The sequence below is a fragment of the Trichomonas vaginalis genome, chromosome III (assembly GCF_026262505.1).
Source record: "Trichomonas vaginalis G3 chromosome III, whole genome shotgun sequence".
Taxonomy (NCBI): Eukaryota; Parabasalia; order Trichomonadida; family Trichomonadidae; genus Trichomonas; species Trichomonas vaginalis.
The window spans coordinates 27,612,369-27,737,965 of NC_067205.1; the positions used below are offsets into that span (position 1 = coordinate 27,612,369).

General features: G+C 31.4%; 51 protein-coding genes and 7 pseudogenes across 58 annotated transcripts, besides 10 other annotated features; 29 read left to right on the forward strand and 29 right to left on the reverse strand.

Moving 5' to 3' along the window:
• Positions 1 to 375: 375 nt before the first annotated feature.
• TVAGG3_0775260 (RNA polymerase II transcription regulator recruiting protein) lies at positions 376 to 891 on the forward strand (the record flags this gene model as incomplete). The annotated part of the gene is made up of 1 exon (XM_001320062.1): positions 376 to 891. One exon carries the CDS (start codon positions 376 to 378, stop codon positions 889 to 891), a length of 516 nt encoding a protein of 171 aa, XP_001320097.1.
• A 1,913-nt stretch (positions 892 to 2,804) lies between these two features.
• TVAGG3_0775270 (uncharacterized protein) lies at positions 2,805 to 3,586 on the forward strand (the record flags this gene model as incomplete). The annotated part of the gene is made up of 1 exon (XM_001320063.1): positions 2,805 to 3,419. The coding sequence occupies one exon, from the start codon at positions 2,805 to 2,807 to the stop codon at positions 3,417 to 3,419; it is 615 nt and encodes a 204-aa protein (XP_001320098.1).
• A 664-nt stretch (positions 3,587 to 4,250) lies between these two features.
• On the forward strand, positions 4,251 to 4,959 carry TVAGG3_0775280 (Golgi APPARATUS membrane protein TVP23 family; the record flags this gene model as incomplete). The annotated part of the gene is made up of 1 exon (XM_001320064.1): positions 4,257 to 4,922. The coding sequence occupies one exon, from the start codon at positions 4,257 to 4,259 to the stop codon at positions 4,920 to 4,922; it is 666 nt and encodes a 221-aa protein (XP_001320099.1).
• A 295-nt stretch (positions 4,960 to 5,254) lies between these two features.
• Positions 5,255 to 6,346, reverse strand: TVAGG3_0775290 (uncharacterized protein; the record flags this gene model as incomplete). The annotated part of the gene is made up of 1 exon (XM_001320065.1): positions 5,255 to 6,346. One exon carries the CDS (start codon positions 6,344 to 6,346, stop codon positions 5,255 to 5,257), a length of 1,092 nt encoding a protein of 363 aa, XP_001320100.1.
• Positions 6,347 to 6,921: 575 nt separating this feature from the next.
• Positions 6,922 to 7,139: a mobile genetic element.
• A 975-nt stretch (positions 7,140 to 8,114) lies between these two features.
• Positions 8,115 to 8,515: a mobile genetic element.
• Positions 8,516 to 28,186: a mobile genetic element.
• On the reverse strand, positions 8,783 to 9,103 carry TVAGG3_0775330 (uncharacterized protein; the record flags this gene model as incomplete). Its single annotated transcript, XM_001320066.1, has 1 exon — positions 8,783 to 9,103. One exon carries the CDS (start codon positions 9,101 to 9,103, stop codon positions 8,783 to 8,785), a length of 321 nt encoding a protein of 106 aa, XP_001320101.1.
• Positions 9,530 to 9,760, reverse strand: TVAGG3_0775340 (uncharacterized protein; the record flags this gene model as incomplete). The annotated part of the gene is made up of 1 exon (XM_001320068.1): positions 9,530 to 9,760. The coding sequence occupies one exon, from the start codon at positions 9,758 to 9,760 to the stop codon at positions 9,530 to 9,532; it is 231 nt and encodes a 76-aa protein (XP_001320103.1).
• On the reverse strand, positions 10,019 to 10,615 carry TVAGG3_0775350 (uncharacterized protein; the record flags this gene model as incomplete). Its single annotated transcript, XM_051246099.1, has 1 exon — positions 10,019 to 10,615. One exon carries the CDS (start codon positions 10,613 to 10,615, stop codon positions 10,019 to 10,021), a length of 597 nt encoding a protein of 198 aa, XP_051092686.1.
• Positions 11,622 to 12,050, reverse strand: TVAGG3_0775360 (uncharacterized protein; the record flags this gene model as incomplete). Its single annotated transcript, XM_001320069.1, has 1 exon — positions 11,622 to 12,050. The coding sequence occupies one exon, from the start codon at positions 12,048 to 12,050 to the stop codon at positions 11,622 to 11,624; it is 429 nt and encodes a 142-aa protein (XP_001320104.1).
• TVAGG3_0775370 (uncharacterized protein) lies at positions 12,096 to 12,356 on the forward strand (the record flags this gene model as incomplete). Its single annotated transcript, XM_001320070.1, has 1 exon — positions 12,096 to 12,356. The coding sequence occupies one exon, from the start codon at positions 12,096 to 12,098 to the stop codon at positions 12,354 to 12,356; it is 261 nt and encodes an 86-aa protein (XP_001320105.1).
• On the forward strand, positions 12,381 to 12,938 carry TVAGG3_0775380 (uncharacterized protein; the record flags this gene model as incomplete). Its single annotated transcript, XM_001320071.2, has 1 exon — positions 12,381 to 12,938. A coding segment is annotated over one exon (558 nt), but the record flags the coding sequence as incomplete, so codon positions are not given.
• Positions 13,343 to 13,867, reverse strand: TVAGG3_0775390 (organellar and viral DNA polymerase type B; the record flags this gene model as incomplete). The annotated part of the gene is made up of 1 exon (XM_051246100.1): positions 13,343 to 13,867. One exon carries the CDS (start codon positions 13,865 to 13,867, stop codon positions 13,343 to 13,345), a length of 525 nt encoding a protein of 174 aa, XP_051092687.1.
• Positions 14,461 to 15,079, reverse strand: TVAGG3_0775400 (organellar and viral DNA polymerase type B; the record flags this gene model as incomplete). Its single annotated transcript, XM_051246101.1, has 1 exon — positions 14,461 to 15,079. A coding segment is annotated over one exon (619 nt), but the record flags the coding sequence as incomplete, so codon positions are not given.
• Positions 15,709 to 16,564, reverse strand: TVAGG3_0775410 (organellar and viral DNA polymerase type B; the record flags this gene model as incomplete). Its single annotated transcript, XM_051246102.1, has 1 exon — positions 15,709 to 16,564. A coding segment is annotated over one exon (856 nt), but the record flags the coding sequence as incomplete, so codon positions are not given.
• Positions 16,702 to 17,125, reverse strand: TVAGG3_0775420 (organellar and viral DNA polymerase type B; the record flags this gene model as incomplete). The annotated part of the gene is made up of 1 exon (XM_051246103.1): positions 16,702 to 17,125. A coding segment is annotated over one exon (424 nt), but the record flags the coding sequence as incomplete, so codon positions are not given.
• TVAGG3_0775430 (uncharacterized protein) lies at positions 17,217 to 17,690 on the forward strand (the record flags this gene model as incomplete). The annotated part of the gene is made up of 1 exon (XM_051246104.1): positions 17,217 to 17,690. The coding sequence occupies one exon, from the start codon at positions 17,217 to 17,219 to the stop codon at positions 17,688 to 17,690; it is 474 nt and encodes a 157-aa protein (XP_051092691.1).
• Positions 18,022 to 18,849, reverse strand: TVAGG3_0775440 (KilA, N-terminal/APSES-type HTH, DNA-binding family; the record flags this gene model as incomplete). Its single annotated transcript, XM_051246105.1, has 1 exon — positions 18,022 to 18,849. One exon carries the CDS (start codon positions 18,847 to 18,849, stop codon positions 18,022 to 18,024), a length of 828 nt encoding a protein of 275 aa, XP_051092692.1.
• On the reverse strand, positions 19,028 to 19,573 carry TVAGG3_0775450 (organellar and viral DNA polymerase type B; the record flags this gene model as incomplete). Its single annotated transcript, XM_051246106.1, has 1 exon — positions 19,028 to 19,573. One exon carries the CDS (start codon positions 19,571 to 19,573, stop codon positions 19,028 to 19,030), a length of 546 nt encoding a protein of 181 aa, XP_051092693.1.
• TVAGG3_0775460 (integrase core domain containing protein family) lies at positions 20,798 to 21,536 on the reverse strand (the record flags this gene model as incomplete). The annotated part of the gene is made up of 1 exon (XM_051246107.1): positions 20,798 to 21,536. A coding segment is annotated over one exon (739 nt), but the record flags the coding sequence as incomplete, so codon positions are not given.
• On the reverse strand, positions 22,143 to 23,139 carry TVAGG3_0775470 (keratin-associated protein family; the record flags this gene model as incomplete). The annotated part of the gene is made up of 1 exon (XM_051246108.1): positions 22,143 to 23,139. A coding segment is annotated over one exon (997 nt), but the record flags the coding sequence as incomplete, so codon positions are not given.
• TVAGG3_0775480 (organellar and viral DNA polymerase type B) lies at positions 23,345 to 24,426 on the reverse strand (the record flags this gene model as incomplete). The annotated part of the gene is made up of 1 exon (XM_051246109.1): positions 23,345 to 24,426. A coding segment is annotated over one exon (1,082 nt), but the record flags the coding sequence as incomplete, so codon positions are not given.
• On the forward strand, positions 24,873 to 25,220 carry TVAGG3_0775490 (uncharacterized protein; the record flags this gene model as incomplete). The annotated part of the gene is made up of 1 exon (XM_051246110.1): positions 24,873 to 25,220. The coding sequence occupies one exon, from the start codon at positions 24,873 to 24,875 to the stop codon at positions 25,218 to 25,220; it is 348 nt and encodes a 115-aa protein (XP_051092697.1).
• On the reverse strand, positions 25,417 to 26,031 carry TVAGG3_0775500 (uncharacterized protein; the record flags this gene model as incomplete). The annotated part of the gene is made up of 1 exon (XM_051246111.1): positions 25,417 to 26,031. The coding sequence occupies one exon, from the start codon at positions 26,029 to 26,031 to the stop codon at positions 25,417 to 25,419; it is 615 nt and encodes a 204-aa protein (XP_051092698.1).
• Positions 26,057 to 26,458, forward strand: TVAGG3_0775510 (uncharacterized protein; the record flags this gene model as incomplete). The annotated part of the gene is made up of 1 exon (XM_051246112.1): positions 26,057 to 26,458. One exon carries the CDS (start codon positions 26,057 to 26,059, stop codon positions 26,456 to 26,458), a length of 402 nt encoding a protein of 133 aa, XP_051092699.1.
• TVAGG3_0775520 (protein of unknown function, DUF4106 family) lies at positions 26,455 to 26,958 on the reverse strand (the record flags this gene model as incomplete). The annotated part of the gene is made up of 1 exon (XM_051246113.1): positions 26,455 to 26,958. One exon carries the CDS (start codon positions 26,956 to 26,958, stop codon positions 26,455 to 26,457), a length of 504 nt encoding a protein of 167 aa, XP_051092700.1.
• On the reverse strand, positions 26,965 to 27,309 carry TVAGG3_0775530 (uncharacterized protein; the record flags this gene model as incomplete). The annotated part of the gene is made up of 1 exon (XM_051246114.1): positions 26,965 to 27,309. One exon carries the CDS (start codon positions 27,307 to 27,309, stop codon positions 26,965 to 26,967), a length of 345 nt encoding a protein of 114 aa, XP_051092701.1.
• Positions 28,187 to 29,489: a mobile genetic element.
• On the reverse strand, positions 28,267 to 29,393 carry TVAGG3_0775550 (annotated as a pseudogene). The gene has a single exon. A coding segment is annotated over exon 1 (1,127 nt).
• Positions 29,490 to 29,770: 281 nt separating the features above from the next.
• Positions 29,771 to 30,134, forward strand: TVAGG3_0775560 (protein of unknown function, DUF4107 family; the record flags this gene model as incomplete). The annotated part of the gene is made up of 1 exon (XM_001320075.2): positions 29,771 to 30,134. A coding segment is annotated over one exon (364 nt), but the record flags the coding sequence as incomplete, so codon positions are not given.
• Positions 30,135 to 30,431: 297 nt separating this feature from the next.
• On the forward strand, positions 30,432 to 30,752 carry TVAGG3_0775570 (uncharacterized protein; the record flags this gene model as incomplete). Its single annotated transcript, XM_001320076.1, has 1 exon — positions 30,432 to 30,752. The coding sequence occupies one exon, from the start codon at positions 30,432 to 30,434 to the stop codon at positions 30,750 to 30,752; it is 321 nt and encodes a 106-aa protein (XP_001320111.1).
• Positions 30,753 to 31,019: 267 nt separating this feature from the next.
• Positions 31,020 to 32,746: a mobile genetic element.
• TVAGG3_0775590 (MULE transposase domain-containing protein) lies at positions 31,135 to 31,764 on the reverse strand (the record flags this gene model as incomplete). Its single annotated transcript, XM_051246115.1, has 1 exon — positions 31,135 to 31,764. One exon carries the CDS (start codon positions 31,762 to 31,764, stop codon positions 31,135 to 31,137), a length of 630 nt encoding a protein of 209 aa, XP_051092702.1.
• Positions 32,747 to 36,912: 4,166 nt separating the features above from the next.
• Positions 36,913 to 37,119: a mobile genetic element.
• A 396-nt stretch (positions 37,120 to 37,515) lies between these two features.
• On the forward strand, positions 37,516 to 39,091 carry TVAGG3_0775610 (glycosyltransferase family; the record flags this gene model as incomplete). The annotated part of the gene is made up of 1 exon (XM_001320077.1): positions 37,603 to 39,060. The coding sequence occupies one exon, from the start codon at positions 37,603 to 37,605 to the stop codon at positions 39,058 to 39,060; it is 1,458 nt and encodes a 485-aa protein (XP_001320112.1).
• A 338-nt stretch (positions 39,092 to 39,429) lies between these two features.
• TVAGG3_0775620 (Chain c Uncharacterized Ribosomal Protein) lies at positions 39,430 to 40,332 on the forward strand (the record flags this gene model as incomplete). Its single annotated transcript, XM_001320078.2, has 1 exon — positions 39,430 to 40,248. The coding sequence occupies one exon, from the start codon at positions 39,430 to 39,432 to the stop codon at positions 40,246 to 40,248; it is 819 nt and encodes a 272-aa protein (XP_001320113.1).
• Positions 40,333 to 41,428: 1,096 nt separating this feature from the next.
• On the forward strand, positions 41,429 to 42,498 carry TVAGG3_0775630 (SRY (sex determining region Y)-box family; the record flags this gene model as incomplete). The annotated part of the gene is made up of 1 exon (XM_001320079.2): positions 41,450 to 42,178. One exon carries the CDS (start codon positions 41,450 to 41,452, stop codon positions 42,176 to 42,178), a length of 729 nt encoding a protein of 242 aa, XP_001320114.1.
• A 179-nt stretch (positions 42,499 to 42,677) lies between these two features.
• On the forward strand, positions 42,678 to 43,964 carry TVAGG3_0775640 (spectrin binding; the record flags this gene model as incomplete). The annotated part of the gene is made up of 1 exon (XM_001320080.1): positions 42,678 to 43,943. One exon carries the CDS (start codon positions 42,678 to 42,680, stop codon positions 43,941 to 43,943), a length of 1,266 nt encoding a protein of 421 aa, XP_001320115.1.
• Positions 43,965 to 44,186: 222 nt separating this feature from the next.
• On the forward strand, positions 44,187 to 45,280 carry TVAGG3_0775650 (BAR/IMD domain-like family; the record flags this gene model as incomplete). Its single annotated transcript, XM_001320081.1, has 1 exon — positions 44,241 to 44,957. The coding sequence occupies one exon, from the start codon at positions 44,241 to 44,243 to the stop codon at positions 44,955 to 44,957; it is 717 nt and encodes a 238-aa protein (XP_001320116.1).
• A 9,506-nt stretch (positions 45,281 to 54,786) lies between these two features.
• Positions 54,787 to 55,419, reverse strand: TVAGG3_0775660 (glycoprotein 38 family; the record flags this gene model as incomplete). The annotated part of the gene is made up of 1 exon (XM_001320082.1): positions 54,787 to 55,419. One exon carries the CDS (start codon positions 55,417 to 55,419, stop codon positions 54,787 to 54,789), a length of 633 nt encoding a protein of 210 aa, XP_001320117.1.
• A 1,085-nt stretch (positions 55,420 to 56,504) lies between these two features.
• TVAGG3_0775670 (uncharacterized protein) lies at positions 56,505 to 64,337 on the reverse strand (the record flags this gene model as incomplete). The annotated part of the gene is made up of 1 exon (XM_001320083.1): positions 56,505 to 64,337. One exon carries the CDS (start codon positions 64,335 to 64,337, stop codon positions 56,505 to 56,507), a length of 7,833 nt encoding a protein of 2,610 aa, XP_001320118.1.
• A 223-nt stretch (positions 64,338 to 64,560) lies between these two features.
• TVAGG3_0775680 (uncharacterized protein) lies at positions 64,561 to 65,496 on the forward strand (the record flags this gene model as incomplete). The annotated part of the gene is made up of 1 exon (XM_001320084.2): positions 64,561 to 64,955. A coding segment is annotated over one exon (395 nt), but the record flags the coding sequence as incomplete, so codon positions are not given.
• Positions 65,497 to 66,400: 904 nt separating this feature from the next.
• Positions 66,401 to 84,097: a mobile genetic element.
• On the forward strand, positions 66,423 to 67,552 carry TVAGG3_0775700 (annotated as a pseudogene). The gene has a single exon. A coding segment is annotated over exon 1 (1,130 nt).
• TVAGG3_0775710 lies at positions 67,612 to 71,078 on the forward strand (annotated as a pseudogene). Its single transcript has one exon. A coding segment is annotated over exon 1 (3,467 nt).
• Positions 71,179 to 72,132, forward strand: TVAGG3_0775720 (uncharacterized protein; the record flags this gene model as incomplete). Its single annotated transcript, XM_051246116.1, has 1 exon — positions 71,179 to 72,132. A coding segment is annotated over one exon (954 nt), but the record flags the coding sequence as incomplete, so codon positions are not given.
• Positions 74,629 to 76,482, forward strand: TVAGG3_0775730 (annotated as a pseudogene). The gene has a single exon. A coding segment is annotated over exon 1 (1,854 nt).
• TVAGG3_0775740 (uncharacterized protein) lies at positions 77,106 to 77,768 on the reverse strand (the record flags this gene model as incomplete). The annotated part of the gene is made up of 1 exon (XM_051246117.1): positions 77,106 to 77,768. The coding sequence occupies one exon, from the start codon at positions 77,766 to 77,768 to the stop codon at positions 77,106 to 77,108; it is 663 nt and encodes a 220-aa protein (XP_051092704.1).
• TVAGG3_0775750 (phage tail repeat-like family) lies at positions 78,043 to 79,770 on the reverse strand (the record flags this gene model as incomplete). Its single annotated transcript, XM_051246118.1, has 1 exon — positions 78,043 to 79,770. The coding sequence occupies one exon, from the start codon at positions 79,768 to 79,770 to the stop codon at positions 78,043 to 78,045; it is 1,728 nt and encodes a 575-aa protein (XP_051092705.1).
• On the reverse strand, positions 81,948 to 82,647 carry TVAGG3_0775760 (uncharacterized protein; the record flags this gene model as incomplete). The annotated part of the gene is made up of 1 exon (XM_051246119.1): positions 81,948 to 82,647. A coding segment is annotated over one exon (700 nt), but the record flags the coding sequence as incomplete, so codon positions are not given.
• Positions 84,098 to 87,484: 3,387 nt separating the features above from the next.
• On the reverse strand, positions 87,485 to 88,495 carry TVAGG3_0775770 (glycoprotein 38 family; the record flags this gene model as incomplete). The annotated part of the gene is made up of 1 exon (XM_001320085.1): positions 87,485 to 88,495. The coding sequence occupies one exon, from the start codon at positions 88,493 to 88,495 to the stop codon at positions 87,485 to 87,487; it is 1,011 nt and encodes a 336-aa protein (XP_001320120.1).
• A 277-nt stretch (positions 88,496 to 88,772) lies between these two features.
• TVAGG3_0775780 (uncharacterized protein) lies at positions 88,773 to 89,186 on the reverse strand (the record flags this gene model as incomplete). The annotated part of the gene is made up of 1 exon (XM_001320086.1): positions 88,773 to 89,186. The coding sequence occupies one exon, from the start codon at positions 89,184 to 89,186 to the stop codon at positions 88,773 to 88,775; it is 414 nt and encodes a 137-aa protein (XP_001320121.1).
• A 19-nt stretch (positions 89,187 to 89,205) lies between these two features.
• On the reverse strand, positions 89,206 to 89,831 carry TVAGG3_0775790 (DDE endonuclease family; the record flags this gene model as incomplete). The annotated part of the gene is made up of 1 exon (XM_001298702.2): positions 89,206 to 89,831. A coding segment is annotated over one exon (626 nt), but the record flags the coding sequence as incomplete, so codon positions are not given.
• A 2,409-nt stretch (positions 89,832 to 92,240) lies between these two features.
• On the forward strand, positions 92,241 to 92,682 carry TVAGG3_0775800 (phage tail repeat-like family; the record flags this gene model as incomplete). Its single annotated transcript, XM_051246120.1, has 1 exon — positions 92,241 to 92,682. A coding segment is annotated over one exon (442 nt), but the record flags the coding sequence as incomplete, so codon positions are not given.
• A 516-nt stretch (positions 92,683 to 93,198) lies between these two features.
• On the forward strand, positions 93,199 to 93,561 carry TVAGG3_0775810 (uncharacterized protein; the record flags this gene model as incomplete). Its single annotated transcript, XM_051246121.1, has 1 exon — positions 93,199 to 93,561. The coding sequence occupies one exon, from the start codon at positions 93,199 to 93,201 to the stop codon at positions 93,559 to 93,561; it is 363 nt and encodes a 120-aa protein (XP_051092708.1).
• Positions 93,562 to 94,251: 690 nt separating this feature from the next.
• Positions 94,252 to 94,676, reverse strand: TVAGG3_0775820 (uncharacterized protein; the record flags this gene model as incomplete). Its single annotated transcript, XM_051246122.1, has 1 exon — positions 94,252 to 94,676. A coding segment is annotated over one exon (425 nt), but the record flags the coding sequence as incomplete, so codon positions are not given.
• A 72-nt stretch (positions 94,677 to 94,748) lies between these two features.
• TVAGG3_0775840 (phage tail repeat-like family) lies at positions 94,749 to 95,312 on the forward strand (the record flags this gene model as incomplete). The annotated part of the gene is made up of 1 exon (XM_051246123.1): positions 94,749 to 95,312. One exon carries the CDS (start codon positions 94,749 to 94,751, stop codon positions 95,310 to 95,312), a length of 564 nt encoding a protein of 187 aa, XP_051092710.1.
• Positions 94,749 to 97,131: a mobile genetic element.
• TVAGG3_0775860 lies at positions 96,121 to 96,996 on the reverse strand (annotated as a pseudogene). The gene has a single exon. A coding segment is annotated over exon 1 (876 nt).
• A 473-nt stretch (positions 97,132 to 97,604) lies between the features above and the next one.
• On the forward strand, positions 97,605 to 98,189 carry TVAGG3_0775870 (phage tail repeat-like family; the record flags this gene model as incomplete). The annotated part of the gene is made up of 1 exon (XM_051246124.1): positions 97,605 to 98,189. One exon carries the CDS (start codon positions 97,605 to 97,607, stop codon positions 98,187 to 98,189), a length of 585 nt encoding a protein of 194 aa, XP_051092711.1.
• Positions 98,190 to 98,236: 47 nt separating this feature from the next.
• TVAGG3_0775880 (uncharacterized protein) lies at positions 98,237 to 98,467 on the forward strand (the record flags this gene model as incomplete). Its single annotated transcript, XM_051246125.1, has 1 exon — positions 98,237 to 98,467. One exon carries the CDS (start codon positions 98,237 to 98,239, stop codon positions 98,465 to 98,467), a length of 231 nt encoding a protein of 76 aa, XP_051092712.1.
• A 154-nt stretch (positions 98,468 to 98,621) lies between these two features.
• On the forward strand, positions 98,622 to 99,310 carry TVAGG3_0775890 (uncharacterized protein; the record flags this gene model as incomplete). The annotated part of the gene is made up of 1 exon (XM_051246126.1): positions 98,622 to 99,310. A coding segment is annotated over one exon (689 nt), but the record flags the coding sequence as incomplete, so codon positions are not given.
• Positions 99,311 to 100,555: 1,245 nt separating this feature from the next.
• TVAGG3_0775900 (uncharacterized protein) lies at positions 100,556 to 100,711 on the forward strand (the record flags this gene model as incomplete). Its single annotated transcript, XM_051246127.1, has 1 exon — positions 100,556 to 100,711. The coding sequence occupies one exon, from the start codon at positions 100,556 to 100,558 to the stop codon at positions 100,709 to 100,711; it is 156 nt and encodes a 51-aa protein (XP_051092714.1).
• Positions 100,712 to 102,995: 2,284 nt separating this feature from the next.
• Positions 102,996 to 104,301: a mobile genetic element.
• On the forward strand, positions 103,092 to 104,221 carry TVAGG3_0775920 (annotated as a pseudogene). The gene has a single exon. A coding segment is annotated over exon 1 (1,130 nt).
• A 7,283-nt stretch (positions 104,302 to 111,584) lies between the features above and the next one.
• Positions 111,585 to 124,679: a mobile genetic element.
• On the forward strand, positions 111,966 to 112,524 carry TVAGG3_0775940 (annotated as a pseudogene). Its single transcript has one exon. A coding segment is annotated over exon 1 (559 nt).
• Positions 124,680 to 125,597: the final 918 nt, after the last annotated feature.

The window sequence follows — 125,597 nt, forward strand, 5'->3', positions numbered from 1 at the left end:
ATGCAATTATGACCAAAACGTTGAGTTCTAAATTCTTTGAAATATTATATTTTTGAATGATCTATTTGCAAAAAATTGGTTGATAGATTATATATTTGTAATTGGTTAAATATTTTTGAATTTTTGTATCTTAAATTGAATGTCAGAACAATTAATTTGAAGGATCTCATAGAAATTATATTCGCTAAAAAACCCGCAATGACGAGTAGAACATTTACATTTATGGTTCTACCTTTCAGATCTTTAAAATCATTATATACTGATTTTGATTCAAAAATAGTTTCTCAATTTATTTTACTCATTATTTTAAAAATAGACACGTCAATTTATCGCGGATCCTCATCAGTAAGAAACAGAGTATTTAAACAATGAAAAATGAAGTTCAGTCCAGTAGATGATGCAAAGTTGATTAAGCTCGTATCCAAGATGGATAAAGTTGATTGGGTAAAAATATCCCACAAGATGAAAAACAAGACACCAAGACAATGTCGAGAACGGTGGAATAATTATTTGAATCCCGAGCTCCATCAAGTTGAATGGAGCGAAGAAGAGGACACCTTGCTCATTAATAAATTTAATGAAATAGGTGCACATTGGAATGAAATTGCAAAATTCTTTAAAGGAAGATCGGGCAATAACGTACGGAATAGATTTTTAACTCTATCACGACGAAATAGGAAGAATAAGAATACACAAAATCATAAAGAAGAAAGTTCAGATGACGGAAGTATTAAAGAGCTCAAACCAGAAATGATAGAAGAAAAGAAGATACACCCAGGAAATAGCTCAAACTTCCAAGACATTATCGATATGGTGTTCAAAAATGAAGGAGTTATCGATATTTTCGAGAAACGGGAAGGCGAAGATCAATTCGCGTTTGAATTTATTTAATTTTCTATGTTATGTAAATTAACTATGTAATTTCGTGCTATATTTAAATTTTTTAGCATTTGAAATGTCTGTTTTTTGTGAGAATTATTAATTACAAAAATTTGAATGAATATTGAATAAAAAGAATTGTTTAATAGAATATATATGGATTACTAAATAATTTTTCGATGAAAAGATTTTGAAATATACGATATTTATTCAATTATTTGTATTAGATTATCAAATTTGCGAAATTCAAAAATCAATTTTTAAAGGTCAAGAAGTACTTAATGTTTATAGTGATTTCATGAGAAGAATTTTTTTATATTCAAATCAGATCGAAATTTAAACATTTGTCAGTTATATTGTCTCATTTATTACATTATAATATTCAAAATAAATTCAATAATATAATTTATTCAAAAAATAAGTTCTGAAAAGATATAATAAAAATTGGGAATTTTGAAAATAACAAAGTGAGACTGTTATTAATCATTTTTCATTTTTAGGAAAAATATATTTGAGCGACCATCTTTCTTCACAACATTGTAATATATATAAGTTTGCCTTTTGCATTCCTAAAAATATTTTTGATTTTGAATGATTAGCGGTTTTATAAATTTCAACATACAAAAAAATATATTTCATGGTATAAGGTATCTTAACTTTTAAAATTCATTTATTTTTAACGGCTTAGATTCGGAAATTTTGAATAATACTTTTCAAAATTGGAAGTCTCATCACACTTTTCAATGCTCGATTTTTAAAAACTGTTTAAAAATGGAGCATATATTGAAATAGTTTAGAGACTAAAAATTACCACAGACTATTTCAGAGGATTGAGTTGCCACTCAATCCTCTGAAAAGTCTGAGGTAATTTGCAAAGTTTTTATTGCATCACAAAAATTTCATATCAGCTATTAAAATCTACTATCCTATTTTAATACAATCCTATGATATCAATTTTATAACTTAAGATTCGTTCTATTCAAATCAATTCTAAATGTTCAAAACATATAATCCTAAACCGCACCCAGTTGTTGGGCTATATTTTCCGATTTCATCGGATTTTTGACTGTATTTAATTAATGGTTCAACTTATGTACCTAATATCTCCTAAATCTTCACATCTATATGTAAATCGTAAACTCTTAACTTGTCATTTCTTTTTTCATTCAAAGCTTGATTATCCAAATTAAAATACATAACTTTGTATTTAAATTTTATTCATAAAATACTAAATGTAAGCATTTCTTAAATAAAAAATCTCCTATCCATTTCTTTTCATTGATTTTCACAATGATTTTGATTCAAATTTCTCAGATATTCATTGCAATCGGATTAAAATATTATTGTATCATTAAATTTTCTTCAAAATCCTATCATTGCAATTATTGACTCTCAAATTTTCGTTTCATTTCGAGTTTTTTAGCCAGATGATATATATTCCTCCTCATTAGTTATTCAGCCTATTTTCCTCATAAAATAGCAGATTTCCTTTTCAAAATCGAAATCCACTCACGCCAGTCACAACGAAATATTCAAAAATTGAATGATCAAATTATTTTTGAGATGAATTTCCTTTTAATATTTGTATAAATAATGAATAATTTCGCATAATTTTTCCCCGAATCATTTATAATTTGAGAACGACGATAAGAATCAAAATCTATTCAAATGTTCATTTTTTTAAATAAATTAATTTATTTGCTTCTCAAATCTATCTCATTCCAGAATACCTCCTTTTACAAAATTATTCAATTCAAATTCGATTATGTACTTTTGAATTATCCCAAACCAGTTTTTCTCAAAAAATAGTTATACCAAATATGTTTTCCGATCAAAAAATATATTCCTCTAGCATGTTTCCAGCAAATGTCTGTCAAATAATATTTCCCTCAAATCAATAAAATTTTTTAAATTCATAACTACAAATGGATATTGGATTCGGCGATCCTAGTTTGTCTAGCACTCAACTCAGACAAAAAGCCTATTCTGTAATAAAGAACAGTGATAGGCCCCTAGCAAGTAGTGAAATTGAGAAATGGATTAGAAACAATGATTATGATCTTTGGTGTAAGGTTTCCAACAAATGCAAAGATTATGTTCGTGTCATATTGAGCCAAACAAGAGGACGTATCATTGCCAAGTTTAAAGCCCTCAAACCTGTTCCTGGTATTGATAAGCGCTCAACTTTTTACGGACTCTACGGAAGGAGCTATCCGGCAGATGCATGGGCAACACTATCTGATGGATCAAAGCATAAGCCGAGACATCATGATGATGAAGATTTTGAAGAAAAATATCAAAATGCCAAAGAGGAAGTATCACAGTATAGCGATGATTCCCAAGATTCATCTGCCCAAATATCGGAATTACCAAAGAAGATATCTCCAACTCCAGTAAAACCAAAGGAAAGAATTCTCCTACCTCCGTTACCCCCGTTCAATGCAAATCTGGCAAATCCTTCTATACTCCCATCAGTTTTACTTCCAAACCTTTTCTTGCAGCCATCAAATATCAACCAAGTTGGCGTATTGCTTAATTAATTTTATGGCTTTGTTTTCTTGTTAAATGTTTCACACTTGTTAATTGCCCTCTTTTTATCCCGATTAAATTTCCTATTTGAATAAATTTTTTAAATTTGTGAGAAGCTTCAGCTACCCAATTCAATTTGTATGACATTCAAACGATATGAATTAAATGCCAGAAAAATATAACCTCGATTAGATATTTATAAATAAAATGTAATATGTAGTTTTTTTATTTTTAATTTATAAAATTACCGTGTGAAATTGGTGACAAATCACCTCTCAAAAATCAACTTTATTGGTTTTGTCTTTATGTCTTCATAACACTGATTTAAAAATGTATGTAAATAGATATTATCAACCTTTTTATGTAAAAATGCCTTTTTATTGAATACATCAGCGTGGCTTATTGGTTTAATCAATTATCTATCAATGAATGAGATAATAATACATTTTTATTGCGGATTATATCCTTACTGATTGATTTTACTGTATTTAATCGTGAAAATAATTTTATATAACGAGTTTTTTGAGCATCAGCCATTCATCATTTATCACTTTATTGTTTAGTGGATATATAAACAGGTTCTCACTTCTAGCAGCATTTCTATCGTCATGATCAACAAAATCTTTTGTCTAATGAAATACAACTATATTTTGATAGCCTACCAGTTGACGTACATTGAAAGGAAGTCATTATGCATCGCTTGGACAAACATAGAAAAATTGAAAAAAAAAATACAATCAATTTGGAGATAATTATTTCGGGGTAATATTTGTTGGCTCAAATAATGACCAAATAACTATAATTGGCATAATCCAAAAACTTCGGATTTCATAAAGGAATAAAAAAAAATGGATCAAGCATCCCTTATCCCAAGCAATAAAAGGAGTCCGGTTCCAAGTATCATATATGTGTGTACAAAGATATTCCCAATACTTACGTTCTTGAATTTAGTATTTTTGAACCCAATTGTTCAGATTATTGTTTTCATTTTAGTTTCTTTAGCAGATTTTTGGTTAACAAAGAATGTTTGTGGTATGCAACTTATTGGGTTACGCTGGTACTTTGAATTTCAAGCAAATGGGAAGTTAGCTTTAAATTTTTATTCAAAACCAGATCCATTTGTTCCAACCGAGCAAGATTCTAATACATTTTGGATGCTATTTATAACAGAAATTATTGCATGGGCTGTAATAGCAGTAGTTGAGCTATTTCTCCGCAGTTTATTACTATTCTTAAATTCTACAATAATAATGCTAATCCAACTCTTCAATTTCCTTCTATACGTTAAAGTGCATAAATTAGCAAAAGAAGCTATGGAAAGAGAAGTTTTACATCAAATACAAGGGGAAGCTGTTAGTTTTCCTATGGCAAAATCTGATTACTCAGAAGAAGAAACAGTTGATGAACCAGTTGATCCTGATATATTGAATAAAATCCAAATCAGTGACTCGGAATCAAATGATCAACCAGATACAAACCAAAATCCTGATCAAGATAATCAGCCAAGTGTTTAAGTTTATTTTTTATAGTTTTTATTATTCTTTATACAGATTTATTGTTTCTATTAAATATTCTTTTTTCATTAATTGTAGACATGGCTTTACATATTGTGGCAGGCGCCTAATTTGAAATTTTAATTGTTTAAATTTCTTATTTCTAAAATTATTTCTAAAAATGTAAATTCTACAATAACAAATGATAAATGATCTACAATTACATTGCATACAATTGCTATATTAGCAGATATTGCATGAATGTTAGAAATATAGAAAATAAAATTTTGGATATTATTAACATACAAAGAATTTTATTACTCATATATATTGAAAGACAGATAATAAAAGTATTAGAATAACTTCTGCTCTTGAAGGAAAGGAATTGTATACCAGTCTGGAGCACCAATGAATTTAGCAACAGTTCCGTTTTCACTTACCATTATAAAACTATTTGCATCAACGGGAGTTGCACAAATTGGTCGACTTCCGAATAAATTTCCTATATCTTCTGTATGTATTCTTTCATTGATATCTTCTGTATCAGTGATCCTGCATATCAAAGTATTGCCTGTTGAAGTTGTAATTAAGAAGATTTCGTGGAATAATGGTCTGATAAATTCAAAATTAGAATTACTGAAGGAAACAGTTGCAAGAGGAATTAACTGACCAAAATTATAAGATATTAGTGAATTATTTTCTGTACAAACAAGAGTTTTTGAATTGATCAAAGAAATATTTTTCAATTTTGCTGCTGATTTGATAAACTTTGCAGATTGTAGTACAATTTCCTTTCCATTGATTGAGCAAAGGCTAATGTTATCAAAATTCTCTGAAACTGCAAAGAAATCCTTATTTTCAATGTAAATCAATTGCGAGTAATTTTGAGATTCTTGCTCGTTAGGTTTTTGGAATATATCGCCAAAAATGAGCTTTGATTGAGTACTGATAACCAAAACGAAATTCAAAAGAATTGAAGCTGTTGGAGGTGTTGGGGAAGATAATTCCCACAAGTTTTGTATATCTCCGTTAGATTTAAGCATCTGTGTTGAACAATCTTTCTTGATTAAAATGTAATTATCAACATCAAAAGGAATAACATGAGAAATATCAGTTAGCTCTTTGTTAACTATTGTAAAACAGTTGGAATTTACAGTGATAATAGATAATATTCCGGTATCAAAGTATAAAATAAATTTATTTTCGGCTGATCGCTTAAAATCGATAATCATGCCATATTGGATAATTTTATCGTAAAGAGGGGTTAAATTTTCTGTGGAATATGCGAGTAAATTTGTATTCGAAATAAAAACTACGATATTATCACTATTTTGTGTTGCAAATGAATAAACAGGGATAAAATTAAGCTTATCTCCGAATAATGCATATGAAAACAATCTACCCATTGGTCTTTTCCATTGACTATCAATAGGTAAAGAATTCATATTATAAAAATGAACTAGAGAAGATAAAAAATTATTATTTATATTCTGACATGCATTACCAGAAGTTGTTTTACTATCTTTCATGAGTTTTATCACTCGAAGTTGAAAATTAGGAACTCAAAAGGGGCTTTAAATTGTTCAAAATGTATTGCAGTAAATATTAAATGATTTACTCGCTTATTTTCATAGATGTTTTCATTCATAATGTTATTGGTCAAATTATATGAAGGTGTGCATTATAATGGATGATATTAGTGATTGCAAGCTTGCAATTATTCTGATCTAGAACATATCTATCATTAACAAAAAAAAAGTATGAAAAATGTAAATAGAATATTTATAAAATGCATCTATGCCTGATTCTGATTCTGCATATTGCTTTTCTTTTCTTTCTTTATTATGATATCTTTGCATTCAGCCCGACTTCAATAATAGCGGAATTAAAATTCATTACGCTATCATGGTGCACTGTTAATATTGCAAACTAGAAAAATTATTCGAAGGACTTTCTACATGTAATTAAATGGTTTACTTTCTTGTGAGTTGCAATAATCTTGCTAATTAGGATAGTTTTTGGGTCATTATTGATTTTGTAATTTAATCGTCGTCGTTATCGATTTTGTAATTTAATCGTTATCGTCTTTTTCTAAACGTGCATTTTTTGCTTTCGGAGCTATTGAACATACATTGGCCCTTACCAGCAATTGAAAACTATTTTTCATTATCAACAATTACATTACTCCGAGTTATTCATCAATCAATGAAAATCGGTATATAGTCCATACTTCAATTTACAATATTGGCAAGTCCAATTTCACTTGGCATATTTAACTCATATAGAAAAACCAGTTGGAATCGGCAAAATTATCTTTAATTCCATACATAAGAAAAAAAAATTATAAAGTTCTTCAATAATAGGAAACTAATAGTTTAAATAGATTTACAAGTATCGCCCATCTACTTTTGATATAATTCACATATTAAATGTAGAAAACTGGTTTAAAATAAATATTTCAAAAGTTCGAAAACGATTTATGAAAAAATAACGTGATGACATTTACTAAATTTGCTCTGTATTAAAGTATCGATGATAGAAAGAGCATATTTTGTAAATATTTCAAAAATATTTAAAAGTCGGAGAAATTGTATTGTAATGTACTATAATTATGTTACAAATCCGATTCAATACTAATCCTTCGCTATTGAAGTTGTTTTGAGAAGATATTCTCTAAATTCTTGATAAATCTTTAAAATTTAGAGTAATCGTTTTGTAAACTTAACAAAACTAAAATGTATACCAATAGATTGGCATTTTCTACGTTTTCAAAGTGAGAGTGTGTAAATTCTTTTATCCTATTAAGGTTTTTAAAAAATTTAATTAACTTAATTTATATGATCTGAAATATATGACAAGTTAATATGGAGAATTCTTTCAACCCAATTTCAATTTATTGAATTTTCTATTCGAATTCAAAAATTTTCCCAAGAAGAAAAAATAATTAGGAAATTTAATATGTTAATACATAAAATATTTTATTTATTCAAAGAATTCAATTTTCTATTGGATCAAAAAACTTGTGTTAAAGTTCGTATTTTAAGATAACTATACTTTTAGAAGCTGTTTTTATTTTTTTCACCGGGATTTTATTAATTTAATTCTTTCAAAATTTGAATCTTATTGTATATCACCGGACTATGATCATAATAGAGTTGCAATCTCTAATTATAGCCACATTAGTACTCGTGGGTCGATATATCATGGGAGATACAAAATTATTTGAATTTTCTTTTATTTTTTTAAAAAATATTAAAAAAAGTAAATAAATAACTAACAACACAGCATCACTTTTCGTAAAATGCTTTAATCCTAGTCCTTTTTCCCCTTAATTTTTCAATCTCTCCCAGGTTGAAATTTATTCCGGGAATTTTTAAAGATGCTTGGTCAACATAAAATTTCATTAAATCTTCCACAGGAGTCATAAACTCTGAACATTTGAAGCGAGCATGAACTGCATCATTCAAATTTTTAAGAAGATTTTTGTTCGAAAAGTGATTCAATACGGTGATTACATGAATACAAGGTAATCCGTATAATTCGATGTGCTTACATGTGCATGAATATTGTGAATCTGACATAATTTTTACGCAATATGTATAGCGACCAAAAGTAGTTAGTATAACTAAGTCGTGTACTGTGGCACTGCGCGCCTCCGTACACCACTTAGCGGTTTTGACACTTTACGAAACCGGTAACGTATATTTTACAACACAACCATAACACCAACTTAACCTTAAATATTTACAAAACCATCTGACACATAAATGATTTCACTAACGATTTCACTAACTACTTCACTAACGACAACACTAACTTAACCTTAAATATTTACAAACCGCCAACCACTAATGACTTCATTAATGTAAAAATAAACGTTCTCACTTACAAAAGTATTGCAACTCCTCCCATTGCTGTGCTTCACATAACAGCTCATAATCTTCTGACTCACTTTCTTCTTCATATAGGTCAAAATCACTGTCAAAATGAATGTTAGTAAGTTTTGACAAAGCTAATGAAACACGTTTACCGTTTGTATCGTATGCTTGTATAAACTTTCCATTCTTCATTCCTTCATAAACGCTCAAACTAACTTTACCCTTTCTCCCTCGTATCTGATAGAATGTATTTTCACGAGGAACGAAGAACAAATTCTTGAACTCATGACCGTTGTAGTTTGTTATCTCAATAGTTTTCGTCATTTATATAAAAATAAAATAAAAAATTAATGATATCACCACCCTCACACGTATGAAAAACATAGCACAAAAATAATGTTTATGTTAGAATGTTAGATCTAACACGTTTTCTAACCTCATTTCTAACCTGTTGAATTCATTGCTTTATAACTCTCTTCCTTTCTCCAACTCTTCTAACTTCTTCTTAAGTTCAGCAATGTTGTCCTCATGAAGTTTAATCTTTCTCAAAATTCCTTCTTTATCTAATGGTTGCTTTATCTTTCTAAACTGAACTCTACCATCCTTCATAGTATGAATGTAAAAACCTTCTGGAATAGTTCCTGATTTAATGTATTCTACCAAAAACTTTTGTTTCATTGCTTCAGTGACTTTATTTGTCATTTCAATCAAATAAAAATTTTAATATTAAATAAAAATAACGTTATTTTTTCAGTAAGGAAACGCAGGAGTTTTACGATTTATTTGAGGAGTAGGTTCTGGTTTAAATGTTGGAGTCGGTTTAGGAGTTGACTTTTGAACAGGAGTTTGTACTTCCATAGGTTCAGGAGTCATTGAAGGTTTTGCTTGTGAAGGCGTTGGTTTTGGCGAAGGTGTTGGAGTTTGTTTAACTTCAGCTACTTCAGTATTATTTACAACATTTGCTTTATTTCTTTTCAACATCATAACTGCTCCTGCTGTAGCTAGCAAACCTAGTGGGAGACCATATTTTATATAAGGACTTGACCAAATGCTATTTTTGACAGGAGCTGGTGGAACACCTAACCTTGGTGAGACTGCTCTTTGCCATTGTGCAGCTCGTAAGAAATATTCAATACGTGCTCCATAATCGTTTGGTAAAGTTTGTTTCACAGATGGTGAAGGTTCACGAGAGCTTGATGAAGAACTTATTTATAAGCTTTAAAAATAAACGTTCATCCTTTATTCCTCACTGTCGTCCGTAGCTAAGTTATAGTCATCTAATCTTATTATGGGGATGCCATTAGCACGCACCTGAATGGCAAAGCAACAATCCCTCATAAATCCAATAAGTGGCTTTGGTACATTTTCGGTTGCTAGTTCAATAGGTCCTTTAACAGACAATTTGTATGTTATTGGAGCAGTAGATGTTTGACCTTGCTGGAAGCAAAAGTCCACTTCTGTTGGAAAACCACATAAGAAATGTGTGTTGTCATAGCTATCCCATTTATGTTCCACACTACCATCATCCACCAATGACCTCATAACATCTTCATTAAATCCTATCATATCATTGTTTGTATTGCAGGCGTTCGCAACCATTTCATAAAATACAGGTCCATATGATTTTTCGGGTTCTGCAGGCATATTTCCATAAGCTCCCATGGAAAGCTGAAGATATTTAAACTTAGGGTTCTCAAAATTAACATAATAGTTGTCTTTCTTTCTAAATAGTGCCCAAATACTTTTAACATTAATAGGCGTATAAGCTGCTGTAAATGTTGCACTTGAACTATCTGTATTCTTTGAGAATGAACCGTCCATAGGAATCCAATCCATAACTTTAACAGGAAAACATAAAGCCTCGTTTGTATAATGTTCTACAAGTTCTGTATAAATGTTAGGGTCTAAAGAGAATGACTTTGGATGAATGAAACATTCATTAAAATCCATCTTTGTTCGAAATAGTTGCTGGGTTACAGTTGTAATAGTAACTGTTCCACTAGCTTCTATTGCCTTCGTTATCATAGTGAATGGTTCATTCCATGGAACAAATTTATTTGTCGGTGGATTTGAATCTGAAGCAAATGCAACTTTAAGAGTTGGATTGAAAGCAATGATATCATTTACAGATATAGATGTGCATTGTAAGGCGTCGCTACTGAACTTTACTTTAAGCTGAATGTTTCCTGCAAAAGCTGGAATAAATCGAATAGCTTCTAATGGAAGGAATCTTCTAACAGGAATTCTTAAACGAAGCTTAAAATCAAATGATTTTCCTGCTGTAATTGGACCACTAACAATTTGTCCTGTTCTGCATGTTCCCGAATGACTCCATACATCTTCATGTCGAGTCTTTGAGAAAACATCTACTTTCTTTATTTGTTCGGTAGTTTGTGAGTTTGAAGTTATATATGCTTCTTCTCGTGCGTTGTCTTGAGAATATACGATACGACCATTTGCAAGGATTTGATATCCAGCAACTGCATAGAAAGCGTCATCGAAACCAATCCAAAATCCTGGTGGGTTTGTTTTATTGGAACCTGAACCAATTTCTTTATCTGCAATAAATTGACCTTCCATTTTATACGTAATGAATGTATTGTAAAGGTCCAACATATTTTCACCAGGAGGTGAGAGATTGAATGTTACCCATGTGTTATCTTTAGCAGTTCCAGGTTGTGATGGAATCTTTGCGTCAGAATATTTTCTATTAGTGTCACCAATTTGAACTGCATTGTCTATGATATCGAAATATGAGCGAATCTGATGAATATGCTCTGCTGGAGTAAATTCGTTTAGCTGTTCGTTCTGCATGTATTTTACTTCGGATAAAAATATCTATTTACTTCATTATTCTCAATCTTCTTCTTGGCATTCGTGGTGGAAGTTGTTTCTTGACATTTTCAATGAACTGTACATTCTCTTTTGTCTCAACTTCTTTCACTGGTGGGTCAGGGTTCTTTGACTCGGTTTGTTTTTCAATGAAATTCACGAACTTTGCAATAAGCTCTTGGTTCGTTATTGAAAGTACATCTGGCTTCTTTTCTTCTGGTTCTATTGACTTTTCAGTTTGAACAGAAGGTTTTATATGGGCTTCGCCCTCGGTGCCATACACCTTAATGTTGTCGCTCTCTGCATTCGCTAATGGAACCTTTCTTTTTCTTACGTATATTTTACCATCTTTACTCTGACTTACGTAATAGAAAGGATGTTGTATTCCTCTTGCGTCATTTAATATAATAGACTCTCGCTCTGATTTTGACAAGCTCATTTTACATCGGTTAAAGTTTTAATTTTGTTTTTTATCTGCAGTCAAATGACTCAGACAAGCTCTACGGACAAGACCCAGGGGGTCATAGATGTTGAAGCATTGAAGAAAGAAATTCGTGAGCAAATTTTATCCGAACTGAAGGAACAAAAACAAGAACAAAAGCCAGAGAGACCAAAGAGAAAACTTAGTGAAAAACAACTTGCTGCATTAGCTGCTGGAAGACAAAAGAACCCACGTTTGCTGACGAAGAAAGCTAGAGAAGAAGCTGAAGCAAAAGCTAAAGAAGCTGAAGCAAAGAAAGAGTAAATGGTTTATTTTTATCCGAATTAAATGTATAGACAAATACCTTTATCTGTTGCGTTCAGTAGTGAAAACCCTGACGTCAAAATAAAGGGGAACAGAGTAACGTTTAAGTTTCCAACAGACTGGATTGTGAACATAAATGAAGAGAAGTACTTTGGCATAACATCTATGTATATAACACATGCATTTAGGAAAGTTGACTTTATACTTCAAGTCGAGATAGAAAATGACGAACAGTCTTTAAGCGCCCAAAACATTCACATATACAAATACTTTAAAGACGATACAACATTGTTGCAATGTATGATTTCATTTAATGAAATGTTCGAGAAAAAGTTTAACATTGAAGTACAAACTTTACAGCCTTTGCGTGAGTTTCTTGCACAACTGAAAGAAGAAGGTAGTCAGCCACAACTTATAGACTTTCATTATGAATTTAATGAAAATGAAGATGGAACACATGACTGTCAGTTTGTTATATATTCACCATTCAATGAAGTAGCTAAAAAGAAAGAAAATCCATTACGTATAAGGTTTCAAATCTCTGAACCCAATGAAGACTTCAAGAATGTTTTCAATTATGATGCAATGCTTCCGAGGAAAAATGAATTTTCAAAGATTGTAACACCTGGCATTTGGGATAGAAAGCAAGCTATATTATATTCAAACTTAAGTAAGGGAGTTGAAAATGAGTTCATTGGTCATACAAGAACTTCACCACTTCCTAACCCTAAATACTATAAATTAACTGGCTTCAATCGTGAGTTTTGGATAGACATGTTCTCCACTCATGACCATAACTGCCCAGTGTTCTTACCTCCAGACCATAAGGACTGTCTCTACATTGAAGCACAACTCTTAAACTCTACCATCGCAGTATTGTAAATGACCACATGGGCTTCGCCTTGCCGCTAGCGGCTTATTTTTATCACGAATGACCTCATTGCTGACAAAAATAAATGACCTTATTATTTTTCTCATTCATGACCTCAGAACTTAAGCTTTCTTATGAATGAAGTCTTAGTCTGAATAGAAAAGTTAAACTTTTCAGCAAAGCAAGGACTAGAAGACTTACATAAGTCAAATCCAATCTCTTGACCATCATGAAGTGCTTTGTAAAGTTTCATAACACTGAACTCAGAGTCTTTGTCAAATTTTCCTTGCGGAACCATTAAACCTTTATCTTCATTGTAATAGCATTGTATAGCTTCAGGAAACATTTCATTAGCTGTTAAAGCAAGGACGTCTTGTTTGACACCTTTGCAACGTGCATGGAATGCAACTTCATTTAAATCGTTAGTGAGTAAGTCTATGTAAGTCTTCTTTCCACAAAATATTGACTTGTATGCTAAACTTTGTTTTCCAGGTGTTATTTCTGCAAAGTCGCTATGAAATTGACCAAGGTTTTTACCAATGAGAACTCTTCCATAACGTTTCTCAAACTCTTCAGCTAAACGAGGGATATCTTCATTGTAGAGATGCATACTGTCGGTATCGCTATAAAAGATGTCCATTCCTAAGTCTTCAGCAGTACAGAATACTTCACACATTATTCTCTTCGACATAGACAGAATGTTAACACCAAGTGGACAGAAGTTAAAGTGTCTGCAAATGCTTTTCGTTAGCTTGAAAATAGTTTTATCTGAACCATCCAAACCTTCAAATTTAATGATATGGTTGTAGTTTCTGATGGCATATCTTATAGCATCTTTGTCATTTACTATGGTTATTTTTGACTCAATAGGAGATAGAATAGTTTTGCCATAAATACTGTTCAGAATGAGCTTTATATTTTCTTGCAAAGGATTTCCTTCTTTCTTATACTTTAACCTTAACTCAAACAACTTCTTTACTTCATCTCTTATTCTAATATCTCTGTTTCCATCGTAATAGTATCCTTGCAACACTTCACATTTGACACCTTGATATTTTATGAGGTCTTGTAATGTTATATGGTCAACATACATTAAACAGCAAGTGTTTGAACTTCTGGGAACGTTAAGTTCTGGATTTAGTTCAGGGTCACAAACTATTAAAGGAAAGTGTCTATGTATTCCAATCTCTGTTATCTTAATGAGAACAAAGAAGCCAGACATAAACTTTTCACCAATGGGTTCCTTTTGGTCGTCATCGAATAAATGTCTCATGAGATACTCTGTGCTTAACATTTCTTTCTTCATAACCTTTGGAATACCTTCTAAAGTATAAAGTCTTGCTATAGCGGATGGATATAATGAAACAGCATCGAAGTCAGCAATGAGTTTCTTTTTGCTCTTTTGTTTCATGTTATCTGACAACATACATCTTCCACCTTGAATGCATCTCGAAATAAATTCTCTTGGTTTATTTGAGAGGTCATATAAATTTCCATTCGGGAAGTACACTCTGTTCTCAAACAATTTGTTAGCAATAGAACAAATACTAACGTAGTCATATACGTTTAAATCAAATTCTTTCAATATGTCATTGCGGAACTTAACAAAACCTTCTCTTAAAATTCTTACATCTTGTTTGCAATAAAATGTGCTATATTTTTCTAAGTCGAAGTGGTTCTCATCTATTCTGCAACCTTTGATGGAATCTATGTTTTTCATGAATGTATCTGCATCCCGGATAAACTTACATGCTTCAGAAATGACACCAGTTCTGTTGTCATTTGCTAACAAAACACTGCTGTAGTAGTTGTATGGAAATACTTCTTTCGGTCCTGTTTGTAAGTTAAACATAGCAGGAAATAGTTTAAGCTTCTTATTTATAACACTGTAAGAGTCTTTTATAATAATTGCCCTTCCTTTATATAAGCCAGTTATTTGCATTGTTCGTGAACCTTTAATGATGGGAGTTCCTTTCACTTCTGTCATGTGTCTTAAGATGAAGTTTATATCATAACTGAGGTTATGGAAATATATTAAACTCTTGTCAGGAAGTCGTTCCAAAAATTCTGTTGCACAGTTCTGACCCCAAATGCTTTCACTCACTGAACCATCTTCACTGTCATAACAGATGTTAAAAGCTTTATGAAAGCCGTCTGTGCTACACTCAAAGTCAGCAAAGAAAACGTGCTCAGGAATGAACTTGCACTTATTTTTATTTACTTCTTTTGACTCGGCTTTCTTCTTCAGTTGTACACAATACTTTGGAGCATATGTCAAATCTTTAAATGGTGCAAGGTTCTGTTTATATAAGTCAGTCGTATATGTGAAAAGTTCTCCATAAGAAATAGGTTCGAAATATTTGCACTCCCACAATGTTTTCATAACATCCCATAGCGGTGTTGTTCTATCCATGCGAACTACATATTTATCTTCTCTCTTTGTATAAATCTTCATCTGTTTCTCAATGTTCATTCCACCACACTCCTTCAAGATTTCTATATAGTTGCGAATGAAATATGTTGTCATTGGAAGTCTTTCATTTAGCATGTAGTGGTCTTCAACAAGAAGTAAGTCAATAGTTCGAACAGTTTCACATTCTTTTGGTATGTATCTCTTTATTTCATTATGTCTTGAGTCATTGAAGTAACCAATGGTAACATTAAATGCTATACCTGTTGCGTCAGAAATTTCTTGTACTTTACTTTGAGGAAAGTCTCTAACACGAATGACTTCTCTCATGTGGTCAATAGTTTCTTCATTTACTCCAGCCTGAATGCAAGCATAAACGAAACAATTGTCTTCTGTCATAAGTGCTGCAGTTCTTTTGTTCAGTTCATTGAAGATTTGGTAGCGTTCAAGATTTATAGGTAATGTGCAAAGATACTTCCAGAACTGACCGCTTCTCTTCTTATAAAACTTCTTTTCACCAAGGATTTCATTCCAGAAGTCATCTATATCTTGTTTATCTCCTGTTTGTTTAAGTCTGTTCAATAATCTTTTCTGTCTTTCTGTCAGTGTGCTTTCATCTCTATATGGTCTCTTTTTTGGTTTGCCTTTCTTTACATCTGACATCGTTAAGCCTTCATATTCTGTTAAATCATACATCTTTATTTCAGTAAGATTCTTTATGTTTGTCAAGAAGAAGTCATAGTGCATTTCAACAATACCTGCAGCATTTGCTTCTATCTCTGATATAAAGTTCTCCTTCAAGAGCTGATGTAGTAATGTTCCAATATTATTGAGGTTTAACGTAGAACATTCATACTTTCCACCAAGTTTATAACATACCATCCATCTCTGTTGTGAGTTTATTTTAATTTTCTCTAAGAGTCTCATGAAAACCTTACCGAAATGTTTGTGTAAGTAGTCTCTGTTTGGTTCATCTAAAGCTTCGATGTTAAAGTCAATGAGTCTATTGCCTGACTTCACATTTCTCTTCCTATTCTCTTCATCTTTCTTTAACCATCTCTCACCTTCTTTTGGTTTGTCGTCAATGGAACGAATGACATCGTTAGCTTTGCGAACTTGTTCTATAGCATTTTTAAACATCTCTCTTCTCTGTTGTTTCAGTGTGTCGTCTCTTCTTCTTGTTTCACCAACGTTCGCATTTGTTATGTCAAACATCTCACGCCTTACTTCATGAGGTATTGAACGTCTATGATATAAGTCAATAGCAACGTCATTTAAAGGAAAAGTTCTTGCATGGACTTCGTCCTCACCGCGTTGTGGCTTTATGAACTCATGAATTCTATCATAACTTATTTCACCATTGTAGTCATTGAGGATGTCAGCGAGTGCCTTTTTGTTTGTTGCGTAATGCTTTGCAACATCTATATTAGCTTCTGTAAGAAGTTGTTTTATTTCCGAGTGTTCTAACTTAGACAACTTCCGATACATCTTTAGTAGGAAATAAAAAAATATTTTTTTGAAAAAATTAGATTAGATTTTTTTAGGTTATTTTTCAAAATAATTTAATATTTTTATTTTAATGAAACACATGCAAGATTGCAAGTTCTTTTCATACAATGCTCTCGCTACTGCCATCAAGAATGAGTTCAATAATGCTTCAAATGTTAATGTTATCTTTAACAAGAAGTTTGTGAAAGAATCTAAGTTTGGTCAGTATGTCAGACCATTAGCTATTGTCATTGACCGCAAACGTTATACTTCACAAGAGTTAGCAGTAGTTTTGAAACAAAAGAGTTTCTTCGTGAATGTCAAAGATACTCATTATACTGTTATAAAGAACTCTAATATTGACTTCTTCAGTATTGTTTTAGATTTATCGCAGCAGAAAGAATATAAGAAAGGTGAAACAAATGTGAAATATTATCCTTCATCTCTGAAGACAATAACGAACAAAGATGTTATACAGAAATTCTTACCAAAGGTTGAAGAAGCTTCTATTGACATTGACGAAGAAAGTGAAATGGTTGAAGAAATAGACCCTGAAGCTATTTAAGCAAAAATATATTTTTGAATAACTGAAAGTGTCACCACGTCACCATGTGCTACCAGGTTAATTAACTTCTTTTAAAAATGATGACAACATGACATTTTGACAACAGTCCAGGAAATAAATTTTATCGTTAATGTTTACGTTAATGTTTTTCATTAAATTTTGACAAAGTGCAAATCTTCACTTCGTCAAAAAGTTAATGTTTTTCATTAAATTTTGACAAAGTGCAAATCTTCACTTCGTCAAAAAGTTAATGTTTTTCATTAAATTTTGACAAAGTGCAAATCTTCACTTCGTCAAAAAGTTAATGTTTTTCATTGAAATCGGTAAGTTTTCATTCTTCCTCTTTGAAGTTATCGAAATATTCTGTTATTTTTTCCTTCAGTAATGGTAAGTCTTCTTTGAATGTAAGTATTGTGCAACCTTTGATGTCATAGTGTGTTTGAGGAAGAGTATTTTTGACAATTTCCTTTATTTGCTTATTCGGTGTCATTGAAATCGGTAAGTTTTCACGATAGAACCAATTTCTGTCAGATTTGTAAATCTTAGCAAGGTCGTAAAAGCTTTTGTTGTTTCTTCTGACTAAATGCAACATAACCATATCTCTGTCTTCTTCTTTCTCCAACTCTTCAGTATATATCATATACTTATAACTCTTTTCCTTTCCTTTTGGTACTGAACGTGGTATTCTTTTCTGTATGCTTTTGTCTTTGGATTCAATGACTTCATCTTTTGCTTGAAGTTTCTTTTCCATCTCTCCACGTTCTGCTTTATATAGTTCATCTAACATCATGAAAATATAACAAGCATAACGAGGTGAAGCCCACATTGCTACAGCATTTACTAAAAGTCTATGAACATAATAACCTTTCAAACCAGGTGCCAAATTCTTGCGATTTTCGTACGGAATCTCTTCTCTCGGTTTTCCGAGGGAAGCAATCATATGAGGAAATTCTTCTAAAAGTTCTTTTGTCTGTTGGTTTTCAAACCAATGATATGCTTGCTTTGTAGAACGAAGAGCATTCATTATACTTTGCATTTGATACATATCATCTTTGACTGAACGAATGAGGCGAAGTTGTTTGTTATATTGTATGTACTCGTATTCTTCATTTATGGCTTCATGAACGATAGCAGTTGTTGTGTTCTCTAATGTTGACATTACTGTCTTTACATACAAAATAAAAAAATAAATAAAAATAAAACTAACTTTATTTTTTTCTATCTTAAGGAAATTCATTATTTTTGTGTTGAATTCAGCAAAAATATATTTTAGGGTAGATGGTTAGATCTAACCTCATTTCTACCCTCATTTCTACCCCAGTTATTTTATAAACATTTTACATGATATACGTTATGAATTCGTGAGATTCTAAACAGTTTGTAGCTTCTATTTCTTCTTTTAGTACATCGAATGTTTTAACAATGCCGAAGGTTTCTTTATACTTCTTCTTGACGTCAGATAATAGGAAATCGTCAGCAGTTGGATAGTTTTTGTTCAGAAATGCTAACATGTCCATTTTATCTTCTGCTGGTTTCTCTACTTCTTTCTTTAAGTCAGCATAGTCGTTTCTCATACGTTCTATCTCTTTGACGGAGTAGTTATATTTCCTCATTGCTGCTTTACATTTAGAACATTGTGGATTCATTTTTGCGTTATACATTGAAATTTGACCTGCTAGAACAACTAAGGCGTCAATGGTTTTCTTTAACTCAAAAGCAGTTGGTTTTATCTGTTCATTCCATACCTTACCTCTTCTATCTTTATCTCTTATCTGCCATACACATTCTGCAACTAATGAAACAAAGTTGTCGTATGTCTTAAATTCTTCGGATTTATATATGTCAGAGATGTTCTTATATACTATGTCGCAATCTTTGTCCATAACTTTATGGTTGCAATGATATCCTAGAAACTCATAATTTACTTTACGTATGAACTTCTTTATTTCTACTGAGTCAGTTGGTTTCACTTCTATTTCATCGAATTCATGAATAGTGAGCTTTTGTTGGGATTTCAGGCAATTTGGGTAAATGGTCAATAATGTCCTGCATGTCATAAAGATATTCTTCATTTTCTTCATTCTGTGCGGTACAGTCTAAATTACTTGTTAAAAGTTCTTGCTTTATCTTCTGGATTTTTGTTTCAAAAGTATATGAAGAAGGAATAAAGCTTTTCATCTCTACTAACATAGATGTTGGATTCATGACTAACGAATTTGGTGCTGTTGTTTGAATTGTTGTTGTGCCGATTGTTGAAATCATATCTTTTATACAAAATAAAAAATAAATAAAAAATAAAACTAACTTTATTTTTTTCATCTTAAGGAAATTCATGAAAATTCAAGACCCTTTGGGTCTCGCCGCTTAGCGGCTGAGGGTAGAAATGAGGGTAGATAACTGTTATTTTGACGAAGTGAAGATTTGCACTTCGTCAAAAAATCCCTGAAATCAAGAATTAATTCCCGTCAAATACAAAAAATGAGGGTAGAAATGAGGGTAGAAATGAGGGTAGATAACTGTTATTTTTGACGAAGTGAAGATTTGCACTTCGTCAAAAAATCCCTGAAATCAAGAATTAATTCCCGTCAAATACAAAAATGAGGGTAGAAATGAGGGTAGATCTAACCATCTACCCTAAACATTATTTTTGGTCATGGACTTCGTCCTCGCCGCTTTGCGTCTTTATGTTAAAATAAATGGTACCATTAATGATATCATGACTGTTCTCGTTCATGTCTGATTTACATCTAATGAAAAAGTTTAGAAGAATTTTCTTATTCTTTCTGGCATATTTTTGTCTTTCCAGTACTCCCGCTCTAATGGACCCAGATGTGTTGGTTTAGATTCTCTCAAGTTCTTAGATGGTATAACATCTTCAACGCCTCCTTCATATCTTACTTTATAAATGTCATCGTTTGTGTTATAGCCAAGTATTTCAATAACCACTCCTCGCTTTGCTTCGTCAATGGTTTCAGCAAGTTTGCCATTACTACTTTCGACTAATTTATGACGAGGGTAAAATGCTATGGAGTCGTCAGCAGCTTTTATAAGATATCCATTACCTTGCGTAGAGTCTACGATATAATAATTTCGACTTAACCTTAAACGTTTCTTTGTCAACGGTTTGTCGTCAAGAACTACACGAACTTTTGTACCAGGAATGAGGGTAAATTGTGTTGAATTTCTGATATTTTGCGTTTGACTTCGTTTCTTTTGTATATACTTTTCTTCTTGTTGTTGTGTCATTGAATTTGGTGTATGTCCTGTTGTAGAATGCGTTGAGGAATTATATACTTCGAGAAAATGTTTCATTGTTTCTTCGGTAAAGTCTCGCTCTTGGTTTAAATCTCTGAGAGTCCTTATGAAGCGGTTTATGATGCCGAGTATGTTATGGTTATGGTCTTCAGTAGTGTAGTGAGTTATGTTATGCTTAATGAGAAAATCTGTGATTTCATTGCTGAGGTATGCACTGTCTTGGTCTGATGTTAAAGTACTTGGGCTATGTTCTGCTACAAACTTTTGTAAAACTCTTAACACTTCACGAGTTCCTTTGTTCCTCATTGGATATGCATATGCTTTACGAGTGTTAACATTTATGAAGATGAGGAATGGTTTATGTCCTCCTTTTCTGCTTTGAATGAGAGTGTCAAATTGGTATGCGTCAGGAGTGTTGGAGTAAATTGGTAAAAAGTAGTCGTAAGGGTTTATTTTTGTTTGATGTACAACATTTTTGTCAAAGAACCTTTTCACTTCAGCTCTGTTAGTAAATCCCCAACTCTTTGCAGCTTCATTGAACTTCTTAAATGACCTCCATGGATGTTGTTCGAATACTTCTTTCAAGCTCATTTATGTAAAGTTAAAGTTTATTCAAGACGGTAAGTCCGCAAAGCAGGCTCAAGCGCGTTCATTGAACGCGGTACCATGTGAATATAGTCACAAATGGTGGCATATAATCTTCACCCGAGCCTGTTGGATTTGTTGTGAAAGTGTGTGAATGATTTCCTGTGGTTCCACAGAAAATACCTGTGCTTGAATCTACTGGGTCACTTGAAATATCATATCTATGCATTCCCTGTCTATCCGAACCTGCTGCAAGATTTGTATAACCTCTTTTTGTTATTGAATGTGAATGACTACCTGTTGTGTTTGTAGTTCCTGTATGAGTGTGCGGTGGAAGGTTTGCTTCTTTAATTTTCTTCGAACCACCTGTTTGCTTTGAAGAGTTCGCACAGTATAAGAATTTATCTACAATCTGCTCCCACATACCAAAACCTAAAACTGTTTCTGGATTTGTTGAATTCAGTGACGTATAAATAGAGCCTATAGGATATAATGTTTGAAGTATTTCTGTCTTTAATGTTTGAAGCTCTGTTTTGTCTGCTTTCTTATCTAACATTGTTGGTAGTTCATATGCTTCAAAGTTTCTGGCATGATCTTCGATATTCCTGCAACTCTTATCTAAATTGTTAAGAGTATCTTTTACGCTTGTACTTGGATTTTCTAATGGTGCACTTGAACCAAGGTCAAAGTTCAATATTATGTCGTCTGCTCTAACAGTAGTGAAGGATTTATGTGTATGGTTCTTGTCGGCTTTCTTATCTAACATTGTTGGTAGTTCATATGCTTCAAAGTTTCTGGCATGATCTTCGATATTCCTGCAACTCTTATCTAAATTGTTAAGAGTATCTTTTACGCTTGTACTTGGATTTTCTAATGGTGCACTTGAACCAAGGTCAAAGTTCAATATTATGTCGTCTGCTCTAACAGTAGTGAAGGATTTATGTGTATGGTTCTTGTCGGCTTTACTGTCTAATGTAGCTTGAAGTTCATTTATATCGGAGATGTTGTGTTTATGAGATTTCAAAACTTTGTTCATTGCTTCGAGTTCATCTTTGTCAGCTTTACTTTTAATAGCATCTTCAAACGTTATTTTTGCCTTAACTCTCAATGTAAATCTTGGTTCAACTAATACACCGTTAACATTGAAAGTAGAGGCATAAATTTCACCGGTATAACCAAATGCTTCTGGTGCTTTAGCTACATCATACTGTACAGTACAGCTTATGTCATAACCTTTAGCACGAATGTATTTATATCTTCTTTCATTAACATTTTTTGTCTTCGCTTCATCACTTCGTGTTAAATATCCATGGTAGTCTGTTATAATCTGTTCGTCTGAAGTTATATAATGAACGTGGTTTTTATCTGCTTTTTCGGCTAATTTCTCTTCTATCTCATTTATTTCAAGTTCATGCCTACCACCACCTCCCGAAGAAGTATTTTTCTTCAGCTCTTGAAGAACGTCCACTTCGCCATCTTTAGTGTCAATAATGAGACTTTGTGTTAAAACCTTTCCTGTCTTAATGGATGTTTGTAAAACTTCTTCTTCACCGTGTTCGGGATCATGGTCGTCATCATATCTTGTGAAATCAGAGATGTTGTCATACATTAAGCATATCTGTCTCAAAAGTTCTGCTATTTGAAACAGGAACGAAAGATATACAGAACTTTCATCATCTCCTAAAGTCAAGTCTGCTTTCTTAAGTATTTCTTGAATGTATGCAATGAGAACAGAGTACCTTGGAAAATATTCGAACAATATATCATTAGCTGTTGGTTTTGGTGGTTCTTCTGGAGTTTCTGCATCTCTTGACTTCAATGCTCTTGCTCTCAAAGACCTAAATGTTAGAGCACCAGGTTTTACAAAGGACTTTATAAATGCTTTAATAGTTCCTGGTAAGTTATTGTTAGCATTAAGTAAGTTCCTTATGCTTCCATCATGTACGTCCATAGCACTATGTAAAAAATCTATACTTTTCTTGTAGTCAGCAATAGACTGACTGTGATTTTTTAAAGATTTGTCAATACCTTTAAGCCAATCTTCATGCATGTCTGATACTGAGCCAAGAATATCATTTGCTTCCTTTAGTGTATTTTGTGCTTCTCGTAAAGTATCCAATCCCGTACGTGCATTGTTTGCTATACGTCTTACAGTATCTATTTGACTCCTTGTTTCTTGCATCCAACCAGATAAAGTTTTAATAGTATCCGAACCATTTGAAATGAAGTTCAAAGCATTTTTAACGTCATCTAAAGCTTCTTCACCAAGTACTGCCCATATCTTTCCGATTTGGTATTGAAGAACTCCATATGAAGCAGCTGTTAAACCAGTATTTATAAGGTCCCATATCCATGATTTAGCAGTTTTTCCATCCTTTCCATCCTTTCCATCCAAACCGTTTTCGCCTTGAGGTCCTTGTATTCCTTGTATTCCTTGTATTCCTTGTGGTCCTTGTGGTCCGGTGTCACCCTTCTCTCCTTTCAGTTCATCTTTATGTTCGTTATAATATTCTAATGTCATAAGGTGTACATCGTTACTGCTACCAGCAACGCCGAGAATTTGTTTCTCATTCATGACTAAATTCTTTAGGCATTTAATGTTGTCGTCAAATCGAAAGCTCTTTAACAATTCAATGAGAACATTTAATACTTTCACTAATGAGGCATCTACTGTAGAATTTATATATTGCACCGTTCCATCATTTATGATGGGAACCTTGCTTGTTGTAATGAATGGGTCATAAGTGTTAAAAGTATCGAAATCAATGACTTTTTTAGTTTTTCCATCGTCAATGACTAAATCATTGCCTTCAATGGTTAAAGTTGAGTTTTCGTTTACTAGTTCATGTGCTCTTCTTGCTTCATTTGTTTCATACGCATATGCAGCAATAGTCATATTTTAATGAGAATAAAATGTTGTTCTATTTGCAAAGTACAGACCCAAACGAATACGGGACAGTAAAGCTACAAACAAACTTAGGTCTACAGAATGAGGCGCTTGCATTCAGAATGGTTGACTTCAATACTATTGCTTCATTCGTTATAACTGACGAAACAGATTTCATGGAGTTTGAAATAGATGGAAAGAAGCACGAAATAAGATTTCACAATAATGTAGAATATAAGATGGAAACATTAGCTGGAGTGTTAAATGCGCTCATAAATACTACAATAAACAAGGAGAACGAAGAAAACTTAATGAATGTTAAACTTATTGCAGGAGTTTTGAAGTTCAGTTATGCGAAAGAGTTTAAGATACCAAGAATGAGTCATAGAGTACAACTTCTTTTGGGAGCATACCATATGACATTTCCTTTGAAAAGTGTTGACAAAACGATTGAGATGAAATCTGTTCCATACGTATGTTATGGCAATTGTTTGTACATTGAGTCAAAAATAGCTAATGTCACAGGTATTTCAGGAGTTAATAGTAAAGGTTCAGTAGAATATAAATCCTTCTGTTATGAAGTAAATTCAATGTTCATTCCAAACGTTCCTGTCATAGCAACTCATTTAGGTAAATGGGTTCGCATTAGTCCTCATAATTTGAAAGACATGCAATTCAGACTTGTTGACTTTCAAGGAGAGCCTGTAGAACTGAAGGCACCAGTGCGAATGACTGTTGAAGTTGACTTTTTAGAAAATATTAAATGCAACAGCTTACAAGAGAACTCAGAGCTAAAAATATAAAGTATGAATGTTATGTATTAGGTCATGAACTTTGGTTGTTGCTGTTTGACGAAACAAATGAGTTAGTTATGTCAGTCAAGAGAACAGAAAAATATTGTGTTAGTGAAAACTGCACCAAGTCAATAAGATTAGGTTTGCATTATGAAGATGAGTTCGATACTGTTGAAGAAGTTTTGGATAGATATTACAAATTGCTTTAATTTACTAAAACATATTTCAAGCAAAGTTTATATTCTGTTGAAAGTTTTGTATACTCGTTCGAATATTTATACTTAAACTCAACTCCTGTAGTTCCTGGTGTTTCAATGATGCGGATGTTACCTATTTTCATGAATAGTGGAGTTTGACCACAGCATTCGATTTCAGGGTCGAGATAGTCAATGACACATTGTTTCCCTGTTATTCGTGAGATAACATTTTCAAGGTCCTCCTTTGTTAGAATTATTTGGTTCTTGCTTATAAGATTTGTCAAAAGCTTCTTATCGTCTTTGAGTAAAATTGTTTGGTATAACTGAAGAAGGTAATGGTCTACGTTATCTGAAGGATTTGTTTGAACATTTGTGTAAGGGTTGTCGTTGGCTTCTCTTGAAAGAACTTGGTCCAGTGGTGGATACTCTAACTTAACATCTGATGTAGCGTTAGCGTTTGAAGCTGTGTTTAAATTCACCGACTTAAGATCTGGTTCTTTTTCTTTCAAACACTCCGAACTATAGTTCTTTATGACAATATTGTTTGTCGTTCGTAAGTCAACATTTGATGTTGGTTCAATTGGAACATTAACGGCACCAGCTAAGATGGATTTGCTTCTCATTTCATATAGAATAAAAACCTTTTATATGTATGAAATGAACAATATACTCGACAAGGGTTTGAATGTAAAGCTAACGAATGAAAATATTGTTGAATTCACTGAGACAGGAGCTGTGTATAAAGATGTAGAATTACTGAACAAAAGAGCAAAGGGAAGAAGCAGGAATATGAACAAAGGGTGGAAGCCTATAAAAATTTATGTCAATGATGGCTCAGGAGGTTCAAACATAAAGTATGCAGAAAGTTATAGAGTTTATGCTCTCAAAGGTGAAAAGCCTTCATTTAAGAACAGCTATTCTAACACATATCCTCAAAAGCTAACGGATGGGGAAGTGGATGATATGAATGACAGCAAAAATATTAACAGAAATGGCGACAGAGATGCATGGAATTTGTTTACCATCAGTCAATTGAAGGTTAAACTTTAAAACAATGTTGGTCGTTCCCATGGAATATTTTTGACTTTAATGGTATTAGTCATGATATGAATCTCAAGGTATGAACGAGGAGAGATGAGAGACTTATATGCTTCCCAAATTTCTTCAAAAGGTAATGTTATACCTGACTGTTTCCAAATGAGTTCAATATCATAGCGTGAGAAACCTTGAAAGATAACGAAGTCAGTTATGAGACGTTTTATGTTTAAAGCAAGAAAACGCCATGTTTGCATAAGTATTGCTACAGTTAAATGGTAATGTCTGACTTTAGTTATGATGTTAGCTAATGGTGAGTCTGGTTTTGACACTAAACCTTTTCCGGCGAAGTCGTCACAAACGAGCAGAGTGTTTGAAGGATACTTTTTGAAGGGGTATTTTGAAAGTTTTGATAGAATGTAGTTTGTCAGTCGTTTCATATCGTAAACTCCTGAGTATTGACGTAAGTGGTGTTTGTCAATAATTCTTTCCATCTCCTCAGAAGTCTTTTGCATTCCTGACTATATGAACTCTACGATGGCATAATATTTCCTCTTACGTCGAATGTAACGTTGAAGAAATTCAATGAGTTCACTGTCTGGAACTTTAACGACAGAGGCTTGAACTTTTGACATAAATGTTTTCGCTGTTGAATCCATAGAGTCTGAAGTTGCTGATATAATGATTTGGTCATAGTAAGAGTCGTTTCCTAAACGCTCTGTTATGAGTATATGACGAATGAGGTTAAATGTCTTACCTGAACCCATCTTTCCACAATAGAAATAAACGCCATTTGAACAGAATTCATAATCTTTGCTGAAAGGAAGAATAAGAGAAGAGTTAAGTTTGTCTGTAGTTTCATTCATGTCTTCATCTACGTCATGTATTAAATGCTTCATTTTATCTCCATTAAAAATGCAAGTCAGAAATATTCAGAACATAGCACCGAGTCTAACTGACAAGAGTATAAAGATATACTATGAACACGTTATGATGAAACCAACCAAAATTCAAGAAAGTCAGTATACTTATGAATATCCAAGACACTGGGTAGAGTATGTAGGAGGTGAGAAAGCTATTGAAATCAGACAGGTTCGAAGTATTCCAGCAGGAAGGACAATATTATTGAAGAACTTTAATGTTTTGAGATATAATGATGAAACAAAGAAGCAAGATAGTTTCCCTGTTGCTGTGTATGTGAACTTAGACACAGGAGATGACATGAAAGTTTTTAACACAAAGCTTCAAACGGTAGTGAGAGAACAACTGACTGCGGAAGGGCATCCATTACCTTCAGAAGTTACCATAGCATATAATTTTGAAACAAACTCAATAGATTTTAAAGTCATCTCTGCAAAGAAGTCAGGTTTTACATTTAATGAAGCAGATGTATATTCGAATGAAAACTTCAAAGCTATTGCATGGTTAGATAATGACGATTGCTTTAAGAAAATATTTAAATACAGTAACTCAACGATGTCAATAGATGACCTTCGTGGAATGTTACCATCGACGTTTACAGTTGAAGGCTCAGCAGGATTGCTTACAAGATTGTCAATTGGTGGTATTTGGTCTCGTGAGAACATTGTTATAAAATCCAGTATAAGTGAATTTGCTGAAGAATCTATATTATGTCTTTCAAACTACATGTATTCGCCGCCAAAGCATTATAGTATAACAAACTTTGTCAGTAAGTTTAACATAAGACTTGTCGAACCTTCTTCAATGAAAGATGTTGTGCTATAGGGTGTCCAAAGGTGTGTTTAGCACAAACCTGAATACTGCGAATAGAAATAAACAAGTTACATATATATAAAGTTTATTTAAATATAATCACCATTGGATTCAATCACGCGTTCGCAGCGATCGATCCAGGCTTGAAAGACACGCTTTAAATCATCATGAGAAAATTGCTCAAATTGCTCTCTTACAAAATTTTCAAGATCATCTGGACTCGCGAATTCGCGTCCTTCAGCTCTCTTTTTTAGCGTGCCGAATAAATAAAAGTCAGAGGGTGCAATATCAGGTGAATAAATTGGGTTTGGAACAACTTTGACATTGTTTTCCACCAAGTAATTCATTACCTTATGACTTTTGTGAACTCTTGAATTATCTAAATGAATTGCAAACTTTTGTTTTTGTTGTTTGGATTTCTCAAACTCATCAGAATTGATAATTTGAGTAAGAACATTGTCAATTAGATACTGAGCATTCATCGTATTAGGTTTTTGAAGAATATCAATTGCGATGATGCCATTCACGCCCCAAAAAACCGACAACATCATCATTGGTGTGTCAATTTTTTTCTTCGGGAATGTTTGCGGATTTTCATCCTTCGGGATCCACATGATTTTGGCTTCTGTTGCATATTGAAACCAAGACTCGTCCCCTGTTACTAAAAAGCGAAACTTCTTGGATTGATACGCACCCAATATAGAGAGGAGCTCTTTCGAAGATTGGACTCTAGATTTTTTTGAACTGAATTAAGGTTGTGCGGAACCCAACGTGTATACGCTAGTTTGTAGTTCAAATAATTGTGCAAATAATAACTGACTGTTGTACCTGGTATCTTTGTCATCTCCTCTATCCTTCTGAGTGATGCTCTTGGGTCTTCATCTAGCGCTTGAAGAATTGCTTTGATTTTTCTTTGATCCGGCGATTTTTTGTCAATTTTTATGATGGGCGCCTTTTTGTTCATGAAGTGATACATCCTAACATGATACGTTACAGTGGAATAGCTAGGAGCATCCATACCGAAGCATTTTACCAATGTCTCGTAGATTTTTTTACAGTCTTTGCATTTTTTTGCAAGAGCGAGGATGTTTTCTTTATGATTCATTAAAAAAATGAAAAAAATCCCGCCAAAATTTCCCGCGAAACTGCCTCTTGTCTCAAAATTCATTTTATATCCCGGCATGGCGCCAAAATACAACATACTCATCATATACATATATTCATATTTTTTATTATATATTTATAATCAGCATATATCTCCTTTAATAGTCTCATATAGAGCGCTGTGCTAAACGCACCTTTGGACACCCTATACCTAAAGATGGAAAGGATGGACTCATTATTGAGATGATTTTAATAGCATATTAAATGAGCTTGTTCTTGAAGGTCATTCATGATGAAATAACTGTTGTAGAAGATGTTAGCAATTGTTCAGACATTTTGAAGCGTATAGATGATATAAGAAATAAGTTAGATAGACCGCAAAGCGGTGAGGGCGAAGCCCGTGAGAACGTTTATGCTTCATTGACTTTCTCCAGTAACGAGAACTTTTATGAGATAATATTGAAGAGAGATGATTTTAATATGGTGTAAATGGTAGCTTGGGCAGCTTTAGGCGCAATGGGAACAAAAGCATTAGCATTTGGAGCAAAAGCACTTGGAGCTTATGACGCAGTAAATAAAATGAGTGGAGGAAGGGTTTCAAAGACATTAGATGCAAATAAAGGAAAGATTGGAGGCTGGGTTGCAAAGAAGTTAAGATTAAATAAAATAGGGCTCATAAATAAAGCATCCAATTTGGTTGCGACTGAGTCAGAAAATGCTTTAGGAAAGGACGATGAGTTTGCAAAACACGCAAAAGACTTTAATGACCAGATGAAAGGTGAAACAATGCATTTAAATAGAGTCGATGGAACTAAAGAAAATGTTTCTTCTCCACCAGTAGTTCTTCCGTATGGTCCCTATGGAATGTATGGAAACCCTTACGAAAGACCATTTGACCCATTAACTGGTGGAAGTAACTGGTATCATTACGGCCGAAGAAGAAAGACAGTCAAGTTGGAGACAGACGTGAAGAAAGCAACTAAAAAGAAACCAAGGAAGAGAGTTATAAAGCAATGAATTCAACAGGGTGAAAAACCGGGTGAAAAAAGAGGTGAGATTTCACCACTTCACCTAAATTTATTTTTGTGCTATGTTTTTCATACGTGTGAGGGTGGTGATATCATTAATTTTTTATTTTATTTTTATATAAATGACGAAAACTATTGAGATAACAAACTACAACGGTCATGAGTTCAAGAATTTGTTCTTCGTTCCTCGTGAAAATACATTCTATCAGATACGAGGGAGAAAGGGTAAAGTTAGTTTGAGCGTTTATGAAGGAATGAAGAATGGAAAGTTTATACAAGCATACGATACAAACGGTAAACGTGTTTCATTAGCTTTGTCAAAACTTACTAACATTCATTTTGACAGTGATTTTGACCTATATGAAGAAGAAAGTGAGTCAGAAGATTATGAGCTGTTATGTGAAGCACAGCAATGGGAGGAGTTGCAATACTTTTGTAAGTGAGAACGTTTATTTTTACATTAATGAAGTCATTAGTGGTTGGCGGTTTGTAAATATTTAAGGTTAAGTTAGTGTTGTCGTTAGTGAAGTAGTTAGTGAAATCGTTAGTGAAATCATTTATGTGTCAGATGGTTTTGTAAATATTTAAGGTTAAGTTGGTGTTATGGTTGTGTTGTAAAATATACGTTACCGGTTTCGTAAAGTGTCAAAACCGCTAAGTGGTGTACGGAGGCGCGCAGTGCCACAGTACACGACTTAGTTATACTAACTAAAGTTGCATAATATAATTCTTGAATTGGATCATATAATACCGAGCTAAACATATCTGAATGTTTCAAAGTTTCATTTAGATTTTTGATAATATTATCTGATTTAAAATCACCTGTTAAAACATTTTAACAAGATTGAATTCATGTTCAATGAGACGGATAATTAGTTCGGTGGGTTCATATGTATCCCATTTATCTTTAATTTCGGCATTAAGGGATTCAATAAGAGATGTTGTGAGTATGCCAGCGGTGTAGTCAGCGAATCCTTCAAATGGGTTAATACTATCTAAGTACTTAAAGAGATCCTGATTATTTTCGCGGTTTGGATATTCCTCTTGTAAACGAGTTTCTAACTTTTTAATCAAGTCAATTCGTTTTTGAGGATGGTCTGCGTAAGCGACTTCAACAATTTCGGAATAGACATTGATGTATTCCCTTTTTGTTGCAAAATGACGTAAGCAAAATTTATGAACGCAAGAAAAGCCTGATTCTCTAACAGCAGCTATAATTGCCGGACCTTGATCGGAATAAATATTCTTGAATCTGCTTGGTGGAATAAAAGATTTCAATTTAGTGAGTATATCCTTAATTGTTATCGTATTTTCACTAACAGACCATGCAAATGCAATAGGGATAAGTCTATTATTTGGTGCAGGTGTACCAATAATGAGTAAGTTTCCCTTTTTAATACAAAATAAAAACGTTCCATCAATTTGAATTATTCCGCAAAAAGCTTGTGTTTGCATGTAAAAATGAGTTATTGGAGGAATTACAATAAATGAATAAATTTGAAAGTCTTTTGAATTTTCAGGTAATTCATCACCTTTCTTAAATGTATGCAATTCAATTCATTGTTAACTTCTTTAACTAAACATTTCGCAGAATCCTTGTTCGATTTTGTTTATTATTGAAAAAATTGTTGAGAAATAATTGTAAGATTGAATTATATCCCCTTTTGTGGTTCCTTTAAGTTTATTTACTATATTATGGAACATCGTATAAGTTGCATTGGGAATATTCAATTCTTTTGCAAAAATTTCTTTGCATTGAGGAAACATTATCAGAATTTGCTAATTCATAGACTTTTTTTCCTGCTTGCAACTAAGAATTTTTGGTATATTGTTACTCGGCTTGCATTGCTTTGCTCTATGCTCGTGTTTTAATTACTGGAATGAAGAAAAGTTGACCATTTTCATGAGTCTTTACAAGCTCCATGCAAAATTGGCAGTTAGGACAACGAAACTTTTTTCCTTGCTCAAAATTTAATGGATAAAAAGAATTATATGAATCTTTTGCAATAAATATAGCAGCTTCTGTAGGATCTGTAAATTTTAATTTGCTATATCTTTCCTTGAGAATTGGAATTGGGGATTTTCAGGTATTTCCATTCTATATTTCAATTTTTTACGGAATTCAATTCATTTTGAATTAAATCCAGCATATCAGCTCCATCTCCTTTTTCTTCATCAACAATAGCTTGGATGGATACTGATATAGTTTGATTCTCTTCCACTATTGTCGGTTCGCTTTCCGACATGAGATAAAATTGAAGGTTTAACGTACTTTTGATACTCTGAGTTAAAAAAAGATTTTCTTAACATAATTTGATTTATTGGTCCTTAAAAAATTCTGATTCAAAATTGAATTGAATCGAACGAGTTTTCCTTTTGAGTCATTTCAAATATTCATGAGAAAGAAAAAAAATTCTAGCAATTTCAAATATTTTTGATTTGATTGAATTCAAAAGTGTCACAAATATTCAATGAGAAAGAGAAAAGAGATCGAATATGTTGTTTCTGAGCGAATAGTCAAGCAATATTTCGTTAAGTACAAAGATCAGCATCCGGAAAAAAATAAATGGGTATATCAAAATGAGATTCCGCAAGAAATATTTGAAAAATATCTAGAAACGAAGAAAACAGAAAATATTGATGAAATGTTACGCTGTACTCGAATTGTTCATGTTGTTGATCAAGATAAAAAAGAATTTTATCTTGAATTTTAAAAAAAAATCAAATTCATCACATATTAAACAAGAATCTAGATGAAGAACATCAAAAGGCTTATATAGATTATCTTGAAAGTTTACTCAAACTTGAAATAAAAAATAAAAATTAAATTAAATTAACCCTCGTTAGGATATCGTTGCAAATAAAGATCTGTTTCTCAGAAAGATCCTGATTTTCTGATAAATATTCTGTTGTAACTTCTACAAGGTTTAAGATATGAAAAACATTTTTGAATATTTCATCGCTATCAAATCTGCGGAAACATCTGGAATATAATTTCAAATATTTGTGAAGATTTGAATTCTCAATTGCATAATTAATTAAAAATTCATGTGAATTTAAAAAATCGGTAGATGAAATTTGCATGGGTATAAGAGGAAGTACACAATAATACCCCTGAACTACATACTCTGTAAATGAATAGTGAGGAGAAAGACTTCGCAGAATTTCAAGTGTTTTTATGAATTCTAAAGCCATCTCAGATGTTATATCGACTGCTTTATAAAATAAAACTATAAATTTGAGAAGATAAACAAAATCTTCGTTATTTATAATTGAATTCACGTCATTAAAAAAGTTGAAATAATTTGATATTAGTATATCCGAACATGGAAGAGCAGTTGCATATCCTGGGTAATATTTTAATAATTTTGTAAAGAAATTTGCAATTGCATAAGTTGAATATTGATTTTCGTACTCAATAATACTAGAAAAAATTTCTTTCTTGAGTAAAACTGCGTTTTGGAAGAATTCAACGTCAAGAATATTGTTTTTAATCAAAGCAATAAATGTATCGATGATATAGAGAGAATTGTCACTGCTGCTTATGAAACGTAATATCTCATCATATTGATCGGAAAATGTTGATAAATAAAGGTATTGTATGTTATCTAAAGCTTTAAAATGAATTAATTTTAATGAAAAAATGAAAAAAATCTGGTTAATATAATGCGATAAATATTCGAATAAATTTTCCAGTAGTATCAAATCTATTTGAAAGATATTCGAAGAAGTGATATTTTGAATTGTGAATTTTAATATTGTTTCATTTTGTGTAGATTGCTCGATAATGAAATGTATCAAAAGATTCATTGAATATGAGTCAATGGAAAAGCTTAAATCCTTAGGGATATCCAAAATAAATCTTAATAAAGAAGATTCGTCTTAAAAATTAGCTTCCGAAAGTTCTATTTCAGTCGGAGCTGGAAGATTCCGATCATTTATGAATCTCGAAACGACAGAAAATTTGTATTGTTTATATTTCATTATTCGAAATGATAAACTTCAAAATCTAAAATTTATTTTTTTACAATATATTTCATCCTATTGTCAAGGCTAAATTTTTCACCGGAAGTGTATCAAAAATTGATAAGATTTACGGTGATCTAATTATGACAATTCATTGCATCTCGTGATATAACGCAGATATAAACACAACTGATATTGCATAACTAATAATTGAGTCAAATAACTAAATTATGTGTTATATTTTACACATATTTCTTCAATTTTGTAATAAATGGATGTTTAACACTAATTTTTTAAGGACTTCGACTTTAGCATCACATAAATATGTTATTTTCTATATTAAAACGTAATTTTGGTGGTCTTAGAATAGAAAAATATGCAATATTCGTGGAGATAATGAGGGTTCTTAAACATGTTCTTAAAAATAAATAAAATACCCAGATTTTCCTTACTTTTACCACTCCCCATGTAATTTCTGGGGAAAACGATAATTCATTTTTTTTATGGATGAATAGATCGTTTTCCTAGAAAGGACCTCATATCTCTGGCTAAAAAGAGTGTCAGATCCTAAATAGATTATTGATCTAGTGTACAAATCCAATAAAAAGCCTATTTTTTTGGCTTTTTTGGTGCTCATTTTTTCGAAGATCTACATGAATATGGGGAAACCATCGGATTTTTTTGGTTAACCCACATCTTCATGTAGTCTGGACTATCTTTCCTCGAAGGACCTCTTTACGGGTGTAAAAACTCATAAAGTTCTCAAAAGATTCATTCTCGATCTCCATGCTGAAAGAATTTACAATAAAAAAGAGATCTACGCATCAAACTACAGCCATAAATGAACTGAACCCCTAAAGCTCAGCTCTTAGTTTATCAAAAACGTCGAAATCCTTCTCATTGCAATCAAATTTTCTCAATAACTCATAAGAAAAATCGAATTTTGATTAAGCCGATGTTATAGGTATCACAAATACTACAAACTTGAGCAATATCGAAATTGCCAGCAAAAGTTTGAAATTGCATTGCTCATATTTGTTTTGTAAACTAAAAATCTGCTTATATTATTCATTAATTTTTTATATATTATTCATATACTTTAATAAAAACAATACTATTTCACCTTAAAAATGAATTTCATAAGTCAATATTATTTTTTTGAAAATGTATCAATTTTCGATTAAAACAACATGAGAATAAAATTTACGCAAAATTATTTTAAAAAATGGTTTTAAAAATTTACAATTGATTAAGAATAAGATTGCAAGAAGTTTTGAAGTTTAATTTTAAGAAAAAAAAATTCGGATATTATTCATGGATCTAAGTAATCTGATATTTGAGTATCGGCACTATGCATAAAACATATATTTATAGTTTTTTTGGAGTTTTATAATTTTAAATATATTCAAATTTGGCAATCCAATAGATTTTTAAAAAATAGGTAAATAAAAATAGATTACATATGCAGCAGATTTAGAACATGAAACAAATCTTATAGTGACCCAAAAAAAAATTCATGATCCAAAAAAGAGAAAAATTAGCTAAAGGGAATAAAACCTTGGCATAATGAATCATTATGTTGGATGTTTCCACTACACTACACCGGCAGTTCGAAAAATGCCCTTGGTGGTTCTATTTAATAGCTACTCCCAACGATAGGCGGTGTCCCCAGCTTTAGAGAGGTGGTAAAAGTAAGGCAAATCTGGGTAATACAAATCTTTATTCAATCTTTTGATATTGTTGGTCCTCTCTTTGTGAAAATACTTAACTTCAAAGAGTATTATGTTTTACCTAGTGAGGACCTTAAGTTTGCAAAAACATAATAAAAGTAAAATAAAAAAGATCGGATTTATCACAAAACTTTGAGTATTATAGGATTTAATATATTTTCTTAGTAGATTATATGATTTAGTTTCTTAAAATCTAAAGTATTTCTTGAGGAAAATATAAATTGAAATTCAAAAAGTAAAAAAAATGTAAACAAATCAAATTTTAAATGGACCAAATGTTGATTTTTCATTCGTTTTCTCATTATCGAAAAAAATTTGGAAAGCTAAGAAGTCAATAACAAGTTATATAATACAACAAAAACCACATCGGATATGTTTTCATCAAATAGTCTCCTAGATTTGTTATGAAATTAAAATATCATGATATTTTAAGGGCTTTTGATTTCAATATTAGAATTATTCAGTTATGTCGTGCTAATATCAATTGCTTTATACAATTAATCGTTTACAAGCTGCAAAAATCGAACAATAATTTGACTTTGTAAAAAAAGTGCGTCATTTTTATTCGTTATACTTACAAAATGTAAACATTACGAGAAACATTTACATTTGTAAATGTAACAAGTAAATACATCAGATTTAAATTGTAAATGTAGTTTATCTCTCTCATCTCCTTTTTAAAAGGTATTACATACATACGAACGCATGGGTCACTCAATAATTAGCGTGATAATAATTGAGGATGGACTGTAATCGTAATTTTATTTTTGGACTTATATTTCGACATTTTGAAGTCGCTTGAAAGTCTTGCAAATGATTAAATTTGGAAAATTTGACCTAAGTCTGCATTATTTTGATGACTTAAACAATTCTATAAATCTGTTTTCCTAAAAATTTAAAAAGATATAATTTCAATTTCCCTAAATTTATGTAATTCATATATCACCAAAATATTTGGACTGCATTTCGTTTGTCTGCACCTAATTAAAGTCTAAATACCAATTAATTTTGGAGTTGCATTGCTTTTAATGTAAAAATGCACGTTTAGAAAAAGACGATAACGATTAAATTACAAAATCGATAACGACGACGATTAAATTACAAAATCGATAACCTCTCATAGTTTTTTTGACAATTAAATCTCAATTGCATATTTCGAAGGTTATTTATTCATACGAACTACTTTTTTATCACTTAGCAAAATTACCTTTTCTTATGCTGGAAAATCACAATATTTCAAATGATTCCAAGAAGCTGTAAATACTATGATGGATTATATTAATACTTGCGATGGTCATTATGAAAAGGGAATGGAGCTAATACATCATTAAAATTGATTCTTCATTCTTAAAACTTTTGATCGCATCAAATTCAAATAGTCTTTCAATTTTGAATGTGTTTTGAAAACCTTAAGGTTTAATAATAAGTGAGGCTTTAAATTTTATGCTAATTCATTTATCTGGTAAAATTTTGTAAACCTTTGTAAAGTGATATTTTTGTTGAAACTAAGATTTAAAGTTAACAGCTTAAAATTCAAAAGTAAGAAGGAATGAGGACTCTCATATTGCATGAAATCACCCTTTTCTGCTTTTTATTGATGTACTTAATAACAAGTTTGAGTTTTGTAAGTGATGTTAGTTTCAAAGTCGAAGAAAAAACGCTCATAACAAATTCACCATACTTAATTACGAACGATACATCATACGATAAAGCTCAAAATATAATTAGTTTGGTTTCAAATTTAATCATGCCTAATCAAACCAAAATAATTCCAAGTAGAATTCCTCCTATTGAATATAAACCAGGAGATTGTATAAAAATAAAGAAATATATTCACCCCCTTGATTTCCCTGGTGTTGACGTTCAAGAATTGAATTTAAAGATCCCAATACACGATCAACGAGTTCTTAAAGCTATTCTTCCAACAAACTACCAGATTGTATTCTTTTCAAGTGCAGCAATCAGAGAATTTACCAGATTATATCATTTTAAAAACGCATTGGTTACATATATGGGGGTTTTCTGCAAAGATTGTCAGGTTAAATTCCCTAATGATCATGTTGGTGTAGATACATCCTCAATAACTGTCTCAAACAGAGTTATTGAAAATCTAATTATAGGTAAAACAACATTCATTCCATGGGGTCATTTCTTAACTGATTCTCCAATTTCATCCTTGCTCTACCTTCCGGAAGAAATTGTTAACAAATCACAATATTATTTCTACAAAGAAAGCTTTTTCTACGGTGACAATCTTAAAGCTTTTGGGTGGGGACATTTGCAAAGGGCCTCGCTTTATCGCGATGCAACATTAGTTAAAAACTTATACATGGCTGTTCCAAATGATTTTGTGAATGGTCAGACATATTTCTTTAGACTATTAAGAGAAAGATTAATGAAATTATACAAATGTGAAGATATAAAACCAACTCAGGGCACTATTTCAAATAAAGGTCTCTATAAACCTAGACATATTTCAAATATGGACAAACTTATTGAAAGAATCAGAGAGACGTATCCAAACATAACCTGGACTTACCATTCAGATGATCAAATATCAAACACAGCTGTTGCCATCAAAATCCTATCAGCAACAAAGTATTTTGTAACTCCATGCGGATCAGCAGCTTTCAAAATATTATATATGCATGAGAATACTGGTATTTGTATTGTAGGAATGGCTATAACTGACTGGGCAAATCTTGGAATTTGCCAAGCAATGGGAATTTGGTGTACATACTCTTATAATCCAACTCTTCCATGGCTTGATAGAAGTACAGGTATTATTGATATCGAAATGAATTTGAGATTTCTTTCTTATCTTATTTATGCTGTTGACAATCAGAAATGGCCAACAGTAACAAAAGATAAAGTTGAATTCTTGTTTGAGCAGGATATGCATAGAAAGATCCTTGATATTGATCCTTCATCATCCCTGCAAATTCCTTGCAATATTGATAAGTATTATGACAACTTAATTCACCACAAATCTCAACCTAAGAGATGTGAATCAATTAAGTCGATCTATTTCGATAGAAACGTTCCAATGAGATAAAAATTTATTATATTATTGTTATGTATATAAAATAAAGCATATATTGTTAAACCCAATGTCTGTTTCACTATATGTTCATTTAAATACATTCGATACAATATTTATGTATAAAAGATAAAAAAACTATTGAGTAGCATGGAATTTCGAACTTTCCCAATGGTCAAAATTTTTAAATAGATGGTTATGCTGGCTGAAATACGGCTGAATTTTTGAGAGTGCATCGCGGCGGAATTTCAAAATTTTCGTCTCTTTGAAAATTAAATAATATTTATAACTAGCATAGCTAGCATAGGCTAATATTATGTTTATTCAAGCAGATTCACAAGCTAAGGTATATTGGCACTTTTCGGTTTTGGTCGCTCCTTTTTGATGTCTACCCAACAGGCAGCACCAGTTGAAGCTCAGGCACAAGCTCCACAAGAGCAGCAACAGCTCCGCGGTGAGATGCGCGGCCGTCGTGAAGGCCGTGGTCCACGCGGTCCACGCGCTCCACGTGGTCAACAGAAGGGCGGATGGCAGCCACGCACAAAGCTCGGCCGTCTCGTCAAGTCCGGCAAGATAAAATCTATCGAGGAAATCTTCTACCACGCTATCCCAATCAAGGAAGCTGAAATCGTCGAGCATCTCCTCGGAGAAGATCTTAAGGACGAAATCATGAAGATCATGCCAGTCCAGAAGCAGACACGTGCTGGTCAGCGTACCCGCTTTAAAGCTATTGCCGCTGTCGGTGATGGCAAGGGCCATATCGGTCTCGGCATCAAGACAGCTGCTGAAGTTGCCAACGCTATCAAGGGCGCTACAATCTACGCTAAGCTCTCCATCCTTCCAGTTCGCCGTGGCTATTGGGGCAACAAGATCGGTCTTCCACATACAGTTCCAAACACAGTCACAGGCAAGTGCGGCTCCATCCGTATGCGCTTAATCCCAGCTCCACGTGGTTCTGGCATCGTCGCTGGTACAGCAGCTAAGAAGCTCCTCACAATGGCTGGCTTCGAGGATCTCTTCACATCCTCTCTTGGCCACACCAAGACAACATTCAACTTCCTTGTTGCTACATACAAGGCCATGGAAGAGACATTCAAGTTCCTCACACCAGACCAGTGGGAGGACCGCGCTTTCGAAGAGCACCCATTCGTCAAGAACTCCGACTGGCTCCACGGAAAGAAGAAAGTTGACGCTGAAGAGTAAATTACATATTGCTTGAATTAACAAAATATTTTACAATCCTCAAAATAGATTGATACAATACAAGAATAAATTCTAATGTAATATAAAATAAGTTATTATTTGTAAATTTTATCAAAAAGAGAAAAAAAAATAAATAATTTATCGTAAAATTTTTGATCATTTTGGGCTAAATGATTAATAAATAAAAATTTAATATAAAATAAATTGTTTTCTTGATTTTACTTTTTGTTGTTAATAATAAATTCACCATAAAATCTAAGATTTTATTCTTATTTTTCAAAATTTCAATGATTTTTGGAATAAAAATTATTCATTTATATTTAGTGTTATGTAGATCTTTAGAATATATTGCTTCTTTAAAATGCAATTCTAGTATCATATCATTAAAAAAGCTTAATATGTTAATATTTTAGCTTCAATACTTATAAATTATTAAAATCACTTTTATGAACTGATTCCAAACATCTAATAACAACCATTTCATCCTTCGATACATCAATAGTGCCAGTTTATTCTCATATTTCCATTCCTATATATAAAATCAAGATTATAACTATGAAATAGCAATCTGACGAGATTTAAAGAGTAGCCTAGCAATCCCACTGCTTAAAAAATTATCAATAAGTTTATAATCTCATTTTTCGCCCAAAACATTCAATAAAATTACAGACACTCATCATATTTATCCTACAAAACACATATTTTACTTAAAAAAATGAAATGCATGACAAATTTTTAAATGTCAATGATAAGCATGCTGATCATCTTCTATCTCTTTTGGGCATCACATTCGAAATTCTGTGTAGGTCCATTGATTCAAAATTCAAAAGAAAATGAATGGTTTTTACAATGTGTTCAATTATTTCCAATGAAATTACTGCCATTCTCAAATTAAATTATCAAAATAGGTGCATGTCAGATTCTAAGCATTTCTATCCACAAATAATTGCGAGATTAAAGAAATATAGGAAACTAAAGAAAATCAAAATCGAATAGTTCTATGAGAAAAAATAATGCAAAATGCATCTCTATTTGATATATATTATGTATTCATTGACTTGAGTATCTGAACTTTTCACTGAGGTCTTCAATCTAAAATCAAAGACCTTTTTAAAATTTACAATACTATTTAAACACAGCTATTGAAAATTATGACCAAAACCGTTATGACATTCAAATGTTCAACTCGAATCCTTTTGAAATGCCCTCAAACATGGGAGGCATGGTTCCGCAGCAGCAGTGGAACCAGCCACCTCCTACATATCAGCAGCCTCCTCCCGCTGAGGCTGATGACGGAATGGGCGGCGAAGACGGTGATAATTCAAAACGCCCACCAAACGCCTTCATCCTTTACAGCCAGGCAATGAGACCACAAGTTAGACAAGAAAATCCTTCATTGTCCAACACTGAGTGTTCCAGACTCTTAGGAAAAATGTGGAAAGAAGTTCCGAATGACATCAAACTTCAGTACAAACAGAGAGCTTCTGCTATGCAAGCTGACTTTAAGAGAGATCATCCAGATTACACATACAGAAAAGCTCGCAGGAAACGCGCTTTGAACGAATTATTAACAAAGTCTTCCCAAGTTGCCCCAGGCATGTATCCTCCAGCCATGGGAGGTGATTCTGCCGCCTGGCCACCACAGGGAGGCGTTTTCCCAATGCAGGGCATGGGAATGCCAGGATTCTCCAATTTACCTGGCCAGCCATCTTTAGGCTCCGTTCCAAGCGTCCCTGGAATGCCTTCTAGTCAACCACCGGCAATGTTCGCTCCTCCAGCCGTTCCGGGAACTCAACTGTCAACTTCCCTTAATCCAACTCAATCTCCAGCTGCTACAGCATCTCAACCACAAAATCAACCACTTTACCAAATGCCAGGATTTCCAGGAATGCTTAATACATCTGGAATGTTTGGATTCACAGGCAAATAATTTATTTTATTTAATGAATATTTCCGAATTGTATGAAATATTCTTTATCGTTCATACATTTACGCCATCTTTCGCCTATGATATTTATATCTAAAATATAACTTTCAGAAATTTCCATTGCGAATTTTGGAATTTGTGAAGTAAACCAGCCATTTACAGATAAATCAGGATGCAAAGATTATGTAGGTTATAATGTAACTTACAAAATATCTAGAATGCATGGTAAAAATTATGAAATCTTGAAAATATTGAATTATCTTAACAACTCTTCCAATATATTATTATATCTGGCAAGTATATAAAAATGTTCAATTAATGAATCTAGAATATTATTTTTTTAAGTGATTTTTATTGAATTTTACATTCATCAGCGGTTATTCTTTCAATTTTTTGAATGCATTATGCATGATTTGTCTAATATTTTTATATACAATGATATTTAATTATTAAAATTGCTTTCTGAAATTGAGAAGGTTCGTTAGGTTTTCTTCCCTTTCAAATGTCGAATCAGCAATTACCAAACAAAAGCTTTGATGAACTCGTTATGGAATACAAAGATTATATCGATGTGTTTGATAGCCTGTTTAAGCTGAATACACATGATCCAGATTATCTTTTAAGTTTGTATCAGCAAATTAAAACAGTTTTAATAGAAAAATATTGTTTTTACACTGATCCAGTACTTTCATCTATTGATGATGCTTGCGATAAGAATAACAAATATGTACGGGAGTATTGGAAACTTTTTAAAATGATTTGTGATGAATTTCAAGTTCATTTTACAGATGAAGATTTATGGTCTGACTATTTTACTGCATTAATTAGTGTCGTTTATGGTGTCAAATGGTATGTTAATGATTTTTTTACAAATCAAACTGAAGAAGAATTATTAAATATTCACAGAAATTTTCCTATTCTTGAATACACAATGAATGACGACATCATGAAATTTAAGGAGTATATAACAGAGCATGGTTTCGATCCGAAAGAAACATACTTAAAAAGCTATTATCATCGTTGGAATTTACTTGAATTCTGTGCTTATTATGGATCAGTAAATATTTGGAAATTTCTTTTATCAAACTTCAAAATTGAGATATCAAAGAAGTGCTTGGAACTTGCTTTCTTTTCAGGTAATGTTGACATAATTAATGACTGTACTAACGCAGGGATTGAACCAAATGATACTTGCCGTGAAAATGCAATTGCTTCTCATAGAATCGAAAGCATTGAATACTTGAACGAGCGATATGGTTTTGATGTTAATATAATGTATGTTACATATTATTATAATCTTAGATATTTCTTGAAACTTCTTGATACCGGGTTTGATATTGATATGTTGTTTAACTATAGTCCTGTTTTTTGCATTCCTAATTTATGTCAACATCTTATTGATAAAAGGGCTGATATTCATAAGAGTTTTGGAGATTCTACATTCAGAATGAGTTCTAAATCAATGAAAATGCGCTTGTTTCTCATAGAAAAAGGTGTTGAAATAGATAAAATGTGCATCTTCCCTGCAGCATTTAATAATTATCCTGATCAAATAAAACTTCTTCATAGTCATGGTGTAGATATCAATATGAAGAATAAATATGGGGAAACACCATTACATCTTGCAGCCAAGAATAATAGCTATGATGCATTGAAAACTTTGATTGAACTTGGTGCAGATTTGAAAGTTAAAGATAATTTAGGATATACTCCATTTGATGTAGCAAAATATGAGTCATTTGAAATACTAAGTAAATATGAAAATTAATAACATTATATTTTCCATTGCAGCTGATAACTCTTTTTAAACAAAGTTAAAATTTTCGATTATTTTTTTTTAAAATCAGATCTCTATATCATTCCCATAGTTCATAGAAGTAATAACTAATTTAAACCCACATGATTAGTGAGATATCTAAAATTCTGATATCCAATCGTATCTCATTTAGTTGTTGAAAGATAATTTTTTACCCATTAAAAGTATGTATTCAATATAATCTTTCCGCAACATAATTATAGTCCGATTATGATTATGATTTTAATCATCGTCACTTTTGTAGAACTAATGAAGCAATTTTTCAAGAAATCCAACGATCGAATTAGAATAGCAGTTGATGAAACACTTGAAAAAGCAGGAGCAAAGAAAATAGAAGAGGTTCCCGATTATATTGAGAGAAATAACACTTTAATTTTCATTGAACAACATGCAAAGAACATTCAGAAGTCCTTAACATGCTTTACAGCATCTCTTAAGAATCTAGCTGATTCACAGAAGGAAACAGCAAACTCATACTCAGAAGCATTTGAAAATTCAGAGGATGATCTCCATGAAATGTCAGAACAGCTCAAAAATGTTGCTGGTGATGTCGAAAACATTACAAAAGAGATAAGCACACAGATTCCACAACAGGTTATTAAACCTTTGGAAGATTTATTGCAAGAAATCCAAAGAATACACCAACTCTCTGCAGAACGCCGCAAATGCTTTATCCTTAATAAGAACGCCCAAAATAAGTTTGTTAAAGCCCAAGAAAAAGGCAAAAATACCGAATCTCGCGGTCAAGAACTTGTATCTAAAAAAGCCGACTACGACAAAGCCCACGAGACATACATAAAAGCTGTTGATGATCTAAATTTGCGGAAGAATGACATATTCTCACAAACTTTCAAAGATTCATCAGCTTTGATCGGAAAAGTTGTCACGCAAATCAGCAAAAACTATCACGATGACTTCCCTTCATCCCCTGTTGATACTTCTGAATGTAATTTCCCACCTTTGTAAAATTTGATATGTTATAATTAATAAAAACCTTAAAATAGTTTATTTGTATGATAAAAAGACTCAAAGAATCAATATTTTTCAATTAAAGAGGTAATTCCTTTGATTTCAAGATGATAAACTAATATTATTGTAAATATTAAATTATTATGATACAGCAGCTTGAATGTCATTAAAAACTAACAGTTGTATTTTTATGTCTTGTTCATTTGTGTATATATTTTATTTTTGATGATACTATACCCTATAATTCCTGGGTTGTCAATTTTTTGGGGGCCTATGGAGAAATTTACTTTATCAATAGCGCACCATAGATTCGAATCCAGAGCCTATAATTCTCGAAGTAGATGAAGGTACCATAGAATAACTATGTGGTGTAGTTTTTATTGCTATTTAAGATATCACATAAAATATATTAATCAAATAATAAAAATTTCAATAAAATTAAATAATTGTTATTTTTATATAGAGTAGATATTATTTCTATATTTAGATTAAGGGTTTCGTTTTGCTAAAATTGTCACTTTTATAGCATATTTGTTTTTGGATGTTTTGCGAAACCAAAAAAAAACTATGATATACAATGTGTGTGTAAAGAAAATACTTTATTTACTAGTTAAAAAATCATTTGGTATTGATCAAGTTATTTTTTCTGGATAAGATATTATATGGATAATTGGATAGAAAATACAATTATATAATCTTGTACCTGGTTTAATTAAGCTAATTGTCATCAGAAACTTGTAATTTTTATGAATTTCAGATTTTCTTTTCATTACTGCTTTTCTTAATAGGTCAAGTTCTTATTTACGTTATAAAGTATGATATTTACAAATATCAAGTTATCGTGTTTTTTGAGAAATTATGAGAAACAAACAAAAATGAAAAAGATAGGAATAGCAATGAATAGTGATGTGGGTATAGAAAATGTAAGAGATATGAATGCAAAGCAATCAGTATTTAGGACATTGACCATAGATTTCGAAAAAAAAATGCTGCATATTGAGCGAAAACTATGATTATATTATAAGGCTGTCATTTAAAGCATAATGAAACTATTCCCTTTTCATTTTAATCGAATAAGATAGTAAAGATTTTTGAATTAGCTAGAAACTGATGAGATGTTTTCACAAATCAGATTTTTAATCTCTATAATGCATAATTCACTCAATATCTCAATTTTGATATTGCGAGATATTTTTGCTATCGGTTTCGCAATTTTGACACAATAGCAAGAGGGTTCTATAAGCATTATTATCAACGTAGAATCTGAATATCATATCAGAAAATGTCGCAAATCCGACATTTACCCGACCAAATAGCAAAAATAATTGAATACTTTTCGCAAAAACTTTAAAAATCGATAAAAATATGAAATATAGATATTAAAGAGACTTTTTATATAATATTCATAAAGATTTTCCATAAATATGATACCGCAAAATTAAAAAAGTGACGTCTTGAGTGGAGTCAAAGGTCGAAATTGCTAGCTAAATGTTTTTTTAGCGAAATTGCGTATTGTACGTTTTTTTCGCAAAACGAAACCCTTATTTAGATCGAAAAAATAAATAATTCTGAAGTACTAGTAATATTCATCCATGATGATTTATTTTTCAATATTATACAATAAGAAATATATTTATAAGTTTTTTTTTGAAAAATGTTTAAAATTGAGAGATCAAAATTTCGATTTGTGAAAAGAAATCATAAATCAAATATGTCCTAATTTTTGTTTTTATTAGGGTATACATGTTTTATACTCGAAGTACGGTATGTTGTTGTTTTTTTATTCAATAATTAAAAACTTGCATACAGGTCGTAAGGTGTTGGTATATCGTACACAGAGGTTACGCACATGTCCAGGGCAACTATTTGTTATGAATGAGTGTATTTTAAAAGATTTGAAATATCATAAGATTGATCCAAAATGGCATTATAATAAATGTTTTTATCCAATGTTAATTATATTTTAAATAAAGTAACGCAAAATTAATGACTTTTGAAAATTGAGAGAGAGAACAAAAAATAGAGTTTTGAAAAAACTAAATGTTGAAATAGTTTGAGATATCAATAAAATTAACAGTGAAAAATATTAATCAGAATAAATACAAAAATTGGGTATCTTATTGAAAAAATATGTGAAAAAGAGTGAAGATCAACCGAAATTTTATATTAATATAAAGGGTTTAAAAGAAATGTGAACGTAAATAAATATAAATTAAAAGATATAATTAAATTTTTTAATAAAGTTGAATCAAAGACAACAATTGATAGACAATTGTTGTCTTTGTGTACAACATTCACTTGAATTATAAACAATAACAAGTGTTTGTTGTTCACTGAGCAACTTTGAGAAGAATCATTTGTGATTCTTGTCAAAGTTGAATCAAAGACAACAATTGATAGACAATTGTTGTCTTTGTGTACAACATTCACTTGAATTATAAACAATAACAAGTGTTTGTTGTTCACTGAGCAACTTTGAGAAGAATCATTTGTGATTCTTGTCAAAGTTGAATCAAAGACAACAATTGATAGACAATTGTTGTCTTTGTGTACAACATTCACTTGAATTATAAACAATAACAAGTGTTTGTTGTTCACTGAGCAACTTTTGAGAAGAATCATTTGTGATTCTTGTCAAGTTGAATCAAAGACAACAATTGATAGACAATTGTTGTCTTTGTGTACAACATTCACTTGAATTATAAACAATAACAAGTGTTTGTTGTTCACTGAGCAACTTTGAGAAGAATCATTTGTGATTCTTGTCAAAGTTGAATCAAAGACAACAATTGATAGACAATTGTTGTCTTTGTGTACAACATTCACTTGAATTATAAACAATAACAAGTGTTTGTTGTTCACTGAGCAACTTTGAGAAGAATCATTTGTGATTCTTGTCAAAGTTGAATCAAAGACAACAATTGATAGACAATTGTTGTCTTTGTGTACAACATTCACTTGAATTATAAACAATAACAAGTGTTTGTTGTTCACTGAGCAACTTTGAGAAGAATCATTTGTGATTCTTGTCAAAGTTGAATCAAAGACAACAATTGATAGACAATTGTTGTCTTTGTGTACAACATTCACTTGAATTATAAACAATAACAAGTGTTTGTTGTTCACTGAGCAACTTTGAGAAGAATCATTTGTGATTCTTGTCAAAGTTGAATCAAAGACAACAATTGATAGACAATGCTTGTCTTTGTGTACAACATTCACTTGAATTATAAACAATAACAAGTGTTTGTTGTTCACTGAGCAACTTTGAGAAGAATCATTTGTGATTCTTGTCAAAGTTGAATCAAAGACAACAATTGATAGACAATTGTTGTCTTTGTGTACAACATTCACTTGAATTATAAACAATAACAAGTGTTTGTTGTTCACTGAGCAACTTTGAGAAGAATCATTTGTGATTCTTGTCAAAGTTGAATCAAAGACAACAATTGATAGACAATTGTTGTCTTTGTGTACAACCATATAATATTAACAATAACAAGTGTTTGTTCACTGAGCAACTTTGAGAAGAATCATTTGTGATTCTTGTCAAAGTTGAATCAAAGACAACAATTGATAGACAATTGTTGTCTTTGTGTACAACATTCACTTGAATTATAAACAATAACAAGTGTTTGTTGTTCACTGAGCAACTTTGAGAAGAATCATTTGTGATTCTTGTCAAAGTTGAATCAAAGACAACAATTGATAGACAATTGTTGTCTTTGTGTACAACATTCACTTGAATTATAAACAATAACAAGTGTTTGTTGTTCACTGAGCAACTTTGAGAAGAATCATTTGTGATTCTTGTCAAAGTTGAATCAAAGACAACAATTGATAGACAATTGTTGTCTTTGTGTACAACATTCACTTGAATTATAAACAATAACAAGTGTTTGTTGTTCACTGAGCAACTTTGAGAAGAATCATTTGTGATTCTTGTCAAAGTTGAATCAAAGACAACAATTGATAGACAATTGTTGTCTTTGTGTACAACATTCACTTGAATTATAAACAATAACAAGTGTTTGTTGTTCACTGAGCAACTTTGAGAAGAATCATTTGTGATTCTTGTCAAAGTTGAATCAAATTTTTATTTATTTCATGTATTTCTTTTTTAATATTAATATTCTTATTATTATTCTACCGTTTATTAATAAAAATATTTCTTGCAAAACCTTAAAAATAAAATTTTGGATTCTTCCTTCTCATATACTGTACCCTTAGTTCTTTATTTTTAAAAATCTTATTTGGCGGTTACTCTCAATTTTCTGAGCAATGAATTTATTTTTTTATATCAAATTTTAATGAATATCAAATCTTATAAACAAGATGTTGAAAATATTGATATTGGTGATTGTGTCTCCAAGATACCATTTCCTGTTGACAAAATAGATGCATTTGACGAAAATATCCTTGTTTTTACCCGGATTGTTATTTATTACGACTTTAAAATTTTAGCATTAGAATCCGATGATACATATCTATGTTATTTTCAATGGCAAAACAAATCAACACATAATAAACAAAAGAAAATAGGTACATTATTGTATTCTTTAATGAATAACGAAATTTCACTAGTAGACTTTATAATGCAAGATCAACAGTTCTCTCTTAACCGTTACATATGGTGGTGTCTAGACCAAAGCGTTCCAGAATTCTTCAATCAGATACTTTTCATTGTTTTTACGCATTTCGATCAAGATTTTATCTTTTATAGCGGTCTTTTTTCAAATATTATTGATAATTATAATGATTACAATTCTAGCAAGAAAAATTTTTTCGTTCAGATAATTTGCTATTGTATCTTAAATTTCGAATTTTCACAGAACGATCAACAAATAATGTACCACTTTTTATTGGAGGAAGGACTACTTGAATCATTTAATAATAACAGTCTAAGATTTAAAATTGATTTATTGTTGGCTCTTGAAAAATGCTATTGCATATTCGGAAAGTATGATTTTATGCATGACAAAATTGAATTAATAGATTTATCATATGAGAGCCAATTATTCGAAGAAAATTGCCCAAATTTCTTAGAATACTTGATTGAATTAACAGATGAGGATGGTTCATAGAAGTTTATATGAGGATTTACTTTGAATAAATATAATTTTAATGAATTAAAAATTAATTTTATATATTTGGCTATTGTTATTATTTTTAGAGTATATGAGTTGGGGCAAAGTGAAACAAATTTTTGACATAAAAGAAAGTCTTTGAAGAGAGTTAAAGAGAAATTTTTAAAAGATTAAAAAAATAGCATATATAAAATTTAAGGATTTGATATGGTAAGGAGATATTATTTGTGACTGTCTCACAGAATGAGACGTTTCTCTACAATCTTCTTATTCCACATTAATTTTCTTCTCAAATCAAGTTTTTATAGTATACTAATTTTTATTATGAATATACTATAGAGGCATTACATACAAACACACCTATTCATCACAAAAATTCACCTAATCTTCCAATCTGTATGTTTTATCAATTGTTATCATTTCATATAATAACAATTTATATGTTTGACTAATCTAATTTCATATTTTCCTATTAAATACTAATTTACACAAAAATGGTTTTATCAAATCTTTATGAAGTTATTAAATTCCAGATTATATTGCTTACTTTGCAAGCTAACTATAATATAGTGTGATAGCCTTATTGAACTTTGATCAAATACTCCTTCGTCCGTTAAAAATTAAGATGCGTTTAAAAAATCGGAAAAAAATTCTTTTGTTTTATTTTTAATTTTTCAACCGATAAAACTTTTTAGAAAAACTCCAAATTCCAAGAAATGCTTAGATTCAATATGAAGAACATATTCATACAGTCATTTCGTTTCAAATTTCAATTTTCAAATCGAACAAAGCTGCAAATTTGAATACTTTACAAAATTTTGAAACGTCTTTTCCCGAATGAATATTGAGTTTCAAGCCGGACAAGCTATAGCAAAACTGATCCTTATGACCCACTCTATCATTTTGGTTTTTTTTGCAAAACGTGGGTAAACACCCATCTCATAACACATTTTTTGCAAAATTTGGTAAAATCCGTGTAAATGCTCAGATACATGTGGCCAATAATATTTGAATACTGACAGGTCCGGATATTAGGTTTAAATAGCTGATTTAATTCGAAATATAAAAAAAGATGAAATCTCAATGTAATATAGTAAATTAAGAATCAGTATGAATGGTTATATGATTTTGATAAAAGAAAACTGAATGAAATAGAACAAAATTTGAATCTCAGAATTTAAAAGTAAATAGAGAAGAAAAAGTGGATTTAAAGGAGGTTTTATGATAAGGTATTGTCGGGTATTAGAAGTGAACGTGTTGAAAAGAGATATTCCGTTAATATGAGACAAAATTAAAACAAGAATTGAAGATTGTGTATGAATGTGTCATTCTGGGAGACTTGCATAGACAATGTCTCCCACAATGACACATAGCACACAATAACAGTGCACTGTTGCACTTTGTTGACAAAAGATACACAATCAGAAGAAGATTGTGTATGAATGTGTCATTCTGGGAGACTTGCATAGACAATGTCTCCCACAATGACACATAGCACACAATAACAGTGCACTGTTGCACTTTGTTGACAAAAGATACACAATCAGAAGAAGATTGTGTATGAATGTGTCATTCTGGGAGACTTGCACAGACAATGTCTCCCAAAATGACACATATAGATAAATAAAAGCATAATATGCTATTTTGTGTGTCAAAGTATTACAAAATGATTCTTCTAAAAGTTGCTCAGTGAACAACAAACACGTGTATATTCATAAATAACACGTGTTTATCGAACACATAGACAACAATTGTCTATCAATTGTTGTCTTTGATTCAACTTTGACAAGAATCACAAATGATTCTTCTCAAAGTTGCTCAGTGAACAACAAACACTTGTTATTGTTTATAATTCAAGTGAATGTTGTACACAAAGACAACAATTGTCTATCAATTGTTGTCTTTGATTCAACTTTGACAAGAATCACAAATGATTCTTCTCAAAGTTGCTCAGTGAACAACAAACACTTGTTATTGTTTATAATTCAAGTGAATGTTGTACACAAAGACAACAATTGTCTATCAATTGTTGTCTTTGATTCAACTTTGACAAGAATCACAAATGATTCTTCTCAAAGTTGCTCAGTGAACAACAAACACTTGTTATTGTTTATAATTCAAGTGAATGTTGTACACAAAGACAACAATTGTCTATCAATTGTTGTCTTTGATTCAACTTTGACAAGAATCACAAATGATTCTTCTCAAAGTTGCTCAGTGAACAACAAACACTTGTTATTGTTTATAATTCAAGTGAATGTTGTACACAAAGACAACAATTGTCTATCAATTGTTGTCTTTGATTCAACTTTGACAAGAATCACAAATGATTCTTCTCAAAGTTGCTCAGTGAACAACAAACACTTGTTATTGTTTATAATTCAAGTGAATGTTGTACACAAAGACAACAATTGTCTATCAATTGTTGTCTTTGATTCAACTTTGACAAGAATCACAAATGATTCTTCTCAAAGTTGCTCAGTGAACAACAAACACTTGTTATTGTTTATAATTCAAGTGAATGTTGTACACAAAGACAACAATTGTCTATCAATTGTTGTCTTTGATTCAACTTTGACAAGAATCACAAATGATTCTTCTCAAAGTTGCTCAGTGAACAACAAACACTTGTTATTGTTTATAATTCAAGTGAATGTTGTACACAAAGACAACAATTGTCTATCAATTGTTGTCTTTGATTCAACTTTGACAAGAATCACAAATGATTCTTCTCAAAGTTGCTCAGTGAACAACAAACACTTGTTATTGTTTATAATTCAAGTGAATGTTGTACACAAAGACAACAATTGTCTATCAATTGTTGTCTTTGATTCAACTTTGACAAGAATCACAAATGATTCTTCTCAAAGTTGCTCAGTGAACAACAAACACTTGTTATTGTTTATAATTCAAGTGAATGTTGTACACAAAGACAACAATTGTCTATCAATTGTTGTCTTTGATTCAACTTTGACAAGAATCACAAATGATTCTTCTCAAAGTTGCTCAGTGAACAACAAACACTTGTTATTGTTTATAATTCAAGTGAATGTTGTACACAAAGACAACAATTGTCTATCAATTGTTGTCTTTGATTCAACTTTGACAAGAATCACAAATGATTCTTCTCAAAGTTGCTCAGTGAACAACAAACACTTGTTATTGTTTATAATTCAAGTGAATGTTGTACACAAAGACAACAATTGTCTATCAATTGTTGTCTTTGATTCAACTTTGACAAGAATCACAAATGATTCTTCTCAAAGTTGCTCAGTGAACAACAAACACTTGTTATTGTTTATAATTCAAGTGAATGTTGTACACAAAGACAACAATTGTCTATCAATTGTTGTCTTTGATTCAACTTTGACAAGAATCACAAATGATTCTTCTCAAAGTTGCTCAGTGAACAACACCCATTAATTCTTTTTGATATTACACATTAAGCTAACCAACCACACCAGTCATTTTATTTATATAGCTTTTATCCGTAACATTTTTAAAGGATTTCAAATAATTTACTTTTTCAAATATTTACTAGTTAATATCTCAATCAATTTATCCTCTTATTTATATTTTTAAAAATTTTCATCTCCATCACCATTCAATTTGGAATCTCATTTTTAAAATATCTTAATATAATCAGAATTTTATTAGTAGGTTAAAATATTTGCGAATATTAATTATTTGGATCAAAGCTTTCATACGATTACATTAATTTTTTTAATCGAAATTCTATTTCATTACTACTCAATTTTAAATCATAGCAGCATTAATAGCTCATCTACTTGTATTCCATCATAATGTTATTTTATTCAATTTTTATATATCTGATTTTCATATTTTTTCAAATTCTGTCGCAAAATCTTTAAAATTGTTATATTTCCTTACAACACGGTTAATATAGTATTCTCCTTAACTTGTTTAAATGCAATTTTGCAATATTTGGAAATGATCAAAATATCCTAATGTAAACGTTTGCTCTTAAAATTCAGTGTCATAGTCGATTGTTTCTAACAAATTAATCTTTTTTGCATTGATTTTCGAAGTATTGCATTTTCATTACGGCCAAATCTGCTCTCTTTCATTAGATTGATAGCTCACAATAGTTCTTGTAATCAGAGAGGAAATATCTTACGAAATATACCTCTAAATTTTCACTTTATAGATAAATGTTATATTTTTCCGTTACTCGATTATTGTCCAATAAAACCACAATCATATTAAACTTCGTCCAAAATAAACAATAAAGAATAGTTTTTAAGTTTCTTAAACGGTTTATGAAGGTTCATATTTAATCGATTTTTTTATTTTCAATTCATGTATCTATAGTTCGTTAGTCTATCATCCCTTCATAAATTATCTGCAAAGAATTTTGTAGAATCTCAACTCTGTGAGGAACTACAATAAATTGAAAAGTCATTTTGTGATATCAAAATCCAATATATTATTCTTTCTAATACATATTAATAATATCTTGAGATGTAGTACACTATATATATACTTTCAAAAATCTTATATGTTTATTAGTTATTGAGATAGAAGCGATTTCATTCTTTGAAAATCGACGAAAAGTGCCATATTCATAAAATTATAGGGTAATTCCAACAGCTCAATAACATTGAATTATAACATTACAATTAGGTAATAATGAAAATCAGAATGTTTATTGCTTGAATTTAAATATGAGCTCACTGAATAAATGAGTTAGTGTGAGCATTACACATTGTAATTATTATTTAGGCATTTTCACCTGAACCCGAGTCAGTTTTGGATTTAGGTGAATCTTTGCCTTTCTTGAGTAATAGAATAATGACAACAACAATGATAATGATAACAATGATAACAGCAATAACGATCAGTGCAATTTGATATCCTTTCAATCCATTATTATTGCCATAATCTTTTGTATCTTTTTCTACTTGTGATTTTGTTTTGATTTTATCTTCACCATATAATACCCATTCTTTATTCTTATCGAAAAGCATTTCCTCTTCTCCTTTTGGAGGATCAGCAATTTTCTCAAATTTGAGGGAAATATCACTCTTCATTGTTCCTTTGGCAGAATTTCCCTTTTCGAATTCTTCCCCAACCTCTGTTAATTCTCGATTTGCTCGTACAGATGCAGAAAATACTGTTGCATTTGATAACGTATGATATTCATAAGTACCTACAATGATAGAAAAGTCTTGGCTAGAGGATGTATTTGTTATTTTCTTAACCGATGTGTCAATGTTATAATATCCATAGTGCTCAGCATATGAGGAATACTTTTTGGTTTTATTATTATATTCAATGGAAATTTCTGCATTCCAATTAAGAGATCCAGATGACTTTGTTGAAAAATATGTTATAGATCTATAATCTGACATAAATTCAATTTCGTTACTAACATATGATTTCTTTTCAACAGTTGAAGGGCTAGCCGAGACTATTTGAAGTTTACATCCAGGATTAGATAGACATTTAACTTGTGAAACAACTTGTGATGATGAAGTGTTGCAAGAAACAGCAAATGGATTTTTTTTGTTATTGGGCTACTGTAATTACCTTCTCTATCTCTTATATTTTTATATCGTGCAGTTACTTCATAATCAGTGTTATTACTTGCAATAAAGGATGCACTTTTAAAACATCTTACTTCATCTTTTTTCATTGTGTTAAATCCAGAATCTATGTATGTGCAGTTTGGGAATGGCACCTCCTGTTCTGAATTATCAGAAGAAACAATTCTGTTTAATGCGAGTTCTTTAAAGAACATTAAAATAAAATGAAAATATTTTTATGAAAACCCTTCTATCATTTCGATTTTTATTTATTTTGTTAAGAAAAAGATGTGGATATATAAAAATTGAATCGAGTTCAAATTGAATAAAAAATGCACTTCTCAAAAATTTCACGCTCTCAAAACTGAGAGATTTTTGATAAAACATAAATGAGACACAAACATTTTCATTTATTGAGCTTCACACTAACGCACATTAGTATTTGCTTTCCAAGTTTAGTATTTTCAATCAACATTCAAAAATATATTGAATTTTTTTTTAGATTTTTGAATGGTTTCAAATACAAATAAACAGTCTTAATTGTTATTATCATATCTTTATGAATGATTTCCAAGTATTGTAATATATATTTACCTTATTATCATATCTTTCATATTCAACTAAAATTATATTTTTTTTCTCAAAGATCAAGTTTATTATTATGAGCATCAGTTCATCATGACATCATCTCATTAAGTTATACATCCAAAATCTAAATATTCAAATTAATGAAAAAAAATTCAAATTTATTATCAATATGTAAATAATTCTTTCTATCAGGATCCATATAATTTCTTTAAACATCATATTATTCTAACATTATACTAAATATATTTTAAATTCGATATGAAATTTTCAAATATTAAACATAAATACAAGCATTTTATTAATTTATAACATGTAAATTATTATCATATATGGCGCTTTCTTTTCAAAGGAACATCAAGAGCTGGAGCTGAAGACTGATTGAATATTGGGGCCATTGCAAGTTGTGGGGCAGGTTTTAATATGCGAATTCTCTTTGATTCTATCTTTGGAGCAGAGAACTTTCCACTTGATGGTGTCTGAGACAATTCTGGAGCTTCTTTCTTTGCTGAGAAAGAAGTAGGAGTTTTAAGATCAGGAGCTGTTGCTTTGGATGAAATTACATGTGTCATTGGAAGGAGGGGTGGTTCCTTAGCTGAAATTGAAATATCATCCAAGTTTGGTGTAGGAACCTTACTCTTTGGAGTTTCGTGAATCGAAGGAGCTTTCCTCCTTCTTATCTTCTTCTTTGGCTGATCAATAATTGGTGGTTCCTTGTTTTCTTTCTTAATTATACGCCTCTTCTTCTTAGAAGCAGTAATTTGACTCTCAATGATATTTTCATCATCAATTGCATCCAATTTGCAACTATCTTTGGACATTTCAATGTTATCTAATATCAAACCAATCATATCCTCATCTTGTTCAATTACTTCGTTATTTACAGTTGGATTGAGTTCGAATTCATTTGTTGCATCATTTGTAACAGCTAAATCGTTGTTAAATGAAATAACATCATTATTCTGAAGATTTATTGTTGAATTATCAATAACATCATTATCTTTGTCTATAGTATTCAACAATTCATTCGAAATTTCTTCATTTTCAATTTGTATATCAGTAGATTGAAGTTCGATGGTTTCATTAACAGATAAACAAATTTGTTCATTATTAATTATATCACACCTGTCTATAAGATTATTCTCAATTATATTGTCATTATTTTCTGCAAATTCTGTAAATGTTTGATTGCAACTTATTATTTGATTATTTGCTTGATTTGTATTCAAGCAAAATACAGAATTATCTCTTGAATTCTTGAATAAATCACATGAATCAGTAAATGCAAATTCTTCTTCTTGATAAATAAATGATAATTTGTCAAATTGAACAGTGCTAACTTGATTGAAATCAGAGTCATTTCTCATTTGTTCATCATTGAAAATCAAATTGCAATTATCAATTAATGAACTATTTTCTTCAATGAAAGTGATATTATAGTTATCAACGAAGGCTTCTTCTTTAACATAAATACTTGTTTCTTTGATTGCATTTTCTTCTATTTCATTAGATGGAATTGAAACATCCTTAAACTGGTCAATAATTGATGAATCTTTTTCATCAACAACAATTCCAGAGTTCTTAATTGTATCATCAACAAATGATTTGTCATCTTCTTTGCAATTGATTCTCATATAATCAACAAAGGTTGAATCATCTTGTTTATAATTAATATTTGTACAATTATCGACAATTGATGAATCAATTTCCATTTTGATATTAGAATTATCAACAAAGAATGAATCATTTTCTTCATTCTTAAGAACTGAGTTATGTAAAGCTTCATCAACAAATGAAGTATCATCTTCATTGCTATTAATTCCCATATTCTCAACAATAATAGAATCATTATTTGAAATATTCATTGCGTTATTACTTCCAGTAAATAATGATTCATCGATAATTTCTGTTTGTGGAATATTGTCAAGAGAGTATTTTGATAATAAGTTAATATAATTATCAGTAATTGAATCTGATAGTCCATGAACTTCACTAAATGTTTCATCAGCTTGCAAAACATTAGAATTGTCATTATCTCTGATTTCTTTTTGTTCTGAAATTAAATTGAATAATTTCATTGATTCAGAGTTATCAAAAGAAATAGTATTGTTTTCTGATGATATTTCATGGAAGATAGTATTTTTAGATGCAATGAAAACAATTGGAAAATCTTCTGTAACGTTTTCTGAAATTTTGATTTGATTTTGATTGATTTCATTGTTGAAATTGTTTTCAGTTTCTAAATGCATTAATGCTGAATTATCTTTGATTATTTGATTCATTAATCCATGTGAAAACTCATCTTTCAGTTCTTTAATACATCTTTTTGTTTCTTCATCAATTAAACCATGATTTACAGCTTTATCGTTGATATCTCCAAATGAATCGCTTGCAATGAAACAAAAATCATTGAATTCCTTGATTCTTTCATTTGAATCATTCTTAGAAGGAATATTTTCTAGTTCTTTAATGATTTCATTCGAATCGTTATGAATTAAACCAGATTCATTTAGATCTTTGAATTTTTCAAATGAATCAATAGATTTCGTTGTAGAATCACTAAACTCTTTGATGTTTTCATATGGATCTCTTTCAACTAACTTAATTTCATCGAATTCTTTGATGTTCTCAGATAAATCTTTTTCAAACAATCTAAGTTCATTAAGTTCTTTGATGTTTTCATTTGAATCATTATGATTTAGATCAGATTCATTAAGATCTTGGAACTTTTCATATGAATCCTTATGATTTAGATCAGATTCATTAAGATCTTGGGACTTTTCATATGAATCCTTATGATTTAGATCGGAATCATTAAGATCTTTGAAGTTTTCATTTGAATAATTCTTGGATAAATTAGAAATCAATAAAATAGAATGAATATCTGATAAAACCGTTAAATTATTGTCGTCATTCATGTTATTGTTCTTGAGAACGAAACTGTCTTCATCTGGATCAAATTTCATCTCTATTACATTTCCTGTTTCATTGATTAAATCATTTGTTTCAGAAGTTAAGTTAAAATCATTGAAACATTGAATGTTTTCTGTAGAATCACATGCAATGAAACAATATTTGTTTTCATCAACAACCATATTCATTTGGTTGATGTAATTATGTGAGTAGACATCAGATAATTCAATAAATTCATCATATGTAACATTGTAATCATCTGCTTTTTGTTCTTTTTCTTGGTTTTCGACAACTAAATCTTCATTTTCACTTTCAGATTCAACAATTTTGGATTCATCCTTTGAATAAACTAACTCTGTGATGATACAATTAGAATCTGAAGAAATGAATGGATGAATATTTTTAATGTTTTCATTGAATACTTCTTCATTTTGATAATTATTTATTTCTGTATTATCAATTAAATCTGCTTGAATGACATTTGATGAATAAATATCTTCCAATTCTTTAATTTCTTGATTATCCTGATATACGAAGTTGCCTTCATCTTTAATATCATTGTTTCTTGATGAAACATCTTGTAAAACTTTAAATGAGCCATTTGAATCATTGGAAATAAATGAATGAATTAAATCATTTTCAATAATGTCATTTTGACATTGATCAATCGAATAAACATCTTTGAGCTCTTTGACTTCATTTGAAATAAATGGATATAATGAATCTTTCTCATTGTTAATATCACTGAGAATCATATCGTTAATCTTACTATCTTCAATTATATCTAAATCTCTTTGCTTAATTGAATAAACATCTCCGAGTTCTTTGACTTCTTGGTTGGATTCTGAAGAAACAAACGGATATAATGAATCTTTTTCATTGTTTAATTCATCAAACGTTTCATTGCCAAATTTATTGATATTATCTTCAAGTAATTCTATATTACTTTGTTTCATTGAATTAGGGTCATTAAGTTCCATAATTTTAATATTTGAATCAGTTGAAATGAATGGATAAAATGAATTATCTTGAATTTTAACATCATTAAATTGTTCATTAAACTTATTTTCTTCAATAATTTCTAAATCTCTTTGCTTCATTGAATATACATCTTTGAGTTCTTTGACTTCTTTGTTAGAATCTGATGAAATGAACGGATATAATAAATCTTCCTCGTTGTTAATATCATTGAGTATTTCATCGTTGAAATTACCATCTTCAATTATTTCAAAATCTCTTTGTTTAATAGAATTAGGATCTTTGAGTTCTTTGATTTCGTTGTTAGAATCTGTATCAATGAATGGATACAATGAATCTTCTTCATTATTAATGTCATTGAAAACCTCATTATTGAACTTACCATCTTCTATTATTTCTATATTTTGTTGTTTAATAGAAGTAGGATCTTTGAGTTCTTTGATTTCATTGTTGGAATCTGAAGAAATAAATGGAGACAATGAATCTCCTAGGTTGTTAATATCATTTTGATTTTCATTCTGAATCAATGGATAAGAATCTTTGAGTTCTATAATCTTACTGTTTGAATCAGATGAAATAAATGGATTTATTTTATCTTCTTCATTATTAAAATCAATTTTATCTTCTATTAGTTCTAAATCTTTTTGTTTTTCTGAATAAACATCTTTGAGTTCTTTAATTTCTTCGTTTGCTTCGTTCGAAATAAATGGAGAAATTATTCCAATTTCATCAATATCAAGATTCCTTTCTTTGATTGAATTAACATTTTGTAACTCTTTGATATCTTTATCGGATTCACTACTAATAAATGGATAAATCTTGCCATTATCTTCAGTTATATCAATGTTTCTTTCTTTGATTGAATAAACATCTTCAAGTTCTTTGACTTGATTATTAGATTCATTTGCAACGAATGGATAAAATGGATCTTCTTCTTGATTCATTCCAATCAAATCGATATTTCTTTGTTCATCTGAGGTAACATCATTTAATTCTTTGATTTCATTGTTTGAATCAGTTGCAATGCATGGATAAAATGGATCTTCTTTTTGATTAATTTCATCGTTTAATAATTTAATTTCTGTTTCATCTTCTGAAATATCAATATCTCTCTGTCTAACAGAATAAATATCCTCCAATTCTTTGATATCATCAACATTAAGATTTTTGTTGTTAAGTGATGAAGTATCAGGTAATTCTTTGATTTCGTTGTTTGTTTCACTACAAATGAATGATTTTTCTTGATTTATTTTTTCTATTAGATCAATATTTCTCTCTTTGGTTGAATTAACATCAGTTAGTTCGTTTATTTCATTGTTTGAATCCGTGCAAATAAATGGATAAATTTGATTTGAATCAGCATTAATAACATGACTCATTGAATAAACATCCGGTAATTCCTTGAAATCTTCTTCATTTGTGTCAATGGAAATAGGTTGTAATTCTTTGATTTCATCGTTTGTGCCACTAGCAATAAATGGATAAATAACTTCACCTCCAAAATTAATATCATTATTAATTATTTGTTGAGTTATTTCATTTTCTAACTGTGAATCTGAATTAGTTTCTTCGAGTTGTTCTGAAGTTAATGAAAATTCTTCTGAGTTAACATCAATCATTGTTTGTTTAAGCGAATAAACATCTGGTAATTCTTTGATTTCATTATTAGTTTCATTTGCAATGAATGGATAAATAATACTTTGTCCATTTTCAGTTATTTCTTTGATATTCTTCAAATCAGATGAGACGAATGAAATTTCTTCTGATTCAAATTCAATCATTGCATGTTTTAGAGAAGAAATATCTGGTAATTCTTTGATTTCATCATTAGTTTCATTTGCAATGAATGGATAAAATATGTCTTCTTCTGAATCATTTATGTTTTCTTTGATATTCTTAAAATCATCTGAAACAAATGAGATCTTTTCTGATTTAATTTCATCTTTTGATTGATTAAGTAAATAAACATCTGGTAATTCTTTGATTCCATAATTGGTTTCATTACAAATGAATGGATAAAATTTGTTTTCTTCTGAATCATCATGAACAACATTTTGTATATCTGAAATAACATCATTGAGCTCTTTGATGTCATTCATCGATTCATTGACAATAACTGGATAAAAGATTTCTCCAATTTCATCAGCTAATTCGATTTCCCTTTGATTAAATGAACAGAGATCTTTAAGTTCATTAATATCATCAGTTAATAATTTGTTATAATAAACATCTTCTTGATAATTTTCGCTTGTTTCCTCTTCTTCATTAAATGATATTTCTCTTGAAGTAATTCTATTTTTCTCTTTTTGTTTCTTGTTTGATTGTTTCTCATCTATTTCATTTTCATTTGCAATTAAATTATTTGAAGAATTATCTCGAATTTCTTCATCAAATTTGTATTTTGTAAATGAAGAAACATCTTTGATATCAATTTTTGTTTCAACAGCAATTAAAGTGAAAGCATCTTTTTCCAAAGAATAAACATCAGGAAGTTCAATAATTTCTTCGTTTGTATCACAAGCAATATAAACAAAATCTATTTCATCTGATTTTCCAATTTCAGTTGATTCTTCATCAAATTTGAATTCATCAAACATAAAATCAATTGATTGAGGATTAAACTCTGTTTGTTTCGTATCTAAACTCTCAGATTGAGACATTGATTGTTCTTCAATTTCTTTGAAATCAATTTTATTTACATCTCTGTTATCATTGGATTTCGTAACTCTTTTCAATTCTTTAATCTCACAATCACTATCTATGGCAATAAAAATGAACAAATTATCTGACTTTAAACCATTTTCTTTTGCAAAATCAACAGAATAAACATCAGGAAGCTCTTTTGCATCTATTTGCTTATTCATTTGATTACAATTTCGATAAACGTTTTCATCAACAATTTGATTAACTTTTTCTTTGTTGAATTTCAATGAATTTACAGCATTTGTTTCTTCAATGTTTATATGACTAAATAGAATTAATTCATTGTTTGATGTAATTGGTCCGATTTCTGTGAAATTGTCTTTAATTTCGTTATTTGCATCTTTTGCATTGAATAATTCTTTGATTACAAATTTAACTGATTCAATTTGATTTGCTTCTTTATTTAAACCGGTTTCATTTAAATAATCTTGTTTACCATCAACAATAATTTCTGTTATATATTCATCTTTATCATTTTGCTGTATTTGGATTTGTTTTGTTTCTTCTTGTACATTATTAATTAAATCTCTTTCTTTGATAAATATTTCTTCTTGTTTGTATATTTGTGGATTTTCTGCTTCATCAAATATTCTTTTTGAATCAAAAATAGAAAAAGTTTCATTGATATCTTTGCTTTCTGAATAAACATCATTTAGCACTTTAAATTCATTTGATTTTGATTGTTGAAATGTTTCATAATTGTTCATTATATTCTCTGGTAATTTATTTATATTTGGATCAGTATTTTCATCATTCATCATTGAACTAACTAAAATTTTGTCTGTAAATGATGAATCTAATGCATTAAAATCATTGCTTTGATCATTGATCTCGGTAGATGAAATTTGTTCTTTTGAGCTATTATCAATGTTAGTTCCAATGATATTCTCAAAATTGTATGTTTCAGAATTGAAATTATTGTAATTTGGAAAGAAATTATTCCTTTCATCATAACATTGAGGATTTGATATAATTTCTTTGCTTTTTGGATTGAATACATCATTATTTCCGTAATTTGAAGAATCATGTAATTCAAAATCTTCCGAAATTGCAATGAAAACTGATTGTGGAGTTAATTTTAGTTCTAAACCACATGTTTCAAAAATCATTGATATATCATTTCTTGGAACTGATGAAAAAACTTCTTCTTCATTGATAAATTCATCTTTCTCGATATTATTAGGTTCTTGAAATACATTCGAAGTTAAACATTGAACCTTTTGAGGTGTAACTGTTTCTATTTCTTCTTCTTCTTCCTCTTCCTCTTTTTTCGTTTCTTTATTATTTACTGGAGTTAATTCATGAAAATCATATTCAATTTCTTGCATGTTTGGCATATCATTCGTTAAACATACATCACTATGATCAAAATTGTTAAAATTGCTAAAATCTTTGAAAATTTCTTGGAAAATTTGAAAATTATTCTTTTGAATATCAGGATCATAAACCTCTGATGAATGATCATCGTCAATTTCGGGATTGTGTTGCTTTAATTCATGAATTTCATCAAAATTATTATAATTTTTGAAACAAAACTCGTCTACAACTTCAACATCTTGATACATCGGTGATATATTGGAAGAAGTATCTTTTAGTGTTTCAATAGGATCGATGTTTGCATTTAATAATTTTTGTTCAATAAAATTTTGAGAATTAAACAATTCTAAACCCATGCTGTTTGGACAATTATGACATAATATGCAATTGTCATCTTCAAAATCATTTGGATTAATAAATGATGGAGGATTATTTACATTAATAAGATTTTTGAGATTTTCATCTGTTTTAATGTTGGTCTTCTCTTCTTTTGGAAGAATTAATTCGACTTTCTGCTCCTTTTTACGATGTGATGCCTTTTTCTTTGGAATTTTCTTGCGTTTTTTAGAAATTGGAGGGGAAGAAGGTGATTTAGAAATTTCAGAATCAAATTTGACTTCTCTAACTTTAGGTGATAAAATAGACGAAGATTCACTAAGAAATGAAGTTATTTCAGAAGATTCAAGTGGATGTATTTGCGATTCTGAGTTTCCACGCTTGCCTTTTGTTGGTGTTTGTAACAAACTAGATTTTCTGTTGGATAATAGTTTATTATTGGCAGTGTCATCTGTAGATAAACCACGAGGTCTAACATTAAACTTTTTCTCTTTACGAGGAGAGATACTTCTTGTTTTTGTAGGAGAACGAGTTGGAGAATTATGAGGACTCGCTCTTGGTGTATTATTTTGTGATGAAGTTGATAAATCGAAAAATGGATCTGTCAATGATCTCTCTGGAGAACGGAGAGGAGAAAAACCTCTTTCTTTGAGTTTATCGTTTAATACTGAATGCTTTCCATTATTATTTTGATTATTTTCACTGTCATGAACAATTTTCTTTGCGAAAAACTCTGATTGTGCAAAGTTTTTGCTCAAAGGTAGTAATTTTGTAAACACTTCGGAATCTAAAATTTTATTTTGTGGTTCATTAAGTGTAATATTTTCTAATTCATTCTTAAAATCGGAAATAGTGGTTTCTAATTGTTTTGGTGGTTCTATTTTCTTTGGAGCTTTCTTGGGTTTCGGAGTTTTTTTGAACAAATGATGTTGAAGAAACACATCCTTTGGCTCTAAAGCTTTTGAAAATATATTCAACATAGGGAAAAACTGTGATACAGCTTTACTTTTCTGTTTAAGAACTGAATTTCCCTTGTTATTGTATATATTTCCTAATGTTGATGCTTTTTTCATTTCTCCAAATAAAAAAACGGAAAATACAAAATTTTATTCTAATGATTCGAAATATCCAATCTAATGTTATAGTTTATTTCGTCTTACTAATATTTTTTACAATTTTAATATTAATTTCTAGATTTAAGTCATAGATTAACAGAACATGAAGGCTTTTAGATACCAAAAGAATTTAACATGTATCAGTAAACAATAATTCAAGGACAACAATTAAAAATTTTTACTATTTGTAAAAAATAAAATAAATTCAAACTTCAATACAATTTGAAGTGTCATTTTACACGTATTGATGTTCAATATCAATATTTGTCTGCTTATGCATTTACTTGGTATATCTTAAAAAAAACTAGATTCAGTAGTAGGATATGATGGGTTATGTGACATTTTTTGTAAACGTAAGAATTCATACAATATTGAACGATTTTGTATCATTATTTTTAACATTAATTTTAAAATAATTTATTTTTTTATTCTTACATAAATGACCCAACAAGTAAAACCGGATAAAATAGATTATCGAATTTTAGAGGATGGTGTTCCTGTTTATATTCAAAGATTTAAAGGGAAGCAATATTATAGAATTCTTAATCCTGAATACATAAAACATTTATTTAAAAAGGAAGACTGTGAATTATTAAACGCTAATGAATATGAAACCAATAAATCAAAATTGAAATATAAATATATTGGAAGTGATGAAAGATGCAAAAATAAAGATAAAGTTTATACAGTTTCATATAATGAATGGAAAACCAATAAGATAAGAAAACATTTAGGAGATTATGGGAAATGTTCTGAATTCTTTAAATCTAGTATATACGAGAGAGTAAAAGAAATTAGAAATAATTATTTTCATGAATGAAAGAAATTAATAGAAATTCATGTCTTACATTTTTGAATAATTTATTTTTTATTTAATGATAAATGAGTATAACAACTAATTCATTGAAATCTTTAAAGTTCACTAATTCAGAATTAGAAAATATTTTAGAAAATTTTGGAGACGGTTCTTATCCAACATATATGCAGAATGTGAAAGAGTTTTCCAGATTGTTGAATGAATTTAAATATAACGGACCAATTACTAAAAAGGCTATAATGAGATATTTATATCCCAAAAAAGTTGAAAAACAGGAGAATATTCCTCTTTATGGTCCAGAGGACCTGGGCTCAGAGAGCCTTGAAACACCTCCTGAATATTTTGAAGAAAAAATTAAACAAGATGAATATTATAACGATGAGATTGAGAAATTGGAACAATTAAGAAATGAAATAGATGAAAAAATTAAGGAATTGAGAAATGCTGAGAATGAAGTAGAGGGTTTAATGAATATCCCAGCTTCAGAATCAGAAGTTCAAAAATCACATGAGGAAAGATATAAAAATTACTTTTTGGAATCTACTAAAAATTTATTAGATGGTGATATTGACGAAACACTTTCAGAAGAAGGCACAAAATTTATTCATAAACATAAGCTTCAGTTTATTGATAATGAAGAATACCCCTGTATCCTACTTTCACCCCCTCTTGATTCTGAAAAATTCAAAAAAGCACTGAAAAATGTAACATATGCAACTAATACGATTAAGAAAGAAGACCATGATATTTACACAAATTATTATTTAAATAAATGTACAGGTGTTGATAAAGTTTTTGATTTGTTAGATAAAATATCAAAAGAAACAATTGGTACATATAAAATTTTATGCGATTGTGGTTTCATTATTGAAGATACCAATAATGTTTCATATGAAGCAGCACCGAAGGAAGAACGAAGTTGAAAGGTCTATACCATTCGTTATTAAGAACATAAAAGATATGAAAACTTATAAGCATTATATTTATTCATTTATTTCAGAAAAAATGGAAGCAACCATAAATCTTCTCATCATTTTAATAGCTATTCATACATTCCTTTCAAAGTTGTGAAATTAATAAGACAGGAATTAGATTTAATGTATCAGGGTATGCATTCTTGAGTAAATTAAAATGCATTCGTCACGTCGCAGATGATAAAAATTTATGTGTTCTTAATTCATTTTATGGACTTTAGCCCGGACTTTAAAAAATAAACTTTATTTTATTTATTTTTTTAATTTTATTCTTACATAAATGACAAAAACGGAACAGCTAAAATGAATGATAATCAATAAGAGCCGAAGGTAGAAGGTTATTTAAACGCTTCTATAACATTCCTGATGGTGTTAATCCTAAACTCGTAGAAGTTATTTAAACGAAGCCATAGATGCATATGAAGGATTTGACATTTCATCAGAAAGTGAGAAGGTTAGCAAGAATGTTAAACGTTAATATTGATTTTTTATTATTGTGACCCTCAACCAGAAGACGTAGACATTAACAAGGTAGACTTTCCATTAGTGGAATCAATAATGATAGATCCAGAATTTGAAACAGTAAATATTTTATTAACACAGAGTCCATGTGGAAAACTTCACGCTGACAGAATAACAGACGTTGAAGCACTCACAGGATATAAAGTTTGCCCCTTTTGCAAAGAAGAAGTATATTCTATCCGTGATGATCCAGAAAGGAAAAACCAAAGAAGATTTTTAAAGCATTGTGAGAAATGTAAAGAAAATAATGGAAGATTAATTCAAGACGTTCAATTGCAAAAGACACAGCAACCATATGCACCACATATTACGAAACAGAAGATATATCAATGGTTATTAGCTCATAATTTGCAGGAATATTATCAACCGACAAGATATTATATTACTTTTGACTTCGAAACATTAGAGACTAAAGAAGAACTTCAACTTTCTGAATGTGCAACTTTGAACGCTTACTTAAAACCATTCATGGTATCATCAACTGTCAAAATAAAGCCGCAAAGCGGCGAGGTCGTAGACCGTGATAAAACATATACGAGGAATTTTTGCTTAACTTCGAGTGATTCTTTTATTTCTGATTGGATTGAGTTTTTATTTTCAACCTGTTCATTAGTTGCTAAATCAAATATTGAACAATATGAAGAATTAATGAATACATTAAATGAGAAACAAAAGGAAGCAATGAAAGAGCTTTTAGATGAGGAATTCAATAAAGTGAATATCATAGGTTTTAATTCGGGAAAGTTTGATTTAAATTTAATTCTTCGTGATTTAAACACTGCAAAATGGAAAATAAAATCAATGCTGGGTTCATCTTCACAATTTAAGCAAATCATTGTAAAGAAAACAAACTGTCCATATGAATTAAGATTTATTGACATCAGAAATTATATAGCGGGTGGAACATTAGACCAATTCACTCAAGATTTCGGAAACAATAAATCACGTGTTAAATCCTTTTTCCCTTATCAATTCATCACATGGGAGAATTACGAAGAAGAATTATATAAAGTGGAACCATTCACTCAAGATTCATTTTATTCAGCATTAACACAAGAAACAATATCCGATTCAGATTATCAAATATATCTCAATGATGCTAAAAATTTTAAGAATAGATTAGAATATTTTATTCATTATTGCAATAAAGATGTTGAAATTATGATTGACCCAATTGATAAAATTATCGAAGAAACATTTGTTTATAAAATTGACATGCTTCATAATCTTTCTTTATCATCGAATGCTTCAATGATTCGTTACGCTTTAGCATATAAAGACTTTAATCCTAATGAAACATATCCAGAAGAAGAAAATGTGGAATCAAGTTTTGAATTAACAAAAAAGTATTGGAAATATAAAATTGAATCATATAAGAAACAAGATGAAAAAGCGGAAAGGGATACTAAAAACAATGTTTCAATGGATGACTATCAATACTATCACGATTTAATCCTTTCATCTAAATGCAAAATGTGTGGTAAAGCGTTTACATATGCAAATAAACCAACATTGGATAGAATAGATAATGAAAAACCACATACCAAAGAAAATTGTCAGTTAATGTGTTGTTATTGCAATGTCGTAAAATCAAATAAAGATGAAGATGTTCAACGTTTAAGAATCAATTTAAGAAATTATGCATTAAAAAATAATTTACCAATGACTTTAGATTCAGTTGAAGCTTATCACATTCTCCGTAATGGAATTACTGGTGGTCTATCAAATGTTCAACATCGTGTTAATCTTAAAGGAATCACACACATTAATAAACTTTCATATAATCCAGAAACTAAAACTGTATCAAACGAGGACACCACCAACATTATGACTCATTTCGTTGGAGTTGACTTTAATTCATTATATCCTTCATCATTTTCATCTAATCCTCATGATTTCATTCAATATACTGACCATAAATGTATATGCCGGGAAGATTGAATGGTGTTATCATTTGTGATACAGCAACAAAGAAAGCAAAAGCATTGGGAATTATTAAGAAGAAAAATACTTTATTCGTGGCTGAAGTAAAGGGTCACATCGATGAAAAATACATTAATGATTACATAAACTTTTTACCGATAATAAGAAACTTAGATATTATCACAGATGAAAAAACAATTGGCAGTTTTATGTATATTACATGAAATCAAACAATCTACCAGTTGACCAGAAACAGAGAAAATTAACTCAGTTAGCATCAACACACAACCAATATCAACCATTTTCTTCTTATTATCTTTGGTATCTAATAGACAGATTTCATTTTATCATCGATGACATTCAATCAATTTTAACATTTACTAAAAACACTTGTTTTAATGAATTTGCGAACAAATTATGAACGAAAGACAAAAGGCTGAATTAGAAGGAAATAAAGGAAAAAGTTTATTTTGCAAGATTTCACTTAATGGATCATATGGTTACGATGCAATGAATACACAAAATTACGCAAAGACTAAAATAATGAATGCACAGAAGGCACGCGTTGCATGTATGTCAAATAAGTTTAAAAACATAAGAGAAATAGGAGAGGATACATATCAAATGATGCTCAAAGATAGATTTTATAGATGTGATACATGTTTACAAGAGGCATTCTTCACTTTAGATAATGCTAAATACTGGTATTTGGTTTTCATTTATGATTTTATGTATAAATGCATGGATGTTAATCGTTTTCATTTCATTGAAGGTGATACTGATTCATCTTATTGGGCAATCGCTGGCGATCCAAATCTTCCTAACACTCAAGCATTTCAGGCGATTATAACCGATAAACAATTTTATGATAAAAACATTTTCAAATTCGCACCTTTTAATTTCTTCTGTTTTGATGAGAAATTTAAACCTAAATTAAAGAATAAAGCTGAAGAAAAAGCACATGAGAAGAAGTTATTGGGTTTAGCAATTGAGAAACAAGGTGATAACATGGTTGCTTTATGTCCTAAGTGTTATACATCATTCAATGGTTCAATTGATGGAAGTGATTTTAAAAAGATTGCACAAAAAATGAAAGGTGTTAGTTTACGACAAAATAAACAATTAACACCTAAAAATTATTTGGATATAATAAATGATAAAGTGATATTTGATGGCCAGAATATTAATTTACAACTTAAAAACGGATTAATGACTCGCTTAACAATCGGTAAGACTGCATTAACAGGGGCACACACTAAGGCTGTATGTTGTGAAAATGGATGTTGTATGCCATTTATTTAATAAAATACCACAGAAGAGACAAAAGGAACCGTTAATGATGGTTTTGATTCTTGATCAAAGAGGTGGGCACCCTTAAAACATTGATTTTATTTTTATATAAATGGATAACACAGATTTAAAAAATTTAATTGCTGATTTAGTACTTAATCAAAAATTTCTTAATTATTATGATTTAAAAGCATATCTCCAAAAATATAATAATAATATAACGGGTGATGATATGGAATATTATTATCCATATTATAAAAATGAAATTTTGAAATATCATGATAAAATAATTTCTAAAATTAAAGACAAAATTAAAAATAATGAATATACAAAGGGAAAAACTAAATCACAACTTAAACAGTTGAAAGATTTCAAAAATAAAGTATTAACAGAAGAAGATATCGATGGATTATATAAATTATATAATCCTGAGCCGCAAAACGCCCAGGTCCTTCAGACCATAAATGATGCACAAGCTTTAATTTATGATTCATTAGTTAAACCATATTCAGCCCGACTTTTAAATGAAGATCAACTTTTGGAATTCATCCTTCAACATAAACTCGAAGCGGGAAAGTATATCAAACCTTTATATACAGCATATTTAAAACAAATGAATAGAATACATCCAGAATTAATGAAGGAAGGAATGAAATCCAAAATCAAAGCAGATAAAATTAAACCACTTACAACACCAAAACCTCCAACAGTAGTACCTCCTCCTCCTTCAGTTAATCCTTCATCATTCACTTTATTATATCCATTTCAAACATTTAAGAAGCAAAAAGATTTTAAAAAGGATTTCAAGATATTAAATAAACCAATTGACCCGAAAATTCAACCATTAAAGGAAAAATTTAGTCGCCCTTCATTTGCTCCATATCCATATTCATACGAAATCGATCATCTGGAATATTCAAAAGGAAAAGTTACTTATTTATTTGCCATTAACATTAACACTAGATATTTATATTGCATTCCAGTGAAAGGGAAAACAGAACAGGAAACAAGAAGAGCTATTCAATACTTACTAGATCATGAAAGAGTAGATAATATAAGGGGTGATGGTGATAAAGGATTTCAGGCAGCTATGACTCATTATTTCCCACAAATTAATTTTTACTTTTCATCCTCTCCATATACGTTTCATAATAAAATAGTTGATGCGGTAATGAGAACTCTTAGAGATGCGTTAGGGGTTAACGGTCAGATATACTGGGATGGAAATCATGACTCCATCATACAACAGTTAGTATATTATTATAATAATACATGGCATAGAACTATAAACATGAAACCAGTGGAAATGAAAAATGATATTTCAAAAGAATGGGAATATATTAGAAAGCAAATGGAAAAGTTAAATGATGTTAAACGTGAACAAATTAATTCGGGGCTCATGAATTTTAAACAAGGAAATAAAGTTTTAATTCATCTCGATTATGGAAAAACTGATAAATCAATGACAAAAAGAAGACGAAGATTTGACACAATAGCTGAATTTGTTAGATATATTAACGGCAATGCATTAGTTGAACAATAAATTAATAGAAATTCCGATTTATTTTATTACTCCATTATATTTAAATAATATTTAATTTTTTTTATTTCGTAAGAAATGAGTGGCAACGAAGCAGTCAAGAGTCCAGACGATGAATATAAAAAGAAACTAAACAGAATTAAATCAAAAATATGCTATTAAAAAAGAAGCCGCAATGCGGTGGGGTTGAAAACGATAAAGAAATAATCGAAAAATTAGAAACTTACCGTTCAATCCTTAAACTGAGTGAAGCAAAAATAAAAGAATTTAATAGAATAAATAAATTGGTTGGAAGAGATGAATTTAATAAAGATGAATTTTTAAACTCAATCCAAATTTAATTTTTATTCCTCTTCGACAACATCTCTCTTTCCATCATTACTGCATAACCACATTTTCTCAATTTTAGTGGTTTGTTATTTTAACATGTTCTTGCATCATTTTTATCATTTCCTCCCTTGTTATGATTCGTGGTAAATTTTGAGCTTGTGGGGTATTCATTTATGATAAAAATAAAAATTTAAATTATGCCGTTCTAAAGTTTGAGACAACATGACATTTAGACAACATCATGGGTTATTCAATAATTAATTATTTTTGAAGAACTGAAGGGGTCACCAGGTCACCAGGTCACCAGGTAATTTAACTTTTCTGAAAAAATGAGACAACATGACATTTAGACAACATCATGGGTTATTCAATAATTAATTATTTTTGAAGAACTGAAGGGGTCACCAGGTCACCAGGTAATTTAACTTTTCTGAAAAAATGAGACAACATGACATTTAGACAACATCATGGGTTATTCAATAATTAATTATTTTTGAAGAACTGAAGGGGTCACCAGGTCACCAGGTCACCAGGTAATTTAACTTTTCTGAAAAAATGAGACAACATGACATTTAGACAACATCATGGGTTATTCAATAATTAATTATTTTTGAAGAACTGAAGGGGTCACCAGGTCACCAGGTAATTTAACTTTTCTGAAAAAATGAGACAACATGACATTTAGACAACATCATGGGTTATTCAATAATTAATTATTTTTGAAGAACTGAAGGGGTCACCAGGTCACCAGGTCACCAGGTAATTTAACTTTTCTGAAAAAATGAGACAACATGACATTTAGACAACATCATGGGTTATTCAATAATTAATTATTTTTGAAGAACTGAAGGGGTCACCAGGTCACCAGGTCACCAGGTAATTTAACTTTTCTGAAAAAATGAGACAACATGACATTTAGACAACATCATGGGTTATTCAATAATTAATTATTTTTGAAGAACCGAAGGGGTCACCAGGTCACCAGGTCACCAGGTAATTTAACTTTTCTGAAAAAATGAGACAACATGACATTTAGACAACATCATGGGTTATTCAATAATTAATTATTTTTGAAGAACTGAAGGGGTCACCAGGTCACCAGGTAATTTAACTTTTCTGAAAAAATGAGACAACATGACATTTAGACAACATCACTGGAAATTTGATGTAGTCCAAAAATAAAGTTAGTTTTAAAATTATTTTTATTTTTTTATTCCTATATAAATGACAGCAACAAACAACAGCAACAGCAACAGCAACTATATCATTTCTGATGAACAAGTTATTGATTCATTAGTTGAGGAATTAGTTGTGGCAGAAACTAAAGCCCTCAACGAAAGAATTGGTGAAAACAAGATTGATTTACATAACTACCTCAAACATGATGGGGGAAGAGGAAGGAAAACTGGTACAGCTTTATTAGTAAATAAAATTTCAAATTTAACGATTATAGATGTTGATATCAATAAATCATACAATGATGAACTTAAAGAAACAGTTAGAAAAGACATTTTATCAAAACTTTCGGATAAAGATGTTATCGTTAAAACTGCTTCAGGAGGTCTTCACATTTATTGCAACACTAATTTTTTCTATTCAACCTCGAACAGAATGATTAAATGTTATTCCTGCAATGATTATGATATTGATATCATGACTTCTATTGATGATTCAAAGCGTTCATTAGTGGTTATGGCTGATTCAAGAGTTCGCAAGAATGCATCAGAACCAATCAATACATACTCATTCATTCGTGGAAGTTATGATTCAACATTAACCAGAACAGTGAATGATATATTAAATGATTTGAATATTAAGGTAAGAGTTGAACAGAAGAACGAAGAAATAAAGACTATCATGAATGAAAACAAAGATGTAAACATTGACGATAAACTTGCCCAGAGCATAGTCGATGGCATCTGTGATTTTGAAGTACAATAATGATGGTGGAAACATGAATTTAGAAAAAGAAGTTACATTATTCACACTGTTTCAAGCAATTAATTCGTTACCTAATCATTTAATTAATGAAGCATACGATAACGTTATAACTTCTGCAGCTTAACTGAAAATGCAAAAAGTAATTTTGAAAAAGCACGTAGTAGATATGCACATTTAATGACTTCTCCATTTGTTTTGGTGAAGATTCTAAAACTTTATCAAAAGGAATATTATGATGAATATGTTTTTCCTTATTACGTAAGCCAAAAATAACATTTGATATAAAAACTTGATGACTCGTTTTTGATAACCAGATATTAGACGCAAGGCTGAAATCATCAGTATAAAAACAGTTCTGAAGTAATTGAGGATTTATCACGTGTAATTCGTTTTGTAGATTGTGGAAACAAATATTTCATTCAAAAGGACTACAACATTCATGATAAAACGAATCAAATATCATTTGTTCTTCAATCAAACATGAAAGAGTCACTCAAAATGATTAAATTATTTAAAGAAGAAGGTAAAACCATAACAGCATGGGACGTACTATTAAATCAATTATCCTCATTAACCGTTAAGGGTGTTTGCTTTAAATCTGATTCCCCAGATGTTTTCTCAACGTTTCAGGGTTATAAATACAACATTCTTGAAAAGCCTGATTACTCAAAAATTGAGATGTTTATGGATTTCATTAAAGAAGCCATTTGTGATAATAACGATGAAGTGTATAAATACCTTCTCGGCTGGATTGCATCAATGATTCAACATCCTGGAATCAAGAATGAAACAGCAATTATTTTGAAAGGACTTCAGGGAACGGGTAAAAACAGATTTACAGATATTATTTCTGAACTTCTCGCTGGTTATTCATGTAAAAACATTACTGAAATAAGTGAGCTAACGGGTAATTTCAACTCAGTTGTTGAAAATAAAATGTTTCTTGTACTTAATGAACTCAAGAATGTAGGTGAAGACAGACTCGCAAACTTCAACGCTTTGAAATCAATTATTACGGATAATGAGATTAGAATTAATGAAAAGAATCAACCCAGAAGAACAGCTCAGAATGTTGCAAACTTCATTTTCGTAACTAATAACGTTTACCCTGTCAAAATTGAAGTTGGAGACAGAAGATACGTAGTTTTAAGGGTTAATGGTAAATTCAAGGGTCAATTTGATTACTTCAAGAATTTAATGGATTCATGCACTAAGGAATTTTATGATAACCTTTTAACATATTTTATGCAATATGACCTTTCATCATTTAATGTACGAATCATACCGATGACTGAAGCCAAACAAGATTTAATTGAATTATCAACAAATCCTTTAGATGAATGGATAAATACACATTATGATGAATTATGTGCAGGTATGACGTGTAAAAATGCTCTATTTTGCAAACCATCAGACATGAAAGACAAGAATTTCCAAATGAGCATTAAGGATAAATGTGAAAGGAAACAAAGAAAAATAGATGGTAAACAAACATGGTATTATGTTTTGAAAGAAGAAATGAAAGGATTATATAAACAAATTGAACCAAACGATAATGAGGAATCATTTACTGACGATGAAATACCTGTAAATGAAGCTTTATAAAGTATGATTGGAATTTATTTTTGCCTTCCTCCTGTGATGTTGTCTAAATGTCATGTTGTCTCATTTTTTCAGAAAAGTTAAATTACCTGGTGACCTGGTGACCCGGTGACCCCTTCAGTTCTTCAAAAATAATTAATTATTGAATAACCTGAAACCATTAACGTAAACATTAACGATAAAATTTATTTCCAGTGATGTTGTCAAAATGTCATGTTGTCTCATTTTTTCAGAGAAGTTAAATGACCTGGTGACCACCTGGTGACCCGGTGACCCCTTCAGTTCTTCAAAAATAATTAATAAGTGCCTTCCTCATTTCCCACTATGTTGTCAAAATGTCATGTTGTCTCATTTTTTCAGAGAAGTTAAATGACCTGGTGACCACCTGGTGACCCGGTGACCCCTTCAGTTCTTCAAAAATAATTAATAAGTGCCTTCCTCATTTCCCACTATGTTGTCAAAATGTCATGTTGTCTCATTTTTTCAGAGAAGTTAAATGACCTGGTGACCACCTGGTGACCCGGTGACCCCTTCAGTTCTTCAAAAATAATTAATTATTGAATAACCTGAAACCATTAACGATAAAATATATTTTTGGTCGTTAATGATAAAAATAAATGGTTCATTTACTCACAATATTTTTGTACAAAACGACCCCAAACTTTTAACTTCTTTTCTGCAGCTTCAAATGCTATCTTAGCGAGTTCATATTCTCTAAATTCTCTCTTTAAATCTTCTTGTTCCCATTGGTCTAGTTCGTATGGAGAATCTCTATAACTATAACATTTCTCACGTTCATGTTCTAATTGTTTTCCGCACATTTTTCCAACTTCTTCTTCAAACAAATGTTTTGCATTTTCTACTGTATCTTCGAATTCTTCTTCATCTAACTTCTCATGAACTTTCTTGTCTATGGAGTCCATAATTTTTCCAACTGCTATGCAATATTTTGGAGAAGCCCACATTGTTATATAGTTTATAAGTCTTGGGTCTACATACTTTCCTCTAACCTGTTTGATTTCATCAGAAATTCCCGCATGAATTTTGTATAAAAAGCAACTGTCTGAATTCCGGCGGTTGCTATATTCTTCACAAAATGCCTTATAATACTCTTCCCAGGACTTATTTTCCAACAACTTTCTAAAGTCTTTCCTAAACTGCTGACACATATTTGTTGCATTAATGTAACCATCCTTGTCTCTACGTAAGACTTCAATACCATTATAAGTGCCTTTTGTGAATGTTTCGCCATTAGATTTGTTCGTGAATGTTTTTGCTTCGACTGACATTATTGTCTTTACATACAAAATAAAAAATAAAAATAATTTTAAAACTAATGAAATTAATTATTTTTGGACTGAATTCATTCATAACACCATTAATAAGCTCATAAAATGCTCGTTTTGAGGTTGAGCCACTTTTGGCTCGACCGTATTCTTTCATCCAAAACTCAATAAACAATTATTGAATAACCCAAAACCATTGACGATAAAATATATTTCTGCAGTTCATCCATTACTTCATTACCTAATTAATTACAGACATAAAATATATTTAGTTCATTCAATGAACGCGGTACCATGCGAATACAGTCATAAATGGTGGCATATAATCTTTACCCAAGCCTGTTGGATTTGTTGTGAAAGTGTGTGAATGATTTCCTCCTGGTTCAGTTGGTCGAAAAGTCTTTTTTGCCGAATGGTTATAATCTGGAGATAAAACGTCATTGCCAGCATAATATTCTGAGTTGTATAATGGGTGGTCTCTTAATGAGTGGCTATGGTCGCCAGAAAAGTTTGTAGTTCCTGTATGAGTGTGCGGGGGTAAGTTTGCTTCTTTAATTTTCTTCGAACCACCTGTTTGCTTTGAAGAGTTTGCACAATACAAAAACCTGTCAACTATTTGTTCCCATGCACCAACACCAAACATTACTTGAGGACCTCTTGCATCCATAGATGTATAAATAGAACCCACTGGGTTCATTAAATCAAACATATGAGATATTATAGGATTGTCTCTTTTGAACTTAAAATATAGTGTAACTATTTCAGGTTTCTTCTGGTTTGTGTCAGAATATTTTTTATAATATAATCTTATGTTTTCAGGGTAGGTAAAATCTCGACTATAATATTTATTTCTGTCATCTATATAATAATATACTATTCTCGTTTTTTCTATTGCATTATATCTTTTATATCTATAATAATCTAAATATAATGTTTGCTTTTGTTCATCTGCATGTAGTGTTCCTTCGTCATCTACATAGTCATAATAATATGGTGCTGGAGCTGGGTCAGGCAATGTCATATCCGTCATTTCATAAACTCTTAAATATTTCTTTTGTTCGTCTCCATATAAGTTTAAGTAACAGTTGTTGTCTAATGGAACTTTAACTTGTGTGTCATCATTCTTTTTATAACTTACATACATTTCATTGTTATTTTTCGGAATGAGTTTACACCGCATACCATTTTTTAAGGAATGTACCAATTGCCCTCTAAAATATTTATTTTCTTCATAGACGGAAAAGTCACCAGCAATAGTTTCAATATTTTTAGTTGTTCCTATCAAACTTTGGTATATTTCATTCACATATTCCTTATCCGCTTTCTTCATTAATTCACTAGTCACATAAGTTTTATCCGCTTTAAGGTCTAAACATTCTGAAACCCATCCTGTATCAGCTTTAGTTTTTAAAATCTTTGATGTCCATTCATGATACCATTCAACCCTTTCTTTAATTTCATTATCTTTTTCATTAACATATTCCTTATCTGCCTTCTTCATTAATGCACTAGCCACAAGTCCCTTATCTACCTTCTCCTCTAACTCACTAACCACATATTCCTTATCTGCCTTCTTCATTAACTCACTGTTGACATATTCCTTATCTGCTTTCTTCTCTAACTCACTAACCACATATTCCTTATCTGCTTTCTTCATTATGTCATTTAGGAAACCTTTTATGAATTCCTCATTTAAATTAAATCTTCCAATCTTCAAAACTTTAGGAAATGCATTTAATGCGTAATATCTTTGTTCTTCTGGTGGAATTGATGTTATATCATCCGTTATACCTTTAATTTTAGAATTCATAAATAAAATTTCTTTTATATTTGATATCACTGCACCACCTTTGCAAACGAATTCGAAATGGTCATTTTTCAATACTATCTCCAAATCTCCATATTTCAACCTTTGCGTTTGTTCTGCCGTCTTTGAATTATATGCATATAAGGCGTATGTAATGGTCTGTGCCTTAAGTTGCTGTGGTTGCTGTTGTTTAATCATTTATTACGATTTAAAAATAAATATTTAATCTGTTATCTCATCAGCTATTTTTTCTATTTGAAATTGCCATAATATTTCATTCATGAATTCTAAATCACAATCAAATAGGTCAGTTACTCTAAATTTAATATTTGATAAATCTTTTGAATGAAGAATAAATGAATTCCCGGATAATTGAAACGGATATGATAAAGAAAATATGTTTAAGTTGATGGATAAAATGTTTTGTATTGATGGGTAAGAGTTAGGGTCTAATGTTTGATGTGAAAATCTCATTGGGGTATTAACTTTATCACATTTGATTAAAATGAAATTGGAACCAGTGTCAGAATACAAAACATCCCCAACATCTTTTTCAAAATTTAATATCCCCAACAATGAACGAAGATGAGGAGTACAAAATTTAATTTTCAGCGGAAATTTAATAAGGTTATTTATTTCATCAAGTTCAAAAAGTTTATCGGGTTTTGATTTAAAATTTTCTTCATACCATATGATAAATGATTCGTTTAAATAACTTAAAATCGTGTTAATATCCCATTTCGTTATCACATTATTTATATACATATCATACGTTTTTTCTTGGTCATCTTTAATAAATGATATATAATCTGAAGGGTCTAAAAGAATGGGATTAAATTTACCACTCACAGAAACGAGAGTAACATTATAAATTCCGCTAACCGTTAAATTTAATTCACAGTTATTATTCGAAATAATATTGATAATTGACATTTTTATTACGATTAAAAATATGGTAAAGCGTTATTTTCCAGTGATAAATAAAACTAGAATAAGATTACCTCAAGAATTCATAAATTCAACGAATAAGAAATTCATTCATGTTATAAATTTTAGTGTTTTCAGAAAATATGAGTCAATGTCATATTCATCATCGGGTTTATTTTCACTTCATTCAAATTTAGTTCAATCAAACCATATAATGACCATTTCATAAGATTTTCAGATGGTTTAAAAATGCAATTGATAGATTAAAATATGAACAGATTGACAATATCGAATTTTTGGAATTTTGGTTTAAATATCCCGATGGAAAAAAGATTGAAGTTAAAGATAAAGCTGATACTATAACAAAAACAATTACAATGACCGATCCAGATAGTGGGGAACAAAAAGAAATAAAACAAACGATAGAAACTGGTGAAAGGTCAATTATTATTGATTATGATTCAAAGGATTATTATTCAATAATGTTAATGCTTGAATATTAAATAGTCTTAACAAAGAATTTTTCAAGTGATATTTTATATTCATCAACTATTTTATTATAAATATCATTATAAGTTAAATGTAGTTCAGTTGTTGTTCCGTTCTTTGATATCTTAATTGTGCTAATATCCTTTATAGGATTTATTTTTGCAACTGTTCCGCAGCATGAAACATCATCATCTATGAAAAATTGAATCTTAACGTCTGAATCTTGAACATCACAAAGAATGGCGATAATGTGAATTAATGATTCATAAGGTAAAATAATTAAACCGGATTGATCAATTAAATTTATTATTGAATCATAATTATCAGTTATTATATCACGGTAAATTTTCATTAATTCTGAATTAATGTCTATTTTATATGGCGCATTGCGACTGGAATCGTAGATTCCTGGGTTCTCGATGTTTGATGAAAGAGGTGGGGGGTATGTTGGATATGTGGGGATTTCAACGGGTTCATCTTCTTTATTTTGCTCCTCCTCATTCTTTGGTAAGTCACGAGTTAATAAATTTGGTTGAGTTGCTGACCTTGTTAATTCGGGGCTAACATTAACTTTAACATTTTGAATAATTCGTGATTTATCATCATTTACGTTATAACCAACCGTAATCTCTGCTTTTGCGTTAGTGTTCTTTTGACTAGTGAAACGCCTTCTCATTTATAATTGAATAAAAAAAGAAAAATATATTTAAAGTTTTATTTAGTTGTTACGGTAATATCCCAAGGTTCATCATTGTTTGCTTATACTTTCTTTGTAACTGCACCAATTATGTTATTGATTATGCTTTGAGTTTCTTCCAGTCTTATTTTATCATTTACAATATCTTTAATCATTTCATTACATGCATTCTTAAAACCATCTGATTTTTCTAATTTACGTCTATCACTTTCTTTAATTAAATCGAAGTTATAACCTTGTTGAGAATAAAGTGGTTTCTTTATCAATTCCTTGAACGCTTCTGAAAGTGAAGATGAAGAAATTCTTGCCACTTGAATTGGTTTAAATTCTGCTTTCATTGCTTCTTTCTGTTCATTGAACACTGGATCGAATAAAGCAACTTTAAAGAATTTCTTAGCTGGAATTTCAGGTCTCAAATTTGCATATTGACCATCAAACTGATTAACATATCGTGGTAATCCATCCGGTCCTTCTTCAATAGCATTTAATTCTTCATTGAAATAAGAATATGGATTATGACGGTATGAATTAATTGGACCATTTTCACCTTCTCCAATGTATTGTTTAACAGCTTTTCCATTTTCATCAAATTGCATAGGATAACGTTCATTATATGCTTTACGTTTAGGATAATCAGATACAGTTAATTTATAACCATTTATGACTTTAATATTACCTTGACCATCAGTAACGAAAACTTCATTTATACCATCAGGTTTTCCATTTGGACCCGTAATGTCTGCTTCGTGTGCTTCCCAATTTGGACCATGACGTTTGGCATATGCTTGAGCTTCTGGTAATGTTAAAACGTTTCTCATTTGTTTTACATCCTTTTGAAGACCAGCAACAATATGAACTAATTCTTTCATTCCGTCTGGAACTTTCATAGTTCTATTATATGCACCCTTTTTGTTTGTCCCTTGTTTTAATGGAACCTGTAGAAGATTTGCTATTTCTGTCATGTTTAATTATAAATAAAAAATAAAAATTAATTATAAAAAGTTAATCAAATTTAACACCTCCTTTATTTAAATCAACTATTATTTTTCCATGTTCACCTAATTGCTGATATTGTGTGTAAAGTTCATTAATGCTCATTGGTAAATTCACTTGATAAAGCATAACGTTCAACTGTTGACGACTAAAACCACTGAAAATGAAAAGGGTTGATAGATTTGATTTAATGTTTGTGCTTAATGCTTTGAAGTATTGAACAGCCATGAAGAATGAACACTGAATGTGTCGACATTGAGTTAATAATTGATTAAAATATGATTTCTCATTAGTTATTAGTTTTGATTTCACCGCATCATCTAGAAAAATTAGTGAATGCAAAAATTCTCTATCAAAATTTGAAATAGAAAGTGTTTCAAATAATTCATCCCGTTGTTTATCAATAATTTTATCCTCTAATCCTTGCTTCTTGATTGTATTATATAATTCTTTATACATTAAAAAGTTTTTTAAATAATCTTCTGCTTCTTCTTGTGATAAATAAATAATTGGAATTTTGATTAAATGCTTTAAAGATTCAAATGTATCATCTGAAGGTGAACCTGAACGTTGATATAAATTAACACGTGTGAATAGGGGGAAGTGTTAGCAATAATGATAATTTGTTTTAATATCGTTAATGTTTTACCTTTATTTTGTTTACCAATTGCTGCAGTGATTGAATTTAAGTAACATTCAGAATATGGAATTTTCATTAATTTTTCCTTAGATAGAGCATTTCTATTATCACTCAATGCTTCATTAATCATATCATCTACGTATGTATTATATACTCCCGCTAATTCTTCAGAATTGAAATCCATTTAATCAAAAATAAATTTATAATTTTAAACATTTCTATTCATCAATATTTCATCATATGAACTTCTATACTGTGGTGGTGTACCTGTTGGTGATATTTCAAACCTTCATCCGGTGTCCATGTCCAATACGTAGTCCTAGTAAACCAAACCTGAGGAGGATTTGTCACCTTTGAACAGTAAGTGTCATTTTTCACACTGAATGATTGGATAAGCTTTCACTTGTACTGTAACTTGTGAGTTGAAAGTTTCTAATCCATCAAAGAATATACCCGCTCCATCACGTTGAACTGGAATAGTGCATAAGAATGAAGTTTGGTCTTTCCATGTTTAATGGCTTGCCATCATCATCATTCAGTGGTCTAGTTAATGAGTCCTCGTATTCTTCCGTGCATTCATTCACTCCATCTAAATCAGAAGCTTGAAGCATACGTGTAAAGAATATGTCGCCCACTGTGGTCATCGCTTGATCGGGGAAGTTTCTGGAATCTATAGTGACCTGAAGACCTCGAAGCATTGAATTTTCTAAAACTGTTCTTTGCATTGCATTCTTCGGAAATGCTAACACAACATCTGTAACATTATGAAGAGCGTATGAGAAATCTGAGCTAATACCTTCAGGAGTGATGCAACCTCCATTTAGTGAACGAACGTCAATATGTTGAGCTGGAATCATGAATGGATCTTCCTTACTAAATAAACGTGGTATTGCTTTAACTGATTCTTCAATTAAACCGTATCCTGGTGTAATGCATTTATCCTCTAAAACTTCCATCTTTGTGCATGAAATAATAACGTCATCAACTGTTGCGTCAGCAGATGTAGCGGCTAAGCTTGTAATTAATTTGGCAGGAAGTCCGATTTGTTGGAATTTGCGATCATATTTATAAACATGATTCATAATCTTTTCATAATTTTCATCAGTTATCTTTTCATAAACGTAATTTTGTAAATCAGCAACTCTTAACGGGTCAACCTGACAAAATACTAAAGTATCCCTGAAAACATAATATTTAAGAATGATTTCACCAAATGATTTAGGGTAATCATCGAACGCCTGAAATGCTAACAAATCATTTACCGGAATAATCATATCAAAAGTGATATTAACTTCTTCATTTGCTTTCTTGAAAACTTCTGAAGGGTCAATATATTTACCACATACTGAGTTATCATATTTTTGAACAATTATTATATAACGAATGAACAAACTTTTTAACTTTCCTTTCTGATTTTGGTTTATATGTTGCAAATGCGAAAGATTCACGGGCGCAATCCATTTGAAGATAACCCATCACCTCTTTCGGTTTCTACTTCTAATTGTTTAAAGCTTTGATTTGATGATTTGTAACCAACGAATAAACGCATGCATTTAAAAGCGGCATCACATGTGAAAGCTTTATTTGAAACTAGAGTTGCTTTAACTTTGCGTTTAATATATGTGTCACCTAATTGGTTCACATCATGAGCCGGATTTGTAATTCTTAAATGAGTTTGTTTATCATCAAAAATATGGAGTATCAGAGTCATAGCATGAACTTTCAAGTTCTCTATAATATCTTCTACCGTCATTCTTTGCGAATATTTCATTTATCTTTTCGAATGAATGAAACACATTTCCATTAATCGGTTTAGTGTTTGGCACCAAATAGTTAGTCGTCATTTATTATTAAATAAAAAATCAAAATTAAAAGATGAAAATGAATTTTTAATTTTAATGAAATAATCAACTATGGCGGCAGGATTCTTTAAAAAATTATGGGATAAAGTAAAAAGAGGAGCGCATAAAGTTTGGGAAACAATGAAGAAAGGAGCAAATTGGATATTTAAGAATAAAGAAGCAATTAGTGACATTGCTGAATCAATAACACCAAAAGCTGCCCCAATAAGAGAAATATTAAATAAAGGAGAAAAAGTTTATCAAAGACTACAACCAATACTAAGATAAAAATAATATTTATTTATTTTTCCACTATCTACCTCCTATTTTATTAAGTATTCCTTCAGCAATTCCACCAATTGCGTTACCCGCTTGTGCTCCCATTGCCGGATTACCTGCTTTAGTACCTAATACTCCACCTATGATAGTTCCTGCCGTTTTCGCTACTGGTGCCAAAAAGTTTGCAACAGGTTTAATAACCTTTTTATAAACCCAACCTGCAGCTTTCTTAATTCCATCCCATAATTTTTTAAAGAATCCTGCCGCCATTTCTGATTTAATATTAATTAAAAAATATATTTCATCACTTATATTCTAATTTTTATTTAATGATAAATGAAACCGATTTTAAAAATAAATGAAACAGAGGAGGAAGAAATAAATGAAAGTGAAAATGTTCAACAAAAAATAAACGTTGTTAAACCAATTACTGAAATAAAAATTTTTTCATCTTTGAGAATTTAATGACTATTATGCTAACAATAAAAAATTATTTGAAGAATTGACAACATGTAAATTGAATAAAATGTTTAAAGTTGATGGATTCAAAATTTCAAAAATAAAAGGAGTGGTTAGTTTGAAATCTATTCCTCAATCAAGAATCACCTCATTAATGAAAATAGATGATTTAACAAAAAGAATAGAAATTATTGAAGAAAGAATGAATCAAATAATTGATTTCATAAATCATGACTCGTTGAGCCCGGGTCCTTAAAATCCATCACTGAGTTCAAGGTTATATTCATCAAATATTTCATTATTAAATGCAACTTCTGCTAGTTTATTTATTTTTTCAATACGATCATTTGAAAGTCTATCGTTTAATTTTTTTCTGAAGTTTTTCATTTTCTAGTTCTGAAACTTTATTTGGATGATATTTAAACCCGTTAAATTCTTTTTCCTCAGTTTTGATCATTAATTTACAAAGAACTTTTGTGGTTGGAATTCGTTTAAACCATTTATCATTAATATTTGTTATAAATTCAATATTCGGAATTAATTCCCAAATTTTTGCATTTTCAATTAATTTATTATCAAATGCAAAAGCATATTTTTAATATTAAACTTACCTTTATAATATAAACTTTCTACATAATCATCGAAATAAACATCTACTTGTTTAACATTTTCAAGAATTGGTGAAAGAGCATCCATTAATTGATTGACGGTTACGAATCTTGATCTACTCATTTTCATACGAATTAAAAATAAATTATTCAAAAATGTAAGACATGAATTTCTAATTTCTTTCATTCATGAAAATAATTATTTCTAATTTCTTTTACTCGTTTATGACTCCATTGATTCCATTCAGGATTTAAACAATGTTTAATTAATCGCGGAATATCTGACATCATCTATATATAGCTTCTTTTATAAAAGATAAAAAATAAATTATTTTAATGGTTTATTTTTTAAAAAATTTTATTTTTTATTTCATTATGTATGGGTTGAGTGTAAATGTCTTACAATTTTGAAAATTTTTTAAATCTTGATTTATTCAAAAACGTAAGAATAAAAACCGTAAGAATCATACATTTTTTTACTTCATATGTTAAAAAAAATGATACAAAATCGTTCAATATTGTATGAATTCTTACGTTTACAAAAAATGTCACATAACCCATCATATCCTACTACTAGATTCAGATGCAAAAACGCTGAATAATTTCCTATTGGAAGCTATTTTACATAGAATACTAGGTTAAAATTTTAGATGAGTAATGCCTTTCTCTGAGGAAAATGCTGTGTCAAATGTTTCCTTGTATATATACAATTTCAAAAGACAATCTAAAGATGTATGCCCACTAAAGTTTATTGGATCAACTTAACTATTCATTATAAGAAATTCTTGTCCTAGTCATGCATGACGCAAAGTGACGCCGAAAACCATCCCACCCCATAAATTACATTGCCAGATTTTTTACAAGATTATCTTTTCCCAAAAAAATAATCTTTCCCAGATTTTAGGTATATCAATCAGAAACAGTCATCTTAATTCATTATGTTTTATTAAAAAAAGTTTTGAAATAAACTTTTTATTGATTACTTATCATCGCCATGATCTGATGCAGAAATCTTCTTATTCTTCTTAATCACAATAATAACGACGACAACAATAATTGCAATGACAAGAACAACTGCAATCACAATGACTACAATTGCCCATACTGGGAATTTGCTCTTTGCTGTCTTCTTTGTATCTTCTTTAACTTGATCTGCTGTTTTGACAGCATCCTCACCAAGAAGGATTACTTCTAAATCTTCTTCGAAAAGCATTTTCTCTGTACCTTCTGGTGGTTCTCCTGTCTTCTCATACTCTAATTTAACTTCACCCTCTACGGATAACTTTGCCTCTTCACCTTTTTCAAATTTTTCATTAATCTCCTTGAATGAATCCTTACTTACGTCTATCTCTGTGCTAAATTTTGTTGCATTGGATAATGTGTTATCTCCTGTATAAACATCCATATCGAATTTATCATTATCTGATGTAATAGTGATTTTCTTGATGGATGGATTAATGTTATTATAATTAAAAGAATCAATGTTACTTATAAGTTTAAGCTTATCACCATTTTTCTTAATTTCGTAATTATGTTTTACCTTTTGAGAATATGATCCTGATGCCTTTGTTGAAAAATAGGACAGCAATTTTGAATCTGAAATATAAACATTATTTTCCACTGATTCTTCACTATGACCAATTTCTGATGGATAAAATTCAACAATTTGAAGTTTGCATCCACTTGAAGTGTCTAGACATTTAATTTTTGAATAGACCCTTGATGTTGATTTATTATATGAAACCGCAAGTGGTTTATTAACCGTGACAGGTTCACTGTATTTCTCAGTTTCAGGAGAATAGAACCTAGCCGCAACTTCATAATTTGTATTATTACTTGCTATAAAATAACCATCTTTTGTGCAAATTTCTTGATTTGGTTCCAGAATTATAAAATCACCTGTAATCATGGGGTATTCACAATCAGGAAAAGCTGATTCATCAGAACCTTCATGAGGTATTCTGCTTACTGCTAGCCTATGGCGGAACATTGATGATAAATGAAGTAAACGCAAAAAAAACGTATTAATATATTCAAAATTTGTGAGTTTCGATATAGGATTAAACTTATTATCGGATGTTTAAAATTAGTAAATAAACATTAATCATAAACTGAGTTCAAAATTGAATTAAAGTCTTTTCAGGGGGGTTATACCGTGATATTAGCCTTGTACCGAAAAAGTGACGGGCAATGCCGTAAAATAATATTTTATTAAAAATTTTTGGTGGAGAATTGGAAAATTTTTGTTGGAAAATTGGAAAATTTTCCTAATCATTTGGACTATAACCTGGCATATTAGGGAGTTTTGTCAACAACTCAGTGCTGGGATCAAGATAGTTTGTAATCCAAAAGTAGAAACGTTCCTTGGTGTCTTGTTCTGGCTTCCTGCAAAATCTGTGATTTGCAGGATTCTTCTTAATATTGTCAGAAATTGCGCAAATCATGTCCATTGTCGTCAATTCTTCACCATTGATGTTAAAACGATTTCGATTACGGTAATTTCTTTTCTCTTGCAATTCTTTTTCTGCAGGAGTCAATTCACGAACATACTTATTATGTTTGAGAGCTTCTACAGAACAAGGGCAAAGACCGCAGGCGGCGGCAGCATTTTGAACCGTTCTTAATGATACTGATTCTTGCCATGCGCTAATAAATGAGTAGATAATGGCGTAGCGCATCATTGCAGCATTGCTGTTGAACTCTTGCTTCGGTGCCTTAATGTAATCTCTCAGATAATCCGTGAATTTGGACTTTAATCTTTTGGCAATGCCAACATCAAATACTTGTAAAATGTGTGTTGTATGTGCGGGAAGAACAATTAATTTGATGTTGGCACTTGCCAAAAGGAACAATGCCAGAGGATTCTCGCGGCTGGAGTGTCCATCACACACAATGAGAGCAGGCTTGTCACGTATATCTTCTGGCATTCTCTGGCGTTCAAAGTTAAGCCACTCGATGAAGAAAATGCAATACAATAAGAATACACTTCTGTTCACCCAGCCTTTTGGCGTAGAAGTAAACCAACAATGTCTTTCGCGCTGGAATACTTTCAGTTCTCTAGGTAGTTCTGCAATACATGGGAGAACAAAGAGAGGTGGGACAGATTTGCCTGTCATTGAGCATCCGCATAAAGCTGTAATGTGCGGAAAGTTTGGAATTCCTTTGGCGATCATATGCTCTATCTCCTCAGGTAATGCAACTTTCTTCTTCTTAAATTTGTTTATGAATGTTTCATCGATACTAAAAATCAACTCCTCTGGAGTACTTTCGATTGTTTCACGATGTTTATCGTAGAATTCTTCGATAATTCTTGGTTCACACGCCATGTATCTTGATTCTTCAATCTCTTGGCATGCCTTAAGCTTGCAATGCAATTGCTGTAAAATATGGTTAACATAAGGTCTCGATACATCATCACCACCAAGAGTATTGATAACTTCTTCTGCAAGAGTAGGACAATTAATCTCAAGAAGGAATCTGTAACCATAATCTCTTCTGAGCTCTTTCAACTTGAACGCCTCGTCAATAATGTCAGCTGCTTCTAGAGCTTCACCTTTGTAAGCAGAATCTTCGATAATTTCTTTTAAAGTGAGCTGATCACGCTCGCATAGGTATGGATCTGCACCGCCATGATTCCCTTTTTCCCAGTATAGACCTAATGCAGCTCTTTTAAGTGCAGTAGCAATGAGATTGGATGTTAAAGTTCCGAGATCTGGGTATTCTTCCTCTCATGCAAGCTTAGTTTGACTATATGTCATACCTTCGGCGCGACAATTGATGATAAACTTTTGTTGTCTACCAAGAAATTCGACTGTGAGAAATTCCATTTTTAATTTTAAACGAGCACTTGAGCCACGTTTTATCTGACTTCACCAGCCAAAAAGCCCCTGTACTAAGTGTCATGTTTTTGTTTATTTTAAAGTTTCTGCCATGTAATGGTTTACATTGCAAATTTTTGAATACTTTACATCACCATAAAATGGCAGTACAAGGCTAGTTTATCGGTACAAGGCTCTTGAAATGACTTTACATGATGCAGCATTCAAAAATTTCATACTCTCAATTGATGAGAGAGGTAGGGCAACGATAGAAAATTTTTGGAAAAAAGTTCGGAGATCTTAAACGTATCATATTCCCTGCATGGTTTGGTATCTTCCGCCATGCGTTGTGCCAAACATATTGACACTTTCCAATAATTAATTTATGGTATAAGTCACAGAGTTAGATTATAAAAAGAAAGTAAATAATTGCAATTAGAAATCATATATGTCGGAAATCAAATGTTGATGAGCAGAAACCTTTTACTCATCATAAAAGAGATAAATCACTAAAGATTTGTATACATTAAAATTTGATATTTGGTGCTCGAAAACTGTCTGATGGGACTCCTCCAAAATGAACCAATCTATCGCTGAGGACCAAATTAGATGATGTGGATGGTGTATTCTCTAATTCTAACTTAGGAAGAATGGGAACAAAACGAATGACGACAACAACATGTCAAACATAGATTAAATATCTATGAATCAATAAAGTATACGTGCATTGAAGGTGATAACAATCACTTGAGGCTTATAACTCTTTGACTAAATTATGCAATAATTAAATATAATCATTTTTATATTTTTATACTGATAGTAATTAATATACTATCCTGCTTAATAAATGGTATGATCAAATTTGTTTGAAAATTTAATTATGTATATGAAACTATGTCTTCTATATAAAAATCAAAATTTTCGGACGAACCTAGATTGAACCTTTATGAAAATCTATCATTTTTGTTAATTGAGTTAATATGAATCTTTTACATATGTATATATAGCATTGATAGCTTATATAATCATGGTTTATTCCATATTAACATATTTTTTCAGTTAAATTTGTTAATAATATCATGTAACAAATTAATTCAAGATTAGAATGTCTACAAAATGCTAACAAATAAGAACAAAATACGATTTCTCGACTTAAATTTTAATATGGAGTAGTTTTTCGTTTAAATCTAATTAAAAATGAATAAAAACTTATCTTGTACTATTTTCATTCAAAGATTTTAATAATGTAAATCATGCATTTTCATAATTCAGTACAGTTCTTTTTAGAATTAAAGTTGATGAGGATGATATTTGTGATTTAAAATAATTTGTTAATGTTCACCTTTTATTCATCACCTTGTGGTATGCCCTAAAGCAATAGCATTATCAATTCTGCTGAATTGATCAACTCAAAATTCCAAAAAAAATTCAAAATTTCAAAAATGAAATTAAACAATTTAAATTTTCACATGAAAAAATCAATTTCGAAAAAAATTTGGAAAATCAAAGTATTTGATAATTAGTCAAATAATCAATTTACATCGTTTTTACTCATAAAAAACAACTAATTTTTGATTTTGATATCATATTTGATAAATACTCATTCCAGAGTTGACGTAATGTATTAATTATTGTTAGAGATATTGCTTTAAAAAAAAGTAGTGGGGCTTCCAGGCACTTCGTGCCCTCTAGCCCCGAAGATGTTTAGTATAAATGAAGTTTTTATTCGGAAAATTGTTAGTCTTCTGGTGTGAATTCGGAGGACTCTTCTTCTTCCTCCATTGCTTCTGGGAAGAAGCCTTCTTCTGGGTCGAAAACATTATATAATGTTTCACTTTTCACAAATTATATATGTTTTCATGCTTTGTCACTTTTCTGTCACTTTTCAGGAAAAAACATTTTTATTATTATATATAAATGAATTTTACAAAACCTCCGTTACCGTTCTTTGGAAATAAGAGTAAATGTAAAGATATTATATTGAGAGAACTTAAGAAACTACCGAATGGTCTAACATTTGTAGATTTGTTCGGTGGAAGTTTCTATATATCCCATTTGTGCCATACAATATTCCCAGACTCAAAGATTATATGCAATGACTTCGACAACTATATGGACCGTCTCAAACATATACCAGACACAAACAATATATTGAAAGAGTTAAAAGAAAAGATACCTATAGGTAAGATGGAACGTATACCATTAGATAACAAAAATATTGTGAGAGAGGTTTTGAAAAAAGCAGAATATATAGACTGGGATAGTATATCTGCTAGACTATTATATAGTGGTGCTATAAGAGTTCATGACATTGAAACACTTATGTCAAAAGTTTTATATCTTAACTATACAAATGTTTTCAAACAGAACATAGAAAAATATATTGAGGGTATAGAGTTTGTGAGATGTTATTGGACAGAGTTGTATGAAAAATATAAAGACAAGGAAAATGTTTTCTTTATAGTGGACCCGCCGTTCTTTAACACATGGGATTTTCAATACCAAGTAGACTGGACTTTGAGAGACTCTTTAGAAACTTTAGACGTTTTACATAACTGTCCATGCTTTTACTTTACATCCGATAAAAGTGGTTTGGAAACCGTTATGAGATGGTTAGAGGACATACATGACTATGAGTTTATATATGACAAGATAGAATATGAGAGAGGTCCTATAAACCGGAGAAAGTGTCATAACAAAGAAATTTTATTAGTAAGTAAATGTGGTTTGAAATAGGACTACTTGTTTTAGGTTTTTTCCATTGTGTCATTTATTTCTTTGACGTGGCAGAAAGATATAGAGAATATGAAGATGAACCAATGCCTGCAAATGTTCAGTATATGTACTCGTAAGAGATATTTTTATCTAATATTAAATGGACGCACAGAACTTAGCGAATGCACAGCAACCTGGACAACCAAACCCAGAGAATATTCCAAATGAAGTTAGAATACAAACTGCAATGGCAAACTATGGTCAAGTGCCAACAGATGTACAAATGCAAACTGCCATGTCAAATGACGCTGCGTTAGGTTTGCCACCATGGTATGCAAATATGAGATGGAAAGAGTTTTATACAAACCCTGAAGTGGGATATAAACAACTTTATGCAGATGACGCGAACACAGGAGTTGACCCAGAATATGTTTTCTACCAGAGGAGAAACAGAATGTATGAGCTCCAGTTAAAGAATGCTATGGAACTCAACAGGAAACGTAAGAGACTAGGCGGACATTAGATTTTTACATATAGTAAAATGGGTTTCTTCAGTAGTATTGGAAACTTCTTCAGAAGAGTTGGAAGAGGTATATGGAATGGAATAAAAACCGTAGGAAGAGGAATTTGGAACGGTGTCAAAAATATTGGTAAAAGGGTAGGTCAGTTTGTTGGTATTATACCTAAAGACCCTGAACCAGAAGAGCAAGCTCCTGTTATACAACAGCCTGAACCTGCATCACAGTCTAGTTGGCAACCAAATCCAACACCTCAACCGTATTAAAAAATTATATTTTTACCGTTCGATAGTAGTTGTATATGAAACTAAGTTCTAAGTAAAACGCATGGTATAATGGAATTATTCTTTTTCTTCCATCTGTAGTAAACCATACTTGAAAGTCTGAAATACTTCCACTTGGTGGTTCGTATAACTTTGTAGGTTTTTCGTAAAAGTCATTTGCCAAAGCATAAGAAAGAGTTTTGAGCGCCAGAAAATGAAGCATGAACAATAATAGCAGCTGGGTCGAAAACATTTTCATATGTTCCATTAGGGTTTTCGACTTCATAAAAGTCTGGGTGTACTGGATATGCTGCAGGCTGATTTAACATCCTCATAAATCTATACCATGCCAAGTTGTTATATTTTGTAGAAATATAAAACGTTTTCTCCAAGGTTTCTATTCTATTGATTTTAACAGTTGCATTTTTCCTGTCATAAATAATATCGAGATGGTATTCTCCTTCGTCAATGTTATACTGTTTTGCATATTCGATATAGATATCGTTTATTTTTTCTTGAAAAGCTTGAAGAGTTGTTTCTAAGTTTACAAGCAAACTAACTTGTAAAAGTTTTCCCTGTTCAAATTTCTCATACATACGTTTTTCTTTGTTATAGTATCGAACTTCAAAACCGACCGTAAATGGGAAACCATGTATGGCTTCTGAAATGAACTTCATTCTACGAAAGCCAATAGCTTTTGTGACAGATGGGTCTCTTAGCCATCTTAATGGGTAGTCAAAACGATAGCCTTCATGCTTTACGGTCTCTGTCTCAAACTTTTGACCGACATTAGTAAAAAGTTCATCTAATGGTTTAGTTGTAGCAACTCTTGAATTTTCTTTTTCTATTGGAAGCATATTTTATCTAGAATAAAAATGTCGAAAAATATTGCTTCCATGAGAGAAATACAACACAACCGACAACTCATTATGCAAGCTCTAAATAAGAACACAACAAACTTTTCAAACTATTCTAAGATATCTGAGTCATTGAAAGAAGGAAACTTAAAACTGACATTAAACCCTTTAACAGATGAGTTTCTATTTCAAGACAAGAAGAACAATACTGTCTGTATAAATCCAACAAAAGGAACTTTAAACGAGAAACCTATAAATGAACTTCTTTTGAAAGCAGATGTTGACAACAAAGCTGACAAAGAATATGTAGACGATGCAATAGCAAAAGAAGAAGAAAGAGCTAACAATGCTTATGCAACAAAAGAACATACTCATCCTGAACTAGCAGACAAAACATATGTTGACAATAAAATGTCAAGTGAAGTGACAAGAGCTGAAAACGAATATTCTAAAAAGACTCATATACATTCTATATCTGAAATAACAGACTTAAACGTTAGCCTTGAAAAGAAAGCGGATAAGGAATATGTGGATGAAAAAGATAATGAAATTATAGAAAGGGCTGAATGGTATCATGAATGGACATCGAAGATTTTAAAAACTAAAGCTGATACAGGATGGGTTTCAGGATGTTAGACCTTAAAGCAGATAAAACTTATGTTAACGATGAGTTAGAGAAGAAAGCAAATAAGACTCATACACATACAAGTTTTACAACTTTTACAGCAGACGACATAATATTGAACTTTGACCTTGGTTCAAGTGCACCATTAGAAAATCCGAGTACAAGCGTAAAAGATACACTAAACAGTTTAGATAACAGTTGCAGGAACATTGAAAGTCATGCCAGAAACTTTGAAGCACATGAACTACCCGCAATGTTAGATAAGAAAGCAGACAAAACAGAGCTTCAAACATTAAAGACAGAAATACTTCAAACATTATATCCTATAGGCTCTATTTATACGTCAATGAACTCTACCAGACCAGAAGTAGTACTTGGTTTTGGAACTTGGACTCAAATAGTCGACAGGTTTTGTATTGTGCAAACTCTTCAAAGGAAACAGGTGGAAGTAAAACGATTTCAGGTGAAATTTACCTGCACACAGTCACTACATAGATTTAAGTACATCTCAAGCAGGTTGGCATAAGCATAGATATTGGGATTGGTCAGCAATGACAAAAGGTAAAGGATATGATGTTAAAGACAACGTTAAGTTTGCTATAAATTGTTACTGGAGTAACACTGAGGGAGGAGGAAACCATACACATCGCGTTTCAGGATATACGCAAACAACGGGACAAAGTAAAGAATACATGCCAACCTTACATGACAGTTTACGCATGGTATAGAAATGCTTAGTCGTCATTTTCAACTTCTTTAGCATATTCGTCAGGAGTTGTCTTATATTTGTTAGGAACTGTCTTTGAAAGTATACCACCTTGAACTTTGACAAGTTTGAAACGAGGTCTGACAATAGTAGTTTTATCTTCTGCTTGCAGTCTGTACATTTTGCCATGTTTGCCTAAAACTTCATAATATTCTCTTGTATACTTTCTTCTATTTTTACGAACACGAATGTGAGTACCTGTCGGGTTCCCATTGTTGTCATAGTCAATAGTATTTTCATATGGGTCGCGTTTAGGTATTTCTATTTTTACTTTGTCACCTTTCTGAAGTTTGAAGCCCGGCATTCTTTCTTGTTTGTCTCTTTTGACTAAATTATTAAATATATAGTCTTTCTCTAAGTCAGGGTTGTTTTTCATTTCTTCGGGGGAGTGGTTTCCCAAAACCTTTTTGTTTACGGCTATTGTAAATATTTAAAACTTGTCTCATCTTTGCCATGGAGAAGTGTCTATATTTGTCGTCATATGACATTTCATTTGCTTCACCACCTTGTGGTTGGTTTAAGTCTCTTAACATTTTTATACAACCGTCAATGACACCAAGAGCAGAATGGTTTTGGTCGACAATGAAATATTGGTTTACATTTTTTGAACGCAGATAGTTTTTTACATCATCTGATTTGAAAGAACTTTCACAGTCAGATGTCAGTTTTGTTGGATGGTATTTGTCAACGAATATTGTCAAAGCAGTTTTCACATCTAAAATATTTTTGGACCATAATGGTATGGCTTCACAGTATCTTGTGTTTTGACCGACAAATATTAGCCAGTATGGTGGTCCATCTGTTCTAACTCTCGGAATGTTTTTCCAAGATATCCATAAACCAAGCATTTGGTGTTGAACTAAAGATTTTTACATGAGTGCTTTCTTTGTCGCTTTAGAAACATAGGGGTCCTTGTTTGGATTCGTCATTTTATCCTATAAGAAATGGGTTTATTTGGCGCATTAGCAGGAGTTGCATCCAGATTTTTGCCCGCAGTGGGAACAATAGCCAGAGGTGTATTTGGAGTTGGAAGGAAGATTTTGAGTACATTAGGTATACTTAAAGAGAAAGCACAACCTATTATACAAACTGTACAGAAAGGTTGGGATGTAGCACGAGATGCAACAAATCTTATTCCAAATCCTGAAACAAGAGGAAAAGTTCAAGGATGGATGGACAATGTAGGAAGACAAGCAGGAAACTATTATAACAAAGCAAATGACTACTATAACCAAGCAGGACACTATATGGACCAAGGTGAAAGATTCTTTAACAGAGGATATAACCATGCACAACAATGGGTAAACAATAACCAACCTCAACCGCCTCAAACGTGGGGAATGTAAAGTTTTTTACTGAGATGAAATGAACAATACAGCATTGAGACAAATGGGTTCAAGATGGATTTGTCGGCTTCCAGCAGTTACACAACGTGTTTGTCAAGTTCTTCCTATACCTCAGGAAGTTTTAGACCGACTTAAAAAACCTAAACAACCAGTTGAAAACAAACCAAACTAAAATTTTTTACTGAGATGAAATGACCGAAGAAGTTGAAACGGTAGATTTGACACCACAAACAAAAAGTTCAGAACCATTGTCAAAACCTGTCAAAGAACTTACAGATGAAGAGAAAAATTCAATAATAGAAAGTGCCAGGTCTGGAAATACAAACCCTAACTACAAAGTCACTTTTCATAAAAATGGAACGGCAAGTATCTCAAAAAAGAAACAGACTCTCACAAATAAAATATTGAAGTCTGAAGGAGCTTTCGAGACAACAGATGGAAAAGTTTACTTCACTGACCAACAGTTCATTATAGAACATCTCATTGACTTAGAGTCGAAATATTCTAAACTTTACAACAAACACAAAAAGTTGAAAGGAAAACAAAAACAAATGGCATATGATATTTATGAAGATGTTGACGACACAACTGTTCCTGCAAGTGAAGTAAAGTCAGAGAAACCGAAAAGTGACGAAAAACCGATAGAAGAAGAAAAACCAAAAACTGAAGATAAACCAAAACCAAAGTTTAGTTTGGAAACTAAACCAAGTCAACCTTCATTAGCTGGTATGGGTTGGCGTCAAAGACTTATGGCAGCAGGCGGTTATGTTAAGTAAAGAAAAAAATATTTTTTTTTATTTTTATAAAAATGCCCCCATATAGAATGGATAGAAAATCTGCTAGAATAAAAGCAGAGTTGCAAAGATATGGTTGGAGAGTTTCGAAGAAGTTTAAATATAGGAAGGGAAGACCCATAAAAGTCTATGACAAACTGGCTGGTCTTCGCTACGAAATGGATTTGGAAACAGCACGTGCAAATTATCCAAACAGACTAGAGAGGTTAGAAGAAGAACGTCTTATGGACATGCCTTTCGATGTGTTAAACATTGCATGAAGTAAAAAATTTATTTTAAAAAAGTGACATTTTTTTATTCGAATTTGAAATGTACGCTGAGTTTGTTGGAGAAGACCGTTGGGAAACTTGTTTGTTAGATGAGAAATATGAAATGGCATACCATTTTAAAACAATATATTTTTACATATATTAAATGCTTCAGGTTGAAAAACAAAGAACAAAAGTAGCAGATACAAAACCGTTAGACTATATCTTTACAAATGCTGGTAGGACTATTTCAGATGAAGAAATTTCATCCCGAGTATACAGGTTTGACTATCCAATTCGTTGGCTTCAAAGTCCTTCAGATGCAAAGGCAATAGGATTTAGAAGAGTTTTGTTTTCAAATAGAACTAACGCATTTATATTCGCAGTATATTTTCATGGGCAGTATAAAGGTTCTGATGGTCTAATAGACAAATTTGACGAAATGAGAATCTTTACAGTTCGTTCAGACGAAAGTCTTGAGAAAACTCTAAATGACTTTCAAACTCAAATGAACAAATATTATTGGGAATTTCAAGAAAAATACGACTCTTTACTAAATGGAACATACTATCTGAAACTAGAATATGACAAGATGAACTCCACCGTTTCATTTCAAAAGATTGAAATTAACCCTCCAAGAGATACAGAGTTTTTATTTTGGAAAGTAGACAAACGTTCTTGGGCACAATTTCTTCGGTTACTAAACCAGAACGAACCATTACCACCAGATGGTCCATTTCAATTTATACTTCCACCAGCAGATTTGACAGTTTATAGAAACGTGTTTGACCCTCAAAATGTTATGTGTCATGCAAGTTTCAGTTCAAGCAACAATAGTTTTCTATGTATTGGTAAGGACTTTTATGACTTTGCTTCTAAATTCTACGAACCACCTAGTAACAGTTTCTCTGACTTTCAAGTTTGGTTCACAACAAATGGTGTGCAACATATTATTCCATTGTACTATGACTTTTATCTCGAATTGTCTTTCATATATAACTACGGAAAAGTGCTGAAAAAGTATTGAAAAATAATGTTTATGTTAGCATGTTAGATCTAACACGTTTTCTAACCACTTTTCTAACATCGTAGAAAACTCATGAAAACAATTTATTTTTGACACTTTCACAAAAAACATAAAAAAGTGAAGTTAAAATGAGATGTTTACTGAACTGGTTGGATGTCGCCTTCACAGGTTATGAAGAACGGCTGACCCGAGAAGTGGAACAGTGCTCTGAGAATTTGTATAATTCGTGGAATTGGACTCTCTCTGTTTGGAAGTAGTATCCAAGGACGCTTGGCAAAGAACTTTATAATGGCTTCCTTCTTTGCTTGCTTTATGTCGTCGTAGGCTGTCCCGTCTGGTACCTCAATTGGAATTCCAGTCGAAGTCTCGAGATTCAAGGCAGCCCTTCCAGAAATAGTGGTGAACTTGACCTTGGGCTTCATGACCTTGCGCAAGTAGTCTTTTACGCAGTCGTTAAGTTCAATTAGGTAAATTGCCTCGTCGGTAGGTTCGACCTCGACCATTGCTACTGTCAGAAAAAGTACTGCTACTGTCAGTAAAAGTACTGCTACTGTCAGTAAAAGTACTGCTACTGTCAGTAAAAGTACTGCTACTGTCAGTAAAAGTACTGCTACTGTCAGTAAAAGTACTGCTACTGTCAGTAAAAAGGAAAATTTGAGAGGGTTTTCGACGATAAAGTACTGCTACTGTCAGTAAAAGTACTGCTACTGTCAGTAAAAGTACTGCTACTGTCAGTAAAAGTACTGCTACTGTCAGAAAAAGTACTGCTACTGTCAGAAAAAGTACTGCTACTGTCAGTAGCAGTACTGCTACTGTCAGTAGCAGTACTGCTAGTAGCAGAGATTTTTATCGTTGTGGTCCGACGGTTAAGCCACAAACGAATGTCCCACGTCCCACCAACCCAGTCCATTCCCAAACCAGAGGAACCTAAAGAACCACAATAGTCTCCTCAGCAACCTCAGTTCCAGCAAGTACCTCCGAATTTCTACCAATTTCCACCTCAAGGTTACTACCCACCACAAGGCTTCCCGAACTACCCTCCTCAGCCTATGCCTTACTTCCCCAACCCTTGGATGTTCCAGCAAGCTCCACCCCAGCAATTCCAATCTCAATCCAAATCGAAGAGAGACCAAGAGTTCGAAGAAGGTCTGAACCGCTTACGCAAAGATTATGCCACAGCCCCAATTGAGAGAAAGTTGTTCCCGGACCAAAAATATAATTTATGTTAACATGTTAGATCTAACACGTTTTCTAACACGTTTTCTAACCTCTTGAATTTTCATGACTTCTTCGTAAATGTTTTGTCAAGACTTCTTCGTAAATGTTTTGTCAAGACTTCTTCGTAAATGTTTTGTCAAGACTTCATCGTAAATGTTTTGTCAAGACTTCTTCGTAATGAGTGTAAAGGACCCAAAAATATAATTTAGGGTAGATGGTTAGATCTAACCTCATTTCTAACCTCATTTCTACCCTCTTGAATTTGTCATGACTTCTTCGTAAATGTTTTGTCAAGACTTCATCGTAATGAGTGTAAAGGACCCAAAAATAATGTTTAGGTGAAGAGGTGAGATCTCACCTCTTTTTTCACCTCTTTTTTCACCTCTTTTTTCACCTCTTTTTTCACCTCATGAATTTCCTTAAGATAGAAAAAATAAAGTTAGTTTTATTTTTTTATTTTGTATGTAAAGATATGATTTCAGGGATTTTTTTGACGAAGTGTCAATCTTCACTTCGTCAAAAAATAACAGTTATCTAATGAAAAAGTGTCATTTTTTTGTATTTGACGAGAATGTCGGGTAGATGGTTAGATCTAACACGTTTTCTAACACGTTTTCTAACCTCATGAATTTTCATGAATTTCCTTAAGATAGAAAAAATAAAGTTAGTTTTATTTTGTATTTTTTTGTATAAAAGATATGATTTCAGGGATTTTTTTGACGAAGTGTCAATCTTCACTTCGTCAAAAAATAACAGTTATCTAATGAAAAAGTGTCATTTTTTTGTATTTGACGAGAATGTCGGGTAGATGGTTAGATCTAACCTCATTTCTAACCTCATTTCTACCCTCTTGAATTTGTCAAGACTTCTTCGTAAATGTTTTGTCAAGACTTCTTCGTAAATGTTTTGTCATGACTTCTTCGTAAATGTTTTGTCATGACTTCTTCGTAAATGTTTTTTCACCTCTTTTTTCACCCTCTTGAATTTTCATGAATTTCCTTAAGACAGAAAAAATAACGTTAGTTTTATTTTTTTTTTCTAACTTTTTATCTTGTAGGTAAGAACAGAAATGTCAGTCGAAGCAAAAACATTCACTAACAAATCTAATGGCGAAACATTCACAAAAGGCACTTATAACGGTATTGAAGTCTTACGTAGAGACAAGGATGGTTACATTAATGCAACAAATATGTGTCAGCAGTTTAGGAAAGACTTTAGAAAGTTGTTGGAAAATAAGTCCTGGGAAGAGTATTATAAGGCATTTTGTGAAGAATATAGCAACCGCCGGAATTCCGACGGTTGCTTTTTATACAAAATTCATGCAGGAAATTCTTGAGTTTTGGTTGAAAGAATACGGTGGAGCCAAAAGTGGCTCGACCTCAAAACAAGCATTTTATGAGCTTACTAAGGGTGTTATGAATGAATTCAAAGGTATTTACATACATCCTGACCTCGTTCATTTTGTTGCTGAATTCAGCAAAAATAAAGTTTATGTTAGAATGTTAGATCTAACACGTTTTCTAACACGTTTTCTAACATGGTCTAAAACTCTCGAAAATCATGAAATTTACACCAAAAATAAAGTTTATGTTAGCATGTTAGATCTAACACGTTTTCTAACACGTTTTCTAACCTCTTGAATTTTCATGACTTCTTCGTAAATGTTTTGTCAAGACTTCTTCGTAATGAGTGTAAAGGACCCAAAAATAAAGTTTATGTTAGCATGTTAGATCTAACACGTTTTCTAACACGTTTTCTAACCTCTTGAATTTTCATGACTTCTTCGTAAATGTTTTGTCAAGACTTCTTCGTAATGAGTGTAAAGGACCCAAAAATAAAGTTTATGTTAGAATGTTAGATCTCACCTGTTTTTTCACCTCTTTTCTAACCTCTTGAATTTGTCAAGACTTCTTCGTAAATGTTTTGTCAAGACTTCTTCGTAAATGTTTTGTCATGACTTCTTCGTAAATGTTTTGTCATGACTTCTTCGTAAATGTTTTTTCACCTCTTTTTTCACCCTCTTGAATTTTCATGAATTTCCTTAAGACAGAAAAAATAACGTTAGTTTTATTTTTTTTTCTAACTTTTTATCTTGTAGGTAAGAACAGAAATGTCAGTCGAAGCAAAAACATTCACTAACAAATCTAATGGCGAAACATTCACAAAAGGCACTTATAACGGTATTGAAGTCTTACGTAGAGACAAGGATGGTTACATTAATGCAACAAATATGTGTCAGCAGTTTAGGAAAGACTTTAGAAAGTTGTTGGAAAATAAGTCCTGGGAAGAGTATTATAGGGTGTCCAAAGGTGCGTTTAGCACAGCGCTCTATATGAGACTATTAAAGGAGATATATGCTGATTATAAATATATAATAAAAAATATGAATATATGTATATGATGAGTATGTTGTATTTTGGCGCCATGCCGGGATATAAAATGAATTTTGAGACAAGAGGCGGTTTCGCGGGAAATTTTGGCGGGATTTTTTTCATTTTTTTAATGAATCATAAAGAAAACATCCTCGCTCTTGCAAAAAAATGCAAAGACTGTAAAAAAATCTACGAGACATTGGTAAAATGCTTCGGTATGGATGCTCCTAGCTATTCCACTGTAACGTATCATGTTAGGATGTATCACTTCATGAACAAAAAGGCGCCCATCATAAAAATTGACAAAAAATCGCCGGATCAAAGAAAAATCAAAGCAATTCTTCAAGCGCTAGATGAAGACCCAAGAGCATCACTCAGAAGGATAGAGGAGATGACAAAGATACCACGTACAACAGTCAGTTATTATCTGCACAATTATTTGAACTACAAACTAGCGTATACACGTTGGGTTCCGCACAACCTTAATTCAGTTCCAAAAAAAATCTAGAGTCCAATCTTCGAAAGAGCTCCTCTCTATATTGCGTGCGTATCAATCCAAGAAGTTTCGCTTTTTAGTAACAGGGGACGAGTCTTGGTTTCAATATGCAACAGAAGCCAAAATCATGTGGATCCCGAAGGATGAAAATCCGCAAACATTCCCGAAGAAAAAAATTGACACACCAATGATGATGTTGTCGGTTTTTTGGGGCGTGAATGGCATCATCGCAATTGATATTCTTCAAAAAACCTAATACGATGAATGCTCAGTATCTAATTGACAATGTTCTTACTCAAATTATCAATTCTGATGAGTTTGAGAAATCCAAACAACAAAAACAAAAGTTTGCAATTCATTTTGATAATTCAAGAGTTCACAAAAGTCATAAGGTAATGAATTACTTGGTGGAAAACAATGTCAAAGTTGTTCCAAACCCAATTTATTCACCTGATATTGCACCCTCTGACTTTTATTTATTCGGCACGCTAAAAAAGAGAGCTGAAGGACGCGAATTCGCGAGTCCAGATGATCTTGAAAATTTTGTAAGAGAGCAATTTGAGCAATTTTCTCATGATGATTTAAAGCGTGTCTTTCAAGCCTGGATCGATCGCTGCGAACGCGTGATTGAATCCAATGGTGATTATATTTAAATAAACTTTATATATATGTAACTTGTTTATTTCTATTCGCAGTATTCAGGTTTGTGCTAAACACACCTTTGGACACCCTATATAAGGCATTTTGTGAAGAATATAGCAACCGCCGGAATTCCGACGGTTGCTTTTTATACAAAATTCATGCAGGAAATTCTTGAGTTTTGGTTGAAAGAATACGGTGGAGCCAAAAGTGGCTCGACCTCAAAACAAGCATTTTATGAGCTTACTAAGGGTGTTATGAATGAATTCAAAGGTATTTACATACATCCTGACCTCGTTCATTTTGTTGCTGAATTCAGCAAAAATAAAGTTTATGTTAGAATGTTAGATCTAACACGTTTTCTAACACGTTTTCTAACATGGTCTAAAACTCTCGAAAATCATGAAATTTACACCAAAAATAAAGTTTATGTTAGCATGTTAGATCTAACACGTTTTCTAACACGTTTTCTAACCTCTTGAATTTTCATGACTTCTTCGTAAATGTTTTGTCAAGACTTCTTTGTAATGAGTGTAAAGGACCCAAAAATAAAGTTTATGTTAGCATGTTAGATCTAACACGTTTTCTAACACGTTTTCTAACCTCTTGAATTTTCATGACTTCTTCGTAAATGTTTTGTCAAGACTTCTTCGTAATGAGTGTAAAGGACCCAAAAATAAAGTTTATGTTAGAATGTTAGATCTCACCTGTTTTTTCACCTCTTTTCTAACCTCTTGAATTTTCATGACTTCTTCGTAAATGTTTTGTCAAGACTTCTTCGTAATGAGTGTAAAGGACCCAAAAATAAAGTTTATGTTAGAATGTTAGATCTAACACGTTTTCTAACACGTTTTCTAACCTCATTTCTACCCTCTTGAATTTGTCATGACTTCTTCGTAAATGTTTTGTCAAGACTTCATCGTAATGAGTGTAAAGGACCCAAAAATAATGTTTAGGTGAAGAGGTGAGATCTCACCTCTTTTTTCACCTCTTTTTTTCACCTCATGAATTTCCTTAAGATAGAAAAAATAAAGTTAGTTTTATTTTTTTATTTTGTATGTAAAGATATGATTTCAGGGATTTTTTTGACGAAGTGCCAATCTTCACTTCGTCAAAAAATAACAGTTATCTAATGAAAAAGTGTCATTTTTTTGTATTTGACGAGAATGTCGGGTAGATGGTTAGATCTAACACGTTTTCTAACACGTTTTCTAACCTCATGAATTTTCATGAATTTCCTTAAGATAGAAAAAATAAAGTTAGTTTTATTTTGTATTTTTTTGTATAAAAGATATGATTTCAGGGATTTTTTTGACGAAGTGTCAATCTTCACTTCGTCAAAAAATAACAGTTATCTAATGAAAAAGTGTCATTTTTTTGTATTTGACGAGAATGTCGGGTAGATGGTTAGATCTAACCTCATTTCTAACCTCATTTCTACCCTCTTGAATTTGTCAAGACTTCTTCGTAAATGTTTTGTCAAGACTTCTTCGTAAATGTTTTGTCATGACTTCTTCGTAAATGTTTTGTCATGACTTCTTCGTAAATGTTTTTTCACCTCTTTTTTCACCCTCTTGAATTTTCATGAATTTCCTTAAGACAGAAAAAATAACGTTAGTTTTTATTTTTTTTTCTAACTTTTTATCTTGTAGGTAAGAACAGAAATGTCAGTCGAAGCAAAAACATTCACTAACAAATCTAATGGCGAAACATTCACAAAAGGCACTTATAACGGTATTGAAGTCTTACGTAGAGACAAGGATGGTTACATTAATGCAACAAATATGTGTCAGCAGTTTAGGAAAGACTTTAGAAAGTTGTTGGAAAATAAGTCCTGGGAAGAGTATTATAAGGCATTTTGTGAAGAATATAGCAACCGCCGGAATTCCGACGGTTGCTTTTTATACAAAATTCATGCAGGAAATTCTTGAGTTTTGGTTGAAAGAATACGGTGGAGCCAAAAGTGGCTCGACCTCAAAACAAGCATTTTATGAGCTTACTAAGGGTGTTATGAATGAATTCAAAGGTATTTACATACATCCTGACCTCGTTCATTTTGTTGCTGAATTCAGCAAAAATAAAGTTTATGTTAGAATGTTAGATCTAACACGTTTTCTAACACGTTTTCTAACATGGTCTAAAACTCTCGAAAATCATGAAATTTACACCAAAAATAAAGTTTATGTTAGCATGTTAGATCTAACACGTTTTCTAACACGTTTTCTAACCTCTTGAATTTTCATGACTTCTTCGTAAATGTTTTTGTCAAGACTTCTTCGTAATGAGTGTAAAGGACCCAAAAATAAAGTTTATGTTAGCATGTTAGATCTAACACGTTTTCTAACACGTTTTCTAACCTCTTGAATTTTCATGACTTCTTCGTAAATGTTTTGTCAAGACTTCTTCGTAATGAGTGTAAAGGACCCAAAAATAAAGTTTATGTTAGAATGTTAGATCTCACCTGTTTTTTCACCTCTTTTCTAACCTCTTGAATTTGTCAAGACTTCTTCGTAAATGTTTTGTCAAGACTTCTTCGTAAATGTTTTGTCATGACTTCTTCGTAAATGTTTTGTCATGACTTCTTCGTAAATGTTTTTTCACCTCTTTTTTCACCCTCTTGAATTTTCATGAATTTCCTTAAGACAGAAAAAATAACGTTAGTTTTATTTTTTTTTCTAACTTTTTATCTTGTAGGTAAGAACAGAAATGTCAGTCGAAGCAAAACATTCACTAACAAATCTAATGGCGAAACATTCACAAAAGGCACTTATAACGGTATTGAAGTCTTACGTAGAGACAAGGATGGTTACATTAATGCAACAAATATGTGTCAGCAGTTTAGGAAAGACTTTAGAAAGTTGTTGGAAAATAAGTCCTGGGAAGAGTATTATAAGGCATTTTGTGAAGAATATAGCAACCGCCGGAATTCCGACGGTTGCTTTTTATACAAAATTCATGCAGGAAATTCTTGAGTTTTGGTTGAAAGAATACGGTGGAGCCAAAAGTGGCTCGACCTCAAAACAAGCATTTTATGAGCTTACTAAGGGTGTTATGAATGAATTCAAAGGTATTTACATACATCCTGACCTCGTTCATTTTGTTGCTGAATTCAGCAAAAATAAAGTTTATGTTAGAATGTTAGATCTAACACGTTTTCTAACACGTTTTCTAACATGGTCTAAAACTCTCGAAAATCATGAAATTTACACCAAAAATAAAGTTTATGTTAGCATGTTAGATCTAACACGTTTTCTAACACGTTTTCTAACCTCTTGAATTTTCATGACTTCTTCGTAAATGTTTTGTCAAGACTTCTTTGTAATGAGTGTAAAGGACCCAAAAATAAAGTTTATGTTAGCATGTTAGATCTAACACGTTTTCTAACACGTTTTCTAACCTCTTGAATTTTCATGACTTCTTCGTAAATGTTTTGTCAAGACTTCTTCGTAATGAGTGTAAAGGACCCAAAAATAAAGTTTATGTTAGAATGTTAGATCTCACCTGTTTTTTCACCTCTTTTCTAACCTCTTGAATTTTCATGACTTCTTCGTAAATGTTTTGTCAAGACTTCTTCGTAATGAGTGTAAAGGACCCAAAAATAAAGTTTATGTTAGAATGTTAGATCTAACACGTTTTCTAACACGTTTTCTAACCTCATTTCTACCCTCTTGAATTTGTCATGACTTCTTCGTAAATGTTTTGTCAAGACTTCATCGTAATGAGTGTAAAGGACCCAAAAATAATGTTTAGGTGAAGAGGTGAGATCTCACCTCTTTTTTCACCTCTTTTTTCACCTCATGAATTTCCTTAAGATAGAAAAAATAAAGTTAGTTTTATTTTTTTATTTTGTATGTAAAGATATGATTTCAGGGATTTTTTTGACGAAGTGCCAATCTTCACTTCGTCAAAAAATAACAGTTATCTAATGAAAAAGTGTCATTTTTTTGTATTTGACGAGAATGTCGGGTAGATGGTTAGATCTAACACGTTTTCTAACACGTTTTCTAACCTCATGAATTTTCATGAATTTCCTTAAGATAGAAAAAATAAAGTTAGTTTTATTTTGTATTTTTTTGTATAAAAGATATGATTTCAGGGATTTTTTTGACGAAGTGTCAATCTTCACTTCGTCAAAAAATAACAGTTATCTAATGAAAAAGTGTCATTTTTTTGTATTTGACGAGAATGTCGGGTAGATGGTTAGATCTAACCTCATTTCTAACCTCATTTCTACCCTCTTGAATTTGTCAAGACTTCTTCGTAAATGTTTTGTCAAGACTTCTTCGTAAATGTTTTGTCATGACTTCTTCGTAAATGTTTTGTCATGACTTCTTCGTAAATGTTTTTTCACCTCTTTTTTCACCCTCTTGAATTTTCATGAATTTCCTTAAGACAGAAAAAATAACGTTAGTTTTATTTTTTTTTCTAACTTTTTATCTTGTAGGTAAGAACAGAAATGTCAGTCGAAGCAAAAACATTCACTAACAAATCTAATGGCGAAACATTCACAAAAGGCACTTATAACGGTATTGAAGTCTTACGTAGAGACAAGGATGGTTACATTAATGCAACAAATATGTGTCAGCAGTTTAGGAAAGACTTTAGAAAGTTGTTGGAAAATAAGTCCTGGGAAGAGTATTATAAGGCATTTTGTGAAGAATATAGCAACCGCCGGAATTCCGACGGTTGCTTTTTATACAAAATTCATGCAGGAAATTCTTGAGTTTTGGTTGAAAGAATACGGTGGAGCCAAAAGTGGCTCGACCTCAAAACAAGCATTTTATGAGCTTACTAAGGGTGTTATGAATGAATTCAAAGGTATTTACATACATCCTGACCTCGTTCATTTTGTTGCTGAATTCAGCAAAAATAAAGTTTATGTTAGAATGTTAGATCTAACACGTTTTCTAACACGTTTTCTAACATGGTCTAAAACTCTCGAAAATCATGAAATTTACACCAAAAATAAAGTTTATGTTAGCATGTTAGATCTAACACGTTTTCTAACACGTTTTCTAACCTCTTGAATTTTCATGACTTCTTCGTAAATGTTTTGTCAAGACTTCTTCGTAATGAGTGTAAAGGACCCAAAAATAAAGTTTATGTTAGAATGTTAGATCTCACCTGTTTTTTCACCTCTTTTCTAACCTCTTGAATTTTCATGACTTCTTCGTAAATGTTTTGTCAAGACTTCTTCGTAATGAGTGTAAAGGACCCAAAAATAAAGTTTATGTTAGAATGTTAGATCTAACACGTTTTCTAACACGTTTTCTAACCTCATTTCTACCCTCTTGAATTTGTCATGACTTCTTCGTAAATGTTTTGTCAAGACTTCATCGTAATGAGTGTAAAGGACCCAAAAATAATGTTTAGGTGAAGAGGTGAGATCTCACCTCTTTTTTCACCTCTTTTTTCACCTCATGAATTTCCTTAAGATAGAAAAAATAAAGTTAGTTTTATTTTTTTATTTTGTATGTAAAGATATGATTTCAGGGATTTTTTTGACGAAGTGCCAATCTTCACTTCGTCAAAAAATAACAGTTATCTAATGAAAAAGTGTCATTTTTTTGTATTTGACGAGAATGTCGGGTAGATGGTTAGATCTAACACGTTTTCTAACACGTTTTCTAACCTCATGAATTTTCATGAATTTCCTTAAGATAGAAAAATAAAGTTAGTTTTATTTTGTATTTTTTTGTATAAAAGATATGATTTCAGGGATTTTTTTGACGAAGTGTCAATCTTCACTTCGTCAAAAAATAACAGTTATCTAATGAAAAAGTGTCATTTTTTGTATTTGACGAGAATGTCGGGTAGATGGTTAGATCTAACCTCATTTCTAACCTCATTTTCTACCCTCTTGAATTTGTCAAGACTTCTTCGTAAATGTTTTGTCAAGACTTCTTCGTAAATGTTTTGTCATGACTTCTTCGTAAATGTTTTTGTCATGACTTCTTCGTAAATGTTTTTTCACCTCTTTTTTCAACCCTCTTGAATTTTCATGAATTTCCTTAAGACAGAAAAAATAACGTTAGTTTTATTTTTTTTCTAACTTTTTATCTTGTAGGTAAGAACAGAAATGTCAGTCGAAGCAAAAACATTCACTAACAAATCTAATGGCGAAACATTCACAAAGGCACTTATAACGGTATTGAAGTCTTACGTAGAGACAAGGATGGTTACATTAATGCAACAAATATGTGTCAGCAGTTTAGGAAAGACTTTAGAAAGTTGTTGGGAAAATAAGTCCTGGAAGAGTATTATAAGGCATTTTGTGAAGAATATAGCAACCGCCGGAATTCCGACGGTTGCTTTTTATACAAAATTCATGCAGGAAATTCTTGAGTTTTGGTTGAAAGAATACGGTGGAGCCAAAAGTGGCTCGACCTCAAAAAACAAGCATTTTATGAGCTTACTAAGGGTGTTATGAATGAATTCAAAGGTTATTTACATACATCCTGACCTCGTTCATTTTGTTGCTGAATTCAGCAAAAAATAAAGTTTATGTTAGAATGTTAGATCTAACACGTTTTCTAACACGTTTTCTAACATGGTCTAAAACTCTCGAAAATCATGAAATTTACACCAAAAATAAAGTTTATGTTAGCATGTTAGATCTAACACGTTTTCTAACACGTTTCTAACCTCTTGAATTTTCATGACTTCTTCGTAAATGTTTTGTCAAGACTTCTTCGTAATGAGTGTAAAGGACCCAAAATAAAGTTTATGTTAGCATGTTAGATCTAACACGTTTTCTAACACGTTTTCTAACCTCTTGAATTTTCATGACTTCTTCGTAATGTTTTGTCAAGACTTCTTCGTAATGAGTGTAAAGGACCCAAAAATAAAGTTTATGTTAGCATGTTAGATCTAACACGTTTTCTAACACGTTTTCTAACCTCTTGAATTTTCATGACTTCTTCGTAAATGTTTTGTCAAGACTTCTTCGTAATGAGTGTAAAGGACCCAAAAATAAAGTTTATGTTAGAATGTTAGATCTCACTGTTTTTTCACCTCTTTTCTAACCTCTTGAATTTTCATGACTTCTTCGTAAATGTTTTGTCAAGACTTCTTCGTAATGAGTGTAAAGGACCCAAAAATAAAGTTTATGTTAGAATGTTAGATCTAACACGTTTTCTAACACGTTTTCTAACCTCATTTCTACCCTCTTGAATTTGTCATGACTTCTTCGTAAATGTTTTGTCAAGACTTCATCGTAATGAGTGTAAAGGACCCAAAAATAATGTTTAGGTGAAGAGGTGAGATCTCACCTGTTTTTTCACCTCTTTTTCACCTCTTGAATTTGTCATGAATTTTCCCGAAATAAAAAATAAAGTTAGTTTTATTTTTTTTATTTTTTTATTTTGTATAAAAGATATGATTTCAACAATCGGCACAACAACAATTCAAACAACAGCACCAAACTCGTTAGTCATGAATCCAACATCTATGTTAGTAGAGATGAAAAGCTTCATTCCTTCTTCATATACTTTTGAAACAGAAATCCAGAAGATAAAGCAAGAACTTTTAACATGTAATTTAGACTGTAGTGCGAAAGATGACAACAATGAACAGTATCTTTATGAAATGGAGGACCTCATCGACCATTTACCCAAACTACCTGAAATCCAACAACAAAAACTCACTATTCCTGAATTCGATGAAATAGAAGTGAAACCAACTGACTCAGTAGAAATAAAGAAGTTCATACGAAAGGTAAACTATGAGTTTCTAGGATTTCATTGCAACCATAAGGTTATGGACAAAGATTGCGACATGGTATATAAGAACATCTCTGACATATATAAATCTGAAGAATTTAAGACCTACGACAACTTTGTTTCGTTAGTTGCTGAATGTGTTTGGGAAATAAGAGATAAAGATAGAAGAGGCAAAGTATGGAACAAACAAATAAGACCCGCTATGTTTGAGATGAAGAGAGCAATTGACGCTTTAGTTGTTTTAGCTGGTTTTATTTCAATGTATAACGCAAAAATGAACCCGCAATGTTCTAAATGTAAAGCAGCAATGAGGAAATATAACTACTCCGTCAAAGAGATAGAACGTATGAAAGAACGACTATGCAGATTTAAAGAAAGAAGCAGAAAAACCAGCAGAAAATAAAATGGACATGTTAGAATTTCTGAACAAAAACTATCCAACAGCAGAAGATTTCCTTCTATCTGACGTCAAGAAGAAATATAAAGAAACCTTCGGTATCGTTAAAACATTCGATGTACTAAAAGAAGAAATAGAGGCTACAAAACTGTTTAGAGTCATGAACCATCGCAACATATACCATGTAAAACGCTTGTGAAAAAAAGAGGTGAGAAAACAGGTGAGAAAACAGGTGAGATCTAACATGCTAACATAAACTTTATTTTTGCTGAATTCCGTATGAAAATTCATGAGTTTTGTGTGTTTTAGACCATGTTAGAAAAGAGGTTAGAAAACGTGTTAGATCTAACATGCTAACATAAAATATATTTTTGGTCATTTACAATGAAGTCTTGACAAAACATGGAATCTCTTCCCTCGGAAAACCGAGAGAAGCAATCATATGACAAAGTCTTGACAAAACATTTAAGTTCGATGAAGTCTTGAAATTTTATGAGTTTTGTATGTTTTAGACCATGTTAGAAAACAGGTGAGAAAACGTGTTAGATCTAACATGCTAACATAAAATATATTTTTGCTGAAAAAATGACCAAATTTCATGAGTTTGTTGTGTATTTAGACCATGTATAGAAAACAGGTGAGAAAACGTGTTAGATCTAACATGCTAACATAAAATATATTTTTGCTGAAAAATGACCAAATTTCATGAGTTTTGTGTGTTTTAGACCATGTTAGAAAATTTTTCAGACTTCTTCGTAAATGTTTTGTCAAGACTTCTTCGGTAATGGTGTAAAGACCCAAAAATAAAGTTTCATGTATAGATAATGTTATATCTACACCTTTTCATTTTCAACCTCTTTCTAACTCTTGGATTTTCATGATTCTTCGTTAAATGTTTTTGTCAAGCTATCTTCGTTAAGAGTGGTAAAGACCCAAAATTAATGTTTAGGTTAGAAGTGTTAGATACTTTTCACACGTTTTAAACTCTTTTACATTTCAGACTCTCAAGTTTTCGTCATTATGTACAAAATATTAGTAAAAGATGTAGTCCACTCTTCCAACTTTTCAAGCCATGATTTAAGATAGAAGTAGTTTTTATTTTTTTATTGTTTATGTAAAGATATGATTTCAGGGAAATTTTGACAGGCAAATCTTCACTTCGTCCAAAAATAACAGTTATCTAAGAAAAAGTGTCATTTTTTTGTATTGACGAGAATGTAGGGTAGATGGTTAGATCTAACCGTTTTCTAACACGTTTTTCTAAAACCTTCATGATAAATTCTTCATGAATTTCCTTAGATAGAAAAAATAAAGTTAATTTATTTTGGTATTTTTTTGTATAAAAGATTGATTTCAGGGATTTTTTTGACGAAGATGTCATCTCACTTCGTCACAAAAAATACAGTTATGCTAATGAAAAACTGTCATTTTAGTATTTGACGAAGTGGGGTAGATGGTTAGAATCTAACCTCTTATCGTAACCTTCATTTCTACGCTCTGAATTTGTCAAGGATTCTTCGTAAATGTTTTTGTCAAGACTTCTTCGATATGTTTTGTCAATGACTTCTTCGTAATGTTGATTCATGGACTTTTGCGTAACATGTTTTATTCACGCTCTTTCTTCACCGCTCATTTGATTTTCATGGAATTTCCTTTAAGAACAGAAAAATAACGTTAGTCTTTATTTTTTTTTCATAATTTTTATCTTGTAGGTAAGAACAGAAGTGTCAGTCGAAGCAAAAACTTCACATAACCAAATTCTAATGGATCGAAACATTCACAAAAGGCACTCTATAACGGTATTGAAGTCTTACGATAGAGCAAGGATGGTTACATTAATGCAACAATATATGTGTCAGCAGTTTAGGAAGACTTTAGAAGTTGTTGGAAATAAGTCCTGGGAACAGTATTATAAGGCATTTTGTGAGAGATATAGCAACCGCCGAATTCCGTACGGGTTGCTTTTTTATACAAATTCATGCGGAAACTTTCTTGAGTTTTGGTTGAAAAGAATACGGTGGAGGCCAAAAAGGCTCACGACCTCAGAACCAAGACATTTTATGCAGCTTACTAAGGGTGATTATGAATGATAAAGGTTTACATTCATGACTCGTTCAATTTTGTTGCTGAATTCAGCAAAAATAAAGTTCTATGTTTAGAAATATGTATAGATCTAACAAACGTTTTCTATACGACGTTTTCTAACATGTGGTCTAAAACTCTGGAAAATCATGAAATTTACACCAAAAATAAAGTTTATGTAGGCATGTATTCTAAACACGTTTTCTAAACACACGTTTTACTAACTCTTTGATTTTCATGACTTCTTCGTAAATGTTTGTCAAGAACTTCTTCCGTATGAGTGTAAAGACCAAAAATAAGTTTATGTTCTAATGTAATAGATCTAACACAGTTTTCTTAACACGTTTTCTAACCTCTTGAATTTTATACTTTCTTCGTAATGGTTTGTTCAAGACTTCTTTCGTAATTGAGTGAAGACGCAAAATAAAGTTTATGTTAGAATGTTAGATCTCACCTGTTTTTTTACATCTTTTCTAACCTCATTGAATTTGTCAAGATTTCTTCGTAAATGTTTTGTCCAGACCTTCTTCGTAAATGTTTTGTCATGACTTCTTTCGTAAATGTCTTTGTCACTGACTTTCGTAAATGTTTTTTCCACGCTCTTTTTTCACCCTCTCTGAATTTTTCATGAATGTTCCTTAGAGAACAGAAAAAATACGTTAGGTTTATTTTGTTTTTCTAAAACTTTTATCTTGTAGCGTTAAGAACAGAGAATGTTCAGTCCGAAGCAAAAAACATTCATAACAAAATCTAATGGGAATCATTCAAAGGCACTTATAAAGGGGCTCAGCGGTATTTGAAGTCTTACGCTCAGAGACAAGGATGTTAGTTATAATGGCAACAATATGTGTCACATTTAGGAAAGACTTGTAGAAAGTTGTTGAAATAAGTCCTGGGAAGAGTATTAATAAGCATTTTGTGAAGATATAGAACCAGCGCGGAATTTCCGACGGTTGCTTTGTTATACAAAAATTTCATGCAGGAAATTCTTGAGTTTTGGTTGAAAGAATACGGTGGAGCCAAAAAGTGGCTCACATGCAAACAAGCATTTTATGAGCTTACTAAGGGTGTTTATGAATGAATTCGAAATGGTATTTACATAACATCCTGAAACCTCGTTCATTTTGTTTGCTGAATTCAGCAAATAAAGTTATACTGTTAGACTGTTAGATCTACACGTTTTACTAACACGTTTTTCTAACATCGAGTCTAAAACTCTCCGAACATCCAATCTCATGAAATTAGACCAAAAATAAAGTTATGTTGCATGTTAATCTAACTCTTTCTATAACACGTCATTCTAACCTCAAATTGAATTTTCATGACTTCTTCGTACACATAGTTTTGTCAAGACATCTCTCTCTGTAATCGAGTGTTAAAGGACAAATAAATTATCGTATCATGTTAGATCTAACCGTTATTCTAACAGTCTTTCTAACTCTTGAATTTTTCATGACTTCTTTCGATAAATGTTTGTCGAAGACTTTCTTCTAATGAGTGTAAGGAACCCAAAATAAGTTTATGTTAGAATGTTAGATCTCAACCTGTTTTTTCACCTCTTTTTCTAACCCTTTTGAATTTTATGACTTCTCTCGTAATGGTTTGTCATCAAGAACTCTCGGTATGAGTGTAAAGGCCAACCAAAAATAAAGTTTATGTTTGAATGTTAGAATCTAACACGTTTTTAAGCACAGTTTTTCTAACCTATCTTCTACCTCGTTGAATTTTGATCATGACTTCTATCGTAAATGTTTTGTCTACAGACTTTATGGTAATGAGTGTAAAGGACCCAAGATAAGTTTAGGCTGAAAGAGGTGAGATGTCACCTCTTTTTTCACGTTTTCTCTTATTTTCACTATGAATTTCCCTTAAGATAGAAAAATAAGTTAAGTTTTATTTTTTATTTTGTATGGTAAGATTGTTTCAGCGGATTTTTTTGACCGTAGTGCCATCCTTCACTCGTCAAAAAATAACAGTTATCGTAATGAAAACGTGTTTCATTTTTATGTATTTGACGAGACATGGTGGGTTAGATGGTTGAATCTACACGTTCCTTACACTTTTACTCAATAACCCTCATGAATTTCATGGAATTTCCTTTAAGATAGACAATAATAAAGTTAGCTTTTATTTTGTATTTTTTTGTATCAAAAGATATGTTTCGAGGATTTTTTGGACGAAGTGTCAATCTTCCACTTCGATCAAAAAATACAGTATCTATGAAAAAGTGTATTTTTTCTGTATTTGACGAGAATGTCGGGTAGATGAGTTAGACTCTAACCTCATTTTTAACTCATTTCCTCCTCTTGGAATTTGTCAAGACTTCTTCGTAATTTTTGTCAAGACTTCTTCGTAAATGTTTTGTCATGACTTCTTCGTAAATGTTTTGGTCGAATGACTTCTTCCGTAAATGTTTTTTACCTCTTTTTTTCAACCCTCTTGAATTTTCAGAATTTTCCTTAGACAGAAAAAAAACGTTAGTTATTATTTTTTTTCACTTTTTATATATGTTAGGTAAGACTAACAGAAATGTCAGTCGAAGCCAAAAACATTCACTTAACAAATTCTAATGGCGAAACATTCACAAAAAGGCACTTAAACGTATTTGAAGTCTTACGTAGAGACAGGATGGTTACATTAATGCACAAATATGTGATCCAGCAGTTTAGCGAAGAGCTTTAGAAAGTGTTGGAAAATAATCCTGGGAAGAGTATTATAAGGCAATTTTGTGAAGAAGAATATATGCAACGCGCTGCCGTGAATTCGACGGTTGCTTTTTATACAAAATTCAGTGCAGGAAAATTCATTGAGTTTTGGTTGAAAAATACGGTGGGAGCCAAAAAGTGCTCGACTCAAAACAAGCATTTTCAGTGAGCTTTAACTAAAGGTGTTATGAATGAATTCAAGGTATTTACATACAATCCTGACCGGTCGTTCATTTTTGTTGCTTGAATTCGCAAAATAAAGCTTTATGTTAGAATGCGTTAGATCTAACAACGTTTTCTAACACGCTTTTCTAACACTGGTTCTAAACTCTCGAAAATCATGAATTTACACCAAAAGATAAGTTTATGTTAGCAGTTAGATCTAAACGTTTTCTAACACGATTTCTAACTCTAGAATTATTCATGACTTTCGTAATGTTTTTGTCAGACTTCTTCGTACATGAGTGTAAGGGAGGACCCAAAAATAAAGTTATATGTTCTAGACATGTAGATCTCACTTTTTTTTCACCTCTTTTCTAACTCCTGATTTCATGACTTCTTCGTAAATGTTTTTGTCTCAGACTTCTCTATTAATGAGTGTGTAAAGGCACAAAATAAGTTTATGTTAGAATGTTAGATCTAACACGTTTTCTAACACGTTTTACCTCAAACCTCATTTCTTGTACCCTCTTGAATTTGTCAGACTTCTTCGTAAACCTGTTTTCGTCAACGACTTCATCGTAATGAGTGTCAAGGCGGCCCAAATCATAATGTTAGGGTGAAGAGGTGAGATCTTTCACTCTTTTTTTCACTCTTTTTTTACCTCATGAATTTCCTTTAGATAGAAAAAATAAAGTTAGTTTTATTTTCTTATTTGTATGTAAAGATATGATTTTAGGGATTTTTTTGACACTAGAAGTGCCAAGTCTTCCACTCGTCAAAAAATACAACCAGCATTAATCTAATGAAAAGCGTGTCCATTTTTTGTATTTGACGAAGAATGTCGGGGTACAGATGGTTAGATCTAACACTTTTCTAACACGTTATCTAAACTCATGAATCTTATCATGAATTTCCTTAAGATAGAAACAAATAAGTTAGTTTTAATTTTTGTATTTTTTTGCTATAAAAGATCTATGATTTCAGGATTTTTTTGATGAAGTGCTCAATCTTCACTCGTTTCAAACAATAACAGTTAATCTAAATGAAAAGTGTCATTTTTTGTATTTGACGAGAATGTCGGCTAGCATGGTTAGATCTACACTCATTTCTACCTCACTATTCTACCCCTCTTGTGAATTTAGGTCAAGACTCTTCTTCGTTAACTGTTTTGTCAAGCTTCTTCAGTAAATGTTTCATGTTTCGTAAATGTTTTCTTCATAGAACTGTATCTTCGATGACTTTCTAATGTTTCTCAACCTCTTCTATTTCACCTCTGAATTTTTCAGAATTTCTTAAGACAGAAAAAATATACGTTAGTTTTTTACTTTTTTTTTTTCTAAACTTTTTATCTTGTAGTAAGAACAGAAATGTCAGATCGAAGCAAAACATTCCACTAAACAAATCTAAATGCGAAACATTCACAAAGGGCATTATAAACGGTATTAGTCTTAGTAGAGACAGATGGTTACATCTAATGCAACAAATATGTTCAGCAGTTTAGGACAAGACTTTAGAAAGTTGTTGGGAAAATTAAGTCCTGGAAGAGTATATATAAGGCATTTTGTGAAGAATATAGCAAGCGGCGAGTTCGCCTCGAGGTTGCTTTTTATACAATAATTCATCGCGATAAATTCTTGAGTTTTGTTGAAAGTACGGGTGGAGCCAAAAGTGCTCGACCTCAAAACCAAGCATTTTATGAGCTTACGGTAAGGGTGTTATGTGAATTCCAAAGGTATTACATACATTCCTGACCTCGTTCATTTTGTTGGCTGAATTCAGCCAAAAATAAAGTTTATGTATAGAATTTGTATAGAATCTAACACGTTTTCTAACACGTTTTCTAACATGCGTCTAAACTCTCCGAAAATCACCTGAAATTATACATTATCGTGAAGAAAAATGTTCCAATAAAGTCATCTATATGTGCATGTCTATCGACTACGATGTTTTCAGATACGTTGTCTAACCTCTGATTTTCACTTTCTTCGTAATGTTTTGTCAAGACTTCTTCGTTAATTGAGTGTAAAGGAACGCCAAATAAAGTTATGTTAGCATGTTAGATCTAAACACGTTTTCTACACGTTTTCTAACGCTCTTGAATTTCTCATGACTTCTTCGTAAATGTTTGTCAAGACTTCTTCGGTATGAGTGTAAGGACACAAAAAATAAATTATGTTAGCATGTAGATTAACACGTTTTCCTAAACGTTTTCTAACGCCTCTTGAATTTTCATGACTTCTTCGTAAATGTTTGTCAAGACTTCTTGTAATGCGTGTAAGGACCAAAATAAGTTTAATGTGTAGAATGTTAGATCTCACGCCTGTTTTTTCACGCTCTTATTCTTCTAACCGCTCTGAATTTTCATGACTTCTTCGTAATGTTTTTGTCAAGACTTCTTCGTAATGAGTGTAAAGGACGCAAAAATAAAGTTTATGTATGAGAATGTTAGATCTAACACGTTTTCCTAACCACAGTTTTCCTAAGCCTCATTTCTACCCTCTTGAATTTGTCCATGGACTTCTTCGTAATGTTTTGTCAAGACTCGTCATCGTAATGATGTAAAGGGACCCCAAACATAATGTTTAAGTGAAGAGGTGGATCTACCTGTTTTTCACACTCTTTTTCACTCTTTGATATTTGTTCTGATGAATTTTCCACGAAAAGAAAAAATAAAAGTTAGATTTTATCTTTTTTTTATTTTTTATTTTGTATTAAAGATTATATTCAACAATCGGCACAACAACATTCAAACAACAGCACAAACTCGTTAGTCATAATCCAAACATCTATCGTTATAGTACAGATGAAAAGCTTCATTCCTTCTTCATTATACTTTTGAAACAGAAATCGCAGAAGATAAAGCAGAACTTTTAACATGTAATCTTAGACTGTAGTGCGAAGATTTGAACAATTGAACAGTACTCATTTATGAAATGGAGGACTCATCGACCATTTACCCAAAACTTACCTGAAATCTCAAAACAAAAACTTCACATATTCCTGAATTCGATGAAATAGAAGTGAAACCAACTGACTCAGTAGAAATTAAATGAAGTTCATCACGAAAGGCTAAACTATGAGTTTCTAGGATTCGATTGCAACCATAAGGATTAATGCGACTAAAGATTGCCGACATGGTATATAGAAGCATCTCTGACATATATAAATCTGAAGATTTTAAGACCTACGACAAATTTTGTTCGATTAGTTAGCTGAATGTGTTTGGGAAATAAGAGATAAAGATAGGAGAGGCAAAAGTATGGAACCAAACAAATAGACCGCTATGTTTGAGATAAGAGAGCATTGACGCTTTAGTTGTTTTAGCTGGTTTTATTTCAATGTATAACGCAAAAAATACGAACCCGCAATGTTCTAAATGTAAAGCAAGCAATGAGGAAATATAACTCTCCGTCAAAGACGAATAGAACGTATAGAGAAACATTCGACTATCGCAGATTTAACAAGAAAGAAGCAGAAAACCAGCAGAAATAAAATGGACATGTCTAGAATTTCTGACAACAACTATCCAACAGCCAGAAGATTTCTTCTATCTGACGTCAAGAAGAATATAAGAAACCTTCGGTATTCGTTAAACATTCGATGTACTAAAAGAAGAAATAGAGGCTAAAAAACTGTTTAGAGTCATGACCATCGCAAACATTACCAATGTAAAACGCTTGTGAAAAAAAGAGGTGAGAAAACAGGTGAGAAAACAGGGTGAGATCTACATGCACATAAACTTTCATTTTTGCTGAACTTCCGTATGAAAAATTATGAGTTTTGTGCTGTTTTAGACCATGTTAGAAAGAGGTTAGAAAAAGTGCTTAGATCTAACATGCTTAACTAAAATATATTTTTGTGCTCACGTTATTTACAATGAAGTCTGACAAACATGGAATCTCTTCCCGCTCGGAAAACGGAGAGAAGCAATTTATATGAAAGTCTTGACAAACATTTTATAGTCTCGCTGAACGAGTTTGCACATAGAATTTAAGATTTGAGTTTTGCATATGTTTTTAGACATGTAAGAAAACAGGTAGAAAACGTTTAGATTAACTATGCTTAACAGTAAAATATATTTTTGCTGAAAAATGACAATTTTTCATGAGTCTTGTGTGTTTTAGACATTTAAGAAAACAGGTGAGAAAACGTGTTAGATCTAACATGCTAACATCAAAATATATTTTGGCTGAAAATGACCAAATTTATGAGTTTCTGTGTGTTTTAAGACCTATGTTAGAAAAGAGGTGAGAAACACGGTGAGGAATTCACCTCTTCAACCAAAATATTATTTTTGGCTGAAAAATGACAAATTTCTATTTCCCTTAAGACAGAAAAAATAAACGTTAGTTTTATTTATTCATTTATTTTTATTTTGTACTGTAAGAACGAAATGTTCAAACATTGAGTTTGACAACAGTTAGAAAAGATAAGACAATGACACCGATAAGTGGTTTAGAATAGGGTTTAAACGTAAGACTGGATACAATTTAGACTATATGTCATTGAAGAAACAGAGATGATCTCTTGTCAGACATAATATTCCATTCTGGACAGAATTTTTTAAGTTCCTGTTAATTGATTTTTCTAGTGTTCAAAATTTGTGTTCATTCGACCTCTCGTATCCTGAGCTTATGATTCGGTAAGATTCTATGAGAACTGCAGCATATCTTAATAGAAAAGCTGTATAGCAATAGTTTTGTTTATGGTTTAGACCCAGTTGTCTGGAATAACCTTTCAATAACATATGGGTCTCATTCGTACGGAAAGTGCAGGCCCCCTTAGTCAGCAAGGTGAAGGCATTTACTTCTACATCGTTCAGTAAACGACGGGCTCGAATCAAAAGAGATATAAGTAGGAAGAAATTATAATATTAATCAAAGATATGACAGTACACGTCAATAGAGTCAAGGTCTGTTGTTTGCTAATGATATGAGAGCTGCAGAAACGAACTACTTGAAAAGTTTTGAGAATATATGGTGGCTCCCATAATAAGTAAAGGAAACGTTTAGTAGATGAAGATAGATAAAGCTATAAATTATTTGACGAGTTGCCTGAACAATACATGTAAAGCGTTTATTCTTTTGGTCTTTTGTGAAAGTCAAAAAATCAACGCTTATTAAAAATTTTTTTAAAAACTACTTTTTTATTTTGTATGTAAGACAAGATAGATGTCAACAACAGAGAAACAACACAGTTATAGTCGCATGAAGCTATAAATGAAGAATACGAGTACATACAGTCTAACAAACAACTCGTCCATTCGTTTCGGTCAAAGACGATATGTAGCCGAATGCAAGTATTTTTGACAGCCTGTTTTGCTACCGATACTTAAGAACACCAAGACTGGTTTAGAACGCGAAAGACACAGAACTTTGAGGCGAAAGCACGAGCGGAGCATACTTTTTTCTGAAAACAGTGAGAACAGCGTGTAAGTTAAAACCGCAGTCGCCACAAACTCTCATGAAATCGTGCAAGAACAGCGAGTAAGTAAAAAACCGCAGTCGCCAAACTCTATGAAAACAGTGAAGAACAGCGAGTAAGTGAAAAAACCCCAGTCGCAAAAACTCTATGGAAAATCGTGAAAAAATTGCCAAACCGGTTTTGAGAGTGATATTTGTACATAGACTTCTTGTAACTGTTGCCAATGTGGGCTGTCGCCTGGCGATTTACGCTTGTATATTTACAGACTTTCTTGACGAAATTCAATAGACAAAACGTGAAGAGATGGAAAAAGCTTGAGCAAAAGACAAAGCATTCAGCAAAAAGAATACCACGTTCGGTACCAAAAAGGAAAGGAAAAGAATATAGTATATGATTTATACTGAAGAGTTGGAGAAAGAAGAAGACAGAGATATGGTTATGTTGCTATTTAGTCAGAAGAAACACAAAAGCTTTTACGACTGCTAAGATTACAAATCTGAACAGAAATTGGTTCTATCGCAGGAAAGACTGTACTCGTTTCCAATGACACCGAATGAAGATGTGAAACAAATAGTTCAAGTACGTTACTCAAACACACTATGATATTAAAGGTTGTACAAACGTTACATTCAAGAAAGATTTGTCATTGTTAAAGGAAAAAATAACAGGAGTATTTTTGACGCTCAAACAAGTTAGGGTAAATGAACTCTTTATTTTACAAGCTGTGACTTTTTACAACTTTGAACTTTGTTTGCTAGATTGAATTCTTGAAAGAAGTTGATGAGGGTCTTGTATGATTTGTACTTCTCCATAGTTCATGTCTGTCAAACTTACCTATCTCTCTCAACTCTTCCATATACGTGTTTATGGTGACGCCGCAGTAGGTAAGTTGACGACATGAAACTATGGGCAGGAAGACAAAGTCATACAGACCCTCCATACTTCTTTCAGAATTTCATATCTACGCAACAAAGTGTTCAAATTTGTAAAAGTCAGCTTGAAAATAAAGAGTGGGGGGATCCTAGTAATTAGATATAGTCGAATGACCTCCGCTCGCTCTAGTCTCTCCTATTCATTATGATAACATCATATATATTAATAGAGCATGGATAAGATATAGTGCACTCTCCATTGATCTCCTGAGTTGTCACTTTGCCACTTACCATAACATTTATCCATATCATAGTGTGTTTGAGGTAACGTATCTTGAACTTATTTGTTTCACATCTTCATTCGGTGTCATTGAATCGGTAAGTTTTCGCGATAGAACCAACTTCTGTCAGATTTGTATAGAATCTTACTGCAAGGTCGCGTAAAGAGCTTTTGTTGTTTCTTTGATAAATGCAACATAACCATATCTCTGTTCTTTCTTCTCCTAATCTCTTCAGTATCTAAATCAATTACTTATAGTTCTTTTCCTTTCCTTTTGGTACCGAAACGTGGTATTCTTTTCTGAATGCTTTTTGTCTTTTGCTCAAGTTGTTTCTCCGATCTTCTTCACGTTCTTCTTGTCTATGAATTTCGTCCAGAAGTTTCTTGTAATATTACCAAAGCATAACGAGGCGAAGCCCACATTGCACAGCCATTTACAGAAGTCTATGTACATAATATCCTCTCAAACCGTTTTGGCAATTTTTCACGATTTTCATAGAGGTTTTGGCGGATGGGGTAATTTTTATTACTCGCTGTTCTTCCACTGTTTTTGTGTGTGCGTTTCGCGCGTGAGAACTGACTGGTATATATATATATATTGATTGACTTCTCTGCACGCAGTCTGGCGTTAATCTGCCGGTTTTTTACTTACTCGCTCTTGTTCTTCACTGTTTCAGAAAAAGTATGTTCTCGCTGTGCTTTCGCTCAAAAAGTTTTCTTGTGTGCTTTGGTCTCCTAACCAGTCTTGTGGTTTCTTAGTATCTGGAGCAAACATGCTGTCAAAATTACTTGCATTTCGTACATATCGTCTTTGCCGAACGAATGGACGGGTTGTTTGTTCATACTGTATCTTACTTCGTATTTTCATTTATAGTTACATGGACTATAACTGTTGTTGTTGTTCTTCTGTTGTTGACATATTCTGTCTTACTTACCAAATAAAATATTTATAAAAATTTAGCGTTAATTATTTTCTGACTTTCACCAAAAGACAAAAATTACGCTTTAATGTATTTTTCGCAACTTGTTTTTTTTTAATAATTTTTAGCTTTTCTACTCTCATCTACTTCAGAGTTTCTTTACTTTATGGGAGACATTATATTCTCAAATTTTCAAGCTAGCTTTAGTTTCTGCAGCTCTCATACATTTAGCAAACACCAACCTTGCTCTATTGACTGTACTTCATATCTTTGAGTTATATTATATATTCTTTCTATTCTATCTCTTTGTATGACAGTCCTTCGGTTTCGAACGATGTAAAGTAGGCCTTCACTGCAACGTTCGTATGAATACCATATGTTATGAAGATTTATCCAACAACTGGGTCTACCATAACAAAACCTTGGTATAGACTTTTGTCGTATAAGATATGCTGCAGTTCCATAGAATTCTTACCGATATTCATAAGCTCAGGACTTCTTGTCAAAAAATTTTCTGGACCTAGAAGCATTCTACCAGTCCTTTGTTTTCAGATGGGGAGATAATAATGGTCTGACAAGAATATTTGTTGTTATTTCTTTGAGTATTTTACGTTTAATACTATTCTAACCACTTTGGTGTGTCATTGTCTATCTTTCTCTGTTTCAAACTCAATGTTTGTCATTCTGTTTCTTACTACAAAATAAAATAAATAAAATAAAACTAACTTCTATTTTTTCTGTCTTAAGGGAAATTCATGAAATTGGTCATTTTCAGCAAAAATATATTTAGGTCGAAGGTGAGAATCTCACCTGTTTTCTCACTCTTT